Raw genomic sequence first — 135,000 nt, 5'->3', positions numbered from 1 at the left:
ACATGTTGCCTGGCAACCAGCTCAGAAACAGGCACCAGCCTAGCAACCACAGATTTCACACGTGCACGTGCGCACACACACACACACACACACACACACACACACACACACACACACACACACACACACACACACACACACACACACACACACACACACACACACACACACACAATTTTCAATTCAATTCAAAGGGCTTTATTGGCATGAGAAAACATACGTTTACATTGCCAAAGCAGAAAGAACAATACAACGATAGAGCAATACAATCAGAACACACACAGTCAAGTTAGTTGCTGAATTTCATGCTAAATTTCAGTCAATAAATTGTTGTCATTGTTGTCAACTAACCTTCCTTAGTTCCTAATTAGTTTTGAAATGTAATTTACCACGGTTCATTATTTGCATTATTGAGTAGAGTAATAAGACCTGACGTCCTGACATCCTCTGGGTCACGGACGTATATTTTATATTGAAAATACCATAGAGTAGGGTCGTCTTAGCATCATGCCATATAAGAGCTGTTGTGAAATGTCTGTGTTTGAACAAAATAAAATGTAATTCATTAATAATTAATACCGGGATGTAGCGTTGGAATTACTTGGAAACTACAGTAGGAAATCACAGGAGTCACCGTCCCCACTGAAAAACATCATGCTCAGTCAAAACCATTTACGAGATTCTTTAGATTTGGTGACATTTAGTTATCAGTGTGTTATTTTGTTTATTTCATTAATCAAACTGAGAACTGACAAGTGTCCACTCACCTACAGAAAGAATAAATCCAGTGCAACACAACGTGATATTTTGTAAGCCTGAGAATTGTGGTCATTTTGTAGGCAGTGACTTATCTTCTTGACTTCTTGACTACTCTTTGGATAAATTAGATTTAGTACCGTCAGATTTCACTGTCAGTTTTCAATTGTTTACTTTTGGAACACAGTTCTTATATGACGTGATGCTGGGCAGACCCTCGTATTTCAAAGGAAAAAAGTTAGATTATTGATTTTCTTTTTTTTTTTTTAGGTAGGAGACAGGAAACAGAGACCTACCTGTAGCTGAGAGGTTGTGCTTGTGTGTGTGTGCTGCCACCTACCTGTAGCTGAGAGGTAGTGTGTGCGCGTAAGCTCCAATGGTCTCCTGTATCCTGGTCACCAAGCACACACAGGCGTCACTCACTCGCTCTACTGCACAGAGCTGCTGGCCAGACACACACTCAAACAGCTCCTTTAGCCAATCACGCTCCTGGAGAGGAGAGACACCAGCTGTTATTTTAACACACCGCTTCTCAAATAGAGGATCGGACCCAGTTTTGGGCCGCGGACCCATTGTTATCAGCCATGAGTTACTATAGCTTCATTTTTGTATACTGATTCCTGACCTACATTTTGTTTTAAAATTATTATTATTATTATTTAAAAAACAATTCAAAATTGTTCATGTCCCCCCAAAAAGTCACTATAATTTTGTTTTAAATGTTTCTATACCAGTGGTGCTCAAACTTTTTCATGTCAAGGAGCCCAAAAATGGTACATGTTTGGCCACCAACCCCCATGTCCAAACTCAAAACATTTTGTTCCAGGGACCACATAGAAGCAAAGAGTTGAGTTAAAAACGTTTGCTGTGAAATAATAATATATTCAAAGAACACACATTTTCACAATTTTTCAAAAATAGCAGATCTACACTATGGTAACGCGGCACTCTGCAGTCAGCGCAACACGACACATCCCATGATGCAGAAAGTGGTTAAAAGCTAAAGCGACACAGATGCGTTCGAGGTCTCAATGGGTTAACCCACTGGTTCTCAAAGTGAGTATGATATGAATCTGCAAATCGTGACCAGCAACTCACATAGTATCCAAAAAGGAAAGGTCGGGCCCCCTGCTCTCAGATGTTTTATTTTTTAGCGGGCAAGAGAATATAACTGACGGGTTGAAAGAAGCGTTTAAATCACAAAAGCAAAGAAAGCTAAACAATACAAAACATAAGACATATCAATGTTGAGCACAAAAAACACAAACCACTTTACACTAGACGGTAGACACAGGCACTCAAACCATTGACAGTTCGTAATACAGGCACACACACATCGTGCAGTATGGCCATTTCCTTTTGTCCATCAATACCCCGTCCCCAACTCCTGTGTTGCATATTTTTGTCCGTTTTGTTTGGAACATCATTTACACTTACCTGGCAATCATACAATCATACAAAAGCAGTGGTTTCTCTTCCAGACAGTATTGTAATATAATACATCAATACCATACAATCAGCTGTTCTCAATGTGGGGTGCTGGAGCCTGGGACCCCCTGGGTCTTTGAGGCAAAATTAGACACAGCAAACCTATTTTATATTTAGACTATTTTTTTTAAACAAAACTTGTCTTATGGGACAAAAAATCATTTCAGACGGGGGCCCGCGGCCAAATAGTCTACATCAATTTGGAGGTCCGTGCTGTCCTTGAGAACCACTGCTAAAGACCGAAATAAATTACTACTACTACTGGTGTGTATGACATTATAGTAAGCAATGTAAAATGTCACAGATTAATTGTGACCTGAGGTAAAAAAAAAGAAAAAAAGAAGCATGTCAGTTCAACTGTTGATATTGTGTGACATTTTAATGTGAACATAAGTTACATTCAGTAGTCTAAATAAAGTAGAAATACTATAGTGCAGTGGTTCTCAAAGTGGGGTCCAAGGGGGTCCTTGATGGAGTTCCAGGGGGTTCCCAGCTAAATGATAGTTTGGAACCAAATGGAATGGACCCTTATGAGTCTGTGGGCTGTATTTTGCGTGTCTTAAGTACCAGGTCTTATATTATTCCCTAACTTGAGTAAACTAAAGACCTGGAGGCGTGATCAATGCTCTTTGGCCACTCAGAATAGCCAAATGGCATTGATCACGCCTCCAGGTCTTTAGTTTACTCAAGTTAGGTAATAAGACCTGGTTCTTAAGACACGCAAAATACAGCCCTGTATCTCTGAGAGACAGTGTACAAATGGAACCATTTGGTTCCATCTGTACACTCTCAAGAGTTAAATTAATATTGATTTCACAATACACACAATATAAATTGGGGTCTCCGAGATAGAAATGCCATTAAATGGGGGTCCGTAGCCTAATGCATGTCAAACTGGGGATCGTTGAAATTAAAATGGTTGAAAATCAGTGCTAGTAGTAGAAGAGCAAACACAAAATCTTCTCTTAGGGGTCCCTGGCATATCTCTTCAAATGGGGGTCCGCGGGCTATAGTGTCAATTTGGGGGTCCTTGATATGAAAGTGTTTGGTAATTGTACTGTAATTCTGAAAACTGTTAATAAATATATAAATCAATCAATCATTGGGAACCTGTACAGGTACTCACGGCTTCACTCTTGTCTTTAAAGTGCGTCATAAAGTCCTCCATTGTCTCTCACGTGACGCGTCACTCGCGTTACATTAGATATTGCATTATGTTATTAATTTATTACACACGTTACAATCAGTATTCCGTTATTTTATGTATTCATTTTGATGTTGTAAATGTAAACAAACATCACTGCGGATCGGTGCGGATCCCGCAATCTGCCTTCAAAAGTCAAAACAAACATCCCAATTCCGGTTCCGTCCTACAACAAGTTTAAACAACGGTGGCCGAAGAGGTTCTAAAATGCCCATTTTCCACCCAAGGACCATAGATAGCAGATATACAAGCCAAAAGCACGTCACATCCGCGAGGTGTTGAGGGCTTATATATCTGCTGTGTTCCGGCGCGCCACACCATCGTACGATGAAGAACAAATGAGATACGCCAGCAGTGGTCACGTGTACACATCCCATGATGCACTGCGGCGTGCTGCGTAGAGAAAATAGACCACAATAACTCACAAATAAAAAGGTGTTAGGGGTTATGAAACACATAGAAATTACATCATAGAAAGATTTCGTATCATAATCCATAACCACACGGTATATGTGTATAAACGTTTTGTTTTTTTTAGGGTTTCTTTGCACCGTTAATGATTTGTCATTGCTCTGCAGTCAGGTAGGCCGGCCGGGGCGCTCATCGCGCCAGCTTTGCGCAGTGGCAGTATCGTAGCCTATGAGGTCTATCCGAGGCGCGATTATTGCTAGTTGAAAACTTTACCCAATACCCCGCCCGGGACGACTTGAAATATAGTCGGCCTTGGCAATTTTTGACGGTCTCTACGGAGACTGATTTACTTGTTAAAAAAATATATACAATGAATAGATCATGCCACCCAACATTTTCATGCAAGGACCCCAAAAAAATGACACTAATTAGCCCCATTAGAAAAGATATGCCAGGGACCGGCTGATTGTTTGACATGCATTAGATGATTAGAGTGATTAGAGTGGTTCCCAAAGTGGGGTCCGGGGAACCCCAGGGGTACCTGAGGGAGTTCCAGGGGGGACCCATCTATTTTGTTCATGTTCATAAAGTGCTAAAGTGTTTAAAGCAGTGGTTCCCAAACTTTTTCATGTCAAGGACCCCCAAATTGACACTACTTAGCCCGTGGACCCCCATTTGAAAAGATATGCCAGGGACCCCCATAAGAGAAGACGTACACATTTAGCGTCTACATTTAGACGTACACATTTAGACGTCTACATTTAGACGCCTACATTTAGACGTCTGTATACATTTAGACGTCTACATTTAGACGTCTACATTTAAATGTCTACATTTAGACGTATACATTTATTTGTTATCCGTGTTGCGAGGATGAGGGGGTACCTGGAAAAATATCTACCCCAAAAGGGGTACCTGGTCCAAAAAAGTTTGGGAACCCCTGGATTAGACTATGGACCCCCGCCCCATTTAATGGCATTTCTATCTCTGCGACCCCCAAATTATATTGTAAAAATCAATATTAATTTAACTCTGTGAATGTACAAATGGACCCGTCACCGTTAGCGTCCATTTGGTTTTCATTTGTACCCCGGACCCCACTTTGGGAACCACTGGGTTACCTGATACACTCAGGAGATTTCAATGCCCCAACAAAAACTTTGTACTTTGTCATCAACCATCAAAGCCACATCATATTATTTTCAACATTTTTGAATATTTAAAGCAAATTAAAATTATAAAGGCATAAAAGTGAGGTTTAAAAGTGATTATTTAAATGTTTCAACTTAAGTAACCCATTGATTTGGGACGGTAGCTCGGGACTATATAAAGGCTCGGTCAGCTAGTTTTTAGGCTATTATATATATAGAGTGTGAGTGTGAGTGTGTGTTGCAGTCAAGATTATCTGTACCTGAAGGTTTGTCATCCGATAGATGTAACAGCATTTTTTCAATATTTCCCTCCACAACCTGGTGAAATCCAAACATACATTCCTTTCCTCTCATTATACAATTTGTGATGTTGTTATTTGACCCATTGTTGCTTATTGTATTTGTACACATGTCATTCCTCAGTTTATCCACCTTGTTTATAAAGTAATTATTAAAATAATTGGCTATTTCATATGGCTTTGTGATAAATGACCTGTCTGTTTCTATAAAAGAGTTATACAAGTTTGGATTCCTCCCCATTATATTATTCAGCGTTTTCCACAGCATCTTTTTATAATTTTTAGCATCATTCATTTTAAGCACAAAGTATTCCTTCTTTTTATTATTATTCAATTTTGTCACTGCATTTCTAAGTTTGCAGTAATGTTGCCTATCCAATAGTAAGGTATGGGGAGGGGGGGGGGATTTTGTCATTTCAATCTATTGAAACATGCAATGTCTTTGGACTTGTATACTGGATGGTCATACTCATTGGTAAGCAGCCTAAAAGTACATCCCAATAAATGTACCCTGCACAGGTACAGGTTTCTTGAATAATGTTGACGTTTACTACCGTACCAAGCATCCATACTTGAATATATGGCAGTTGGCACCATCTTGTGGTTATTAGATGCTATCACAAGACCACATAAAATGGGAAGTCCTGTTTTTGACGAATGGACTATTTTATTGAATACTTTTCCATTTTAATCATAGCAGCTTTGCTTTGCTAACCATTCAAGTGGCCTGCTGTCTAGTTCAGGTTAGTAGCCTACTTAGCCTACATCATGTAAATCAGTGTGCCCCCCCCCCAAAAAAACCAAAGAATGTATTTGGCCATGGTCCCGGATCTAGAAATATATAGGTATAATATATATATATATATTATATACTATTATATATATTATGTATTATATAATAATATAATAGTATTAAAATGTTTAATTTTTTTTCCAAAATGTGCACAAAAAAGGTACAACACAAAATACAACACGTTTTGAGCTTTTAGATAATTTCTCCATCCAAATCAACAAATAATTCTTTATAACTCTTGTTTTGTATTGGTGTTGATTTAAAATGTCAGGCCTGGATTTTGTCACCACACCTGTGCCTTATTTTTAGCATCACAAACATTAATTTTCATTAAAAACAAAAATCTATAATTCAAGTTGCACAAGACATCTTTTATCTCTCTGCCTCACTGAGCATATAACCAACGGGACGTCCATACGACGTCCATACGACGTCCCACAGACCTCTCTGTAAACACCACCCCCAAAACGTACATATACGACGTCCTGAGCACATAACCAACAGGACGTCCATACGACGTCAAAAAGACCTCTCTGTAACCACCAACCCAGGTCGCCGTCCCAGCCAGACGTCCATACGACGTCCGTACAACGTCGTCGATACGACCTGACAGTCAAACTCAGGATACGACCCCGAGACTCACAGTCCGTTGCAAAAAGACGTCCATACGACGTCCATACGACGTTGATAGGACCTGCACTCTAAACGGACGCTTTCCCATGCATTCTCTATGGTAGGATAAGGTAGTGTTGAACCACTGGCCACAACGTGCCGGGTCACATGCGTTGTGGCACAGTACAGTACAGTACAGTACAGTACAGTACAGTACAGTACAGTACAGTACAGTACAGTACAGTACAGTACAGTACAGTACAGTACAGTACAGCACTTTGGTTGACCTTTTGTTCTTTGTAAGTGTGCTCTAGAAATGAAGTTTGATTTGATTTGATCTCCCCAACCGGCTGCCATGCCCTCCCCTCCCACACCACCCCATCCAAGATGCTGAGCAGAGAGCTAGAGCGACGCTCTTCGGAAACGCCCCATAAAAATAAACGTTTTGCGCAGCTACACCGATCATTACGGGACACGGACACCGTCACGTACACGTAGTACAGCGGCTGCCTGGCTTGTGGTTTTCTTTCTTCCTGCTGCATTTATTCTTTCGATATAGAAAGTAAAGAATGTAATGCACGCATTAAACCTCCGGACAATGTTGCATGGATAGATCCGTTTATAGGTTGTTATTAGTAGTAGTATACCGGTAGTCATTTATAGTTAACCAGCCTGCTCTGGTAACTATCTGTTTATAACGGTGTTGTGAGGTTGGTAACAGCAGCGAACAGGCAGTATGGCTGCTAGGAAACGCACCCATCCGTGCATGGAGGGAGTCCCGGAGAAGGACGGGGTGCTCTCCCCCTCCCAGTCCCAGAAGAAACACGCTAAAGACGGACACAACGGTAAGAAGCACATCGCTGCCCTGGTGCTGGCCAGGGGGGGAAGCAAGGGCATTCCCCTGAAGAACATCAAGATGCTGGCTGGTGTCCCCCTCATAGGATGGGTGCTGAGGGCTGCTGTAGACTCCAACATGTTCGACAGGTTAGTAACAACTTACTGAATTGCCTACATTAATATTACATTATTGATTGCATTGTAAGTTTGTGACATGATGTGCGGGGGTTACTTTTAAGCCACAACAATGTTTCATTCATGAGCCCACACCCTATTTTGGATTCCAGGAAGTGATCCATTAAATATTTTATATATATATATATATATATATATATATATATATATATATAATATATATAATAATATATTAATTTTGGATGAAGTCCCACAGAGAAGTGGTTCTCAGAGGTCTGTAACTTGTGAGAGTGTCTAATAAATGTAACTATTAAATTGGTCCATTTTGTATACTCTCACAGTTAAATTAACACTGAGGATTTTACTGTGAAGATGAGACAGAGATGAGAAAATGGTATCAATTTTGGGGGCCTGTGGCTTAAATAATGTTCCTTAAAATCGAAGAGGTTAGGGTCACTCAGCCAGCCACGCTGTAAAAACTTCCATTATTGGCTGTTCCATGATTATACTGTATGTAAATGTATGTTATGTGGGGATAATTTGAACATACTCAGAGCACCAATTAGGTCCAGCCTTTGGGGAGGTTTTCCAGGTTGTAAAATGTAGATAATGCATACTGTCAATATGTTGTGAAAGCAAAATATAAACATATAGTCACCCCCACAAAACAATGTTATTAATTAGTGTTTGGGAGCTTTAAACCTGTGTTTTAACCTTCTCTCATAATCACTGCATCGTTACGGGACCCAATGTACTCTGTGCTTAACTTTTAACTGTAATGTTGTCATATACTTAATAGCATTGCTAGATATGAATTAATTAAAAATAATGTCTTGTCCTAGTGTGTGGGTGTCAACGGACCACGATGAGATAGAGAAGGTAGCCAAAGCCTGGGGGGCCAAGGTTCACCGCAGGAGCCCTGGAGTATCCAGAGATTCATCCACTTCACTGGAGACCATTCAGGAGTTTGTCAGGCTCAATCCAGGTATGTGCACACGCTCATGCATGCACACATGCACGCTATCATGTGGTTCCCATGTATTTGGCCGCAGAGTCCCCTATTTGAAAATAATGTGTGCCAGTAACCCTCTCTTAAATTGGCATCCTTTCTGAGCAAACATGAGCAAGTTATTGAGCAGTTATTTTGAGCAACATAAGACGAGTGCCACACTGACTGTGGTCATGTCAAGTTATGCCTTATTGAAATCTAATTACAGATGTAATAGCAGTTGAACTATACCTTTACCCATTTATGACGGGAACCCCCTTTGGGGTTTTTTACCCCTCAAGAGGGGAACCCATTTTGGGGTTCTGGTTGTTATGTACAGTATATATAGCAACATAACAAGTTTTTCAGGTCAGGAGGCGTTTAGAAAGTACTATATGTCAGTTAAATTAAGAGAAAAAAAAGTGTTTCTATACAAATTATTACACAGTATTATATGAACACATGTAGAAGAATAAATGTTGACAAAATCTGTGCATAAATATACAATACAATAAATATGAGAGAACAAAGTAACAATGTACGGACAATGTCAATATTATTGACATTGACACATGTGTAAAGGTTAGCCCTGGCTGAGAAGTAACAGGCATTATGATGAATAAAAGACAGTCCAACAGAATATGTATATATGTAGGAGCACTGTCTACTCTGTACTGTATGTGCCAAGGTGAATAATGTATGCTTGTATATGATGTGAGCATTTGGTAGGCCTACCATTTGTACACTGGTTGATTGGGTGAATGCACAATCTATAAAACACTTTGGATGAAAGCGCTATATAAAAGTACCATTTATGGGGAGCCATTTGTTTGGGATGATTTTTTTGGTCAATGGCGGAACAATTTTGAAATCCCAGGCAAAAACAACCATTCATATTGGCCATGATCCAATTCCACGCAGGCTTGCTGGTTTGAATTTGAATGCCACCTGGGGAGCAGCACAGTGCAAATTAGCATAGGAATGACCCTGGGAAGCATGTTAATGGTCTGGGTGTTACCTGCTGCTATACCATCACAGCTAAAACAAGAGCATAATGAGACAACAGCATTGCGGCGCCAAGAGGGGGACAAAAGACCAAACCATTTCCACGCAGAATATGTTACTTACTTAATCCTCTTCGTGCTAGGTAGCACATAAGGTCTTCACCAACGAACGCCAATGCAGTCTGTCTTCTGCCCAATGTTGCAGTTGGCCACAGGTCCACCCCAACTCCTTCATTTCTCTCTCCACTGATCTTCTCCAGGTCTCTTTGGGCCTGCAGAATATGTAAGGAATAAGAAAAGAATTCTGAGAAAAAGGAAGTTGAAGGAACTGAACAGGACAGCTTCTTTTCACAGCATTCAGCAAGCAAGCACCGTGCAGAAAATACTGAACACGCCATGTTACCGTGAAGGTTGTGTGTTCCCTTTCACACACATGAGTTTGTGTTTTCTCAAAGTTCTGATCAACAGTGCTATAGAAGATGACCACCTTGTGGTAAATAAAACGCCTGGTTTTCCGAGGCTAACCTTGTGGCAACCAGTTGTTGACAGATGTTATCAGGGGTTCCCAAACTGCGTGCACAATCTGGTAAAACACTGTTGTAAGGAGATGTATAGAGCAGCTGCGGGAGTATACACAGCAGCTGCATGTCTCTCAGTGCAGTGACATTCTGTGATTATTTGCCATAATCACATAAAAATGTATCATTTTCGGCCAAATGCAAGGAGACTGGGGGGTGCGTCAGCTAGGTCAGGATGTAACAGGGGGTGCACGAAATTTGTTTTTGTGCATAGTTCTGTCATTAGTTAACAAACTAGGTTTCATGTCGCTTACTCTGATCTTGTACTTTGTAAGTTGTTCAACTTGTTATAGATAAGAGTGTCTGCTGAATTCCTGAATTGTATAGATGTTCCCTCCAAATATCTGAAAGATCATCGCAGCTAAAATATTTTCCTGATAGCAGTATAATTTTAGTATTGCCCTCTTACACATAAATAGCACTGGGACGTTTAAGAAAAAACATCATAAAACCTGCTATCTTCTATCAGTCCTATCTTTATTTCCTAAACTCTCACCAGGATATAAACGCTCCGTCTGTGACGTGGAGAGTTTGTTTGCTGTAGTGACATCATGTGTTGACTTGTAGGTTGGTGGCCAGGCTGGTTCATTGTGCCCCAGTCTGCTGTGCATACAAGCAGTGACTCACTTATTCAACCCTGTATTCCATGACCTGTTACTGACCAAGCTTCCCATCATGTACCATGCCCGATTTAGATTTAGCTCTGTGACGTGTTGTTAGATATGTTATTTTTTCCCCAGCAAGTGACAGCATTGTGCAATGGAGTATAAATTGAGCTTAAGTTATCATTTCATCCATATACTTTGTTGACCGAGGGGGTCCACTAGTTCCCCTTTTTTCCCCTCTACATCAGATGTCTTTGGCGAAAATAGCAGATGTACAAGTTCACAGCTTGTTAGATCGGCAATTTTCGCCAAATGTTCTCATCGGAATAGAGACACTATGGGTTCATATGGCAAGGTAGTTGACTATCACACCATGTTGGAATACGTATGATTAAATGGCTAAGAGTGATGAAGCTGCACGTCTTGAGAAGCAGCTACAGTGATTTCCGACCAACGACCTTGATCAACTTATTAGCTTTTTCCCCATGTACTTCAATTCAATGATGATGCATCATGCATCATTCTTTATCTCAAACTTATGAGGAGAATGATTTCTTACCATTTTGTCTCTCCAGAGGTGGATGTGATCTGTAACATCCAGGCGACGGCTCCGTGCCTCCATCCGTTCCATGTGAAGGAGGCTGTGGAGATGATCACCATGCAGGGATGTGACTCCGTGTTCGCTGTGGTCCGGCGACACCAGTTCCGCTGGCAGGAGGTCAAGAAAGGATGTACGTACACACTTCATTCTTGATTGACGTTTTAATTGACAAGAACACAGTCAAGTATATATTTGTACGTATCTGTTAAAAGGATGAAGCACAAAAGGAGATAAGTGAGCCTATTTCCAGTGTGTGTGTGCGTGTGTGTGTGTGTGTGTGTGTGTGTGTGTGTAAACTGAGTGCCCCGTGTTTTGGGGTGAGTGTATGTTAGCAGTCATCAGCCAGTTTAGTGTAAAGTGATTTAACAATGTGTTTGGGGAGAGAGACCCTCAAAAGATAATTAGTCACATAAGGGTGTGTGTCCACACTCGCAGAACTAAATAAAAGGAATCAAATTGTCGTTCGTGGACTGATCCATATCAAACTGGGGGTCCTGGAAATGAATTTATTTTTGGACGAGGCCAGAGTCAGTAAGGCCAAAGCAGAACTTGGGCATTCCCCAGGGAAACCTCCGTCGACAGAATTAACCCGGTTCCATTTAATTAGCATAAATCTTGATATTTGTTTGAATAGTAGTTCCCAGTATGTATGTCACAGTTTATATAGACATAAGACTTCTATTCAACCTGGGTGTAAGTTAGGGTTGCAAAAATCCATGGCTTTGGGCTGTGTGTGTGTGTGTGTGTGTGTATGTGTGTGTGTGTGTGTGTATGTGTGTGTGTGTGTATGTGTGTATGCACGTGCATGCAGTGTTGTTCTTCAAAGTGTATAAACCTGTTCCCCCTGGGCATGACAGTAATTAGAGGGCCGGAACAGCTGCAACACGAAGGAAAGCTGTCATCATTATAGTGCTTTTCGCTTAAGTGTTTGCTGATAATAAAATTTCCCCTATTTAATTCTGAAATAGACCTATTTAAAGCAGTTATTTGTGTTATGTGTAACCTTACGATGTATCCTCGCTGTTGTCCCTATAGCTGGAGAGACGACCAAGCCACTGAATATAAACCCTGCCAAAAGACCCCGGCGCCAAGACTGGGATGGGGAACTGTGTGAGAATGGATCCTTCTACTTCGCCACCAAAGACCTCGTACTGAACCAAGGAGCACTGCAGGTGACTGACTTGAATTGTCATTGAATCGCCCCATCTCTATTTGGAACAACAGTGGTATTATACCTGCGGTGTAGATGGTTTTCACGCTTGTTTGTCTGCTATTAGAAGTGTTGAATATAGCACATAGATGTTGGTGTGTTTATTCAACAGTCTGTTGTCTTCCGCTCTCCCCCGTTCATTACCGTGTCTGCAGGGCGGTAAGGTCTCCTACTATGAGATGCTGCCAGAGTACAGTGTGGACATCGACGTGGACATCGACTGGCCTGTAGCCGAACAGAGGGTCCTCAGGTGGGGAAGACTAACCGCACATACACATTAATGGGAGACAACCTAAACGTAACTTATGCGAGTGGTTCTCATACATTTGTATGTCAATTTATATGTAGGCTAATTTGGTTCTCATACATGTTCATGTCAAGGCCGCCCTAATTTATATGTAGGCTATTTAGCAGTGGACTCCTATTTTAAGTTTTGTGTTTAGAGATGATTACAAAGCTCAGAACATGTCATGTTACGTCACGTGTCACATCTCTCTCTCTCTCCCTCTCCAGGTACGGTTACTTTGGGCGAGACAAGCCCGAGGTGGTGCGTCTGTTGTTGTGTAAGGTGTCTGGCTGTCTGACAGACGGCCAGATGATTTTGTCTGCGTCCGGAGAGGAAATGATCTCCATCAACACCAGAGACACCATGGGCTTACGCATGCTCAACAGAGAAGGAGTGGAGGTATAATAATTAAACAATAATTAAAAAAGAAAGGATTATTTTGTTACCATTTTGACTTTAGCCCTCGTTAGGATGACCGTCTTGCGACTGGAAACAGTACAGATAGTTAGGGAATATTATCAGAATAAATCTGTGAACAAATTTCTTACCAAGAAAGGTGTCTACTAACATATCCCACATTGGTTTCTATTCAACCACCCTAGGGGAATTTTTAACAGCTGCTGAAAGTTTGGGTACCATCAACAACCAATAAGGCAAAATGTTCTAAATTTCATTATGCTTTAATTAGCATGTGACATGTCTCACTAGTCACTAGGGGGTTCTAAATCCATTCCAAGCATTAGTTTTGCACAAAAAAACACTCCTTGGACTAAAAACGACCATAGCCGTCATCACAAATGTGATGTGAGGTCAGGTCGAATTTAGCCCAAGGAGTGTTCTTTGTGCAAATCTAATGCTTGGAATGGATTCAGAATCATAAAGCATAATGAAATTTAGAACATTTTGCCATATGGCGCCCTATATTACTTTCAGCAGCTGTAAAAATTCCCCTAGGGTGGTGGGATATGTTAGTAGAGACGCCCTTACGAACACATTGGTGAAGAAAAGTCTCAGTAAGAAATGTATTCCCAGATTGTATTAATATCCCCTGACTAAGAGCCAAATCATAGGTTGCAACCAAAAGGTGTATACTTCACCATTGAACATACAAAACAGGACAAGCACATCATGTAGGTCTTCCCCTCCACACACACCTCTGTCAACTGGCAAGTTGTCAGCCTTTTATGCTCAGCTGAGTTAATGAGCCAGCCTGGACTATACCATTAGAAGGGTGCATTCTAAATCTAGCATTCAATAAATAGCACAATAAGGAGCACATTAAATACATCAATATCCACAAGTAATTAAAAGTATATTAAAAGTCTCCATGAATTACTACACAATATAATAACTGCAATAACTTTACCATACAACATAAATTAGCAACTGCACATCACTCCCCCCCCCCCCCCCCTGCTATCCTTGGCCCAGGCCAATCTTACTGAAACGCAACAGGCCATTGTTAAAGGACCACTTCACCACTTTTTGGCACAATTTTCTCTCTCTCTGTTACAGCCCTAAAGCTAGGGAGACCATATATTCAGCCCCATCAAATTTCAAATCGGGACCCTTAAATCAAAGAGCATGTTTGTCGTGCATTCGGCACACGTGCGCCCATTCGGCATAGGGGTTGCATACAGGCAATGACTGATTGACATCAGCCTCAGGGTTGGATTTAGACATGCAATGCATTAGTTCATGTTTTCTGATTGGTTAGGTGAGCATGTTTACATGACAAGAACACGATAAATATCTATGCAACCACTGAAAACTACTTTTATTATTGTAATTCTGGCGATATAACCGAGACAATTTTGTAGTAAATGTTGAAAACAGGCATATTATTATTTTAGAGGGATTTGTAGGGACACGCAGCTTGAAATCAGGGAAATCCCGGTCTGGTCACCCTACCTAAAAAAAAGCTCTGTAACGCGTTGCAGTGTGACACGTTTGTGACATTTTGACTTTGACGCAAACCATGTAAAATAGAGAGAAAGCGTTGATTATAATTCCTTTAAATTTTCTTACGGTTGTTACTCTTTACCCCCCACCAGGTGGTGCTGTTGAACTCCAGCGAAGACCCCATGAGCAAGGCATTGTGTGACACAGTGGCCAAGAGAACGGGCTGCCAGGTCAGGCAGACTGGGGTGGAGCTGCTGGGGGACATGAAAGGCATGCTGGAGGAGAGAGGCCTGGACTGGAAGGAGGTGGCTTATATGGGTAAAACAGTTATTAAATGTTTATGTGAATTATTTAAGCAATAAGCCACGAGAGGTCTCAGGTTACCGGGTATTTTACAATGGCTGGGGGCGTAGGCTTATACCCCCCAGCCAGTGTAAAATACCCGGTAAGCTGGGGCCTCAAGTGGCTTATTGCTTTTCTAAAATGGTTACAAACATATAGCAATATTAACCTAATAAAACGATTAAAAGTAGCTACGCTTTGCTCCACTAGAGTGAGCCACATCACTTCCTTGTTTTGCTCGGCAAGTAGCCTATGTGACGGGAGAATAGCGCTTGATGTCTTTATGGGGCTGCTTGGAGACACACATTCAGTCGTATGAGCCGGGTGCTTACACGCCCGCACTGCATGTGTTTGTAAAGCAATCAAGCGCTCCCCTTCCCCAGTACAGCTACAGAGATGTGGAATCACCTGCGAATGATATAAAGTGATTGAAGGGGTGGTATTGGGACTACCCGTTTTAGAAGTATTATTTTATTATTATATTATATTAGGGCTCGACTTGAAGAAGGTGGCTTGTGTGGGTAAAGCAAGTTGTTAAATATAGATGTTTATATGAGTAAGAGCTGTTTATCAGCTCATCCAGCAGGCTGCTACCTCAATACATTAGAGCTAGGACGATTTTAGAACATTTAACTTCTAACCTTAAAAAAATAACAAACTGGACTGTATCTTTTTAACTTACGTAAGCTTACGTAAGCTCTATTAAAAACATTGTAGTTCTACTATTTTAGAAAACCTTAGGAATTCTCACATTTGACGGCATTCCCACAATAGGGATGCCAGCTTGAGTGGTTAAAATCGGGACACACAATTATTCACTGAAAAAGTGAAATATTGGCAGACATATTGGTGTGGCTCTTCTTCTAACCTGTGCCGTCTCCCTCCTCTTCTTCTTCACAGGCAACGATGAGCCGGACGTAGAGTGTCTGATCCTGGCAGGTTTGAGCGCGGTGCCGCGGGACGCACCGGTGCTAGCGGTCAACGCCGCAAAGTACAGCTGCCACGGCGCCGGGGGCGTGGGGGCCGTCCGGGAGTTCGCCGAACACATCCTACTTCTCAAGAAGAAGGCCAAGTCTCAGATGGAACAGGACCGCATCAACCGATTTTAAATACCGGACGGTAAAAAACAATCCTGACCGGTCTGAACACCACAATGCAGTATAGTATACCTTATCTTCACGGTATCGGTCCTCACATTGCTTCTAAAACATTTTCATGTCAAGGATCCCAAAAGGTATATGTTTCTACATGAAATGAAACCCCATATACCAGTTGACATACAAGTATCAGTTCATAGGAATAGGCAGCATTTTGATTACCACAGAGATGGTAAGGCGTATCAGAGCTATGATAATCTTGTTAATGTGAAAACCACAGCTTTTGGAAGTCTATTCACATCCTGGTCTGCAGTGCATTGAATTTGTCTGTGTTGAGGAACTCCAAAAATACAGAGAGTAGACCTTGTATTTTAGTTCAGCCTACACTAAATGATACATTTTAATAATACATTTTTTACATTATTAAACCATTAGACTGCTGGTATAATATACTGACACTTTAATGGTACAGGTTTTCTTTTCAATGGCTGTGAACATGCACATTTGATTCAATTATCTTGAATGTAGTTTCTGAATTGTTATTCAGTGTTGGTAGAGATTTGTTTTAGTTTTTTAATTTATGTACGTAGTTCTTTACTCTTCTCTTTTCATTAAGTTAAATCTGTGGTTTTAATTGTTAAGCCCCATGTGAGATTCATGATGGACTGTGATGGACATTGAGTGCAATATTGTAATGTTTCAAGCCAAAATCCATGGAATACAAAATGGTGATTGACTGTTTTCAAGGAAATTGTTTAAAATTAGTCCACAGATTCAACTAAGGCTCCGAATGGTTCTTTTGTGAGCATTCAGATACAGTTTGAAGACATCCACAGTCACACAAACCTTCATTCAGGTCACATTCACATGGCCTGAACATAACACATCTGATTACATTTTAATTCTAGTGGAGGGCAGTATTGCCATTGTAGGAGTTCAGAGAATTAAGACATGTATTGTCAACAATTTAAGTAATACGCTGACATTTATCATATTCAGCTGGAAGAAGTGAACAAACCTAACATTCAGGGCTGACCTTGCATAATATGAAAGGAAAGACAGAACTATAAATCTACAGTATGTACTGTATACTGTAGATCAGGGGTTCCCTTGTGGTGCGCGAATGCCCTTTAGGAGGGGGTGAAAAGGCTAATGGCGTTAATCCTGTAAAACACTGTTGTAAGAAGATGTATGTATAGAGCAGCTGCAGGTCTCTCAGTGCAGTGACATTCTGTGATTATTTGCCATAGTCATATTAAAATATGTATAATTTTCAGCCAAATACAACGAGACGGTGTGCACGGCCAAAATGGGTTGGGGACCGCTGCTTAGATGTACAGATTCAGAATACAACATTCAGAGACCAAAATGAAAGTTTAGTACATACATCACGCTAAAGGTACTTATGCCATCAGCTCAATACACACAAAAAAGCTTACTTTGAAGATGTTCTAGCTTACTTTGGTAGTAACTAGTGTTTTGATCTGACATCATGACATGTCCTCCACAGCGCGTCATCAGCACCCGTACCCTCTAGGATGGGTTGACGAAAGGGCCTTTCTGTGTGGAGTTTGCATGTTCTCCCTGTGTCTCCTAGGCCTAGGGTAGGTAGGTACCTCACAAAAACATGCAGTAATCCTGGTCTCTATGCTGCCTCAGCCGGGGCACCTGAGTGATGGTTGAAGGTCATGCATTGAAGGAAGCATGAGCTCAGTTCAGGGCTCTCCCCATGTTGGCAGAGGGAGAGTAGGGCCCAGGATTACAGTTTAGGCAATTGGCACTGCGTGAAAAATGGGATAAAAATAAATAAATACATTTTATTTTGACAAATGATAAAATTACAGCATTTGCGCATGAAACTGGGTTCAAATTCAGGGTAGAAGAGTAACGTTACATAGTGCTGTATGCTTTAAAAAGTATTTACCAATTTATACTGTAACATTATATATAATGATATATATAATTGCCGGATGGAAAGGTATATGGCCTACCTTGGCTGGCCTTGCGTTGGGGCGGTGGGGGTTGTCAGACCTTTTTGTCAGTGGGTATCATCCCGGGGAAAACGTTGCATTCGTAAATTAAATGCATCACTCTGGTACACTTTGAATATAATGAAGAAGATAGACCTACGTATACAGACTAGAGATTATAATCCTGTCAAAAGTTAATGAATAGCTCATATATCAAGGATGACCGCATAAACACCACAATACCAGTTGTCTACTTCAGAGAGTGCATTTTATTCATTGTATACAAAAACAAAACTATAATCCATGAGGTGTAAAATGCATCGTGCACAGCAGTGTTTCCTCTATAGTCGTTCATTCTGGAGTGCTGTGCTTCTGAAGCCGTGGTTCTCAATCCTTTTAGCTCAAGAACCAATTGAGTTGATTAAAATTTTCTTCTACTTTTGGTTTTTTTAAATTTTTATCCCACAAGTTTTGTAACCCAGATTTGTTTTCAAATGGGGGGGGGGGGGGGGGGGGGGGGGGGGGGCGTTTCCCCGGCTGGACATGGAACTAAAACATTATTCCAACCAGTTCCTTTCCCCTCCATCAGGCACACCGGCTGGCCAGGGGGAGGCAGTATAGAGACCAGGATTATTGCATGTTTTGCACAGAATGAAGGGATTTTTACTCACAACCCATACACTTTCATAAGAAGATTTTTGACGGTTAAATGTCGGATTAATGGTAGCATGTAGCCCCCTAACACCTAGCACTAGCATGTCTGAGAGGTCATTTTGACATTTTTGTTTTTGATTTTGAAGTTGATTATCTTTGCCTATGAAGCTTTCAGTATGTTGACCATCATCATCCAGCACCATTCCATCATCTCAGACATTTTTGACATCTGAAACATTTTCTAAATATGAATTTAAGCACATGCTACTTCTGTCTGATTTTACTTCAGACATGCTAGTGCTAGCTAAGGGTAGCTAAAAAGTCAGGGCGTTGTGATGGTGTAGACTAGAGGATGAAAAATGAAAAGTGGTTGACATTTGTATTATTATCATAGCGTCCAAATGCCAAGAGATTCAAAGTCACACTGAAAATCTGGACTCAAACGGGCAACAAAACAAGACTCTCCTAAACAAAACTATAACAACAGCAGTCCCAGACTCCCAGGTACAAAGAAACAAGAGAAACACACTGATTAAAGTAACTAACATTAGGTAGAAAAGTGAAGGGCAATATGTTGAGATAAGGCGGGGAACAGAAGGAGTGTAATTTCCAACTCAACCAGCAGGGGGATGCCTAACATCCAGAACCTCCTGCTTACCAGGAAGACCAGTGCAGCCAATGGGATCCAGGCCTCGTGTCAGGTGACCGCGTTGGGGTTCTGTCCTCCCTCGGCAGGCGTCAGGAACTGGACTTTAGGAATGGCGAGCGCGGAGTTGTTGCGGCGCATGCCCGCGCTCCCTCCCGCCCCTCCTTTGCGCATGGAGTTGTTGCGTCTCATGGAGTTGCGTTTGCGCAGCGAGTTCTGGTGCGACAGCTCGCTCTTCTGCAGAGTCTGGATCAGGATGGACGGCTTCTCGTCCAGCTCTCTGGCGCTGCAGGCAGGCGTGGCCACCTTCAAAGAGCACAACACAGGCCGTTAAACCTGCACTCTTTAGCTTTTTCCCTTTTTTTGCTATGACAATTATTTCCTCCTTAGAAATAGGATCCAGCAGGAAAGCATGCACATCTCAAAAGATTATACGCCTGCTGAACAAAAATACGTACAGATGAAAGAAGTTGTTCGCACACCGGGTCTGGAGCTCCAAATGTTATTTCATGGAGTTGGATACAACGTTTCGACCCCTTTGGGTCTTCGAAGACCTCAAGACCGGTGTGTGAACGACATTTTCTTTCAATTATTTCCTCCTTCCCACAAACATAATTTTTGTGTGTTGTCACTGTCCTGCTGACAGGTGCTACCATGCAGTGACAAATATCACCCTCCCTGCCCGGCTTCCCTCCGTCGAACACAGGACAATGTAGACAGTGCCAGACCCCCTGACTGGTCTGGGGGTGCACTCCGTAACTTCCAGGTCCTACCCCGGATTTGAACCAGAGTCCCCTGCCAAAGTACAGCACTTTTGGAAATCAGGCTGAGGGGAGAAATATGATTTTGACCTTCAGGCAGTACCATTGTTCAACCAGTAGAGGTCCTGCCAGACCACAAGATCTAAAATGTCTCAAAAAGAGCAGCGAGACCAAATACAACCACCGCAGCTGTGTTTGGTTATGTTGAAAAACATTTGGCAATAACCAGTGACCATATAGCAGCCCTAAGCTCACAACGCACAATGTTTTGAGCTTATAGAGCAGCTACTTTTGGTATTTGATGAACAGCAATGTACTGTGGCGTTTAGAAAGTAAAGACAGCCACAGACAACAAATACACAAACAACACAGTTCAGCTCTCACCTTGACTGTGTTGCCAAACTTGGAATAATCTACAGAGTACACGCCGTCTTCCTCTGATACTATGGGAGCAAAGCGATGACCCCATTGGATCTCCTCTGAGACGTAGGAGGTTCTGGCCTGTGTGGGTGATACCGGTGGTCGTTAATAATATTATAATAACAACAACAACAACAACAACACAAATTATTATTATTATTATATCACCTGTGTGGTGATGCCGGTGGTCTCCACCACCCCTTCCAGGATCACTATCACCTCCAGATCACTGCACTGCAGCTCCATGGCTGAGAGGTCATACAGCGGGCTGTGGAGGCCAACATACACTGGGCTAGTTTAGTCAAAAATGTATACTCTGTACACACTAGCACTACACACTGTGTGTGTGTGTGTGTGTGTGTGTGTGTGTGTGTGTGTGTGTGTGTGTGTGTGTGTGTGTGTGTGTGTGCGCAAAATGTGGTATATCAGCTGGATAATTTTGTGTCAAGAGAGAGAGCTGAAAATAAGTGGCCACTCTAGGAACCGGTCAACCTGATCCCCAGCTTCTCCTTATCGGCAGTTGTTTGAAGTAAAAGAACATAAAATTCATGTGAGTTTTGTGAGCACGTTTGCACATGTGTGCCTGCATGTGCGCCGCGTGGACGTGCAATCGTGCATGCAATGCACGCATGCATGGTTGCATATATCCGCATGCCACCACTCCACACCTGTTTTTGTCGATGATGTGGCAGATGATGAGCGGTGCCAGGAGGAAAAGGTTGTTGCTGGCCACCACCGTCTCTGTCTGGACGTCTATCTGATGGATGGGGATGACTTCTCCTTCTGGGGTGGTCATCTTCCTGACCACCTGCAAGGAACACACCATTGATTGATTGATTTATTGATTGATTCAGTGGTTTTCAACTGGTGGTCCGGGGACCAGTGGCCCTTGAGGGGGTTCCACGTGGTCCCCAGCTAAATGATGGAGAGTTGGTAACCAAAAGGACCCTTATTAGAGCGTAAAATGAAACCAAATGGACAAAGTTCAAGTATTGTTAAACATTTGCATTATTTAATTTACAAGAAGTCTACACAATTAGAGAATGTAGAAGAATTGTTTGCCTGGCTAAATCTCATCAAATGGTGGTCCGTGGCTCAAATGCCAAAAAAATAAAAGGTTGAAAACCACTGGATAGATTGATTGAATGTATTTGGTAATAAAAGAAGAGAGCACTGACAATAAAAACACAATAAAGCAATAAGGCTTAATCCCATTGTGGTGCTCTAAATATTTCCTCTAGATATTTGATATTACTTGGATCAAACTGTTGACTGTTGGAGAGGAGAGGGGAGGAGGGGGGAGAGAAGAGAAGAGATGAGAGGAGAGATGATAGTACCTGCAGCCTAACAGTGGCTCCTATAATCATGCTCTTGCGGAGGTCTCCGATGCGGATCATGAAACAGAGCCGGTTGTTCCTGACGGCGATCACGGCGTGTCGGCTAAAGATCAGCGTCTCTGCGCGGCGGTTGGACTGCGCTGTCTTCATGAAGATGCAACCTGGAAAGATGGAACCGTACAGCAGACTGTATGAACTGACTGCTCCATCTAGTCCAGTGGTTCCCAAACTTTGTCATGTCAAGGACGCCCAAATTGACACTAATTATCCCACGGACCCCCATCTGAAAAGATAATGCCAGGGACCCCCCATAAGGGAAGATTTGTATGGCTCTTGCAGTGATTCTCAACCTGTTTAATTGGAACTCCCTCAAGGACCCCTGGGGGAAACACTGTTCTTATATGACGCAATCTAAGATTTCCCTCTGGTATTTTCAAGTAGAAAATAAATAATAAAAAAACACTTCCATGACCCCAGGGGTATAGTGGCTCCCACTATACTATAGTGGGAGCGACGTCAGTTTGTGGGTTCCTTTATTTTTGGTTTCCTACATTTGGTTTTTAAATATCATTTCAATATATTTTCAAAAGACATTCCAAAAAGAGCCAATCTGCTATTCTCACTAGTTTGAAACAAAATGAAAATTGTGTCAGGCTAATCCCACACCTGAAAACATATTTTCTCTCCATTAAAGAGCTGGAAAGTCGTGGAGACCCCTGTTACTGAACACGGATGTTTTTTAAGTAAAAAGCACATGACATGACATGCGTGATGGCACCCTAGGCTGCAATGTCAGGCTGACAGCATGTTGCAGATTCGAATCCCAAAACCGGTGACCTTTGCTGTGTGCCACTCCCCATCTGCCTCCCCTCCCCATTTCCTGTCAGTCATGAAAAGCCCCAAAATACATTAAAAGAGTCTTTGTCTCAGTGTATTTGTCCTGGTTAACATGTTAAAAAACGGGTGGAAACCTCATATATCAAAAACTGTTACTTTTCCGAATTCAAATTCAAGAGCAGTCCAGAATTCTCCTTTAGTGGGTTAAGTAAAGCTGTTCTAGATCTATTCTGTACCCAACATGATGGCGTTGATGATGAGTCCAACCAGGTTCTGCAGGATGAGCACAGTGATGGCGGTGGGACACTGCTCTGTGATGACACGCACCCCGAAGCCGATGGTCACCTGAACCTCGATGGAGAACAGGAACGCCGAGGTGAAAGACCTGCACAGAGGGAGGCAGGACCAGGGGGCTGTGACAAGTTGACAATTTTATGTTGAACATTTTTCAGTCGATTGAAATAGGGCTGCAACTATTCAACGATTACTTTCTACGCGGTTATTCTATCGAGCTTGTGGGGGGTAGGAGAAAGGAGAAAGAGTGCGAGGGGAGTGAAGATGAAGAGATTGAGAGAGGAAGAGGGGGGGTGAAGATAGTGGACTCGAGGGGGCAGGATTGATAAAGTGGGCACTATATATGGGAAGAGGAGGGGTTAAAAAAAGGAGTTGAGACCAATCTGGGAACCCATTCTGTAAAAAGAAAAAAGGGAAAAACTAGTTTTGAAGGGGAGAGAGAGAGGAAGGAAGGGAGAGAGGGAAGGAAACAAGGAATTAAGAAAAGGAAGGATGGAAAGTTAGGAAAATCTGGAAGAAGTCATAAGTGGGCGGGGCGGAGCACACAGAGAAGTGGCAGGTTGGAAAGGCTGGTTCCATGATCTCCAGATGGCTAGGCTGGTTTCCTCATCCCATCTGTGTGAATGGGTGAATGTAATGCACGTTGACATTGTAAAGTGCAGAAATGTCCCATTTACAATTAAATTCAGAATTCAGACCATTTAAAGGGAAAAAGACAGAGAGGGAGGTGAGGTTTAACGGAATTAAAGTTAAAAGGAGAAAGTTAAGATGGGGGCTATAGGGCTACGAGGAGGAGGAGGAGGAGGAGGGGGATCATGGAGGCTTCAGAGAGGACTGGATGGAGTGAGGAGAAGTTAATAATTCCTAATCTTCTCTCCCATGCAGTGATGCAGACTCCCTGTTGCCGGGTAGCTACCAAAATAACTTAACTGGCCATGCACGCGTGCAAAACTAAAACACATAAACTTGGAACAGACAGTAACTATAAAATGACATGACCAATGCAGGTATTATTTGAATAATAAAACGATTTAACCGACGACGCGTAAAAACAAAAACTCACTTGACAGCAGTGACGCACTGCTGGACCCCGCCGGTGTCTCGGTGCGGGCCCAGGTCTCCGTGGGCGAAGGCCACCAGCCACCAGCACATGGCGAACAGCAGCCAGCTGCTGACAAACGTGGTGGTGAAGATGACCAGCGTGAAGCGCCACTTCAGGTCCACCAGCGTGGTGAACACGTCCTGCAGGAAGCGGCCCTGCTCGCGGATGTTCTTGTGCGCCAGGTTGCAGGCGCCGTTCTTGGCGATGAAGCGCGCCTTGTTGACGCGGTCCCTGAACACCGGCTTGCGGGGCAACCTGGACGCGAGCCCCGGCAGGCCGAACTCCTCCGGGATGATGCTCTTTCTCGCCAACATCCTTCGTTGTTTTTTTCTTCTTCTCCCAGTACCAATCTCCTCAATTTAATCAAGAAATCTACCTTTCAGTTTACTTTAAGCACTATCGATGCATGTCACCACCTGTAGCAACACCGCATGTTTCAAATAGTTGTGTCTCTGTGAAGTTTCAACGCAAATTACATTTTTTACCGTATTGTAAAGTTAGTGTGGTTGTTGCTTGTGTGGGAACGAAAGCGCAGTAGCCTCTCAGTGGGATATGGGATGGTTTCCAGACAGCTCATCCTCCCCCCGAATCCCATTGACGTAGTCTGACTTCCTCAAACACTGCATGGGCTATGGGCGGCTTGACGGCTTTGGTTTGAACTTTTAATGTTCTAATAGCCAGTCAAAAGTCGTCAAACATCTTTGTGGGACATGATTTTTTTTTCTTTTGTATATTTGCATATTTGTATCTGTAGTTTAGCAGGAAAAAAACAATACATCTAAAAGAAGTTGTAATAATAATATGTTAATTCGTATTCATGAATTCATATTCATTACATGTTTGTTTGTATAAAGTAGCCTACCGCGGTACTTCCATGGGCCCAGGGGTATGCTGCTGCAATGCAATATAATACTACTCAATTTTAGGGCATGGTCAGCAGATGGCGCCATTTAGCAATATATAGTATTTCGATAGACCAACTCCAGAGATAAATTCTGAATGCACTGTATCAGAATAGAATAGTGCATTCAGAATTTCAGAGTAAATTAATGTACATCTGTATTATTTATATTTTGCTCCATGAATGAATACCAAAAACAAATCTTTACTCTAAACCATTTTATTATCATTTCAAGTGTAAAAAAAGAAAACAAATAGGCACACTTGTTTTGGTGTAATGGCCTAATGCTTTTAGAAATGATGGGCTCCACAGCCTACTATATTATGTACACTTAAGACAAACACAAACTTATAATAAAACAGTTGCAGAAAAAAACAAGCATGTGCTTGTGGAGATTATTAGGCTATTCAATTCAACTGCATTCTCAGAAGCAAAAAGCGCCTTCTTGATAGGAAAAATAAACTTAAATTGAATATAATAATGTTATTTGGCACAATGCATATAGCTTTAACATGTAGATGGGCAAGACAAAATAATGTTTTGTAAACTTGTGGCAGTATTGATAGAATTGACCATACATACATGTCCAGCTCTAATGATCCGATTATCTAAAGCTATACCATAAACGATGCTGAAATTGTAAAAGTTCCAGCACCTTTCTTTGCATTGAAGTGATCAAACCCATTCTTTCGATTAATCATAAAGGACATTGCATTTCAGTTGTTAAAGGTTTTGTCCACCACCATCACCCAAAACAGTTAACAATTCGTATTAAGTAACCACTCGAGTCTAAAACAGAATCTCATATACAAACAAGACAGAAGAATGTGTCCAGACACATTGTTACATATTGTTGCATATTTATTTTATGCTTATATATGAAAGAGTTGCATTAGGTGGAAAAGGCAATACTGCCCAGTTTGTGGAGGATATACCAGCAGTGGTTTTCAACCCTTTTCATGTCAAGGCCCACTATGTATTCACCGTCTGAGCCACGGACCACCATTTGACGAGATTTAGCCTCTCAGACCCAAGAATATGTTGTTGTCGTTGGCTAAGATTTTGTCCAAAATGCCATGCTGTATTGATGTGGTATATCATTAGGAGAGATAACAGGCAAACGTTGATCAAACTAACAATTCTTCCATATTCCCTAGCCTAATGATGTAGATTTCTTGTAAATTAAGTAATGGAGATGTTTAACAATAATTTAACTGTTGAGAGCATAAAATGAAACCAACCACACACACACACACACACACACACACACACACCACACACACACACACACACACACACACACACACACACACACACACAGGTGCAATGCAATGGTAAACTTAAATGGTAAACTTTTGTATGTATGTATTGTACCATGGCCAGGGAACAGGAAGCTGAATGAAGATGGAAGAGCACGATGGCAGCCACCTCATTCATAAACAATTTAGAACAGAAGTTACAGCTATAGCAGGCGGACGACAGAGAAGAGAATTAAGATAATTGTCAAAGGAAATGATACAGGTACTGGTGCTATAGCTTGCAGTGTGTGTATGTGTACAGCAAAATTGATATGTAAATTAAAATAATGAAAATATTTTGTGCCAGGGAGGAGGGACCCCTATACGAGATTTATCCCCAAAAAAACGTTGAATATTGCGATGCATTGTGAGGATTGTAGATCGGGCTATTTTTGAATAGCCAAAGAAATATGTATTTTAAACTGCTCCTGGTTTTGCTGCAGGGGACCCCCTGGAACCCCCTGACGGCACCTGGGAGCCCTGGACCCCACTTGGAGAACCAGTGGTGCACAGTATGTATGACCACTAGTGTATGAGTACACTACGACATTATGTACAGTATATGAACATTATATAGTGTGCATTCTCCAGGATCTGAGAGTAAAAAATAAACCATAACGTAACGCTGAAGATGCCACTGTTTCTTGAGACGAGACAAACATTTCAAACAGATATGACACTAGCACGGCTCTGGAGAACACAATAAAGCATTCATTTAAAAAATCCATTTGGCATATAGGCTATAGAGCTAAAGAGTACAAAGTCATTGTTTAAAAAATGTCACTGATATGCAAAATAACTATATCCTATATAAGGTACCTACACTTGGGACAGTGACACCACTCCCTCGAAGAGATACAGTAGGTTCTCTGGAGGTTGCATCTTTTCAGAGAAATGCCTCAGAAGGCCCAGAGAGCAGGATGAAATCATGCACATTGTCTGAACTTTGAGCCCTTAATTGAGCAGCACTATTTTGGAAAAGCTATTATTTAATACATTATGTTCATGATCACTTAAATGGATTAGTTCGATTAACCACTTAACTTAAACCCCAGAGTCGATCGGCTATTTTCAGCGAAAGCTTTCCCTACAATATCACAGAACAGAAACGATAGTAGTATCGAGCCCTGAGGGACTCCCGTCAACCCTATAGGGTTTAAGTTAACTGCTGCACCCCTAAGCCACTGCACCTCTCCTGACGGGAGCAAAGTTCTGGTGTCCAACTGTCCCCAAGTATGAATTCAGCAACGCATGACCACAGACAGACAGAGGGCTCGCTGCATGGCGTTTTATCACGCCTGCGACGTCCTACAGTGTTTGCACTAAATGTAACCGCCATAGAAACACAATTGACAGAACAGGGTGCACCAAAGAGGCAAAGACTGGTCCCAGTCATGTCTGAGCAGGGCACTTTGCATGGTACGTCAAACATGGCCGCCAGTCAGGCCAGACCCATTCAAGTCCTAGTGTGACCATAGACATATCGCCATGGAAGTCTACACAGCCGGATACTGTAGTATTACCAACATGTAGTAGTCCCTTGTTTGTGGTTGACTTCAATTAAAAGGTCAGTTCTATCCATTTGTATTCTATGGCATGGCATTCATATAAACTTATAAGCATTCAGACCAGGGCCTAAAGTAATAGCATTTAAGTATTCACTGTGTTTTCCGTGAGAGAAACAGTTATGCAATTCTACACCCTGGTCTGCAGCAAAAAGGTTGTTATTGCTTAGATACAAGTGATGAGGAATAATACAATGGATTCATATAGTATATTAACTGAAACATACTGTCAAACAACAAAATTAAATGCTTTATGAAATTCTACTCTACTAAAAAGATCCTTACAGGACCCAGTTTTTACACCAATTAAACAATCAGTCAGCCAACCAACTCACCAATCAATCAATTTTGCATACATGATGGCAGTTTAGTAAAATATTAAAACCCTGGTCAAGTAATCTATCTGTTGATTAACATATTGATTGAAACGCTGCCATAACGATTGATCAGTTTATGAACTGAATTGATTGATTCATTGGCAGACTGACTGATGCTTAACAGTTCATCAATACCGGTATGTGAGCTCTAAGAAGCAGTCGATTAACTGATTGAATGAATGAATGAACGAACGAACGAATGAATGATTGAATGAATGAATTAATGTGACTGATCTATGTGTAAACTGATTGACACCTTGATAAATAAGTGATAATCTGTGTACACCCATTTTCAACCTATCTTCATGTAAGTGGTCCTCACTAATGCATTATAAGATGGTGCTACCATTTCTATCTATCTGAGGACATCATCTGTGGTAATAACTCTTATCTCATTATTACATATTAATGCAAGAAAAATTACTTATATTTCACCATGCTGAACTTCCCAGATAGAGAAAGGCTGTAGTTTCCAATACGCTAGCTTGGAAGTTGGAACCCACATCGAGAATGTTAATGGTAGGCAGATTTCTGAACTGTCCACAGCTCGCGGCCAATGAGACGCAGAGTGAGTAACTGGTTCCATCGTATAACATAGCCTTTCGCGAGGACCAATTGTATGAAGACATTCTTGAAAAGGGGTGAAGTGCTCCCTCAACTTTTAGCTTACAGGACTACCCTGCTCTAATCCGGAGACACACGAGTCGACCTAAAATTACTCAACCTCTCCACCGAGCAACCGCCAAGTTGCGAGGGACTGGACACACTGGTTAAGACACTGTGTGCTGGCGGGCTGACGGTGCATACAGTGGTTGGCACCACGTTGTGAGCTTGTAGATCGGCAATTTTTTACTACTACTTAAACATTTGTTTTCTAATTTATGGAATTTCTTTGAATTGTCTTTTATATGTTTGTGAAATTACTGAAAAATATCATTGAATGTGCTCTTAATTCATGAGATAAAAAAAATTGAGAATGTGTTTTTGAAAACATTTTGAAATAATAATAATTCAACCTTTCCCGGCCCAGTGTTTTGGGGAACCAGCGGTGCATGAAGCACTACTACATGTCGGCTCTGACGAAGGAGGCGAACAGGCCGTCCTCCTGGCTCAGCAGAGTCTCAGGCTTGTCGTATTCCAGGATGTTGCCGCGCTTCATGACGATGACCAGGTCGGCGGTCAGGATGGTGTGGACGCGGTGCTGAGGACACAACGAACGGACACAACACAAGTTACACGCAGGTCGTCAAGGCCACGGACAACACGAGCATATCCACAGTCATGCATTTTATTTAGCATGTTGTTCCGATTTATTTTAACCACTTGAAGCCTATAGAGCGACGACGACAGGCCCAGGAAATAATTCCCCATGCGTTTTTCGCATAGACATTTCAAAAAGTATTTATTTTAAGATCTGTAAGTCTCGAACAAAGCCAACTCGGATCGTGACAAATCATGACAACAAACACTATTTTGGGCCGAACAAATAATTACATAATTACAATCATGATTTGTCACGCTCAGAGTTTGCTTTGTTCGAGGCTTACAGATCTTTAAATAGTGTCCTTATTCTGTAGCAAACATTTGATTAAAATTCACGATTGGTCGGCTATTTTCAGCAAAGACTCAGGTTTAGACTTTAGAGGGAAACACTAGTTGGCCTAGTATAGAGCCCTGGTGATGCCAGTCAACTAAGCATACAGTAGGGTTGAAGTGGTTACAGTATGTCCAAGAAGAAGACCAACACATCGACGGAGTCATGCACAAAAACACAGGGCAGTTATTTCAAGACGGGAAAAAACAAAGAAATTATATTTTAGATTATGTTACTATGAACACTAGTATGAGCAATGTGGTCCAGTTACACACACTTTAATGTAGGTTAAACAACATTAATTTTAGATTACACTATGTGTTTATACCGTAATGTCCGGACTATAAAGCGTACCTGAATATAAGCCACACCAGCTAAATTTAGGGAAAAAAACAAATGTGTACACATACAGTACAAGCTGCACTGGACTATACAGTAAGCCACAGGTGGACGTGGACCGGTCATAGAGATTAGTTAGCTGTACAAATCCATAGATTAGCTGCACCGTTGAATAGGCCACAGGGTTCAAAGCATGGGGAAAAAGTAGCGGCTTATAGCCCGGAAATTACAGTACTTAAAATGTTAAACTATTTCAGGTTAAACTAAAGTAACATTGTAGACTACTAGAGCGGAGCCCAACCCATACTGGATTTTCGGGACGGATGCCGACATGCGTGTGCATGTGTGTGTGTGTGTGTGTGTGTGTGTTGCAATGTTCCCTAAAATGTGGTAGATCAGCTGGATAATTTACATTTTTACAATCAAATGTATCGTCCAAAATTACACCAATGACACGAAACAAATAATAATGCATAACTATAGGAAAATAAATCCCAAATAGAACAATTTGAAAACACAGTGGATGATGCTGTATAGGCAATTAGGCATCATACATATCGCCGCTGTCGGGTGGAAACCTTATATGTCCAAAAACGTTACTTTTCAGGAAATGTCAAAAAAAGAATAACCTGGATTCCAATGGATCCATTGTAGTTATCATTTAGTCACAGCTCTTGTTAATACCTTTCGATGCTTAGAAAACCCACACAGAGATGTGACACATTGAGAGCTTGTAGATTGGCCATTTTGTGCTTCTTTTCCATGACACCCATGAAAGTAACATGATACAGAAGGTTTTCGCCCGCCAGTGTCGATATGCTTGCACGGGCAGCATGCAGTATAGATGGATGTTTCTGCAGTACCAGCTGGGCTGTCAGTGGCAGTGAGGCCTCCGCAGACCCGGACCCAAACTCACACCCTGACCCACACCTCCAGAACCAAGCAAGAGAGAGGGAAAGAGAGGGGGGGGGTGCGATAGAGAGAGAGAGAGAGAGAGAGAGAGAGAGAGAGAGAGGGAAAGAGACTAGGTGAGTGGGGGAGACAGAGAAAGAGGGAGAGGGGGGAGAGAAATACAGAAAAAGACAGAGAGAGGAAAAGTAGGACCAAAGTACAAAAGACCAAAGCTGGATTGGAGCCGATGTGAACCAGAATGGGCCTGTCAGTCCAGTCCGGGTCTACTTGTGAGTCCTCACTAGCACACTAAAGAGACTGTCCTCCTGGGCCAGCAGGTTGGAACCGGAGTCACACTCCACCAAGATCCCAGAGGAGAACACCAGCACCTGCTCTGCCTCCAGGATGGAGGACACCAGGTGCTGCATGGACGCAGCACGCACACACGCACGCAGACAGACAGACAGACAGACAGATGGACAGACACACAGACGGAGAGGAAAAGGAGAAAGATGGAGGGAGCAAAGAGGAGAAAGAGAGACCAAGGAATGAGGGAGAGAGAACCCCAGAACCACAGAGAGAAAGAGAGATAGAAAGGAGAAAGGGAGGGAAAGGAGGGCAGATAAGTGATGGAAGCGAGCAGGAAGATCAAGTCTGCATTCAGATAACAAATGCATCTGGAAAGTTCAGCTAGGAAAACACACATCACTGTAAACACCCGAGTGCCCAATTTAACCTGCAAGGAATGGTCAATTTCTCTTTTAACACTCTCAGAGTTTAATTCACACTCGGGGCTTTATAGTGTAGCAATGGAAAATAATGTTGCAATAATGTTTGCAGGAGAATACAAGGGGAGGGCGCTTTTAAGGCATGGAGGTGTGAGAAAGAGAGATGCAGAGAACCAGTCCTCTTGGCTAGAGGAGTGCATCTACCTAAAGACACCATTATTATTTTATATAGACTGTTTCAATGATTTTCAAATTGAAACACTGACTACAATGCAGGGGTCCAGTTGTTTTCAAATATCTCAAGTTTCACGATTACACAGGAAATACATTTTTGACAATCTTTGTTTTATCCTTTTTATGCCAATTCCCAATTCTGCCCCGCACACACACACACTGTGTATTCCCTGTCACTGCTAACCACTACAGTTGATCGTGTGGGAGGGTGTACTGTAGAGACAAGCACATGTCTCCTCCGACAGATATGCAGCTGTTTCTTCCCAGAGGAGTTTATCTGGGAGGGTGTAATTACTGTATGCATGTGGATGAACATGCCACACTTCCCAGTTACACTCTCAGGCGCCCCCGGCCAACGTGTAGGACAGGGGTTGGTCTCGGGCCAAACTCTTTCAAAGACAAAGATGGTGGGGCAGAACACACAGGCTGAGAGACGTTTTCTCAAGAGGAAAGTTGACAGTGAAATTATTTACAAAATATGGCGGACCACGGGCCGTGTTGCCTACCACTGGCGTAGGAGTCACTAGTGTAGCGACAGAGATCTCTCTCACCGCCCGGCATCCGATACCCGTATGGACAATAAGCTCTGTGCATAACTGTAGCCCCAAGTTCTCAGAAGGCGGCATACCCAAACTGGTTAGTTCCCCATATAGCGATTGGCTCAGCAACAGATTTGAACTGGAAACATACACATTGAAGCTGTCGTATGTGTTTCCGGTTCAAACCGGCTACTAAAACAAATGTGAAAGTGAACTGGAACAGGAAATGGGTATGCCACCTTCTGAAAATCTGGGACAGGGCCACCTTTATAGGAGACTGGAAGCAGGATTTCCAATGGTAGAGTTAACGTGAACACAGCTTCTGAACCATTCATTAGCCCCATGGTCACTGAACCAAATATTGGACCCGATCGTCACAAGCCACACAATCTTCCAGAAATGTACTGGCCTACACATGCCCATCTAAGCCGGAGGCAACTGGAACCCAGTCTTGGTAGTCGTGGGGAGGAACTTTAAACCTGTGACACCCGAGTGCCTGACAGGAAATATTATTAACACAGGGTAGATTTGACCTGCCGAAAGCTTGTAACCGCTGAGAAGGTTAATATGAATATTACTTCTCTGATCTCCCAAGTATTTAATTCACTAAAACTGCACAGAAGAGAATTAGAAAAGGCTGTTACGCTGTCACAGTTACTGAGAAATTCACCCCAACTATGTCCCCCATCAGAACCTTTGGGGCTTGAGAATCCACCATTCCTGAATAAAGTGCCTGGTGCTGGGAGTCTGGTGCAACGCACAGGGCCTGACCTGGTGAGAGCAGGAGTGGACCTGGTGAGACGTAGGAGGGGCCCAGACAGGTGTCAACCCACAGAGCCTAGTCCTTCCATGTGCCAGAATGGTACCTCCCAGTCCCGGCAGAGTAGTTCAGGAGGAATGGATTGTGTGGCCCTTGTTTTTCCCTAATGGGACTTATCGAGGGTAGCTACTGGGACGTAAGTCGGGACTTGATCACTCCCGGCTGGGTCACCTGAGTGAGGGGTATGATGTTGCGAAACCCGAAACCCCGATGACCTTGGGATACATCACTGAGGATACGTCCCAGGTGCATCCATTTATGTATGTATTTTGTTATAAGGGGACATGTGTCACAATGACAAACAGAGAACGTTCTGGACCAAATAGGCAAATACGAAGGAGGACTTACTGCAATAGTAACAACTGTTCTGTCAGCGAACGCTGTCATCACCACCTTCTGTAGGATGTTCTCCTGTAAGGAAACAAAGGCCAAACACTATGAACAGAAGGGAACAGAACACTATGAACAGAAGGGAACAGAACATTATGAACACTATGAACAGAACGGAACAGAACAATATGAACAGAACAGAACAGACCACAGCATGCTAGTGAAAAGTGGTCCAAGTACAGTTTGTTATATGGACACCTGACACAAAGGCACACCAAATAATGTCAATGTTATATTAAGGCTCATTTGGACTAGGAAGGTTAAAACCAGAACCTTCCAGAACACAAACCTTTACAGCACCTGAAACTTTACAGAAACTGTGAAGTTCTGTGATGTTTTTTCTGCATATGTGTTCATATTATTGTCGGGTCGGGTAGGAAATCGCATATGTCCAAAACAGTGACTGTTGAGCATTCAAATTCAAAAGTAGCAGATCTACACACACACACTCACCGTAGCCATGTCTATAGAAGCAGTGGCCTCGTCCATGATGAGGATGCTGCTCTTCCTGCAGAAGGCTCTGGCCAGACAGAACAGCTGCCTCTGACCCACACTGAAGTTCTCCCCGCCCTCTGTCACCACCGCGTCTGAACACACACACACACCACACACACACACACACACACACACACACGTTTGCAAGTTTGTTCAGAATTAACCATCAAGGCCTGCCAAAATATAGTTTTGTCGGCGCAAAATCAAGTGTACAGTACATTTAGTCGACAAGAATCTTATTGGTCCCACTAAGGCTACCCAAAGTTGGACAATGCGACCTATTGGTTTGTGTGAAGTGTGTGCGGGTGACATACCCAGACCCCCAGGCAGAGCCTTCACCATGTTCTTCAGCTGAGCGATCTCTAGCGCCTCCCACAGTCTGTCGTCTGTACATGTCCTCTCTGGGTCCAGGTTAAACCTGGAACGCAGTCAGCGGGAGGGAGTTAGTGCATAAGCGTGTGTGTGTGTCACTTTGCATTCTCACTACATGAATGCACTCCTACTGTAAACATTCTCACTACACGAATGCACTCCTACTGTAAACATTTACATGTCAAGGACCCCCATTTGGCTATATATATAAATATAATATTTATAAAAATATTTTGTACCAGGCAACATTTTTGTTTTATTTCACTGTAGTTTGTGTTTTATTGTTTGTATTTGGCGACAGAGATATGTGCAATTGTCCATGTTAAATGCATACAGGGCAGCAGGTTCCCAGTTCGATCCCGGGCTCACCCAGAGTTAGTGTCGAAGTGACCTTGAGCAAGACTCTGAACCCCTAATTTCAATATAAATGCAACATTGATTGCATTCGACAGTACTCCATGTCTCCCTTCTGCTCTACTGTAACTGTCTTGTTTATATGTTGAGTGAGTCTGAAACTGGTTCTCTCTCTCTCTCCCTCTCTCCCTCTCTCTCTCTCTCTCTCTCTCTCCATCGTCTTGAGAAGTGTATTTGTTTAAACAAACTGCACATGCTCTTTGTCTTTCATAATAAACACACTTTATCGTTCGTTCCGAACTTCAAACAGACTCTGGGGCTGTGTGTGTGTGTGTTGTACTGTGCATGTGTGAGAATGAGAGAGAGAGAGAGAGAGAGAGAGAGAGAGAGAGAGAGAGAGAGAGTCAGAGACAGGAGAGAGATGAAGGGAGGGGGAAAGAGAGAAAGAGAGAGAGAGAGTCAGAGACAGGAGAGAGATGAAGGGAGGGGGAAAGAGAGAAAGAGAGGGCGAGAGAGAGAGAGCGAGAGAGAGAGTCAGAGACAGGAGAGAGATGAAGGGAGGGGGAAAGAGACAAAGAGAGAGAGAGGTGATGTCCTAGTAGTGACCTCCAGTGTCCTGCTGGGTTATAAACCTCCCAGCTGGGAGCTGGTCGGGTGTCTTCCAGTGACAAGTCATTTGAGTCCAAAGCCCTTTTTAAAGTTTAAAGTTTTACAGTGAATTAACTCAGCGGTTCCAAACATCCCGCGGGCCCCGTGGGATTCCCGCAGGATGGGATTAAAACATTTATTAATCCCGGGATTTGTCACGGGACGGCAATGAAAAGTCAATGGGAGTGGGCAGGAGCAGGAATGACATCAATTAGCCTGATTATATTACCACAGGTTAACTGTTCCTGGTGCCATATCTTTTGAATTAAAACAGCATGAAACACAGTAATCTAAAAAGAACACAAAATCCATTGCCTTTCCTAATGACTTATTATGTAGGTCGTTCCACGACCAGGGACCAAATAAAGAGAGATTGATTTTACCCACCTCAGATGAAAATAAGGATACAACACAGCGTGCCATCAATGTTTATAATGTTCTTATACTATCATTAAAATCTTGTGATTACCAAATATTTATAATATTGCAAGAGGTTGGTGGACAGATGGTTCACAGGGATTACTTGTGAACCATCGGAAATCATTGATTTAACAGATATGACGCTGTCTGTCTGCATGTGTGCATGCTTGTGGGTACCGTATGGTTCCACTGAACAGCACAGGGTCTTGCAGGATGATGGAGAGTCGAGACCGGAGGGTCTGCAGAGGCATCTTACAGATGTCTATCCCATCTATGATGATCTTCCCTGCGCACACGCACACACACACGCACACACACACACACACACACACACACACACACAGGTTGGCGACGTGGGGGGGGGGGGCATCACTGTTATAGCATCACAATTATCTTAACCACTTCATCCATTTATATGTTGTCTATTCAAAAATAGCAGATCTACAAGCTCACAGCGTGTCACTTTGTGCCGTGCTGCGAGCTTGTACATCTTCTTTTGGGATCATTTAGATTTTTGGGGACACAAATATATATATATATATATATATATAATATTCTCTTCTGGGGTTCTCTGGCCCAAAGCATTTCAGATGAGGACCCTTACGGGTCCATTTGGTTCCATTTGTACACTCTCAGAATTATGAGGGTCCTTGAAATTAAACAGTTTGAGAACCACTGCACACTAAATGGAACAGAGCCTTAATTAGTATCCTCGGTAACACCTGTGAATGAAGTAGGGAAGGGGCCAGGAAGTAGGAAGAGTTATTCTGTGTGCATAGAGGTCATTGCGCAGAATGTTAGTGCATTATGACATGCCTAGAATAGGGACGGTCGGTTAATGTGGTTTACAGTTTATTTAGACTGTGTTAAAGTGTTATTTCCAAACTGAACATGACATCATCTTATCACATCTTGTGTGTGAACGTCCAGAGTCGTGCTCCATAGCTGGATAATGTATCATAAAGTCATTCTGTTACAGAGTGTTATCTTAACACAGAATTCTGTTCCTTTTTCTCTTTCTTGACTTTATAAGGTCAGCCTTGTCAAAACAAATGTACTGATAGTAGAACGCCCCCACAGCTGTACTGTGAGCCTGCGTGCATGCACAAGTGCGTGTGTGGTGTGTGTGTGTGTGTGTGTGTGTGTGTGTGTGTGTGTGTGTGTGTGTGTGTCTGTGCGTGCGTGCATGCGTGTGTGTGTTCGGAAAGAATTTGTAATCTTGGCTGAATATTCTAGCACGTAAACAATGATATAACAATTACGAACTGGGCTATCAGTGTTCAGACACACTGTTGATTCCAAGTAAAGAAATACATTCACCAGTTGTTTTTTTTTCTTCAAGTTCGACCATGTCTGAATATGTTTGTGAGGATAGCGAGATCAAAATGCCGCCGACCATGTCGGTCAGTCTCGCACGGGATGTCGGTCGGTCGGACAGACAAGAGAGATACATTAGGCGCAAGAATGACATAATTTTTTGTTATGCCCCACAATACACAATCTAAAAAATCTAAAAGCTGACTCCTACTGTAAATGTACCAATTGTAGACACTTAATTATTTCTCTGCTGCTAGCTGTTAGTATAAATTAAGTTAGCCTATGCACCATCCTCATTCACTTTAAGAGAAGAAGTTTATACACACAACAATCCAAAAACTGACTCCTACTGTACATGTACCAATTGTAGACACTTAATTATTTCTCTGCTGCTAGCTGTTAGTATAAAATAAGTTAGCCTAAGCACCATCCTCATTCACTTTAAGAGAAGAAGTTTATACACACAATACACACACTCAATACACGCACTTTAGTATTATTAGCAGAAGCACACACTGTTTACATGACTGGTACATGACATACAGACATGACAGAAAAATAATTAAGAATGGAGTCTTGTCTAACGAGGTAGATAGTTCACCTCCAAAATGACTTTTGTCCTATAGATTACTCACCCCATGCAGACTTGAATTAATGTTCAAACATCCATGAATTTAAGTCTCCATGCATGGGGTGAGTAATTAATATTTGCGTGAACTATGGTTCTCAACCTTTCTGGATCAGGTGCCCCACTTCAAAATGTCAAAAGTGTGCTCGTTTGACCACTTAACATGACAGCCAATCAGAGCATGTTTATTTAAACGAACATTCCACTCCAGGCAAATCAGATTGTGTTAAACACACAGGTGCAGGTTTGACGTTTCTCAAAGTGGGTGCTGTAAAATACTTTGACAATATTTGGAATTGAGAGCGTGTAACCACTTATACCTATAATGTTTCCGTATCATAAGAGTTATTTACTGGGTCCGTCAGCCAAATTCAGCTGATTGGAATATCCCAGGGATCTATTAAGCCTCCTACATCCCCCCCCCCCCCCCCCCCCCCCCATCTACAAATACCGGTATCTTTGCAAAAAAACTGATGATCTATTAGAGCTGCAATTTCTCATTGAATGTCCACTCCCAGGATAGGAGTGCTAAGGTTCAAGTGTTTATAGAAGTCTGGGTGAGCTCTTGAACTTCAGCTGACAGCCAGGGAGAGAGAAAAAAGGAAAGAAAAACATAAACGTGGACAGAAAAAAAGGTCTCTTCTACCAAATGGTGGATGACAGAGGGTTATGAGAGGCAAACAATGTTTTGAGCTTCGCTTCTGTTCCTTAACCGCTCACTTTGGCGTTGCACGGCCGATCTTCAAGCTCACGATCATGCATTGTGAGCTTCTGGATCGGCTAGATTTACATTATTAAGTTAGATTAAAAGTTTCGCGTACAATGGCATGCCCAAAACGGACGTGTCATGTTGGAAGTGGTCAAAGACCATTAGATGGTCTTTGACCCTGATCTCCAGCCCTGCCAAAGAGGGCAACAATGTCCATATGTCTACGGCTGATTTAAAAAGTGGGTTGTGTGAAACAGAAACAGTGGTACAGTAGGCAGACCTCATATGTGGAGTAAATCATTGGAGTTTTGGGTGATTAAACCGTTGATGTTGACCCCTCAAGATAAGCAAGGTAGTGGAGCAACTCACAAGAGTAATTATTAGACATAAACACTTCAGAGACAGAGAGAGAGAGAGAGAGAGAAAGAGAGAGAGAAAACTGCGATCCTGTTTTTTTATATTACTAGAGGTATATTACTTGCGCCGATCCGACTGAAATGCCCATATATGGACATCTCTGTATCTGCTAGGCTCTTCCCATAAAATAATATTAATATAGGATATAATTGGGAATAAGTTGTAAAGCTGATACTGAACAGAAGGCTGGTTGGATGTGTAAGGTAGCATGAAACTAACAGTGGCTGGGTCTTGCACACGCACACGCACACGCACACACGCACACACACACACACACACACACACACACACACACACACACACACACACACACACACACACACACACACACACCAAAATACATTGGTATAAAGTATGCACTATTAAGACCGCAGAGAGCGTTTCTGTTTAATCAAACCTAAACATGCCAGAAGAACAGAGTGGCTGTCGAGAGTGCGTCTGCTCTCAATATGACATCATCAGAGTGAGCCAAGGCCCAAGGTGCCTGTGCTATGTAAACACAGGAAGTATTGGCTGAGGATACATTTAGACACACAGGCGTTTTTAGACAACGCTGCAGCTAATCCTGGTCAACACTCGGCTGAGAGAGTGTTTATGCTTCTTATACGCCTTCAACGAGCAGTCTCTGCCCTCTCTCTTGTTGATATTAAGCCCTTAATGTCCAGGTTAAAGGCTCAGTCCTCCATTCATTCCTAAACAAAGTCATGGCCTTGTATCAAACTATTGGATGGAGAGTGGTTGAGTCGCATACGTCGCTGCCAAATTGAAAGCTGGATATAATTGTGGGCTTTTATGAATTCCTGATGAAAAACTAAGAAATCGTAACCTAAAATCCTTACCTAAAAAAATATTATTATATTAAATGTATCTTGGAATACCAAGATATACTGTACCAGGACATTTTGTCGCTGTTGGGCAGAACATATTTTATGTGTACAGTGTGTAGAAGCCATCCTCACTGTTTATGTATGTCTACTTATTATTATTATTATTAATCACAATTGTTGTAGCTATTTGGCATTATTGGGCTTTAGTTTGATGGGTTATAATTTAATTATTGTTTGGACAACAGGGGCACGCCTCCCCAGGCCTAATTGCTTGACAGAGGGTATAAGTAGGCCTGGGTGATTGGGGAGCGGCATGCACCTGGTGGACAAATGGTTTTTACCTGACAGACAGAACAGAGATCATGCCATAACAAGGAAGAGAAGATGTGCCTGTTTGTAATGTATCATTCACTGCACTTTGGAAAGTAAATGCAAACCAAAAAGACATTGAACCTGTGGACAATCTGTTTCTTATGTCTGCGTACATCCTTAATCCCTGAGTGCATCAGTGGGTTTGTTGACTATGGTAGAAATGTTTGGAACCAACAAAATGGCCACAACATAGTAAAAACCTGGTCCTATTGGATTTCGATGTTGGAATATTGGGTTTCAAAGTAACTTAAGAGGACTCGAACCAGGATTTGGACATTCTGGGACTGAAATAACAAACTCAATGGAAGTGGACGCAACAGCAACAAAGACTAATCAATTTTAGTAGCCTGGTATGTAGTGGACACCGAATTTAAAAGCTGTATAGGAAAACAGCAATAACTATTGGAGTTATTTTATTTTCGTGTTTTTCCACTGCTTAACTTTTATTGGTGACTTGTTTGCTGGCCATTGCTGCACTGACGTCCATTATGATTTTTGTTTTCGTCACTGCTGGACTTTTATTAGTGACACGCCTGTTTTGCACTGCCTTATTTAATTGATCTTTCGCTATATTGCTCTGCACTTTATGTGTGGTAAAAAGGGAATTGCAATGTCAGACTCGGATGTCACAAGAGCAGGAAGCGATGCTGCGCTACAACCTCTATGGCTACAACCCGTAGAAGACTGGTGGGGGGAAGACCCTCCAGAGCTCAGTCGAAAGGAAATAGAAAATATCGCGCAAAAGTGGGTGGCACGAGAGATGGAGAGGGAGCACAGAGACAGCAGTTTGGCCACATATGTTGTGGTGGTAGAAGAGACACCCCTAGGAGAGGATGGCAGAGAGACATGGCAGGGAGGAGAGGAGACGAGGTTCTCCAAGCCGACGACCCCTCAGGCTCTGGAGAACACTCTGCAGCTGAAAGAAACCCGACAGGAAAAGCTGACCGACCCTGCAGAAGAGGACGGGGAGGACGGTGAGAATGAGATGGCTGTGGAGACGGGCGGCTCCTCATCTTTCAGCGTCATATCTGAAGCGGAAGAATATGGACAGATATCTGAGGGAGAAGAAAACTGCAAGCAGGGTGCCATGATCAGCAGTTTGGCTGAATCAGCTGCTGTGAGGAGGCTGAGAAGAAAGGTGATAAAGCCACTCTGTGGAGAAAGGCGTCCCACCCCATTACAGAAAGCCAGTGGTGGAAAGACAAATGGCACCATGAAGGAAACTACAATTACATCTGACCATGACCAACAAGGTGGCAAGAAAGAGAAGAAGAAACAGATGAAGAAAGGAAGATGGCATAGGAACCGAAAGAAAAGGAACAAAAGGCCTGCCCAGGAGAAGCGAGAGCAGAAAGAGGAGGATGATGTGCCAAAGGAAAGGGACAACGACCTGCTTTGCTTCCTGTGGTGGCTTGAGGGCTACATCAAGACTTCTCCAGACCATTGAGAGCTTTGACCTTTCTTTTCTCCATCTTTCCCTTTCTTTTTTTTTTGCAGTTTCAACAAAGAAGATTCAGTCAAGCTTAAATACAACACACATACCACATACCTTGAATAATGTATTTTGTGTTTGGCTTCTTTGAAATGTATTTAGTAATTGTGTCCATACTGTGCACAATTAGGGGGGAGTGTAGAAGCCATCCTCACTGTTTATGTATGTCTACTTATTATTATTATTATTAATCACAATTGTTGTAGCTATTTGGCATTATTGGGCTTTAGTTTGATGGGTTATAATTTAATTATTGTTTGGACAACAGGGGCACGCCTCCCCAGGCCTAATTGCTTGACAGAGGGTATAAGTAGGCCTGGGTGATTGGGGAGCGGCATGCACCTGGTGGACAAATGGTTTTTACCTGACCGACAGAACAGAGATCATGCCATAACAAGGAAGAGAAGATGTGCCTGTTTGTAATGTATCATTCACTGCACTTTGGAAAGTAAATGCAAACCAAAAAGACATTGAACCTGTGGACAATCTGTTTCTTATGTCTGCGTACATCCTTAATCCCTGAGTGCATCAGTGGGTTTGTTGACTATGGTAGAAATGTTTGGAACCAACAAAATGGCCACAACACAGTGTAACACAAAAGCAAAACTGTGTCTCAATGGGACGCTGTTATTTCAACGGTTTTCAGCTGGTAGATCTGCTATTTTTTCATTTGAATCCTGAAAAGTAACAGTTTTGGACGTATGAGGTTTCCACCCGACAGCAATGATCCGTATCCATTCAAACAATGTGAAGTGAGGTCTGTCGGGAAATGGACTTCATTATAAATAGTTGAAGGCGGCAGTGCCTCAGATGTCAGATGATCTATGTGAATGTTTTTGACGTCCTCCACACTGCGATGGATTCCATTAGTCTGAACGTTTGAAGGACCCCTCTTTGAAAGATGGCAGCCATCTCTACCTGTGCGGTGTCCCCTATGAGAGAGTGTAGGATAGCATTTCTATTTCCATCTTTTAGGAATAAGGGAAAGACCTCTGGCGAACGCGCGAGGGAACGGGAAGGAGTTGGAAATTGAGACAAACCAAAATTGAGACAAACCAGACAGACAGACAAACAGACTAAAGCAAACCAAGATCTTGTGTGTGTGTGATTGCGTGCGTGCGTGCGTGCGCGTGCAAGTGACAAAACCAACCTTCAAACATGTCCACCATGTTGAAAAAGGCCAGGGACAGCGAGGACTTCCCACTGCCGGTCCGACCGCAGATGCCCACCTAGAGGAACGAGGGAACGTTGGAGGTAGAGAGAGAGAGAGAGAGAGAGTACACAAGGTTACTAGGGCGTCTGGCGGTCACGCCGCCCTGACGAATGGAACACTGGCGTGACAACGATCAGGTGGCACAGTCATGTTACGCGTGTGTCAGGTGACGTTGGCTCGCTATGTGTCAATCCGTTTCACCTTGCCTTGACGCGACGCGTGCGTCACACACGTTGTGGTAGCGTTTTAACACGTTTGAATCACATACACAGCATCAGCATGTCGTAACTGTCGGCCAGAAACTCCGCAACTCAATACTTTTTCCTTTTAATGAACGACGTGCTTTGCCACACTACAGTGTCTCACAAAGGTTGTAAAAATGAAAATAAATATTTTTGTGAAGTTTGCTCTCACACGTGGAATGACACCGGTGGATTAGCGCTGGCTTCGTTCTTACGTACAGTATACACCAGTGGTTCCCAAAGTGGGGTCCGGGGACCCCCAGGGGTCCTTGAGGGGGTCCCCAGATAAATGATAGTTTGTAACCAAATGGACCCTTATGGTTCTGTAACTCTGAGAGTGTACAAATGGAACCATTTGGTTCCATTTGTACACTCTCAGGCTAATGAGTATCATTTTGGGGGTCCTTGACATGAACATGTTTGGGAACCACTGGTATACACAGAAAATGTGTCTGCTCAGGTTATTGCTCACACATGGACATGAAATAAATAGAAGTCCCTAGGCTGAACTCTGAGTGTTGGATGGCAGAATAGTGTGAGGTACTGCACACTCTGAGACTAAAGGACCAAGCTATTCAGCAACAAGGTGACAGTGTGATGTGAGACCTCTCTCTCTCTCTCTCTCTCTCTCTCTCTCTCTCTCTCTCCTTTCATTGATGTGACCATGCAGTTAGTATACTGTACAATTCTTAGTGTTCATCTAAGTCAGAGTGTACAAAGGTAAACGTTGTACAAATATGGGAGACTTGGATGTAGTATAGGACTATGAAAGTGTACTCTGAATCAATTTTGTGAGTATAATTTTGTAGTATGGGTTTCTTTCTTGAGTAAAGTATAATGTATAGTGCCTGGGCCGTGGCCCAGCGGTCCAGGCACCTTGGCCCGGTAGTCCAAGTCTGGCAGTTCGACTCCCGATCCCGACCGCCTTTAATGCATGTCACCCCCCCCATCTCTCTCCCCCATTCCCTGTCAGCCTACTGTCTGTGGTAACAAGAACACTCGGCGGATTTACCCTTTTTGCCGACTTCTCAAGACAAGTCGGCAAACCGTGGAGAATATTCGGCAGAATCTGAAGAAGAGTCGTCGCGCGGCGAATCTTCTTAAGATTCTGCCGAATATTCTCCACGTTTCGGGGCACTTTCAGCAGCTGCAGCTGCAAGTTTCTGAATGTTAGCTACTGTGCTAACGACGATAACCAAAACAAACCCAAACCAGAAAAATAGCTGTCTACTTCCTGACTGAATTACATCTGAATAGCAACGCTTATTCTCCACGTTTCGGGGCACTTTCAGCAGCTGCAGCTGCAAGTTTTTGAATGTTATCTACTGTGCTAACGACGATAACCAAAACAAACCCAAACCAGAAAAATAGCTGTCTACTTCCTGACTGAATTACATCTGAATAGCAACGCTAACAATGCAGAAGACGCTAACACTGAGGAGCTAAGCTAAAGTAAACGTGACGTTGTTGTGATTAAACATAATACTGCTAATGAAGTGTAGAAGTGTTGACAGTTTAGCGTGCCTCTCACACGCGCGCGCACATTTAGTACATAAATCGTCTGGAAACGTCATAAGGATTGGAACCGAGAGGTGCGTTCGTCTGTGGACGTCCTAGCGACGTCCAAACGACACGGGGCGAGATAAGAATATTCAGAATGATTCCTATTTGTTTTTTTGGCATTTCGCTTTTCGCTTGCCGTATGCTAATGCTCTGTGCAACTATTAGCTTGTCATTGACTCCCATGAATGACTCGTATCTCCTCATCCAGGGCGCTCTCCGTGGTGATAAATGGATCGATATGCTGGCGCTTCATTTCTGCTCCTCATCCGTCTGTCCCGCAAAATATGAACGCTTTTTGGAGCGTATATAAATATATTAAGATGATCGGAGATTGTGAGGTCACTTTGTGCGCGCGCGCGCACACCCACACACACCGCCTCCTGGCACACACACACACACACACACACACACACACACACACACACACACTGTGAAGGCCGTAGTACTGTAAATATGACATGAATATGAATGCAAAGTAGCGGTCCATGCTTTTGCATGCTTTTATTGATCTGCTGTCTGATCAGCGTGCATGATCATCATGCAGTAGCTAGATGCGCGCTCCAGCGCCGAGATTTCTTCCCGTTTCGGCGACTCTTCGTCACTTTCCGTCCGAGTTCTCAGACAGAACTCGGACCGGAAAGTGATGAAGAGTCGGCGAAAGGGGAAGAAATCTCGGCAAAGATGAAGAACAGTCGGCGACCCGAGTTCTCCAGTATTCCTGTCTGTCCCTCTATAAAAAAATAAAAATTAAACAAAACATAAAAAAGACCTAATATAGCAAGTTAAACATCTCTCTCTCTCTCTCTAGCGGTCTCTCCTAGTAAGTACCTTCTGTCCAGGCTTGATGTACGCGTTGACGTGCTTCAGGACAGGTTTGAGTGAGGGGTCGTATCGAACACACAGGTCCTGGATCTTAATCTCCCCATGCTGGGGCCAATCCTCAGGAATCACGGATGTATCTGGAAGGAGGTGGAAGATGACTGAATGTTCTACAGTGTAAATACAGTATTAACCCATTCAGGACAGGAAACCCCTTTTAGTGTTTTAAGCATTGTGTTATACTTTAGCTATTGAAAAATAGCATTTTTTATAATCAATGGGAAAGTTTATGCATGCACTATGTGTACTATGTAAACTCTCAATTTCCATTTTCCAGCCATTCAGCCAAGGGTTCTTTCTCAACCCACAGGTTGAGAACCCCTGCTCTATGAGGTCATGCACTCTCGCTCTAAGTATAAATAAAATAGGACTTACGGTTACCGGTAAGTGGTTAATCACTAATAATAATCAATCAAAATGTTTTCATGTTTTATTATATTTCTGAAGAGGGAATCTTGAACAAACAAGAAAGTGGCCGCACACGCTAATAGCCCTACTTCCCTACTCCCTTCTGACTGGGCTTAATTAACCGCCGAAACGTTGGATTCATGATGTCTTAATCTGCTGCGTACTGAATAAAATATTGGCACTTTGTCTATTAGCGTGTGCGGACACAAGATTCCCTCTTCAGTTCTGTCCCGTGGGCCTGCACTGCTACAAGGACTTTGGTGTGCGTTAGCATCTTTGTGCATGATATCATATATTTTTAACACATTTGAATAATCGCTAAGAAAATAATCCATCCTCTACGTTCACAGAGTCATGGATTCCTTGGAATCGAAAAAGGTTATGGAAAAATACCGGTAAGGGGAGAAAGACAATTAAGGAAGCAGAAAACAATGGCATCACCCACGTGTGCAGTGTATATCTTATAGTCTGGGCTTGTATAAACACCAGCATGTCGTTGCTGCTGTCGGGAACAAACATTGTATCTCCATTTTTCCACTTATGTTCTGGGTTTTTTCCTCCTTAGTACAAGCTTACTTATAACACGTTTCCACTGTCTTAGAAACATTTTGAAAGGGAATGTGTTTAAAGGACCACTTCACCACTTTTCAACCTATCTTCATATATAATAGGTCCTCACTAATAATCATGAAAAAATGGCGCAATTCTTTTCTACTCGGTCTGTGTCTCATAGGAGGGCTGTGGGCAGTTCAGAAACCGTCTTCATCATCGATGGGGAATACAAGCTAATAGAAACCGCAGGCTTTCTAGTCCTGAAAAGTTGCAATGCTCACGATAATGAAAATCTAAACATTTTTGTAAAAAAATCTTGTTTAAAAATAAATCTGCCTAATGATGATGTCACTGGAAGACGGTTTCTTTTCTTTTTTAATATATTTTTTATCCCACGATTTTGTAACCCATTTTTCACCCCTGTTTCAATCATCTACTGTGATCCTGGGCTCTACACACCCTCCGCCAACCTGGGGAGAGCAACGGACTTAACTCATGCTCCCTTCATGCCTGAGTGTCCAAGTTGCTCCTTTACACCTGACAGGGGGGAGTTTCCCTGGTTGGACGTAGCGCGTGGAAGGAACACGTTATTCCAACCAGTTCCTTTCCCCTCCATCAGGCGCCCCGGCTGGCCAGGGGGAGGACGGTTTCTAAACTGCCCACAGCCCTCCTATATGAGACACAGACTGAGTATGCCATTTTATCATGATTATTAGTGAGGACCTATTATATGAAGATAGGTTGAAAAGTGGTGAAGTGGTCCTTTAAGTGTGTCTGTGAGATTTATAAATATTGAACCTATAAGTATTATAGACGATATCGACAGACGATATGGAACCATATGGTCCCCATCATAACAGTTCCAGATATAGCTGCTGTGTTTCCCTGCTAGCGTCCTTACAGATATTACAGTGAAGAGTAAGACATTACAAGCTCACATAATGGGTCTTAAATCAGTGCTCGTTGAACCTTGTTAAAGTCTCACATGCTTATGCAGCAAACACTGCTGCAAACACTTGATTTAATGACATGTCGTGCCTACTGCCTAGTATGGCCATGCGTCGGACGCATACTGGAAATGTCGCACAGGAGCAGAGCTGGGACGCCGTTTTGCATGAAGTAAGTCTAAAGTTTTGGCGCTCAAGCCCCGAATCAAGTCCCAAGTCAAGACAGGCATGTCCCAAGTAACGTCCAAGTCCTAAACTTTTTGTTTCAAGATCACAAACAAATCCTAAGCTTGTTGGAAGGTATCAAGTGATCGGTTGGTATAGCCAATGGACAGAGAGAGCATCAATTATTTGATGTTTTCTTTTGAATGATAGATAGGAGCAGGTATAAATAAGATTTATTTTTTATTTTTTATTATTAGTTAAAAAAGTACATTGTTACATTATGCAGCGGTTCAGTGTTTTATTCCTATTTATTCACAGTGTGAAAATGTAGTGCACAAGCAGTCGTCTACTCTAAGTCTAAATGACTTAATAATATAAATGCGTGTAAACGTAAATAACTCAATTACCCATGGATCCCTCGTAGTTCTCCGACTCTGTACCGAGGAAGCTGTTGACCTTCTTCACTGCAGCCATCTGGACCTCCAGGTCTGCCAGGTTCCTCACCACCCAGTTCAAATAGTTAGTCACCTAGCAGGTAACAGTTCAAATAGTTAGTCACCTAGCAGAAAACCAGTTAAAATAGTGTCTGTCTGTCTGACTGACTAAAATAGCCAGTTCAAATAGTTAGTGTCTTACTAAAGAGAACAACGGAGGAAATCATTTTCAAAAGACAGGGAAATAGCCAGACATACTTTGATAGATAGACACACACAACGACAGACTCACAGTGAGGGCATAGGTGAGCCCTAAGCCCACCAGGCCAGGACAGCACGCCGCATATGGAGAGCTATGAATCGAAGCTACCGCTGCTGTTAGCACTATTAATGCACCAAGGTAGTCCTGCAGAGGGAGGGAGAGAGAGAGAGAGAGAGAGAGAGAGAGAGAAACAGAGAGAAACAGAGAGACAGCTGTTAAAAAGTTATTTCTATGTCAAACATGGGCTCTCAGTCTCAACATGCAACACGGATCTCTGTATAGGAAACATGTGTTCAAATGTTCCCTACCGTTCTGACCTCCAACCAGCGGTTGGCAGTAGAGAGGAACAGGTAGGCTGTGTTGTTGGTGTCTGTAAGCTCCAACATGCGCTGCTTGAAACGAGCCTCGTGTCTGAAAGCCACAAGTTCACAACACACACATACACAGTTCACCATAGACATTAAGTTCACAACACACACATACACAGTTCACCATAGATATTAAGTTCACACACATACACAGTTCACCATAGATATTAAGTTCACAATACACACAGTTCACCATCGATATTAAGTTCACAACACACACATACACAGTTCACCATAGACATTAAGTTCACAACACACACATGCAAGATTCTGCTTTGATTCCGCTATGCTTCGCAAGGAATCTAGGGAAAATGTTGCCTTCAGCGGAGACACACGCCCCAGAGCCTTTTTTATGTCTATGCAGTTCACCTGCTGTTCCACACAGGAAACCACAAACACTATTCTAAGCAGTGTGAAGCGTCACTGTCCAGCAGAAACCCTAGTAGCCTACCTCCATATGTGTGTGTGTGTGTGTGTGTGTGTGTGTGTGTGTGCGAGTGGTACCTGAATGCTCTGATGGTGGTCAGACCTTCAGCTGTTTCAGAGAAGTGGCAGAGCAGAGGAAGCTGAGTAGAATCATCAAGATCCTGGAGGTCCCTGAGAGAGAGAGAGAGAGAGAGAGAGAGAGAGAGAGAGAGAGAGAGACGCACACACACACACACACACACACACACACACACACACACACACACACACAGCACTTTATAACTCATGTATGTTCCTCTTTCTTAGTGTTTTCTTTCCGAATAAAGTTTTGCTCTGACTTTGTACAGGGGGCCAGTTCCGAATCGCAGCCACCTGTAAGTGCTTATTTCGAGCGGTTTTGTTAGAGGGTAGGGACTCACACTTCTCTATGACTGTAGGTAGGGCATTCCACATTTTTGCGGTATAGCAGGAGAACGTATTTAAAGCCTTGTTCGTGCCAAATCTGGGTTGAACGTGATTTGTGGAGCTCCCTCTGGTGTTGTGAGGGTGGACTTTTGTTGGTTTTCCCCTCCCCACCCTTTCCATAAACTGATTCTCACTGTGATTGTGACCATACAACAACAGGTGTTACTGCCACCAGAGGAGAAGAGCGGAGGGCACAGTGGGCGGGACTCACTTGGAGGCGACCCGGAAGTACTTCTGTATGAAGTAGAAGGCCACGCCCAGTGGCAGCAGGGCGACCAGGAAGACGGGGGTGATGGAGGCGATGACCCCGATGGCCGACACACACAACAGAGTGGACCGGGTCAACGACTCTAATGTAGGAGGGATGTGCTGATGGGGAGATGAGGGGGAGAGAGAGAGAGAGATAGAGAGAGAGAGAGAGAGAGAGAGGGATGGAGAATGAGAAAGAAGATGGCATGAGAAGAAGAAACAAAGAAACAAATTATGGTGTCAGTGAGTGAAGGGGGGTTGATAAAGAAAGTGAGCCACATACAATTATTTAATTAATAAATAACAAAAGAAACGATGAATAAAGACAGAAAAAATACAACTACTTGGCTCTGTATTTTGCAAGACAAATATAACACACAAAGCAATTCATATCATCACGTTAATAGCCTAGGGCTGAGACACAGTGACGCACGCACGCACGCACGCAGGCACGCACGCACGCACGCAGTCGCACACATTTCCCAGTACCTGGTCTATGATGTTAGTGTCAGCTGAAAACCTGTTGAGAATCTGCCCCAGGGGAGTGACATCAAAAAACCTGAGGAGAGACACCATGATGATGATGATGATGATGATGGGTAGAGATCAGCCGTGTCTGTGTGTTTGATGTGTCCGTGAGAATATAAATGTGTGTGTGTGTGTGTGTGTGTGTGTGTGTGTGTGTGTGTCCATGTATATATCTCATCATCTGGTGGCTGGTGTGGATGATCTTGTGGAGCATACGTGCGCGCGTGAGTGTACCTGATGGGAGCGTGTATAATCTTGTTGAGCAGGTTGTGGTGCAGGTTGGTGGCCGCAGTCAGACCCAGGAACTCCACGGTCAGAGAGGTGATGAGACACAGGGTGATGCCCGCTCCACACAGGATGGTGAACGCACGCAAGTAGTACGCCGCTTCACTCTGTGTGGACAGGCGGCTCGTGTTTATCTCTGAGAGGGTGCATGGGTACGAATGGAACCCAATGGACCCATTTGGTTACATTTGTATACCCTCTCAGAGTCTCCCCTTTATTTGTATTACATTTAAAAAGAACAGAAGTTGACCCAAAGTGCTTTCTATCCAAAAATATAACCACAGAAAACCACATTTTAAATGAATATTTAATTTTAATAATTCTAAATTTAAGAGAAGGGGAAAGTCTGCACACCGTTTTGAATGCTCCCTAAATAATTTATTGCCAAAAAATGTTTCGGCCTATGCGGCCTTCATCGAAGGCCACATATGCTGAAACCTTGTGTCATATACATATCCTAGAATAGATGGTTCCACTCAAAACAGGTGGACACTCTCTAAACGCTCTCAAGTTATTTTGGCAGAAAAAGGGCCTCAGCGTTATAGGGGTGGGGTTTAACTGTGAGAGGTTACAAGAGACGCAACTCTGGTGGCTAGGAACCAATCACAAAGTGGAATGTTAAGCGGTAATTGTGGTTCTATATTCTATAAATAAATTTAATTTCACTTTTTGTTTTACTTAATATAAACAAAAGGCTTTGCTCTGAAACTGTAGCTGACACTGAGACAACTAGGAAACCAAACCACGGCAGTGGAAAAATATTTCCAGAAAGACAGATGACTGTTTAACTTTACTGAATGCTGTTGGCCGTGTAGGCTCCACAGTGTGTCTGCAGTCTGCACACCGACGGTTTGCTTGTCAAATAGTTCAACTGACAATGTAGTCTGAAAGAACACTCCCTTTACCAGGCATAGAGGCGCGGATTCAAACAAACTAGCACTGGAAACCGACGTCGGCTCCCTATTGGTTCACAAGCCTAAGTGCCCCCCCCCCCCCCAGTTGGAACAGAGCCAAGCCCCCAGAAGGGCTGGCCAACGTTGAAGCACTCGGCCCTACTGGTCAGAGCTGGGACTGCAGACGGGCCCCTGCATTTAGCACAAGGAAACCCCGTGCAGCTGGGGTGTAACATTGAGAAGCTGCACTTCCGCATTTTGGGCACCAAATGTTGGTGTCAAAATCGAAAAGAAAAAAAATGCGGAAGTAGACCGTCCTCCCGGGTGCTTCAAAATGCCACTGAGCAACTTCCATCGAAATTCATAGCAGGGGGCGGGGCAGTCTGAAGTGTCAGCCCCATCTGCACTCGGATTGGTTAGGAAAATACAAGGTTCACTCCCACTCCTCCTGTGCCATATTTCCTGGATCGTTCGCCCAGGCTTTTTTTTTTCCTTATTTTGAAACCAAAACAATGTCATTTTAACGTGACAGTAAAAGGCCATTCAGACTAATAAGAACGACAGTCGTGGGCTCACTCCAGCGAGCACACATGCACAAGTTCTCTACAGCCACACAATTGAATAAACTACTACGTACATCAGGATCGCTGATGGCAGACGCTGTGACGTTGACGGCGTCGAGCGAGCCGGCGGCGTCGGCGGCCCCCGTCCTGGTGTTGGTCCAGAAGGCCAGGCAGTAGTCGATGGCCACCATGACGGAGTGTTTGAGCAGCTTGGAGAAGACCATGAGGAAGATCATGAAGAACCCGCCTGACGACAGGTAACGCCAACACACCTGGAAACATAACGGCAACGCAGAGATGGATGGATGGATGCTGTTGACCTGGTTATTTAGACCCTATACCTGCCAACCTCAGACCGTCAGAAAGGAGATATTTTGAATGAAATCTGTAACAAAGTAGACTTAATTTCCAGTATTCTTTTATACTTTTATCAGGCTTTAGGATCCATTTTAAAGGGCGTTTTGATTGAAATGGTCAAATAAAAGGAGCGCCCCGCGGATTGGCAGGTACAGAATGATTTAGACAGGTTGTTCAGACCAGTGGTTCCCAAATGTTTTAGCCCGTGACCCAAAAGAGAGATGTTTGCCCATGACCCAAAGTAGTGAAAATAGCCAATCTATAAGCTCATGGGTGGGTGGATGGGTGGATTACCTTCCAGGGGACCGTAGATCGTCTATTGGTGGTGGTGGACATGTTGTCATCTTCCTCCTCTTCTTCCTCTTCCTCTGAGAAGAGTGGAACCAGTTTCAACATTTTCATACTTCATTCTTTATTGTAAGATTATATCGTTTTTATTTTCCCATTTGCTGTCAAGAGAGAAATCGGATTCTATGTGCCTTTGTATTTTACCAAACAATATTTATAGATATTGCAGAAGTTAAAGGGGGTGGGTTTGACTTTAAGGGCCATTCATACCAAGCATGATAACTACAACTATAATGATAATTATGTGAGTATTCACACCAATGTTGTCATCCCAGCTGTAAGCTTGTAGTAGATCTGCTATTTCTGAGAACCACTGTTCTAAACCACTGTTCTAAATCCCAAGTTTTCTGAAAAACGTATGTTGCTATATAGCTTTCCCGGTTTTAATGGTTTTAATGACGTGCAATTTTTTTTTGCGACTAGGCTATTATCATGAGTGTTTGTGACTTTGTGACTTTGTGCCAGCCATGTTTGGTGTAGATCGGAGCAAGGCTGCACCTCGCATCTCTGGATGTTATGTTTGTGCCGTCCACTGTCATTCTCTACCTCTATTGTAGTGTGGGTTATTCTCCTCTATTGTAGTGTGGGTTATTCTCTACCTCTATTGTAGTGTGGGTTATTCTCTACCTCTATTGTAGTGTGGGTTATTCTCCTCTATTGTAGTGTGGGTTATTCTCTACCTCTATTGTAGTGTGGGTTATTCTCTACCTCTATTGTAGTGTGGGTTATTCTCTACCTCTATTGTAGTGTGGGTTATTCTCTACCTCTATTGTAGTGTGGGTTATTCTCTGGCGTTGGGGTGTGAATGCAATGCACATTGTAAAGTGCTACATAAATGCATCATTTAAACAGCACCAAATGTTGGGAAATCTGACCGTTGACTCCATTAACTGTTTCGAGATAAATGGGTAAATGCACTTATAGAAATGAATGCACCATTTACCAAATGCACCATTTAAACTGGGCAATTTGGACATTTTACTATAATTGTTGAGGTCATTCGTACTCCCACCTTTATTATGCAATTCTCTCTGGAAAAATTAAAAACCTCCATACATTGCTCAAAGAAAACAAGATGAAGCTGCTTTCTATGCAATATAGATATTTATTTTACCATTCAGCCTTGACCTGCTGGTTTGTAAATTGCATACCCCTGTTCCAAGAGCACCAATTTGCCTGTTTCAATAACTTGGAAGCTTAGATAAAATGGAACAACCCACACACAGTCTTCACTTGCTCAATAGAGAAAACTACGACACCCAACTACAGACCCTTGTTGCACAGGCAGACTCTTCACATGCTACTAGACTCAGAGCATGAAATAAATGTCCATGTGTGGTCTATCTGGTTCAATATCAATACCTTCATCTTCATCGTCTATCTGGTTCTTGGTTTCTCTGGAGTAGAAGGCTCTCCTCAGTGTTTTCCTCTCCATGTTGGTCCGACTGTCCACCTCGATGTCCTACGCACGCACAGTGTACACACACAAACGATAGAATTTCTTGTTAAATGTAAACACACACAAAGATGTGTGTGTGTGTGTGTGTGTGTGTGTGTGTGTGTGTGTGTGTGTGTGTACCTTCTCCAGTTCCTGGTCCTGTCTGTTCATCAGTGTTTTCCAGTGTTCATACAGCTCCACATCATGTGTCTGGATGTCCTTCAGAGTTCCCTCTCGGAGCACTGAGCCGTCCTTCATGGCTAGAATCTACAACACACGCACACGCACAGACACGCACACACACAGGCATATAAAGGTAGACGCCTCTTCCGGCTCTGTGTCGTATGTTCTCGAGAGGGGGCAAAATGCTCCCGAGATTCCTTGCAAAGCACGGAGGAAGCATGAGCGTGCGTCACAGTGTGCGTGTCCGGGTCTGATAAGTCTTGTAAAAGATGCGCTGTGATTGGCCAGTATAGTCATTTGAGTGGCAGCGTGACGTAACGTGCCTTCCACACTTCCGACGCACTTCCGCCTCCAGTATAAATTGTTCCACCCCTCCTTCAACACACATGGCTCCAACGAACTGCAGTTACCCATAATAGGCATAATTTTTTATATATATATATATCTATGCACACACGTCTTGTGTGCTTTCAGAGGTAGGCTACTACTCCTGAAAGGTTATTTGTATGGGTCATATTAAGTCAGTGTCTCAGGAGGTAGAGGGGCTGTGTTGGAATCAGAAGGTTCCCGGTTTGATCCCTGGGTCCCTCTGGGTTAGTGTTACAGTGTCCTTGAGCAAGACACCAAAAAACACTCCCATTATGAAAGTTGGGGCCTTATATTAATTCCTTATTAAGGTCCTCCTAACCCTAGGACTGATCCAGCTGATGGAAAGCTACAGGGCCACCACTGAAACGTCACAGGGAATGACCTGGTCGTTGAACATGGACTAAACACGGTTGTCAAAAGTATTTACCCTGCAGGGCAAGTAGGGGAAAAAGAACGCAACCGGACCCTGAACACATCAGCACCCAGGTCTGTGGCTGGAACTGAACCAAGGCTGTTGGGGACATAATGCCGTTCTTACCCAGTCACCACCCAGGTCTGTGGCTGGAACTGAACCAAGGCTGTTGGGGACATAATGCCGTTCTTACCCAGTCACCACCCAGGTCTGTGGCTGGAACTGAACCAAGGCTGTTGGGGACATAATGCCGTTCTTACCCAGTCACCACCCAGGTCTGTGGCTGGAACTGAACCAAGGCTGTTGGGGACATAATGCCGTTCTTACCCAGTCAGCATGGATGAGGTACTGCAGTTTATGGGTGACCAGCACCACGGTGCGTTTGTCGTCCTGCAGGAACTTGAGGATTCCTTCCTGCATCAGGTGATCACTGAGGTGGATGTCCAACGCTGAGAACGGATCGTCCTGATCAGGGAGAGAGGGAGAGAGAATGAGTGTGAGAGAGAGAGACAGACAGACAGACAGTGCCTGCTTTTGCTGTTGCTGAAGCAACTCTTTCTGGGTAAGTGTTTATAGTGTTGCATCTGTAATAATATGCTTTAATTCGTGAGCTGATATCACGTTTGCTTATATACACTGGACTGGAACACAACTACAGCTTCATGTCTGAACTGTGGATCATACAAAGCAGATACGTCATACTGTTTGTGTCCTCCCTGAGGCTCAAAGAGAACTGTGAGAATGGTACCCTGGTTGGCACTCAGCAAGGGTTGGATTTGGGTCAGGTACTAAGCGTCACGGCTGGAGGATGTACTTAAGCCACCTCACGCAAAGGCTCAACTTATGTAACATAGATAGCATTTCATGTAGACTTAGATAGCTCTTTATGTAGACTTATGTAGACATAGCACTATATAGTATATGCATAGTTTCATTATATAGATATTCCACTGTTACGTTCTTAGCTTACATATGATTCATGAACTACTTTTTATGTATATAATGTATTGCCATGCTTTTTGTTCTTGCTTAATGTAAATCACTCTGGATTAAGAGCGTCTGCTAAATGCCTAAATTGCAAATTGTAAATAGCAATGGACCTTAATTTTCCCTCATGGCTCTGGAACCATTGGGTCCCATGAAGTCTACTTACAGTAATAACTTACTTTACTGTAGTACAGCCACTGCTGCCTGGGGCACTTCCGTCCACATGCAAAACTATTCATTTTTTTAAATATAAAAGCATTTCTGCCTTTTTAGAAGATGACATAAGGTCAGCCCAAGCCACAATGGTATTATTACTCTTTGTCGATCCACAAGCTCTTTATTCTCCAGTCCTTCACATACTTATAGTACAGTTGCACTGCTTGCCATGCCGTGGTTCATAAAGTAGCTTCATTACACTGAAATAAGGAGGTAAAGACAGGCAATCATGCTGGCATGATTAGCGAGGCTAGGCATGACCAGCATTGAGCTTGTTATTAAAAACAAACAAACAAATAAAATAATAATAATAATTTAGCCCGCACTCCTTTGCGGTATTAGTCACTGTATATTTTTAAAACGAACCCATTTTTGCTCGTTCAGCATGTGTCTGGTCCCACTCCCCAGCCATAATACGCTGCAGTACCTATGATCGGCCAGCAGTTCTCCCTCTGGGTTCTGGGGGCTTGCTCTCTACCCAACCAGCTATGGCTATTTATACTCATTACTCATTTCAAAATTGAGTGATACAGTATTATTACTTTAACTATTACTCCCTGCCAACAGCAACTAGTTACACTATTTGTTGTATTGCTTTTCCGTTACACCCCACAAAATCTGTAATTGCATCGTCAAATTACATCCTCAAAATATGCATTTGTATTTACTTTTTTCTTCTGCCGACTATTACCGTGAGTAAGTGAAATCCTCAGTGCTGATTTAACTCAGAATGGTGTTCGAATACAATTGGTTCATTAGGTTCCATTTCCATTTGTAAGGAAATATTTTTCCTTGTGTGTGTATTCAACAAAAAATGCATGTGCAATCTATGGAATGGAATGTCTCTCCAACTGCTGAAATCTGGACTAACCATCATGGCATTCTCGGGATCGGGTCGGGGCTCGCAGCGTGAGAAAAATGCCATGCCATCCGAATGGATCCAAGGGAGACAGTCGGCACAAAGATAATATAAACCGATCTTTTCATTTCATGGACTTCAAAACAACGTGAGGGACACTGTAACTGCTTCTTCACTGGGGGGAAAGGTAGACTATAGACCTGAACTCAGTGCACTGTGACGTTGGCTGTCTCCCCAATTCAATTAAAAACACTTATATAACGTTACACGCAATACTGTAGACCTCAACCACGGGCGTACAATTTGACACTGGTCATGAGTTTGTGTGTGCGTGTGCGTGTGTGCGCCTGCGAATATTGTATATACTGTACTGTATGCATGCTCATCATGAGAGCATATTTGTGCATCTGGTATTATATATACTGTATGTGTTTTGTAAGAGTACCAAGAATGTGTGTGCGTGTGTTTGTGTGTGTGTGTGTGTGTGGGTGGGGACTGGCCCATTTATCCCGTGCACATCGATTAGCTCAATGCCAACAAGTATGCAGGCACATCTAAATCTGAGTCCAATTATTTGGACTCGGGTCAGCTGTGACCGCTTAAAAAAGCCATCCAGCGTACAGAAATAATACACACAGGCATGACAATTATACAACAGGCTTTGTGCATACAGAAACTGTAGTCCCAGGTATCTAGAAGGTATCATAAACGTTTACTTTTCAGGAAATGGTAATTTTTTTTATGTAAATGTAGTTCTAATTTAGTCACCAGCTCTTGTTAATAATGTTCAATATTTAGATCAGCCACACTTAACCATGTTTCTAAAATAGTGAAAATTGCTACGAGCTCAAAATGTGTCGCGATATGCAACACATTATGAGCTTGTAGATTGGCTATTTCAGCTATTTTTGCGTGATACTCTTTTACTCTTTGCCAAGTACGGCATTAATCTGTGGAAAAGAAAGAAAAGTTGAAGCCCGACAGTGACGTATTATAGTGAGCTGTGGTGACACAGTTGTTATATTAGGTGTCTGCCTTTTTTCCATAGATGTTTAAAAAAGTATTGATTTAAAGATCTGTAAGCCTCGGACAAAGCCAACTCGGATCGGGACAAATCATGACAATAAACACAATATTTTGGACAGAACAAAAAATTACAATGAAGAAAAACAACCAATAAAGTGTTGTACCGTGCTCTTTTGTTCTTCTTTCTAATTATTTGTTCGGCCCAAAGAATTGTGTTGGTTGTCATGATTTGTCACGATCAGAGTTGGCTTCGTCTGAGGTCTTTAAATAAATACGTTTTGAAACGTCTATGGGAAAAATGCATGGGAAATTCTCTTCTGGGTCCCTCGTTGTTCTGAAAGGGGGCGGGACTGCGACGCCCTATAGCACTGTACAGTAGGTGTGTCCGGTACTCCAGTAGTGTGTTAATGGAGTTACAGTCGTGTCATGACCTGATATAATTCATGCTGTGTCTGTATGACGTGCTGGACAATCTCTCCATCAGATATGGGAGCTTTCACAGTCTCATTGTCTGTCTTTCAGTCACGCCCCAAATGAGTGTTTAAGGAAGCGTCTCCTGTACACTCCTCTGATTGCATTAGTAGTTTAATCACATGAATAAATTGAATTCTATTACTGTTATTCAACACATCGGTACGTGTGATAAGGCGTATGAGAGAATGTCTGAGATGGTATCTGGGGTGTGACCGTGTGTTCCTGACACAACATTAAAGCCTGTGGTGGCAACGGGGAACATTTCAGAGCATCACGAGAAAATAAATATTTCATAAATAATAATGTTTTGAACCGTTCACACTGTGAAAACTGCATTCCACATGAATGTTTCAAAACAAACACAATATTTCTACACTGTATATTTGAATACCAGCCTTTGGGCGGCGGTGGCTCAGGGGTAGAGTGGCCGGATGGTAACTGCAAGGTTGCCCAGAGTTACGTGTCGAAGTGTGCTTGAGCTGAACCCCTAATTGCTCTAGTCCTGATGTGCTGGTTGGTGCCTTGCATGGTTTTTGTCGCCATCGGTGTATGAATGTGTGTGTGAATGGGTGAATGTAATGCACAATCTATGTAAAGCGCCTTGGATAAAGGCGCTATAGAAATGCACCATTTACCAAGGTTCCCGGTTCGATCCCAGCCCACCTTGGTTAGTGTCAAAATGTCCACTGAACCACTAACTCCCGTTCCCAATGAGCAGGTTGGTATATTTGGACTTGCATGATTTCCTCTGCTAGTTTTTGCCTCTACCAGTGGTAAATGGATATTATTATCATCAGATTAAGGTAACAAAACAGCTACTCTCCTTTAAAAGTTGCTCCCAAACGGTGATTAAACTCACCAAGAAGACGATGTTGGTGTTCTGATACAGCGCTCTGGCCACGCAGATCCTCTGTCTCTGGCCCCCACTTAGGTTGATGCCCTAAAACACATGATGCTGATCATTATAATGTTAACTGTACACAGTCAAACACATGATGCTGATCATTATAATGTTAACTGTACACAGTCAAACACATGATGCTGATCATTATAATGTTAACTGTACACAGTCAAACACATGATGCTGATCATTATAATGTTAACTGTACACAGTCAAACATATGATCCTTCTCATTATAATGATAACCGTACACAGTCAAACATATCATTCTGATCATTATAATGATAATTGTACACAGCCGTATTCTTACCGTAATTGACGGATTGGTAAGAATAAGGAGTGGTACACGTGACATATTACATAACAACAATCATCAAAATCTTTCATAATGACCAAAGACGTACAGACGTGCTTTGTCCCAACCGGGCTTCCGTAACAAGGCGAAGAGAGCCTAAGACCCAGCACGCCCAATCAGAGCTGCGCTGCGCTCTGGAAGTTAGTTACCGTATGTAATATTTCACGCGTACCACTCGTTATTGGATTAATATTAACGTAAGATTGCGGTAAGAAAATGGCTACTCCTTAATAAATCCGTAATAAATGCTACAGTAGAATGTTTTTCTAGCCCCCATATCTCAAGCTCTTAAAAGATAAACGTAAGGATAGAGAACGGCATAAAGATAATTTATTTCATCACTTCCAACTTCACTTGTGCATCCTGTACGAGTTCTCGCTCCTGCTTGGATGAAATTTGTATCCCAGCATGAAAACTGTATTTTCTGTTTACTAAAGAGCAGGAGAGACGGGGGTGTTAACTGCACAAAGACCTACCGTGTACACAATGATTGCTATGAGAATACAGAGCTCTTTCACACTTATTTTAACAAAATTAGATGGAGATTTTATTGTAGCCTCTGTCATATTATGTAAAATGCGCATCAACGTTCCTTATTAATACTGAGTATAATAGAAACGTAATATCAAGAAAACATTGTTATTGTGTGCTATATAACAATATAATAATCATTATCCTGCTAGAATATAACAGGTGTGTTATACCCTCTCTCCAATCTCCGTCTGGTCTCCAAAGGGCAGCAGGTCAATGTCTGGCTGGAGAGAGCAGGCATCGATCACTGCCTTGTACCTGAAACACAGCAAGCACTGTAAAAACCACACCTGAAGCAGTGGCTCTGAACCTTTTTACTCTCAACGTTTCAACATTCAAAGTTTGACATGCCTCAGGCCACAGACTGCCTTACATCTTTCCGCCTTAACAGTACTGCTGTATAACCCGCTTTCCACGCGATTTAATCCATGTTTCTGCCCTGCGTAATACGCTAAACCCGCTATTTGTTTTAATGTTTAAAATTAAATTAAAATGTTTAATTCGCCGTTTTTTTATAATTAAAAAGAAATAGCGGATTTGTCGCAGACCTGGTGACGAGGCGTTATGACGAAACCGGAAATCGACCCGTGCTCTGGGCTGCAAGGGCTTCTGGGAAAATTAGTTCAAGACTCCAGTTGTAGTAGTTTCAACAGCCAGCTCTCACTGCCTGTTGTTGTTCCGGATCGCGACTGTGGCATATCTTTCGGTTCGACAACAAGCCATGGAACTATTTTCAGGGGGATTTTCATGGATCAAAGGGGCAAATACTTCGGTGTATGCTCTAACGGTTGCATACTCTGATTCGTTGTGAAGGCGAAGTTAGCTCTGTTACAGCAAGTTGTTGAGACACGTAGTGCGGCGTGATGCTCAAAGCAGCTTTACTCTACCTCTGCTTGCTGAAGTGTCCACCAAAGGTGATGTTCTCCTCCACTGTAGCGTTGAGCAGCCAGGACTTCTGGGCAGCGTAGGCCACGGAGTACCTGTTCTTACTGAGGCATCATGGGAAATGGAGGCAAATACACAGAGAGAGAGAGAGACAGACAGAAAGAGAGGGTGAGAACTACAGGTCCTGTATTCATAAAGTACCATAAGAACAAGAGTGCTTATAAATTACAATTTAAACTCAGTTTTTTTAAATATAATATTTCTCTCTTTTGAGCTAAACTTTAAAGGTTCACTCATTAATGCTCTGTATAAGATGGCCCCATTTATGTCTGCTCACTCTGTCTTAGAGGAAGGCTGTTCAGAAACCTACCTACCAGTGACCATCATCAGTTATCATAAGCAGGCAAGATTTATTTTAAATGAATGTACCTTAAGCTTCTATTTCAGCATGCAAAATTTCCAGGAAGAGATAAAGGCTGAAGATTCTATTGGCTTGGTATTCCCATTGAGGACGTCACTGGTAGACGGGTTTCTGAACAGTCCACAGCCCTCTTCTGAGACACAGAATGAGTAGACAGATAGGCGAGTTCCGTAGGCAGTGCAGAAGTGCCATTAATTAATGACAGTAACGCACAACCTTGAGTGTAATATTGCAACTATACAACAGATACCCTATACTCAATTTCATTATAACTAAGATATTCGATAAAAAAACATATTTTTTTAATGACTACTACCGAAAATGTCCCTTGAAAACGGCTAGCCTAGCCACCCAACTGACGCTGCTCTGGCGGAGCAGCGAGACTCAGCACAGCTGATTTGTATGTCTTTATTAGGTGTTCCATCATGCTTGCTATAAGCACAGCTAGATGGCAATTTCAACCAACCAGATTGCTTCCTCGAAAAATGGGTATATTTGTCATATAAGTGGTAAAACTAGTGTGAGCACTCTTGTTTTAAGACACTTTATGAAGAACTGCAGACGGGAGAGGCATATACATATCTTCAGATGATATCAAAGTCAACTGCAAAATAAAGAGAGCATTGTGAGGAAAACATGGATTATGGATTGGGTTAATGATAAACTGCACATCAAATAACAATAACAACAACAACAGCAGCAGCAGCAACAACAGCAACAACAACAACCAAAAGAACGACGGCTGAAGCATCACCAACATCCAGTGGTGGAAGTACTGTACTTGAGTACAACCTGGAGGTACTTTTACTTTATTTCAGTAGTTCCATTTTGTCAATATTTCATATTACTAAACTATCTCTGAGGCAAATATTGTTCTTTTGACTCCAAAAAAAAGAGAAAGAAATGTAGTTACCAATTACTTTGCCGGTTTTCATTACTATTACAAAACATACAAACATTAACCTCTTTTGCTATTTAATTATACATTTTGGAGATTTGCCTGCATAACGAGTACTTTTACGTAAAGTATACTTTGATGCCAGTACTTATTTTCTTTAACTCAAGTAAAATGTTGAATACACGTCTTTTACTGCTAATAGTATTTCTACATTGTGGCATTAATACTTATACTTAAGTAATAAGTCAGAGTAGTTCTTACACCACTGCCAACATCTATAAAAACAGCTTTGCTGGGAGTCCATATCTGTGCTGCTTCTAAATACATTACACTGAGTTCAGTTTATGTTATGGTGTTTTTGCATATAGAAAAGAAAAGAAAAGAAAAGAAGAGAAAAGAAAAGAAAAGAAAAGAAAAGATTAGAAATCACACGTCTTTTCTTGCTCAATGTCACACTGAACATAAAGAGTCCATTATGATTATGAATCACAGTTTAACTTTAACAGGAAATATCAATGATAAATTGTCCTCAAGTGAGGAGCATACAGTATACAGTATACCGTACAGAACAGTATGTCTTCTTTGTATTATCTACAAAATTGGATCAATTGTACATGTCTTCTGTGTTTTCTACTAAATAATGTTTATTATTTCCGTGTTAAGACAGACTCCCAGCATTACAATGCACACAGACACACAGACACACACACACACACACACACACACACACACACACACACACACACACCAACCAGTACCACTGCTGCAAACTCAATGAACTCAATGAATAGAGAGGATATGAGGGTCAGAGACAATTTACTCCAACCAGTCACGCTGGTTGGGTTGTTCCTGAACACACACATACAAGCCTTCTGAATACAGTACAAGATATTACAATATGCCTACAGTAAGAGAGGCTGGCTCAAACACTTGACGTACTGTGAGCTCGTAAAGCAGCTATTCCCGCGAGTTGTAAACATTTTTGAAAGTGAAAAAAAGTGTTTAAGTGTGTCTGTGGGTTTTATAAAGATTGGTCCGATGAAAAGTATTGAAAAGAGCTTGTGACTAATAACTACATTGGACCCATTGGATTTTCTGAAAAGTAACCGTTTTGGACATACAAGGTTTCCACCCGAAAGTTTTAAGCGGTCAACTGAAAGTCTACCCAATTCAAGTTTCTCGAACTGCAATTTGAGCAAATCCAAATTGGCAATTCTGGCGAGTGTTGCTAAAATGTTCTGCCCACAACCCTCGGTATCCTGCAGTGACATTGACTAAGGCACTGTAGAAGACTGGGGTTGTGCTTAGACATCTCTTTTGAATGTGTAAATGTAACGCGAAGCAGAACGACCCTTCCATGGAACAGTCGAGGCTGTGAGCCAACGCCATATCTTCTGGTATACACACAATAGCCAATCTACAAGCTACGCTCGCCACGTTTTGAGCTTTAGATTGGCTATTATTACTATTTTTTTTAAATTTGATAAAAAGTCCAAAACTGTTCAGTAATAGTTTGACATACGTTTCCACCCGGCAGCAACAATGTACAAAAGATATTTCAAGATTTAACTGATGTTGTTCATCATGCACGTACACGTGTGTTCGGGAACAGCATAACATGCGTTCCCTCAACATATCCTTTCAAGAGAGACGACACTGTATGAGGTTGTACTCGTGTCAGATAATGAGAAGAGAGAACACTATGGATTGATAATAGACAGAGGAGACAGAGGACGGGAAACAGGGAGGGACACAGGAAGCACGGAAAAGGAACCTATACCTCCTGATGTCTTCATGAGACTCCTCTGTCCCTGACCAGCTGTCAAAGCCACGTTATCATGGGTTAGAACAAACTCACAGTTTGTGTAGGAGAGACAGAGTCAGCAAGAAAGAAAGAAAGAAAGAAACCATGGAAGCGACGTGTGTGTGTGTGTGTGTGTGTGTGACTGTGTGTACGTGTGTCAGCAGCTATAACTGGCCAACTACTGTACATAAAGTCACCATAGTATGTCGTCTTCACACACCCAGCGAGGATGAGCAGCAGACGTCCTGTCTGGTTTCTCATTAATATCTTCTGTCATCATGTTTTGTGGTTTCCCGTATAAGTATACCGTCATGTTGCACATGGTGCGAAAGCGTATCCATTTAAGCTGCATTTAAAGTCTTGAGCAGTATTTCAGAACTGTATACAATTTATCAGTGTAATGCTGCTCATTAAAGGCATAGTATGCAGTGTAATGTAGCCCTGTGTTTACATGACAAAAAAAAAGGTATTTGGGTGTTTTCGCAGTTTGTTTTGATACGCGTGTGTCTGTGTCAAAGTCAAAGTCATACGATTTGTCACACACGTTACCACAGTGAAATGTGTTCTCCGCATTTGACCCATCTCTTGGAGCGGTGAGCTGCAGCCGTGCCGCGCTCGGGAATCATTTGATTAGTTGATTTGACCCCCAATCCAACACTTTGATGCTGAGTGCCAAGCAGGGAGGTGTGTGTAGGTGTGTGTGTGTGTGTGTGTGTGTGTGTGTGTGTGTGTGTGTGCATGTGTTTCAAAGGGATCAAATACCTTATGCTCCATTCATGGGCCATCTCACAATCTGGAGGCCTGATATAGCAGAGGCACAGGATGCAAAGAGACACAACACATTGCACGCACGCGCACACGCACGCACACACACACACACACACACACACACACACACACACACAACATGTACCAGACACACAAACATGCTCTCATGAGCATGCATGTATACAATATACACACGCGTGCATGCACACACGCAAACACACACACACACACACACACACACACACACACACACACACACACACACACACGCACGCACACAAAGCAGAGGTTAGTATACAGACGTATGATACCGATGTGCACCTCCAATTATGTATTTTAGAATTGATCATTCTTAACAATAGCGCCTCCAGCTAACGTCCTAATATTTTCTCATCTGTGTCACATAGACGGGAGTAAAATAATGATCTGAAGATGCTCCATCGTTATCATAAGAGAAACAACAGGGAGAGCTTACGGCATATTCCATGTGACCATGAAACCTCGCTACCCTGCGTCTAACTGTAATATAACACAGCAGCGCAGGATAGGGCAGCGCTGCTGTGTTATATTACAGTAATATAACAGTGTTATATTACAGTAATATAACAGTGTTATATTACAATATGGATGCTTTTCACAAGCTATGGATCATATCATTTGTATTCAGCCTATCTATTGTCCCCCAATGCTAATCATAGATCCATCCCCAGCGATCTACTGAGAGATGGTCAGAATGGATGATGATGAGAAAGCAGGGCGGAGGTGGGGTGGTGTTAAATGACGAGACTGAATGAATGACAGTGGAGGTTAAGCTCAGTTTGTGAGTGTTAATCATAACAAAACAGCGCGGAAGATGAGATTTGGATTAGCACCGTGGTTAATCATATTCAAACAAAAGCGCGCAAGCGCAAGCGCACAAGCACGCGCACAAACACGCACACACACACACAGAGCTGTATACAACATGAAGATGACAACACCGACGTGGACGATACACAAGATTGATGGAACACTGAACAGGGACCATGGAGAAAGAACAGCGACCACAACATGCCATGTTCGTGGTTGGGAAACTACTGACTACTACAGTATGGTCAGCGTGCCTGTTCAGCAGGGAGAGAAACTGGGAGGGTTAGCATGTTCCTCCAAACGCGCTACGTCCTCCCAGTGAAACTCCTCGCTGTCAGGTAAGTGGCTGGCGATGTCACGTGTCATCTGTCACACCACTGACTGGTTCACAACACCTTTTAGCTCAAGACGTCGCAGTGGGAGCCAAAGAACAAACTAGTGAAAAGATCTGATCTACAAGCATGTGTGTGCTTATAGATCTGATATATTCACTAGCTACTTCTTACATTTGTTTTCAAATGTATTAGATTTTCTTAGATTTTTCTTTGATTTCTTCATGAAATGACTTATAATATAATTAATTTGTTTTTAATTCATGATTCTTTTTTGCTTTTTGGGGAATATATTTTGATAACAAATATTTTTATATAATATTAATTAAAAACTAAATGTAGGAAACTCCCGAGCCAGTGTTTGGGATTGGGAACCAGTGGTCTAAACCCTCCCCACACAGGAACTATAATACACATAGGGGAATTGGCAACAACTACATTGGGAGGGAAAACAAAAACAAAACATGGATGGAATGGTTCCAGTGGTTCCTCCTACTGGTCCTCAGACTTGGAGATGAATGGAAGCGACGCTGGAGGGCATACCCGAGGAGGACCTATAGAGAAAGCCCGCAGGACCAGGGGCCCCTCGAGGACCAGGGTTGGGGAACCACTAGCTTAGACGTATGTATGTATTGATGATGAAAGAATGGAATGAATTGATCTAAACTACGGTGAATGATTAGCATTGGAAGGGAGTACACAGTGGTCACAGCGCTATAAAACATTTAAACCTCCAACCACTCTTGAAACCTATGCAACTAATATATGCCAAAGAACATTGGAAGCATGCCAATGATGCCATTGTATACACAGACACTGTGCGACTGTCCAATTAGACACCGTAGAGAAACATTGCAGTGGTCTGAATTAACCTATAAAGGGACTTCTCACAATGTATTTAGCGTTTAAGTACAGTAGACGGTAAAAAAAGAAAAACATACAAGAATTAGCACAACTATTCCTAAAAATAGAAACCATATCTTTACATTTGGTCAGAGACATTCTTAAATTTGACCATGAAAACTTAAAACATAAAAAAATACATAAAAATAGCCAGACTCATGGGGAAATATTAGCCTACAAGAACTCGCTGTCATAACACATTATGGTATATAGAGGGCCATAATGTACACACACAAATGTATATATTGTGTACATATTTGAAATTCAACCTATTGCAATTGCGGATTGCACAAATTGTGGTCGTATTGTGTTATAGTGATCAGAAGTATGTCGTGCGGGCTCACTTGCTCCAGTGGACTTTTCCGCTGAGGGCCTGCATCTCTCCCAACATGGCCAGAAGAAGAGAAGACTTCCCACAACCCACCTGGCCCACGATCATGGTCAGCTGACCTGGATGGAGATGGCAGGTCAGAAGAACTGCTGTTAAATCAGGCTTTCTAATACAGCACTGCTTCTCAAACCGTTTTCATGTGAAGTCAAGCCATTTTATTTATAGAGCACATTTAAAAACAACCAGGTTTGACCAAAGTGCTGCAGAGCATAACAAAACAAAGATACACATAGATAAGACATACAAAGAGGAGTTCAGAATTTTTTTTTTTGGAGGCAGTGGGGCATGTGCTTTTCCAAAAGGGCCAGGGAGAACATTATTCTTTTATCTAGATTAAAAAATATTTGGCTGCTATTTGAAGGATGGTGGACGCACAAATTCATATATCCACTGATATAGGGTTAAAACCACCATAGGGCTACACAGAGTGCGGTATTCATTTCATTACCATATCTGCTTTAGGAATGTGAACAATCTATGTGTCGTGCCGAAGATGCATTTGCAGCATTGAGCTGAAATTGACCAAGCTGATTGTATTGAGAAGAGAACAAAGATTATAACATATCCTGTATCACCCACACACACAAACTGTATAACTGCACACAACAAGATCACAACCTATTCTGGATGAGGGACCACTTGAAAATCTTCAAAGCATTGGCTGCCCTCCCATCTGATCACTCAACGTGAAGTGGATCTCAGCACTAGCCCCCCCCCCCTCACTCCCCAGGGTCTTCTCAGATCCACTTACTTATAACACATACAGTAATGATGAACAGACCCGGGACCCCAACCCAGACCCAACTGACCATAATAACCCACGGACACCGAGCGTGTACAGATCTCAGGCGTTGTATTGCGGGTATTTCCGGTTTTGGGTAGACCCGTGAAGACGTCTACCCCGCGATTACAGCGACTGTCGTGAAGCCTGAATTGCATTATAATGCATTTATAGACCCGACCTTAATATACAGACCAACTCGTGACAAAAGTAAATAGAATGCAGAGTTGTTCTGTGAGTGTGTGACTCTCTTTAAAGTCACAAACCAAATCCACCTAATTGCCCCCCTGTTAAAAATACTACTAGAAGCATGTCAAAGCTTCAGGGTACTTACTATAAACTTGCACATGCACGCACGCACACAGCCACACATGCACACACACACACACACACACACACACACGCTCAGCTGAAACTGAGCAGCCACATTCACTCATAGGCACGTCATACATGCGCGTGCACACACACACACACACACACACACACACACACACACACACACACACACACACACTGTCGTGGAAATTAAGATATAAACATTTAATAATACTCCGTTATAAAGAGTATCTCCTCTAAAGTTACAGTCTGATATTATATCTATCTGTCACACTCTGTGGTGCTGGTTGGTTTACAATGTCACATCACATACATGGAATATGATTATTAGAGTAATAGCAGCCACACACACACACACACACACACACACACACACACACACACACACACACACACACGAAGTTGCCCCAGATAGCGTTACACACTTGGCTGACCAATCCAGTTTGTCTAAGTAAGATAGCTAGGACGGCTACCCTGGTACTGATCCAGGGCGAGGTGGTGTGTGTGTGTGTGTGTGTGTGTGTGCGTACGTGCGTACGTGCGTGCGGCAGAAAAAGTGAGAGAGAATGAGAGCGCAAGAGAGAGCTTTTTAATCTGTCAAAATATATATTTAATTGTGTGTGAGCGTGTGAGTGTGTCTGTGTCCAATGCGCTTGAGTGTGCGCGTGTGTACGACTGTACGTATGTGTGTACACGTGCGGGAGTTGATGATACACGACACTGTTGGACTGTCAGCGTGTCTGCAGTGTGGTCTGTTCTCGTTACACCCTGCATTCCAGTGACGTCACTCAAACATTCCTTCATGCTTCCAACACAGCAACAGCTACAACCATCCATCCATCTGTCTGTCTGTCTGTCTGGCCGCCTGTCCGTCCGTCCAAAACTTTGGACCAGTGTTGATTTCGTCGACTAAATCTATGACGAAAAATGTTCGTCGACGACCTTTTTTCACAGACGAAAGCTAAATAAAAACGAAATGAGAAATTTGCCACGATGACTAAAACTAAGACTAAATATAGGCTACTGACAATTTCGTCAACAAATAGGACGTTAGGACGTTGGAAGCATGCATGTACTGGATCTTTTCCTATCCAATCTGCCCAGTTTCTATACAGCTATAGCACGCATTCATCTATCTAGTTCAGCGGTGTCCAATTTTCTTTTCAAATGGGTCCATGTTAGAAAATATTAAAACACCCAAGGGCCAATTACATTACCAAATATAACCAGACGTGCAAGGTAAAAAATGAAATAATTTCTTTGACCCCTTCAGAATGAGACAACAAGGAACAAGGAATCCTGACAAATTATACTCTGGGAAATGCCCAGGTGATTAAAATGTCCCATACTGTTGGGCGAACCATTCATAATACAATTCAGGTATGAAGACACGGGCCGCATAAAACTCTGAATAAACTCAACTGTCACAACAGCATTGAAAGTGAACATGCTGCATAACGGCACATTGTGAGCTTGCTGTGTGCTTTTCAGCACACGGAACCGATGTGCCAAATTGTGCAAAATCAGCCGTGCACAACGTTTACTGCATATTTATGTCAGAAGGCTAGTATTAGAAATAAAAATCATTATTACTGAGATTATTACCTGTAGGGATTCTGACGTTAATGTCCGACAGTGTGGACAGGTTGCTTCCCCAGGTGAAGAATCCATTGCTCACCTGGATGAACAGAAAAGCAAGACAATTCAACACAAACTGATGCATGACCTTGCATCACACATGCACAGAGAATTTTAGTGGGAATACACAGTGATCGTACAGTATCCAACAGGGGAAACCAATGGGCCACAAAACTGAAGGTTCAATACCTCAAGGTGAGGTTGAAGGTTCAATACCTCAAGGTGAGGTTGAAGGTTCAATACCTCAAGGTGAGGTTGAAGGTTCAATACCTCAAGGTGAGGTTGAAGGTTCAATACCTCAAGGTGAGGTTGAAGGTTCAATACCTCAAGGTGAGGTTGAAGGTTCAATACCTCAAGGTGAGGCTGAAGGTTCAATACCTCAAGGTGAGGTTGAAGGTTCAATACCTCAAGGTGAGGTTGAAGGTTCAATACCTCAAGGTGAGGTTGAAGGTTCAATACCTCAAGGTGAGGTTGAAGGTTCAATACCTCAAGGTGAGGCTGAAGGTATTCATTCAAACACACATTGGGCGTCCACCGACCAGCACAGATAAAGATGGCTTCAGCAGACAGGACAGGCAACCAAAACCATTATTATTCATTCGTTTTTTTAAACTGGGTTTTCCACAGAAGCATCCATTATCAAATGGGTACTATATGCAGATGCATGCAATACAAACATTACAATAAACGGATTGAATCACACCCAGAACACCACTACAAGAAATAAAAAATACAAAAACCAGATAAAGAACACACTGTGTTCTTCTTGTATTGTCTTGTGTTCAACACAGACAATAAAAACTAAAACAAAAGCGACATCAGCCAGACAATGGCATATCCGTGACACCTCCATGAAAGAGCAGAACCACCCCCGTCAAAGCAAACCCCTCGCATCAACATTCCACCAGACCTCACGCATATCCTCAATCAGGGAAGGAGGATTTAAATGGCAGAGAGAATGGACCCCAGTGAAAACCATTATGCAACCGATGAGCACGTGCTGCGAGGCCTGGTCCACTCTAATCCCCGTTTGGTGATCTATCGCCCCGCTTCCTGCTGAGACCGACCCTATCGCTGTTTACATTCCTCCCATCTGCTGTTTTCTATTATTTATTTCATGTTTATTTTATCTGACAATGCTCTGGCCTTCTACCCTCAAACCCCCTCCCCCCGACCAAATACCCCCACTCCCTGGCTCCGATTCCTTTCTCACAAACACAGCCGAGTTCTCCCCCAAAAGGGCAGCATCCCGACCACATATACAGTCAACATGTGTTTCTTACTTTGTAAGGGAATGGTGGGTCGGGGTGGGTCAGGGGGGGGGGGGGGGGGGGATTTGTGCAAATTAGGTTTATCTCATGACAGTGATGTCTTCATGGATAGAAGAGGGGAGGGAGAGGGAGACAGAGACAGACAGACAGACATCCCACTCTCAGTGAATGTACAGACTCATACTGTACATTAATTCACTAATTCGTGTTGTGCTTTGTGAGGTCACAGCTAGTGACCTTGACCAGTGATCTTTGACACCCTACTTCTCAGTTCGTCCAGTTAGCGGATAAACTGGTTCTTGGCACCATTTCAGTTCTAGTGGGATCTAGTCTCGGTCCCAGTTTATGTACTCATCTGCGAACAGAAAAGCCTGGTCACAACCTAAGGCAGAGACGCTATCGGCGGAAGTGTCGGGCCAGAACATCCATCAGATGTATTTTCCCCAAATACGATATACCAATCACAACACTTGTTTCATTCACGGAGATGTAAAACAGATTTGTAAAGTGTCAACGTCATTTCCTGGAGCGGTACGTCCGCTCAAATCACGCAACTTTATCACGTCTTATCTGGTGTCTGAATTCCCCAGAATGCACTCCGGCCCAGCGCTATACCACTCTCCTACGAACACAGAGAGTAGGAGGCAGAGCGGAGCACAGATTAGCCGAACCCAGACCAAAACAAACGGAAATCAAAGACAGATGCTTCTGTTGAGAAAGCACAACATTAAGTTTGTACACAGAGCACCCAGGACAGTGGCACGGGCGTGCGGGGGTGGGGGGGCATCGGGGTACAAGGTGACACGGGGGCAAGGGAACGGATGTGGAGAGGATTTAACCACGTCGGCTCACACATGTCCCTTCGTGACCATTATGAGCTTGTAGATCGGCTATTTATGCGACATATGGGAAATGTCTTTGGTGAAAAGTCGTCGTTGGTTTCACGAAACTGTTGTTTTATCGACTTTTCAGCTTTTAAATGTAAGCTGACTATTTTGAAGAGCTCGCGCCAAGCACGTTAGCTCAGTAAAAGCGAAAGTTGGCGAGCTGAAATACACGTATGTGAGTGTCTCTCCGGTTCCTTTTCGTGGCTGGGCAACAAGGAAAAAGTCCTGGTTTTATCTCTTATGTTGCTGCTGTTTTTACAGTTCCCGACACTACAATACTTGACCATAGTGTTGCTGTAGGATGAAGAAAAAACATAAACATTTATGGTTTTTTTGTAATGCAATTCCAATGGTATTTAGCCCTAAACAATAATGGCGGATTTGGATTTGGCCACGCCGGAAATTACTTAAAAAAAAAAACATTGAATTTTGTTTGCTTTTTGGAGAAAAAAATAATATATATATGTAGGAACCAAAAAGTATAGGGGCACCCCAAAAAATTGTCCACTGCCCACAAATTGGTCCCGACCCCGTGTTTGGGAACCAGTGCTGTAGTAAATTGTGAGCAGGCCCTCGACACAGGGATTTTACTGCGTAAGAGTTGCACTGAGGCAGCGTCTCTAGACATGGGACCGTCCGGGAGGACACGGTGCCTCAGTCCTCCAACCACCCTGAGGGCCAATTAGCAGCTAGCAGCGTCTGGTAGCTGCGAGCGCGTGTCCATGGGGAGGACACAGGATGCGGCGAGGTGCTGAGAAAATGTCAGCCACGCTCACTGGGCTTCTTCACAGGGTCTAAACAGGGCCGACAAGTTCTCGTGAGAATCATGCACTTCCTGAGAGGGGGCGTGTGAGAGAGAGGACGAGAGGTACAGAGACACAGAGAGAGAGAGAGAGAGAGAGAGGGGGGGGGGGGGGGGATTCATGGTTTCGCATGCTAATTTATCTGAGTTGCAATGTGACACGTCTTCGTCCACACTTTAATTTATTCCTTTATTATTTTAATTCATTTTAATCGTACATACCTTTTGTAGTTTTGATTACACTATTTCTCACTTGTTTTCCCATGCCAGTAAAGCACATTTGAATTGAACTGAAATTAAATTGTGGGACGGAGAGAGAGAGAGAGGAAAGAAAAATAAGTAATGAGAGAGTATAATTAAAAAAGAAAGAGAGAGACAACGTTATCTCCAGAGTGTGGCGCTAGTGCCAGAGCTTACAAGATGGGTCACTTCCGCCCGCCCCGGAAGTGATAGCTTACAAGATGGGTCACTTCCGCCCGCCCCGGAAGCGATAGCCGTCCATATTTGAGCGGTCCTCATTCTAGGCTATGCATCGACTCGCGATGGATTGGTTTGTCTCATTTTGAGGAGAAACAGGACTATTACGTTTCTCAAAGTGTGTGCCGTGGCAAACTAGGGTACCGTGTGACACAACCTCTATACTTTGTGAAAAACAGACTTTAGTTTGTACTGTACTTTTCTTTTACCGATATCTTTCAGCCTACACCAAGTCTCTTCACCAAAAATAGCTCACAACGTGTCATGTTCCAGAATAGGGATGCCGTAGGGATGCCGGGGTTTAAGTGGTTAAACGGCAAGTATAAAAGTGTCCAAATGGAAACAGATATTCTCTGAGGTTGTCCTCGTGACATACTAACTGTACTTTAGGGGAAAAGATTGACATATTTGACATAAATGTAAGCTGCTGTAAGGTAACAAGGTAATCAGGGGTGCCGTGCATCAAAATGTTATTTACAGCAGTGGTTCTCAAACATTTTCATGTCAAGGCCCCGCAAATTGACACTTATTACTAGCACACGGATACCAGCTCAGTGGCCTTGTGGTTAGAGTGTCTGCCCTGAGACTGGGAAGTCGGGGTTCAATCCCCGGCCGGGTCATACCAAAGACTCTAAAAATGGGACCCAGTGCCTCCCTGCTTGACACTCATTAAGGGTCAAGGGTTAGATTGGGGGTAAGTCCCTGCGACATACTAGCGTCATGTCCAGGGGGTGTACTTGTACATCAAGCTGCCTCACGCTACAGAAACAGGAGATAGGCTCCTGCCCTGTGGGCCTTATGGCTCGGCAAGGCTACTTACTTACTAGCACACGGACCCCCATTTGAAAAAGATATGCCAGAGACCCGCACAAGAGAAGATTTGCAGTGATTTTCAACCATTTAAATTTCAAGGACCCCCAAGTTTGGCATGCATTAAGCTACGGACCTCCATTGTAATGGCATAGCTATCTCTGGGACCCCAATTTATATTGTAAAATCAATGTTTATTTAACTATGAGTGTACAAATGTACACTCTCAGAGTTACAGATCCATGGGTCCATTTAGTTTTCAATTCAATTCAATTCAATTTTATTATAGTGTCAAATCACAACAAGTTGTCTCAAGACACTTTACAACCAACAAAGTTTGCTAACTATCCATCATAGCTGGGAGTGGAGACCCCCTGGAACTCCCTCAAGGACCCCTGGAGGTCCCCGGACCCCACTTTGAGAACCACTGATTCACAGGGGTGGCCTGAGACAAACATGTTTGAGAAGCACTGAACTAGAGAGGGAGCTTAGGGTGAGAAATGAAGAGCTATCTCTACGAGCCAACTAGGTCACCTGCAGGGTGACTCACAGACATACAGTATGAATGTACGTACAGTTACAGTCCCTGAGAATGTTATGAATGAGGAGACGTCCGGTCTGTATCAGGTATACAGTAAGGGGATTCACAGCGTTCTGACCGTGGGTGACTGGCAGTGACATTTTGACTGACCGTTTCTTTTATTTGCGGAGGTGAACATTAATTGCCTTGTTATTGTGTTGCGTGCCTGAACATTCGTGGCGTGCGTCATATTGATTGAACATTGTTTGACATCTCTGAGTGACGTTCTGGATCTGTACATTGACTGTGGGTAAACGTATGAACATTTATTGTATTTTGGGGTTTTCGGGTTCACCATTTGAATTTCATACACTGCTGGTAAGTTACCAAAGTACTGTGTATGTGTGCGTGCGTGCGTGTGCGTGCGTTCATATTTACTTCATGGTTTTCTATGGTCTAGTGTGCTTATCGTTTGTTGCAGGGGTCGATATAATTACTAGTCAATCCAGTCCACGGTTGTTGGTATTATTGTTAGCCCTATTTAACCCTTTACTGTACGTCAGACTGGGACTCTGAGTGGCATTTGAGCCAACAAACCGCTTCAACATTCAACTGTAACTGTACAAACACTCAATAATGTACACACACACAATCCCATGTGTACTACTGTATACAGACACATTAATGTACACCCACACACACAATCCCATGTGTACTACTGTATACAGACACATTAATGTACTGTACACCCTCACACACAACCCCATGTGCACTACTGTATACAGACACACATTATGTACACCCACACACACAATCCCATACGTACTGTACTGTATATACAAACAGTGGTGTGGACATGAAACATCTGGAGTTACAGTTCAACAAATAAAGAGTGGCAGAGTATAAATGGACCTCGTCTCCTACGTGTTGGAGAGGGAGTCTGTGTGCGCACGCATGCTTGCGTGTGTGTTGTGTGTGTCGTATTAATGAACCTCTGAAGATTACAAAGGTTAAGTACAGTTCGCTCACAATGTGAGAAGATTACAGTGTAATGAACCCATGGATGGGGGTTTGTGTGTGTGTGTGTGTGTGTGTGTGTGTGTGTGTGTGTGTGTGTGTGTTCATGCATGTGTGCGTGCATACGTGTGTTTACAGCAGAGGACAGTGGTACGTGCCCCATTTGTATCCCCATACATCTCTCTCTCCATCCGCTGACTGACTGACTCTCTCTCCCTCCCTCCCCCCCCTCTCTCTCTCCCCCCCGTATGACCCAGTGAACTTTGACCCTGACCTTCACAGCCACGTCTTCCAGCTCGGTGGGTCTGATCTGTCGCCTGGTTGGCTGCTCGTAGCTGTCCATCTGATACCGCATAGGCTGCTTCCTGTTGATGGCCTTGGTCTGAGAGAGAGAGACAGGGAGAGAGAGAGACAGGGAGAGAGAGAGAGAGAGAGAGAGAGAGAGAGGGGGGGGGGTGGAGTGATGGAGAAATAGAGAGATTTCAATGAGTGATGAACTTGATGCTCAACCATCAGCCTCAGTCCCTTTGGTGTGTGTGTGTGTGTGTGTGCGTGCGTGTGTGTGTGTGTGTGTGTGTGTGCGTGTGTGTGTGTGTGTGTGTGTGTGTGCGTGCGTGCCTTCAAAGCCCTGGGGAAGTGACCCACAAGACGGGTTTCAACTCCTATAAACCCCCCCACGTCTTCCTGTTCCCTGCATCCATCGAGATCTCCCTTTGTCGCTGCATGGACCATGACTAGTACCAGGCTCTGTATAGTAGTCATGACTAGTACCAGGCTCTGTATAGTAGTCCATGACTAGTACCAGGCTCTGTATAGTAGTCATGACTAGTACCAGGCTCTGTATAGTAGTCATGACTAGTACCAGGCTCTGTATAGTAGTCATGACTAGTACCAGGCTCTGTATAGTAGTCATGACTAGTACCAGGCTCTGTATAGTAGTCATGACTAGTACCAGGCTCTGTATAGTAGTCATGACTAGTACCAGGCTCTGTATAGTAGTCATGACTAGTACCAGGCTCTGTATAGTAGTCATGACTAGTACCAGGCTCTGTATAGTAGTCATGACTAGTACCAGGCTCTGTATAGTAGTCATGACTAGTACCAGGCTCTGTATAGTAGTCCCGTGGGTTTGATGATTCCACAGGGGAAATTCAGTTTCAGCTTTGCCCAAGCTGATGGCTGCTCATCAGGTGGTCATGTTGAGTACTCGGCTGTAAGTAAGTATAGCCTTGCCGAGCCATGAGGCCCATAGGGCAGGAGCCTATCTCCTGTTTCTGTAGCGTGAGGCAGCTTGATGTACAAGTACACCCCCTGGACATGACGCTAGTATGTCGCAGGGACTTACCCCCAATCCAACCCTTGATGCTGAGTGTCAAGCAGGGGGGCACTGGGTCCCATTTTTAGAGTCTTTGGTATGACCCGGCCGGGGATTGAACCCCAACCTCCCAGTCTCAGGGCGGACACTCTACCCACAAGGCCACTGAGCTGGTCTTTACTCGGCTGTAATAGCCTCTAAAAATCTAACCTGGGGCCTTCTTTGCCCTATAGGCGGCTTCCGTCGCAATGCCCTCCCCCCCCCCCCCCTCCCCCTCCCAGGGGGAGAATATGACACAAATATTTTCTAATGGGGATCGCTTGCACATAATCTGTGTGGGTCCTTCACATGGAACCATTGCTGCACTGTACAATGGTGAAAAGAAATATGGACTAAATCTGTCCAAAATGTCACACGTAAGCCTATCTACTTCCCTGTATGCTGGCCAATGTATGGGCCATTCTACGATTGATTGACTCTAATTATAATGTGTCTCTGCTCCTTGAGTTATCCAACAGAAATAAACACCAGCGAGAACAGCTGAAAAAGTTGGCTGACACAACCATCTCTCTCTCTTTCTCTCTAACTTCATACAGTTGTGTGTGTGTGTGTGTGTGTGTGTGTGTGTGTGTGTGTGCGCGTGCGTGTGTGTGTGTCTCAGGGGACAGAGGGTCAGCAGTGCTCAGTGGAACATGAACCCTAATTCACAGTCACACTAATTAGAAACAGCCACTATTCTAATAATAATCAGCATAATAACTAATGGTTATAAAAACTAAGCCTGTTTACACGTTGTCGTATGACACCGTCACGCAAAAGTAGCAAATATAGATGATCTACAGTACAAGCTCATACATTTGCTATTTTAGGCTACGGTTAGAGTTCGAGCGGACTGATATGCCCATATATGGAGATAACTACACTGGACCAAGGTTCTTTCTTTCCCCATTTCCTGAAAAGCAAAGGTTTCCACCTGACGGTGACAAATCCCTCTGCTGTCAGTGTCCTCTGGAATAATAAATTAGATAGAGAGATTAGTTTGCTCTCCTTTATTATTCTGCACGGAAAACAGCCGATCTACAAGTTCACAACGTGTCGCAGCTGCGACGCGTTTTGTGATATTGTTAGATTGACTGTTTAATGCCGGTGGCTACCCGGTGCTAATCCAGCTGGGACACATGACCTGATTGGCTGTAATCTCAGACAGGCCATGGGATTGGACGGAATGTGCTGCTCTGTGATATATGTTACTGTATGTCACTCTCTGAGTTCACACAGCGAGGTGCAACGCACACCCTTCCTTTCTTTATATGTATGTTATATATACTGTATATGTTACTGTATGTCACCCTCTAAATTCACACAGCGAGGTGCAACGCACACCCTACCTTTCTTTCACATCCTTTTGAGTCCCTGGCAGACTAGTGGTGACACTGGTGAAGGCAATGCGTCCGTCCGTCTGTTACCAGCTAATCTCCGGCACCGTTAACCCGGTCGATGCCAACATTGGCTTTCAAAGTTTGCAGGATTAGCCCGTTTTGAACAAAAAGCCTCGAATCATGAACGCAGCGTGCAATTCACATGAAATCTTTCACAGACTTTCCTACTAGGCTGAGGAATATATCCCACCATTTTAACATTGGCCTGTGTTCGCGCCACCAACAGGTGGACTTTTGCAAAACACATTTTTGGAACAAAATGCCTCAAATCATGAACGCAGTGTGCAATTTACGTGCAATCTTTCAAAGACTTTCCTACTAGGCTGAGGAATATATCCCACCCTTTTCACATTGGCCTGTTATAGCGCCACCAACAGGTGGATCTTTGCAAAACACATTTTTGGAACAAAATGCCATCATCCAATTGCCATCCAAGACGTAGGAAGAAATGGGCCTATTCTATCACATTGGCCTATTATAGCACCACCAGGAGGCCACAACCTGACCTGCCCTGGTGGAGACCTGTGCCCCGAGGGGCACTTTATCTAGTTGGTGATGTAACGGTCCATAAATCCCACCCCCTCTCCTCCCTGCCCCTCCCCTCCGCTATGCTTCAGCAGAGGCGATGATTGACGGGCAAAGTGTTTTCCATTGCATCTGAAGAAGCTTTAGAACCAGAGAGAAAAACACCTGGCATGGCATACTGGAGCGGACTTTTTTGTGAAAACCTTCAAAGACTTCAAATGTTGTTAAAAAATAATGACATACCTTTAAAAAGATTGTATTACTAATTTCTCATTAGTCTTTTCAAAAGTAATACCTGGCAGGCCGGCCCGTCTAATTAGCATGGATTTATGAGGTCTGGTGTGGTTGATAATCAATGGATTTGTGAGTCATTGAGGAGCTGGTGTGATTGAGACTCACTGTTCCAGGAAGTTTCTTGTACGTATCCAGTGAGCTGCACATGTCTCCATTTCTCCTGCTGTCATCTCCGATCTCATCACTCTGAAGAAACTCACCCAGCTTCTGAACACTGTAGACACGCACGCATGCACGCACGCACGCACGCACACACACACACACACACACACACACACACACACACACAGGCGCACAAATCAAATGCACACAGATACAAACAGATTAGTTATTGAGCACTGTGTTAACTGCGTGACTGTGTTAACTGCAAAACCAATACGTCATTATCATTAATAGTTCACAATGCGTCTCACGGTCTATCTGTTTGGTTCCGGGGAGACACCAAATGTTTGGGGTCTTGAGCTCAGATTATGTCCTGCCTTATTTTATTTTATTGCCTGCTCATTTTTATGACTTGTCCCTCTTGTACACGACTAAGCTTTATTGTCACATGTAATTTACAGGTGTAAAACAGTGTTTGAAAGATACACTGCATGCATCCATTATTCAGGCCAAGTGATAAAAGGCGAATATTCTGCCAAAATAGGTGAACACTGCTCCACAAGCGTGACATCATCACAACGATGGCAACGAGATGTATGTGTCGAGGGGGAAAAGGAGAGGACCGAGAACATAACTTCTCCCTGAACAGCGGCCGCTCCATTATTCTATCTATTATTCATAGTATTATACCCCTTCTTCCACCTCCGCAACGTTGCCCGCCTTCGTCCCACACTGTCTCACACCTCTTCTGAGACTTACAGACACTCATTCATGCCTTCTTCACATCCAGACTCCATCACTGCAATAGCCGGCTGCCCAAATACCTTATGACGCACACGCACACACACATGCACACACGCGCGCACAGACCTGATGAGGGCCTTGACAGCGAAGCGGACCACGGTGGACAGCAGGAACAGCGGGGTGACCAGGATGTGGAACAGCGCCAGAGCAGCGAAGGCCTCGGACGGACTGGGAACTTTTCCATTGATGAAGTTATGGATCACAAACGTCTGCATATAACAAATACAAAATGCATGTTGTCGTCTCGACACTTTCACGAAATGATGGCGTTTTGCAGTAAATTCAAGTCGGCCACAGCCTCTTGGAAGGCCGGTTAACTCAATGAGTGCGTTTAAAATGGCGTACCGCGAGCACAGCAGCGATGGGGATGGCAGCGTTCATGAAAACTGCAGGGACACAAGACAGAGAGAGGTTAAACACCTAGGAATACAGAGAGAGAGAGAGAGAGAGAGAGAGAGAGAGAGAGAGAGAAGAAAGAAAGTACAATAACCACAGACAGACAGACAGACAGACAGACAGACAGACAGACAGACAGACAGACAGACAGACAGACAGGTCAGTAACTGGACATGGAGGTGTAGAGGGCGAAGGTCTTCAGACAGGTGAGCTCCTTCTCGCGGGTGTCCTCCACGCTGTCACAGAAGATGTTCTCCCAGGCGTACAGCTTCAGCAGCTTGATGCCCTTCAGGATCTCCGTGGTCTTCTTCAGGCGCTCCGTGGAGTGGTCCTTTTAAACGTACACAAGACCCACAAGATGGGTGACATTCGGTCCACGTGTTCATCGGCCTCACACATAATTGTCCTGCAGTGGCCATTTTGCCCTCACGTTACAATCAGGATTGTGTTCCACGCATATTGTGTTCCACGCATATGTTCCACGCATATGTAGCATATCATATGGTGGCTGCCATTTCTGTTTCCAATATAATAATAATAATAATAATAAGGATAATAATAATAATACCCGCCCCTGGTAGAGGGGCGGGTGCCACCGGGTTCACAGCGTTGGATCATAGTGGTTCGCCGATCTGCTTATCTACAGTATGCACATGGTTGGAGGAAGAATTGCTGACTCAAAATGTGTTGCCTAATAGACACAGCATGTTTTTAAGGCCTTTTTTCATGTCCATGTGCCTAGGTAAGCGCTGTAAGGGAAGCGTACCTGAAGGCATTAACATTCCTTTCTGCATTCTTCAGTGGTCTTCCTCCTCGTCTAAACCTACTTAGAGTGCATTTTACAACATTGTATATCTTCCGCAGGGTTTCGTGTAGCTTAGCCATTAGCCTAAAGACACTTTCCAGCAGTATTGGTTCGTTTGATCTACTTTCAAAATGTAGTAGCAAGTAGTTTTCCCTCCCGTTTAATATCTGGTTAGCTTGGCCCAAATATACTCATTACATTTACCCAGACCCGGCAGCAGAAAGAGGGTATTATTATTTGTGTATTTGCGTTATCGGACGGACTTGAGAGACGACAGCTAAACAGCAAATGCATAACATGTACATTATCATTCTACTGACCAGTGAGCTCTTCTGTGTGTTTGCCAGCTTGGTGGCGATGAGGTATTGGACCGGTGCCAACAGAACTATGACAGACGCTCCGATTAACGCGCTCCATCCCAGTTTATTGTACAGTAAGATCACTCCCATCACGATCTGGACGACAGGAAGAGGAAGCAGTTCATTCACACTAAACATGAAGAGGAGAACGCTTATCATATATACAGTAAGATCACTTAAAATCTTTAACACCCCGGGCAGTTTTTTTAAAGGTGATTGGTTAAATATTTACATAATTTGCAGTGGCGGTCCGTACTGAAATGAACTGGGCCTTCAACAATCTAGAGACCGTCTGGGACGGTCGCGGAACGGCCGCACGCGTGCACAAACCGACCCCCCCCTCCCACACACACACACACACACACACTACGGCGTATCGCACATCAACGTTATTATCCTGGAAGTCTGGAACAACGAAAGCACACAAACAATAAAAATAGGCTGCAGCCTGTCAAGTGTCAACCTGTCACCGGGGGACTAAACACACACACACACACACACACGCACACGAGAGAGAGAGAGAGAGAGAGAGAGAGAGAGCGCACACATTACACCCAAGTAGGCACTGAGTTTGAGAGAGACTCGGCCACACAGGCACACACTGTCAGCAGTGAGCACCAGCCACTAGTTCACAACAACCACAGCACATAGCCAGCGCCCAGCCGGCCCGGGTACTAACGTATCATTCGTTTTTCTCTTCAACACGGACCCGGCCATAAAACGCTCAATAAGCTGCATCGTATCGCATCACATGTAATATCTTATTCCTTACCATGGCTGAAAAGGGCTTTGACTGTAAATACACCACCACAGTTTGTTCTCCTAGTCCAGCCCTTTTCCGTCTTTGTTTGTGAGTTAAATCTGTTAATTTAGTGAGCTCAATCAACCCCATAGTTGGGAACTCGTGCAGAAAGTTTCAAACACCCAGTTCTCTTTTCTCATTGGACAATATTTTCCCCCAGCGATTGGGATCCAAGCAAGACGTTAACGTCACCAAAGCCCAGCTAGCTGGCCCTGGCACTTGAAAGTAAACGCCCAGCAGAGCAAACTCGAAATTTGATTGGCTAAGGAACCTGTCAATCTCTATATTGCTCCCATTCATTTCAACAGCAAGGGGATTCAGTGGCGTTTCTGAAGGCCTGACGGTAGAGATTTTTATCCGGAGACAACAAAAGGAAATAATCTCATTGGTTTAAAAAAAAAAAACTGTTGTACCTGCACAGAATGGAAGCACACATGCACGCACACACACACTCACCTGCACTGGCATGGCCCAGAGGTTGGGACACAGGAAGAGGAACCACATGAGCTGGTTGGTTTCTATGGCGACCAGGTTGTTGATCTGACCCAAGGTCATTTCCCCCATGGACATGTTGGAGGTGGACAGACGCAGGATCTTGTTGTAAATCATCGCCTGGTTCACGCACACACACGCGCACACACACACACACACACACACACACACACACACACACACACACACACACACACACACACACACACACACACACACACACACACACACACACACACACACACACACACACACACACACACACACACACACACACACACACACACACACACACAAATATTAATACAGCTAATAATAAACTAGGGGTGCAAAAGTTAATTGAACAAATCGATTTTATGATAATAATAATAATACCTTTTCACAATAATGTATTTTAATAAAATCTAAATCTACAAGCTATATATTTATGATGTGACATATTGTGAGCGGGTAGATCACCTACTTATACCCAAGTATAAAATAGGGCTTAAGTGGTTAATCAGACTAATTCATTGAATGTGAAAAATTAAAAATCATTCAAATAATTGTGCTTCATCATTTGTCAATTAATCCAAAAAGTAGGCTAAGGCTAAGTTTACACACATTGGATGGAGTGATCCACAGTGTTGTTGTGTTCTAAACCAGTGGTCCGGGGACCACCAGTGGTCCTTGAGGGGGCTCCAGGTCGTCCCCAGCGAAATTATGGAGAGTTGGTAACCAAATGGACCCATCTCTCAAGAGTTACATTATTGTTAAACAATCTGCATTACTTCATTTACAAGAAGTCTACAACAATTAGAGAATGTAGAAGAATGGTTATTTTGATCAACATTTGCCTAGTTATCTCCTAATGCTACCAACAGCAATACAACATTGTGGACAAAATCTTATCCAACGACAACAAAATATTCTTTTGTGAGGCTAAACGTCATCAAACGGTGGTCCGTGGATCCAATTTCGAAAAAATAATGGGCCTTAATATGATTGAAAATGGTTGAAAACCACTGGTCTAAACCCATCAACCAGATTCATCCTCAGAGTGAAACTATTGCACATACACTGCATATAACGTTCATCATTGGCGTATGCCTTAGGGCTAAAAGAGTGAACTTTGACGTCTCTATAATTAGACATCCCATTGGTACCCTGAGGACAATGCTACACATCTTGATTGTCATAAAAAGGTTGATTTGACACATTACAGCCTCAAGAAAGATCTGTCCAGAGCAGCGTGTCATCATAGATCAACGCCTCGCAGTCCTTTCGTCAATTACACGAAGCCTTGAATATATTTCACATCCCCGAAACAATAATCCAACATTCCAACCCTACATACATGGTAAAACGGAGTCCCGCAGGTATATATACTCGGATCCGTCCTATCCGTTGTTCTACACTAAATATCTTCGGCGAAAATAGCAGATCTGCTATTTTGGCCGAATGTTTTGCCCCGGAATAGGGACGCTCGGGTCAATTAAAAACTACATTTCCCATGTAGCCCCTTCTCTCACCAGCAGGGCTCCCCGCAGGTTGATGCCGGTCTCTATGGTGACGTAGTAGGACGCCTGTAGGAAGGTCCTCTGTAGGACCAGAGCCAGGAAGAGAAGGACGGCCAACACCGACGAATTCTCCAACAGCTCCGAGGACGACATGAAGTACACACCAAAAAAGGACGTCGTCTGTGAAAGCCACACGCACACGCACGCACGCACACACACACACACACACACACACACACACACACACACACACACACACACACACACACACACACACACACACACACACACACACACACACACACACACACACACACACACACACACACACACACACACACACACACACACACACACACACACACACACACACACACACACACACACACACACACACACACACCAATTTCTATGGGTCACAACTCGAGTAATAATTGCACTTTCTTTTCCTCCAACAAAACAAAAAGTATTTCAAAAGATTTTCCCCTCACAATTAAATGCACCACAAAGGGGAGCATTTTGAGCTTGTAGATCTGCTCTTTTCACTAGTTTTTGGGGTCCCGGGCAAACAAGTAATATCACTTTTGGACAAAAGCATTTGGGAACCACTGCTTTAGATGCAACAAAATGCTCTTTACCTGCGATAGTGCAAGAAGTGACATATGGTGAAATAACGTGACACGGAGAGTGGACGTTTCCGTCCTCAGACCATCATCAACACAGAGCCTCAGTTTTCATCTTTCAGTGTGCGAGCCTTTTTGTTGTTTATGGTAAATAAGTGGGTGGATTCTTTTTTTTTTAAATGTTTTGTAGTATACTGTGAGAAGAGATAGAGGGGATAGAGGTAGAGTGAGAGCAAAGGGAAAGAGACAATCACTTTGCTACAGTCTGTCGTGAATGGGATCGAGTGAATGACGTTTTAAAATGTTGGCTCAGAGGTATGCACTACACACACACTTACTGGTATGTACACACAATCCTTTTAAGAGAAGGTAAATCTCTGCTAATGGCTAGTGTAAATGAGAGGGGGGGGGGGTCGAATGGGAGACACACATTAGCCGATTTGTCTGCATCAATGCAGGCATTTAGAGCGTCCAGGAAATTATTATCCGTTCATTTTCCTCATAGACATTTTTTTTTTAATTTAAAGACCTTTTAAGCCCCGAACAAAGCCAACTCTTGTCGTGACAAATCATGACAACAAACACAATTTTTCGGGCCGAACAAATAATTAGAAAAAAGAAGAAAATGGCAGGTTACAACACTTTTTTTTTTTTGTAATTATTTGTTTGGTCCAAAATATTGTGTTTGTTGTCATGATTTGTCATGACTCGAGTTGGCTTTGTACGACGCTTGTAAGGTCTTTAAATAAATACGTTTTGTAATGTCTATGGGAAAAATGCATTGTGAATTATTTCCTGGGCCTGGCGTCGTCATGAAAGAGGGCAGGACTGCGACGCTCTATACAGACATCACCAATTGTCATTGTACATTGTACCCAGTACACATTGCAGCCAGTACAAACACACACACATTGCATTCAAAGTACAGTACAAAAAAGACCGGTCTGATGTTTTGCAGACATGACCTGTGTTAACCTAGTGCGTGTGTGCGTGCGTGCGTGCCTGCATGTGTAAGAGAGAGAGAAGGTGTGAGGTGAGTGGTGAATTTTCCACGTCAGTGAGAAATGCACATGCTGCTTTGCCTCTGCTTTCTCTCTCATTACCCAGCAGACCTGTAGACATGCTGCCATGGAAGACACAACAACAGCATAGCTTCATAGGAAAAACCAAACCACTGTCAACGACACAGCCTAATAAACTGAATGAAGACACAACAGCGTAGCTTCACACTAGGAGAAGCCACATCATTGTCAACCACACAACCTAACAGACTGAATGAAGGGTTGCTGTTGTCATTCTGCAGGCATCTCTTTCTGAGCTAGCACTGTGGAAAGGACAACTCTATCATACCAACTCTTAACAGTGTCGTTCCCCCAAATAGACTGCATTAATGGCTTCTGTTAGTCACACCCCCCCCCCCCCCCCTCTCGCTCTCTCTCTCTCTCATACATCATGTTTTTTTACAGACCCAGCATGGCCTTATAAGAACAGATAATCTCTGGGATAATCTGAGTTGTTTCCTCTGCTAAATGGACTACCATAGTCTTTCTGTTCCCTGTCTGTGTGTGTACAGTATACACACTGTCATGGACTATTTCTGGCTAATGTTCCCCTCAGAATATGGAGGATGCTGGGGTTCAAGTGGTTGATAGCAGCTGGACTGAATTATAACCATCAATTAGTCGGAACGAGTTGGTTCCATTTACAGTACACCCTGTCTCTGGTCTGGAGTTGAGAGGTGCGGGAGGACGTGTGAAGACCTCTAGTCTGAAGTGATCTCGTCTCAGGGATTTAATGCCGGCGATATGGGTCACACGCACGCACACACGTTACTTACATCATGAGTGGGGATCAACCCTCATTGCCTTGATAATGATGGAAGTGAGTCATCCATTGGCGAGCTGAGCCACGTACCTAGCTACAATCTAATTGGTCAGACACCGCCTGTGTGCACGTACGGTTGTGTGCAGCGTGCGTGCGTGTGCTAGTGTGTGACTCATGGAGTCAGGTCACACTTTCTGTCACTGATGCAATGAAACGTACTTTGCATGTGCTCGCTTTTGCGTGCACACGCACACACAGTCATGCTAGTGTATGAGCGATTATGAGATTATATTTCCACCTGAAAGCCTAAAAGTGATTCGAACACAACAACACACAACCACAGTACAGTACCTCTTGTGGTTTGACGGTGGTGTTGTTGCTGCCCAGGTGTTCCACGATGCTGGAGATGCAGAGCGGCCCGGCGAAGCCCAGCAGGTCGGCCAGGTATCGGAACGTGCTGCTGAGGAGGATGGGCCGTCCGAACGCCCGGTACATGGAGCGCCAGATGGACGGAGACGCGTCCGGATCCTCCGGTGTCTATGCACGGGTCAAAGGGGACCATGTGGGAATTGCATGTCACGGTTAGTGTGGCAGAAAAATAATTGCGTTTAACAATATTATCGCGATATACATAAAACGTTGTTTTTTTTTATACTGAGGAGAACGTTGGCCAAAAATAGCCGATCAACTCGATCTGCTATTTGTGGCGAAGCGATTTGTGTAGAGTGAGATGAGAGTGTAGCAAATGCATTCTTTACCAAGTTTAGAGGGTTTAAGGGGTACTGAATTTGCAGCTGCAGTAATATAATGAGTATTGTCCCTTCCCTAGTCGAAGGTTGATTTGAACCAATCTGTATGGTAGAGCACTAGTGGGTCGGGAGTCGGGACTCATTTGTGGGTCGCGGACCAATTTTTAGGGGTCACGAGTAAATATCCACCTTTTTGTCGTTTCCTACTTTTAAAAATATATACTGTGTAGGCCAATATATATTATTTTGAACGATTATAAAAAGTTTAAACAATACCATGAAATTGTTTCTACGGTACATTTCTAATAAAAATCTTTGTGTTTTGTCAATTGTTTCATGGCCCACAGGTTGAGAACTGGAGTAGGACGCCTGCCGAGGTCATGAGGTGAGATCCGTCCATCCATCCATCAACCGCTTATCCGTAGTCGGGTCGCGGGGGCAACAGCTCCACCAGAGAGCTCCAGACTTCCCTCTACAGAGCAACATTAGTGACTTCCTCCTGGGGGATCCCAAGACGTTCCAAGGCCAGTTGGTCAATGTATTTCCTCCAACTGCACCTTGGTCTGCCCCGGGGTCTCCTCCCAGTGGGACGTGCGATGGTAAAGTAAAACGTCATGGCGGTGAGTGACGGCCGGGCGTACCCTCTGGTCTTCGTAGGCGTCTTTCAGCCGCAGGTAGTTGGTCAGGGCTCTCATGGCGATGGGCAGCTTGCCGATCTTCTTCAACTCGATGGGTCTCTTATGAGCTCCGATGATCAGGGGGTTCATCCACCAATACGTGGCCTGGTGATGAAGAGGAGAGAGAGAGAGATCAGAGGCCAGTGGTTCCCAAACTATTTCATGTCAAGAAATTGACACTAATTAGCCCACGGACCCCCAATTGATAAGATATGCCAGGGATCCGCATATAAGAGAAGATCTTTACGGCTCTAGCAGTGATTCCCAACCCGTTTGACATGCATATTAGTTACAGACCACCATTTAATGGCATTTCTATCTCTGGGACCCCAATTTATATGGTAAAATCTATGTTAATTTAACTCTGAGAGTGTTAATGTAACTCTGAGAGTGTACACTGTCCATTTGTACACTCTCAGAGTTCCATTTGTACACTCTCAGAGTTACAGACCCATAACGGTCCATTTGGTTCCAAACTATCATTTAGCTGGGGACCCCCTGGAACTCCCTCAAGGACCGGACCATATGGGCACGATCAAATACCTCCACATCAATTTTATGACAATATTTTATTTGGTCAATCGACGAGTTTTTGTACAGTACGTGTCGTTGTGAGCCTGTAGAAGTTTAGACTGTTGTCTATTTACATATTTCATTACATGTTGAGATAGTATAAATTATGGCTTAAGTGATTAAAACCAGATCAAGACAATATCAACCATTACCATTTCCAAAATTCCAGATGATATCTAGTCTCATTCATATCACAAAATTGTTATATTGCGGGAGGTACTGGGAGCTGATGGTGTGGCGCTCCACCTCAGCAACCCATCTCCCAGGGGTCTAACGCATTCTAGTGAGGATAGACTCCCATGTTATCGGCTGATACTGACAATAAGCCTCTTCAACCTACTTACTTACTTATTGCAATAGTAGAACATTGACCCAATACTGAACTGTAAATATATGAAAAGTCCACTATAGGGTCCATTGGAGAGATATGGACATTTTCTGCGAGAAATATACCATAGACACCAGCTTTTCGCAGTAGGAAAGCCTGTTTTAGCCTGTATTCACTACTTAGTGCTCTGATCCGGTCTAGAGCTCACCTACTGAACCCGATAATGTTCACACACACATACATACATGGACAACCGGACCTGGTGCGGGAGGTTGAGTGCTACAGGTTAAACCTGGTGGGGCTAACCTCCACACACTCTTTTCTGGAGTGAACAACGTTAACTGACCACACGTACTGTACATGTACTGTACCTTGGATAGCAGGTTGACAAATGGCTGTAGGAAGCGAACACCCAGATCTTGCAGATCCTCGGGTGGTTTCACCTTCTGAGGGTTGGCGAAGAACACGTATTTCTACACCGAGACAAAAAGGGAAAAGAGAAAAATGGGAGTCAAACATAGATTGGTATCGTCTCAATTCTGGGTACAATCGGAAAACACTTTGCGAAAATAAGATTCTGTTAAAATCTAAAATCTAAAAGCTCACAACAACACGTTGAGACTGTGAGATTTCAGATTTAAATAGGCTACAGTACATGGGGTTTAAGTGGTTAAAATAAGATATACAAGTAAATACAAAAACTTGTATTAAACAGCACCATAGTGTGCTTTGCCACAACCAGTAGATAGAAGCTAATTGAGGTGTATTTCCACTTAATTTATGCATCTGCTACCACACTTGAATGATGGGAAATATAGTAATTCAGTTTCCGGAGTTCGGACAAAGATATTTTGGTTACGTAACAACGGAAATGTTCGCTCTAATCCCCGGAACAAATGCTAACTGTGATGGCATGGTGGTCTAGCCATTCTCCAATTAAGTTTACAAACATGGAATTCAAAAGTATAGTGAAAAGTATAGTGAGTCAATCAAAATGACATTAACAAACAGAGATGTATCCAGTATTACTTTCTAGACTCTAAATCAAATGCTGCTTTAGGTCAGTAGTTCCCAAACGTTTTAGCTCAAGACCCCAAAAAAAGTATTACGTTTGCCCCGGGAGCCAAACTAGTGAAAATAGCAGATCTACAAGCACTGCGTTGTGAGCTTGTATTTCGGCTATTTTCACTACTTCTTCAACATTTGTTTTCTAATTTATGGGATTTATTTGATTTGTCTTTGATTTCTTCATGAAATCACTGAAAAGATCCTTGTATTTTATTTTTAATTCATGGACATTTTTACTTTTTTGGAAAATAATAAAAAAACTAAATCTAGGAAACCAAAAACAATGGCTCCCGACCCACTGCTTGGGAACCAGCTGCTTTAGGTGCAACTGGCCTGACCTTTGATCCAGGAAGTGAAAGCATGTATAAAGCCGTGAGTGTCTCACCCTGACGCGGATGACGTTGAGCTCCACGGCCATCAGCAGTCCGTACAGGAGCACCAGCAGGGAGGTGATGCAGAAGCGCAGGTGTTTGGGCCTCACTCCCGTCTCCGCAAACTTCCACAGTTTGATGGACTTCGTGATGAAGGCCAACACCCAGTAGATGAACAAGGCTGGAAGGGTATACATTTTTGCGACACGTTTTCATTTGTCAATCTATAAATCGGCTGGCGTAGACGTTCCGGGCACTTACGCTGCCAATCCAGCCTGACGGCGTGTCGCGGGTTCGATCCCTTCCATACGACCTCTCTCCCCGTTTCCTGTCAGACTACTGTACACCATCAAATAAAAAGGCAGAAAAAGGCCCTAAAAATATCTTGGAAAAAAATATATAATAATAGCAGATCTGCAATCTAGAGCTAGTAGATCGGGTATTTGTTGTACAAAGAAGTACAGAAGGGGTCAAGTATGTTATGTTTTTCTTTTCTTTTTTTTTGTTTAAAAATCAAACCTTGAAAACAATATCCTATTAATATCAAGTGTCTTTTCTTCGCCTTGGCGAAATGCAGTGAAATGCATGCACAGGCATTTAGGATTCATGCACTTGGGTGCTTTTTACTACTGGAGGTTCCGGTTGTGTGACAAATCAAATCAGTTCAGCTGGACAGAACATCTGCTTCCATATTTTGGCAAATCCGACTCTGTATCCAGGAAAGATCATGGTTAATGTGACACTGCCTCTGGTAAAGAAGGCACTGCAACAGTATGTCGCCTTAATGTCTGGCTGTTCATGTCAACAGCCAAATGACACAGCCTTCCCATAAAACGGATGAACAGTCCTGCACTTAAACCCTGTAGAACTTAGTCAAACGGACCTGAACTGAAATTGAACTTGCAGTCGTCTTTTCTTTTTATATACACCAAATCTCTCCACCAAAAATAGCCGATCTACAAGCTTACAGTTCATTGCAGTATGAAATGGCTGAAAATCCAATTTCTAAGCAGTTTCTACGTAGCTACAACCAGACTGTTGAACAAGGCAGCCGCATAAACAATGTGTTTATAACCATGTGAAATATCCTACAGTAATGTTTTTTCATGCCACACAAACTGGTCTTTGAAACAGGACTTTAAGGAACACTACCTGCTGCTACTTTTTTTACCTGCACATTTTCAAAATAACATGTACACACCCACACCTTCATGTGATGCGATTGATTGATTGATTGATTGATTGAATACTGAATACTTAGTATTTGTCAAACATTTTAAAGAGCATGGGGGAACAGTAAAACACAAAGGATAACAAAACAAGTCCTGGGGACTTGTTTCCACAATATATCACATTCACATGCGATGTGCACACCCTATCTGTAGCTGTGTTGTATATCTGTATTTGTTCTATTCAACCCGTTTTCTATCCCTTTCCCTTTGCTCTCACTCTGATGATGGAGCGTGCACGAAAACAATTACGTCACCCACTGCCCTGCATCTTTAAACCCGTGATGTGATAAATATACAACTGATTGTGCAAACGTGGCCTTCCTGCAGAGACACTGAGTAACAACCTACGCAGCACTAATGGTGGTATACCACTGACGTGATGATTAAACACCGGGGGGGACTGCCCATAGATCCGCTAAGGTTGTCGAACATGCATAATGACATGGCACGGGGTCCCGTTTGTTCGTCCTGTGAGGTGTGCCGTTTTGTATTCCGTTTTAAGTTTAAGTAAAGTCAAGTAAGTAAATTAAGCTGTCCTCCTGAGTTTCCTACGTGTACTTTGAGAAGAGTTCTGCATATGGGTCCAACGCACGCACCCGGCGTCCTGACACAGCGGTAATGGTGGTACACCGCTGATGTGACGATTAAACACCTACCCAGCAGTAGTTTGGGGAAGTTGGAGGTCTCTATGTTGTGGTAGTACACCACTGACGTGATGGCTGCTATGAAGCCCATAAACGCTGGCATGAAGAGGTGCAGGTGGTCCGTCAACATCATTCTGGTAAGAGAGAGTGAGACGGTGAGAGAGACATATTAACTTGGATAAATCATATTCCATCTAGAAAGACTTCCATACAATGATAATTGTATTGGGCTTTTTGTACAATGCGGTTCTCCTTGCTTCTTGTTGCCACTGACACAGCGTAAGAACAAAGCACAAACAAGAAGCTGGTAAAAATATTATCAGGTTTGCGGCACCATCATTTATATATATATGCTCGCGCAGATGTGACCGCCTTAAAGCTCCCACGGTGTCAACCCGTTAACGTTGTGTTATTTTGCATTTTGCAAGTCTCGTCGCCTACTTGTTGGAGACGATGCCCTCGGCGATCTCGCAGACGTGGACGAACAGCAGCGAGAAGGTGAGGATCCACCGCAGGTTGTGGCCGGGGAAATGGAGCCATGTGTTATGATGGATCTGTACCTTAGAGCTCTGACTGCCCCAACCTGAGAGAGAGAGAGAGAGAGAGAGAGAGAGAGAGAGAGAGAGAGAGAGAGAGAGAGAGAGAGAGAGAATGAGATCATTTTGTTTCGTTTTTGTCGCATTCCTGAGCCACTAATTTGATGAGTCTCCTGTAAGGGTTGAGAATGTTCCGTGGTCACAAGAGCGGAAGTGCTGACCAGATGTAACTCCTAGCAGAGTTGTCTTGACTAAAGATTTGCAGAGTAGATTAGGTCTCGGATTTAAAGATGGACAAGTTAAAGATAAACTTAGTTTTAAGGCTTAGGTTTATATTCTTATACGGACTTGACTGAAGTTTATAATGCGACAGAATGGTTCTGGCAAGATGTCTTATAAAAGGGAGGGGATGACGTAACAACTAGGGAGGGGATGACGTAACAACTAGGTAGTCGTGACGTCAACCCTGACACTTGCGGAGTCTCGAGACATTAGCATCTTTCTGCCACAGAAATGTGACGAAAACTAAAAGCGGAAAAAACAAACCTGGGCAAACGAGCCAGAAAATCTGGTCTAGGAGTAGGAGTGAGCCTTGTATTTTGCTAACCAATAACAGTGCAGAGGAGTGTGGCTCCAAATCCTCAAGATAGGAGAGGTGTGTAATTATTTTGGATGAACTACTCCTTTAAGCCATATATACTTTGTTGACCAGAGACGTCCAGGGGTCTATACTTTTTTCGATTCAGATCATTTTTTCCCTAGACATCACAAATTTGATCATTTTCGGCGAAGGGATTTAATCTCCTCCTCCTGAAAAATAGCCCCACTATAAGACACCAGGCAAGCAGATGTCCTCCCGCCTGGTCAGTGCCTTAAGCCCTGTTTGATACACACAAAAAAGCTAATATACAAGATTGTTGGTAAAGCTGGCCTCAGATACTGTGTAGATGAACAGTGTGTGTGTACTGTGCGTGCATGCGTGCGTGTGCGCGCAGGGTGGGGATCAAATCAGTTCACATGGTGTGGTGGTGGGAACATGGCTTCCCTTGGCTGCAGATAGAAAAATGGTTGGCACACGCTTTGTACTGTCTGCATTGGTATCAGTGTTCATGTGTGTGTGTGTGTGTGTGTGTGTGTGTGCCCGAGTAGACGATAAGATGACTTCCTGCCAGGGACCCCCATACAAGATTTGTGTTGCTACTATATTTCCGAAATGTCATCAGATCTGCAAGCTGTGAGCTTGTAGATCTGCTATCATCGATGGAAAGGGTCAGCGAGTTCAGTTTCCTACACATCGAGTGGGATACACCTATTACGACAGTAGGTCGCAGATTACTATGAAAATATATGGCCGTCTCCATTCCATAGATCACGACACTGACCTCATAAAACCCTGGACAGCCATACATGGAGAAGACTGGATAATCACCTATAGATCTGCATATATGGAGCCGGCCAGCAACTCTACATCTGACCTCAGACCTCAAACCCTTAGATCTCCATATATGGAGCTGACCTGTTCTGACATGTTGATCCTTTCTCACCCGTCCTTCCTCTTCGATGTTTCCCTTTTGACTGATACTGTACCTGTCCATTCAAACTCTACACTGGCCCCAATTTCCCCAAAGTAATTTGGGGAAGTTCAGCCGCACCCGGCAGCCGGCGAAAATGTGAGTTCTCAACAGGCCCGGCCCTACCTGGGACCTCATCAAACCCTGTACACTCCAGACACTGCCCCCACTGCCACCCTTAGATCTCCATATATATGGGGCGGCAGTGGCTCAGGGGTGACCGGATGGGAACCGCAAGGTTCCCAGCAAGGTTACCAGTTTGAACCCGGGCGTGCTCCCCCAGAGTTAGTGTCAAAGTGTCCTTGAGAAAGACTCTAAACCCCTAATTGCTCCCGATGTGCATGTTGTCCTCTGGGATCGGTGTGTGAATGTGTGTGTGAATCTCTGTAAAGTGCCGTGGATAAAAGCGATATATGAATGAACCATTTACCATAATATGGAGCTGACCTGTTCTGACAATCCATATGTTGATCTGACCTCATCAAACCCTGTACCCTCAACACACGCTCCATATATGGCCAGTACAGAATTTCTTTTCCCTTTCTAAAAATGTAGTGGAGTCAGAAATACAATTTGTCTTTGAAATGTAGTGGAGTGAAAGTATCTACAAATACAAATAGGTTTACTCAAGTAAAGTACAGATACTCAAAGAATGTACGCTACTCAAGTAAATGTACTTTGTTACTGTCCACCACTGAGGGCATATTACTTTAACGTTAATTTGGTTTCTGTCGTTAAACCAAATGGAGGACACTCTGGGGACACCGTCTATCTATAATAAACAATCCAAACCAGGAAGCCTTAATTAGTGAGTCCTCAGGGAAACAGCTGAGTCAGAGTTCAGAGTCTGAACTTCCCAGAAACCATGCACGGACGCACGCACACACGCACAGTAATATAACATTTGTAAGTAGTGTGCACACAAACATACACACAGACAAATACTCCTACGCACACGCACACACACACGCACACACACACACACACACACACACACACTATATAAACCACACATTAACAGTAAATCTTAGTCATAAAACCCCAGAGACTGAGTAAGGGACACCACAGTCACACAGTCACATTCAACCAACCAACTGTTCTTCTTGCCAACCGTCCCTTGAAATATGGACTCGTACCTTATTTGGAAACGAATAGATGTGTCCCTTATTTAACTGATGCTGTAGGTAAAGATACTTAGGGCTGTCAGCCTGTCACGACTCACGATTACTCATTTAAAGATGCTATAAGCAATAATTTGGCAAATCGACCAATGACAAACCTTCTAGGAACATCTTTTAATGCAGATTGCGGCCCCTAGATTTTTTGGGGAGCGTTCTACCCATTGCTGGCTGTCTGAATACCAAAATAAATTAAAATAATAAGGTCATTAAAAAGTTGACATATTATTGCTTATAGCAGCTTTAAGTTGACGGTTAATTGTCACACAAATAATTGCGATTAACGATTTAATTGTGCGTTTTTGCATTGCACATTGGAACGTTACAATTTGTATCCGTTTGACTTTTAGGCTTCGTAATGACAAATTGCATAGGGCAGATAGATATGACAAATATATTCAAAGAAATCAATGGCACATTTAATCATTTTAAATATAAGTTTTCTTTAACAAAAATGTACAAAATAGTTGAAGTTGGAAGTGATGAGTTGTAACTATAGTTGTAGATGCTATTTCTGCTAATATTTTTTGAAAATGTATGGACATTTTTCAACATGGAAACGATTGACGATTATGCAAAAATGATTGGTATTATCTCAAATAATTGATCATTGGTATTATCTCAGGTGATTATGCAATAATTGTGACAGGCCTATACACTTTGTTCCTTATTTTAGGGAATCAATTAATGACATAGTTCAGACACTATAATAGAGGTTATTAAAACAAAAACTGTACATATATACAGTGAGATTTTATATTTTTTTCTGAGCATCCCTTATATTATTTTGCTCAACATTCACCAGAAGGGGATCAGCTAGCTTCATGCCTACCTCCATCATACTGCTGAACGCCTATATCTGGTGGAGCCTGCACGCTCCTTTTTGGCCCCGGAAGTTTCTACAGTATGCCACAATGCACGCAGACACACACACACACACACACACACACACACACACCACTGGGCTTGTATATATGCAAGAGAAAGTGCATGTGTGAGGACGCGGAGATTATTGGCTAGATAAACTATAGCCAGAGTGACATGTTGACTCCATAGCATATAGGTCTACACTTGCAAAGTACCGGTATGTTCTTTTTATCATCGAATGAATAAACAAAATCACTTAGGTCTCTAACTGTGACCATATCCATCGCGTCATTTATGACCATGTCAATGGAAGGTGCTCCACTTGTACGCTCCTCAGCTTCGCTCCAGTAGATTTCATACACAGGCCGTTTCTATTGCTTTTATGATCATCTTTTAACCCAGCACCCCAGCAGCTGATGTCAGCTTTAATTTATTGTCACCTTGCAGGTTTATAAGGTAAAAAAGTGGGTGAAATTCGTTTTTGTGCATAGTTCCCATCATGTCATCATGGGGTGGGGGGTGGAGCGGGGTTACTTTTATCTCACACTTTTTTATATAGAGTTCCATAAAAACATACTTTTGTAGCCTAATAAATAATAGGCTATATAGGCTATGCTATGGGATGCTGGCCTCCGATATCTGCCTTTCAGAAATCATGTTGTGACGTCCATGAAAGAAAAAAAAACAGCACCACTTACTTGTGACGTCATGTGGCGCGTGGCAGCCAAGTCTATCGACTTTTAATGTTTGCTTTAAGCAGTGACGTCATGTTGCAGCCACAGTGCCTCAAGTGTGATTTTTTTGCAAAGAGCCGCAGCGTGATTTTGTCAGTGTGCGAGCCTCTTGTTATTGTTTGTATAAATTCAATAATCAGGAGTTGCAGGACAGTGTGCACTCTTGGTGGAGCTCTGCATTGGTCAGCAGCCAGCTGCTACGTCTCTGGTGGTTCTGAAGCAGAGTAGCCTATGATGGTAGTTTGTCTGTAAACAATCTATCAAGTAGGCTATTTAACCGAAACAGAAATAGCATCTATGAAGAAAAAAATCTGCGTCTTGAGGCCAAAATATCTCTGTCCACATGAAAACGTATTACGTAAAAAAAACGTATAAAACATTTTCTGCATTTGGGTGCTGACCACATCAATACGTGACAGGGAGCACTTGACACATCAGGCTGGATTACCAGCCTATGTGCCTCGACCGCTCAGTCGCAGCCCAGGCCTCGATTGGAGGTTTCCCACACTAACGACATACAGTATACTGTATACTGTATACTGTATACACGTATAGGCTTTCCCAGTCTAAATGAACAAGTTTTGGATTGGTTCTCTTCCAATGAACCAATGAAACCATACTTAGTTGACCGATGTCCCCCAGGGTTAGTTGACCGATGTCCCCCAGGGTTAGTTGACCGATGTCCCCCAGGGTTAGTTGCCCGATGTCCCCCAGGGTTAGTTGACCGATGTCCCCCAGGGTTAGTTGCCCGATGTCCCCCAGGGTTAGTTGACCGATGTCCCCCAGGGTTAGTTGCCCGATGTCCCCCAGGGTTAGTTGACCGATGTCCCCCAGGGTTAGTTGCCCGATGTCCCCCAGGGTTAGTTGACCGATGTCCCCCAGGGTTAGTTGACCGATGTCCCCCAGGGTTAGAATTTCCCTCTACACCAAATCTTGCTCGCTGTGAGCGTGCAGATCTGCTGTTCTCGCCAAACGTCCGAGGGCGTCATGTGGATAATCCTCAGAGATTACCGTTTCACACATCTGATGCAGTCATGTCTGATGTATTAATGACCCAGTGAGAAGCTTATGTACACAGACACCAGTAACATATGTGGACAGAGGCACACACACACACACACACACACACACACACACACTCTTTTCAGAGGCTGCAAACCATAATGTCCTACCCAGCGACATGAACTCTGCCTACTTGGCCAGGGGAGATATTGCGCTGATCGTCAGCCAGTACTACTGTACTTGTCAACCAGTGGGTATCCTACCAGACACACCGGGGTCCCGTGGTGGAATAAGGTATTCAAATTGTTTACTTAAGTAAAAGTATCAATACTGCGATGCAGAAATTGTCTGTTATTGTGACCGTAGGTCGCATTTACTATGAAAACCTGCATTTCCGTGTGTCGCGTCACGCCTCCATATATGGTCACACATCCTGACATCACACCTCCATATATGGTAATGCCTCGTGACATCACACCTCCATATATGGTCACGCCTCGTGACATCACGCCTCATGACACGTCACGCCACTATAAATGGCTCCATATATCTCCATACAGTATATAAGGACCAAGGATCAAGACACTGACCTCATCTAACCCTCGATAACTATATACACAGAGAAGACTGGTTCATCACCTAGATCTGCATATGGAGCCGGCCAGCAACTCTACATTTGACCTCAAACCCTTAGATCTCCATTATGGATCTGACCTGTATTCCATATGTTGATCCCACCCTACCTGTCCTTCCTTCCTGTTCTGTTCCTGTTCTGTTATGTTATGTTGATCTGACCTCATCAAACCCTGTACACTCAAGACACGCTCCATATATGGCCAGTACAGAATTAATTCCATATGTTGATCTGACCCCCCATGCCAAAGCGCCAGTGCTCGCCCAGCAGACTGCTGTTACCCAGGCGGATGCGTGCACGCTTCTCGCCCTCAGGGTGTCTTACAGGTAAGTAAAAAGTCTGTTAGAAAGTATAAAAGTATTGGCATCAAAATATACTTAAAGTACCACAAGTAAAAGTACTAGCCAAAGTTTAAATAGGACTGAAGTGGTAAATGTTGGTTTGGTAATAATAATCAAAATCTACAAAGTAACTAGTAATTAAAGTTTTCAAGTAATTGTAGTGGAGTAAAAGTTTGACTCCACTACATCTCTGAGATGTAGTGGAGTAAAAGTAGGCCTACAGCACTACACGGAGGACATCTGTATTTCTTTCCCGAATCGACCATGTCTGTAATTTGGTCTGTAATAATACAGGCTAAATTACCTACCATTATTTCAGCAAACACCGGGGTCAAATGATAATAGGAATCCCGTGCGAATCGACATCTCGTCTACGCAGGGTCTAAGCATCTCAATGGCGGTGCAGGCGATAGCCAAGTGGTTATGGCACGTACCACGTAGGCTCTGTTGACACCTGACAGCGCGTCACGGGTTTGATTCCCATTCCCCGTTTCCTGTCACTCTACACTATATCAATTTAAGGCCCCCAAGGTATATTTAAAAAATCACACCTGCCCCCACCTCTCTCTCTCTCTCTCTCTCATTAGCAGGCAACAGTGCAGCACTATCCCTCTCTCTGTTTCTGGCACAACAGCGCCCCTACTGGTACTCAGTCATATACTGGTGCTCATTAACGTCACATAGGTGAACAACACATAGTCACATAGGTGAATAACACATAGGTGAACAGAACACGGACATTGCTGTTCCTTGGAGTGGTTGCACCACTCAAAGATATTATCCAATGTCTCAAGGGGAGAGTAGGGAGACCAAATGGTCCCTAATTGCAGGTCCATTGTGTTCCATTTGTGTGTGTGTGTGTGTGTGTGTGTGTGTGTGTGTGTGTGTGTCCTACCGATGAAGAGGATGGGGAAGGTGATGAAGAGCAGGAAGACATGGGGGACCAGGTTGAGAGCATCCACGAAGCAGCCGTTATTCAACACGCCCAGGTCCACGCTGTACGAATCGTTCCTGTCGTTGCCACAGAATGACAAGCCCATGCCTCCACCCGATTGGTCCACATAAGCCTGGGTATAACATGAACAGAGGTCATCATTGGTTGCCAGCCACATGTCCACTGTGAACAGTGTTGCCAGATGTACGATAATGATCGAATTTGTATGAAAATGTTTTACCCCTGAATTAATACAAATAAACGTTAAGCACTGGCAATGTTTCAAAGTGAACAGATGTTTAATTCTTTGGCTTCCACCGTGTGACCAGTCTGGCCACCAGCGATATCGCTTGGCTGCCAGAGAGATGTAGTGAGCTTTTATTCTGAAGCACATAAGTTTTCTCCCCGTCTAGAAATCATGATGCAAAATTTCAAACACTAGCGTTAGCTCATGATAGCCATCATGAAAAAAAGAAAAGCCAAATTTAGCCAGTACGCACGCAAATCTGCCATCCAAATGACTAGCCTTACCTGCTAGCCTACTAAGCCTAGTAGCTAGTGCTCAGTGCGCCCCGGCCGTCGTGTGAGTTTTCAGACTGTTTTGACAGAGACCGACCACGTGATGTACAGTATCATACTGATATTTTCGGGGCGTGTCATTGGACCTTTAACATTTGTTAACCCTTTTAGACCCGAGGCCAGTGCCATTATAAGTTTTATGCATATTTTGATTATCACAATTATCGTGTACTATCGTTAATCACAATTATTATTATCGTGACATGACATTTTCATATCGACCCATCCCTACAGTTGACCAGTCAGGCTAAAGTGCCAAACAATAAAACAAAGCATTAGAGGTACTGTATTTATTTTACGAGCATTTGTTGGCATGTGTGAACTTCAAAAGGTATAAACAAATATACAATATTTTGTCTGTTTATTGCCTTGGAACTATTTAGACAAGACACCTACATGCTTGCACTTTAATGGCCGTGTGTGTGTGTGTGTGTGTGTGTGTGTGTGTGTGTGTGTGTGTGTGTGTGCGTCGGTGCCTGCGTGCGTGCGAGCGAGCGTGCGTGGCCTACGCACATGCCTGACCTTGACTCCAAAGCCCTCCTGTTGTTAACCTCTCCAAGGCATTGTTGACAACCCAGGAAGCTTAGCTAGCTAAAGCACTTGCACATAAAGAACACATGGCATTTTCACACTGACGTGACCTAACATCCCTTTAAAACATGGTTAGTCAACACTGAATAAACCAGCTGAATCGTTAGGTTTGCGTTTAGCCTAGTCGTTTACCTGAACAGTTTTCACCAGCATTCATTTTTTGTTGTTGATTTGAATGAGACAGTAATATATTACTGAACATTACTGAATACAGTACAGTATTGTGTACAGTACCGTTAAGAATGCTGTGTAAATATAAAGGAGTTAGCAATCAATGCTTATAATCCCTGAGGCACAACAAGACAAGACACAACCACCAGAACTTTCACCATGGTCTAATAAGCATAATATTATTCTATACTCTTGCCGTGAGATCCAGGCTTATTATTAAGATGCTAAGAGCATGCAAACACAAACCATAGTTTAAAACATACTCCGCTACATGACGGCACATAGAATAATCCTCAGTACTATAAATGCAACTGATTTTACAGTGTCCAGTTCATTTACCGTGATTTTCATTCAAGTGTCTTGCAAATCGCTTGCAAATAACCCCAGTAAGCTGAGCTAGCTCAGCTCTGCTTTTTGATCACATAACCCATTTTGACCCGAGATCAGATTCTAAAAATGTCTTCTACATCCTGACAGTTTTCTGGAAAAAAATTCTACGTCAGTGGTTCTTTGATTTTTCAAAAATAGCAGACCTACAAGCTCGCCACTCGGTGGCGAGCTATGAGTTTGTAGATCTGCTATTTTTCAATAGCTAATGCATAACATAATGCTAACACCAAAAGGGGTTCCCGCCCAAAATGGGTTTTAAGCATAATGCACTCAGATACAGTAGCATAACCATACTCCTTAAGCCCACACTGTAAATACACAATAATAGCATCCTCTGTGTTCATTTAACTTGTTCATTTAACAATTAGGGGCCACTTTAATGGCCCCTAATTGTCCATTTGGTTCCATTTGTACACTTTGAGTGTGCAACATGTTACATACACAACATTGTCACATAGGCATTGTTAGTAATTTGTTACACTAGTACTATTCGTGTTAAAAATAAATACAATGTATTGTGAATGAAATCCTTTGCCGACTGGGACTGTGTGATGTATGGCACTTATTTAATCAATCAATCAATCAATCAACCAATTAATCTATCAATCAAATGATTATTCTCATATAGTGATACCACATTTACATATTTTTTGTAAGGTCATATCTTTCCGGTGGAGTGGAGGGCTAATTGTCATACAGTGTTTAATTTATAAATCAAAGCACAATTGACTGGACAACTAATTTGATTCAAACACAAATAATATGTTTGAATAGTTAATGGTCCGACAAGGGTTACAGTAACGTAGTAAAGCAGTGTAAGCAACACACAGCCAAGCGACACTCAACTTATAGCAGCACTCTCCAACTGTCCACTTACTACTCGTACACACAGCCCTGTTCCTCAAACCAAGTCCTTACTACCGTCTGTCAATGTTCATTATAGGAACACAACCTAGGCTAATTATAGTGACACAAAAAAACAGCTTACCTCTGACACAAACAGCAGTCCTTATTGACCTATAGGTTCATTCCGGGTGCCTGGGTTTTGAGGAAAGGGTAAATTAGAGAGAGAAAGCGAGAGAGAAAGAAAGAGAGAGAGAATATTGGAGAGAGGAAAAAAAACAGATTATTTTTAGCCCTAACAGTGCATCAGCCACATACTAGCCTCTCTCTCTCTCTCTCTCTCTCTCTCTCTCTCCCCTCATATCGGATTTCCAAAACATGAACGAGTCTAGCAGTGTGAGAGTGACAGAGTAACAGTTTCACACAGACACCCTGTCCAGCCATGTGGTCTGTCAGTCTTATGTAGAATTGTGTGTGGGGGATACAGGTATACATATAGTCTGAATGAGATTAGGCTACACTGGAAGTGGAACATCCAGCAGTGTCATTTTCAACTGTGTACACAATGTAACCAAATGGACCCATTTGTACACATTTACACAGTAATCTATTTATTATGGAGATCAACATTTTGAAAACCAAAACTATTAAGCTATGCCTATATGTTTTGCAGACAGTGATAGAATAGGTTGACAAACACTGCAGAAACTTGTGAATAAAATATCAGTTGTAGATGCTTTTGATACTGTCAGAACAGGACTCTGCCGGACTCAAAACAACATTCACATTATGTCTGTCTAATAAAATAGGCATATATGGAAATTTGTGCTAGGCTACTAGAGAATTTTAAATAAACCATTGTAGCAGGAGGCAAGTGGAATAGGTTTAGGTTATATCAGTGAAGGTTGGCTTTAGGAACTAGATTGGCATAGCCTATAGGCTATACTGTACAATCAGGCCAATTATAAAATATCATGGAGGCAGAGCCTAGGAGGCTATAGAGGCCACATGCCATCATCATATAGGGAGAAATCGGAGAATATAAAAGTCCATGGATATGTATGGGACCGTGCGACGGGCCGTGATTTTGATTCATTCATATGTGGGCGCAGTGAACCGATACAATGCCATGCCACCGGGTATAATGTCAACCAATCCAGCCAAGCAGCAGGGGTTTATTGAAATGCAACTGTATGAGATATGCAAGGTCAATATTATTGTCAAAGATCTAGCCTATTATGGGCGTTCAGTAAACAATGGGGGGAAAGAAAGAAATTAAGGGACAGGGGTAAACATTGAAGCTGCGGAACAAATGTGACAGCGTCTTCAGTCAGTGACTCAGTGGACGCTGTGGCTCTTCGGACTGTGAATGTGATGGAATGAGGAGTATCATATTCCTATCCTAATATAGGCTATATGAAACCTTTCTTCCGCTCAGCACTTACCCGCTTTTTGACGGACGTTTGCGAGCCGTTCCTTTTGGTCAAGGCGTCCAATTGAAGGCTATATATTCCCTCATCCATCCGCTGCCCCGCGTGTCCTCCTCCCGACCGTCATCGACCTGTTTCTCTTTGTAGTAGGCTAGATCCACATCCATCCATTCATTCAGACCCCGAGGAGCGAGCACGCACTTGCACACACGCACACACATCATGCAGTCAAGCATCGCGGCCAGCCATGCTCGTCTCGATCGAGTCGCGCATCGTTCTGGCGTCCCTGCACGAAAAATAAATCAGAATGAAATGAATGCTTTGAGTTGTAATTATTTTTGAACGGTAACTAGGTAGAATGAACTGACTCGTCCGTCCGACCTACATCTTTGAATAAGTTGGCCATGCTATCAATGGATGGTTGACAACTTGACAATCAACATAAAAAACAATACTGGGCATCATTGTTTTTTGCACTCTAGGCCAGGGTTAATTGAGGTCTAGCCATGGTTCACGACACGTGATATGATGCTCACTTCATGACAGTAATTGAGGTCTAGGTCTTTTGGTTCGTGAGTGTCGGATAGCGTTACCGCAATTAATAGCCTATACAACCCATTATATTACAATTTAGGCTTTTAGGGAAAGAGGGCCTAATTCAACATGCCCCCTTGCCCCTTTTAGGCGGTTTAAAAATGTGAATAGTGTGGCCTGGCTAGGCCTACACATTATCCCCAAGTTCAAATTGTGTGAGAGAACTTGGCTGTATTAATCATGAAACATTGCAATGTCAACAGCAATGAACTCTATTTCTCTAAGTTTTAAGTGCTCTAGCTAGCCTACACGGCTACACTGCAGATCGAGACACCATTACAGAATTAGCAACTCCTTAATGCAAAATATAAGGTGCTTACCCTCTTGCCCCAAATGTTAGAGAGTTGGCAGGAATTCTTGTTTAATGAATTAGTCCGTAGTTTTGAATAAATAAATAGTTTAGTCCCGTAAGTGGCCGAACGCCATTTACCTCTTCTCGTTTACTTCCTGTTTACGTTGAGCGTGATTCCGAACGCGCCTGCTCAGTGCTCACTGCCACAGAAACGTCCACTGACGGGACTAAAATACTTCTCAATTGAAAATTACGGACTACATTAACCAATAATTCATGCCAGGCTGCCAGCTCTCTAACAGTTGGGGCAAGAGGGTTACTTATATACTTACTTACTTATGCGGCATGCCTGACACCCTTTCCAGGGTATAGAACGTCGACAAGGGACCTCCAGAGTTCTCGACTCGGTCACTGGCATTCTTTTCTATCTGCGACCAGGTGATTGAAAATAGCTACAGTAGGAGGAAACACTTTTGGAGAATAATTAGGCCTATATTCAAAGAAATAGTGCACAGGAATGAAATAAATGTAGGCTATGCAAATAAAAACGAAAACCAACCATTTACAGGCTACTTCAAATCATCTCTCATCTCATTTCAGTCACACCATGTAATGTAATGGCATTGGCATTGCAGGACCAAAGGAAGTCAGAAGGTGGACAGAATTGCCATGGCGTGGCTTAATTGGAGGATTATGCTTTGACCGCTGGACAAACTGGACACAGGTAAACAAAGCAACCATAGTTGCAAAGTTAAACCACAGCGCCATCCTGTGGACACAGACAAGTTGATGCATAAAGTGTTTGTGTTTATCTCATTATAAAACCAATTCAATACTGTTCCATTGTAGGCTATACAACATTTTTGATCCAGGAGCATGGTTAAAATCTCAACACCCAAAATAGCTGATCAACAAGCTGGGAGCAGAGTAGGGAAGCGTGTAGATCTGCTATGAATGTTCACCCCAGAGTAGGGAAGCTTGTAGATCTGCTATGAATGTTCACCCCAGACTAGGGAAGTGAGGAATAATTGTTGTAGAATGTTGTTTACATCTAACCTTTATAATTTGTTGCTGTCTGGAGGAAACCACCTAACTCCATTTTTTACTGTTTTGATGATACCTTATGATATGACATGACATTTTGTAGCTTGTAGGAGCCAAGATGACTTAGAGTTAGAGCACTGTTTCTCAAACAGTGGGTCGGGACCCGTCTTTGGGTGAGTCGCGAGTAAATATAGTTTTTTTCTGTTTCCTACAGAAGTGCATGTATTGCAGTATGAATAATAATCACATGGGTTGGCTTTCACATACACAAACGCATTATACGGTATAGGGTAGACCGTGACAGAGAGCAGATTCTCATCCTCCAGTGTTTCCCAGAAAACAGTAGAGGAGACTCTGACCTCTCACGACCGCACACGCCCGCACACACACACACACACACGCAAAATGTGTGCATGATTGCGTGCGTCTTTCGGGGGAGAGGACAACAGAGGGGTCTTCACTTCCTGTCATGTGGAGCATGTCGGTCAAGCAGTTTCCCCGGAACACAGCTTTCTCACGGTGTGAGAACTGAGCGAACGACACGCACACGCAAGACACACATGAGATTAATGTGTACACCCCAATGACACCAACGGTGACGTGCTCACTCACACACATGCAGGCGTCACAAACGTGCACGTTCTCATAGTCACTCACTGGTATACACACTAATCCACTCCACACTCCCACTGCTCCCTGAGTCCCCAGTCAAAAACAAGTTCACTTGAAATCACAAATGCTTTTTCCCCCCACTCTCTGCAGTCAACAGTTAATAAGTCATGATGGACAACAAGGACAAAAACATTTATGGTTCTATCCACTCCTTTGCCCTTTTTTGTACAGCCATAAACAACCTGTGGAAGATGTTTTACGACAGTTTGAAGATGTATCGTCTCTACTCGCATCCATCCTAGTCAGAGCGAAGTAGGACGCAGGAGGTGCTACGGCCTCCCGGTGGGGGCTCCTCACTGGCAGGTCAGCCAGTAGTAGCCTAGTGTACAACAGCAGCGGCAACACATCAGAAATGTGTGGGGAGGAATAAATGGGCACAATTGGGAGCCAATTGGCTACGCTAAATTAGGAAGAAACGAAGAAGGGAAGGGACAAAGAACTTCAGCTGACTTCAGCTTGCCAATAGTTGAGTGGAAAACAGACTGTTTTCATACAGTGAGACTTAATTTCCGATCAAATTCGAACAGTAAATAGTGTTCCGTTCTGGCTGAAATACGTCATTCACATTCACAACACACAAATAGAAATAATAACATAATGTTTTTATTTATTCATGGAATGAGTGACGTGTTTGGACAAAATGATAGACTACACAGTAAAATGCCAGCTCAGTAGCCTTGTGGTTAGAGTGTTCACTGTTCACCCTTACGCTGGGGGGGGGGGGTAAATTCCCAGTCGAGGGGGGGGTCAGGGTTCAATTCCCCGAGTTATGCCAAAGACTATAAGAATGCCTCCCTGCTTGGCACTCAGCATCAAGGCTTGGATTGGGGTTAAGTACTAGAGTCATGTCCATACTGTACATCAAGCTACCTAATATGTTTGTCAAGCACACAGCCTGGCTGGATTAATGATTGAGTAAACAAGGTAGTGGCTCTCTCTGGTGGGCACAAAGTGCAACTACTTTTGTGAATTAGGCAGTTTTATGACGTTAATAATATTGCTATATTTGTAACCTTTTTCGAAAAGCAATAAGCCACACGAGGTCCCAGTCTACCTGTATTTTTCTATTCTGAGAGGGTTGGAGACACTCCGCTGTGTGTTGTGTCTCACCACGCCTCTCAGCCGTTATAAAATACAAGGTAACCTGAGACCTTGTGGCATATTGCTTTATCATTGCATGTAACAGCACTGCAGTGACCACACAGAAATGTGCGTGGGGAGGAATTTGGCAGACTAATTTGGGAAGAAAAAGGGGGTAAAAAGAATTATTACTAGTTACTAGTAATAATTATTAATTAGTAGTAATTATTATTAGTATTCAAGAGTAATCTTATTTTATTACAGAACAGTTGACAGATGATGATGATGATAATATCATCATCATCATCTGTCAACTGTTCTGTAATAAAATGTTTGACTTTGAATATTATTCACAGACAGTGCCGTAGGATGTATGCACAAGCGAACACCCTCGCACGCAAGTTCAGTATGTGTTCAGACAGTGCCGTAGGATGTATGCACAAGCAAACACCCAAAAAAAAAAAACACAATACAAGGAGAGGAGATCATTTTACACTGGAATATTTAAGATGCACGGCAGCAATGCCATCTAGGCCACTAGCCTTATTATTAGAGAGATTATAGACCTGGGATCCACTACAATCTCCTCAGTTTTCCTTACATTAACTTGTAAGTGATGTTCATCACACCAGGTTACAAACCTGTCCACTTGTCCAGTTGTATGGCTACTGGTGTTACCTTCACTTGCAAGTAGACTAAGGATAACAGTGTCGTCAGAGAACTTGACTACACACTTCTCAGATAACTTGCGAAGAAGAATGTCTGGATGGATTGTATTAAAAGCTGAGCTAAAATCAACAAAGAGAAGTCTTGCATATGTTTTAGGTGGTGGTAAACATTCTGCTTTGTGTATTTTTAGTTACCCTCAGGAAGATCCAACATGTTATGTGAGTACAGTAGCCTTGGGACCCAACCGCTCCCGAGCCATGTGGCCCATAGATAAACACATGAACATGAGCTGTACATTCAAATCCCACAGACCCTGAAAACAGTAGTAATCAAGCCACTCTTCTTTGGTGTATCATGGTCAGATGTCCGGCTCAATGTCATGCAGCCACGCTCTCGTCTCAGGTCCCACATCAAAGAGGCCGGCCTCTGATGGCGGTCTATATAGTATCTAATACAACAAGGCACAGGTGGTGATTATGTGATCGTCAGATCAGTTAGAGGCCAATATCAAGAATCCTGTTTTTAAGAAAGATTATTAATTGAAAGGGCTGTATTTCAAAAAACTGAAGAACTTCTTGCACTAAACAATGGCCTTGATTTTCCAGTTAGGATTTTGACCACACCAATTACGATTTTGCTCTGAAACATTGACAGAAAGTGGTGAGTTATTTATGAGTAAACTATTTGTTTTACTAGCTGCTTCTTCTAGCAGATTTGCAACACATTTGCCATAATCTTCTTTGTTCACATTCATTCAGTGGTAAAAGTAATAATTTCACCATCCCATGACAATGAATGTAGAGAGGAAAAATACACAACGTCTCCATCTTCGCTCAACAGAACACAGCAGCAGCTGATGCTACTGTAGCTCAATATTCTTCCAAAGTTCAACATGACTTTTCTTTTAAATGTGCCATGTGAGTAAATCACAATAAATGGTACAGTGTGGTATCGTTACTTATCTACTTTAAGTAACTATCTACTCTAAGTCACATCCCCGTATGTTTTGGTATCTTACATTTTAGTTTTTAATGATTGTTATTTTAAAACATATTGCCTTATTGCACATTTTATGAATGATTACCTCATGATGCAATATTTGCAATCTGTGGAAGAGACGCATTATACTAGAATTGCATGGTTATAATTTAACTACTCAGATATTGGGTGTGGATATTGGGTGTGGGGCTGTTTGATCTCAAACAGTGTTATATAAGTGCTGGCTGCAGGGTCATCAGCCGGGAGCCACCCATCTGTGAAGGGTGGCTCCCGGCTGATGGTCATAAGCAGGACTATATAAGAGCGTGGTTTGAAGCAGGAACGTACATCAGTTCAGCTGTCTTCTGACAACATGGCCAACCTCCGACTCCTGTGTGTCCTCATTGGTGCGTGGACTCTTCAAAGCTTATTTACAATGATAATATGACGGGACCATGTTTGATCCGTATTCACTTGATGATTGATGATTGACGTAAAACTAAGGGTTTGTGACTTATTTGTATTTATTTGGATCATATAATGTTAATATTTGACACATCACTGTGTTGTGTATGTTTCAGTGTTGGCTGCTGTTTGCTGGGAGGCTAACTGCTCATTTTGGGGGGAATCTAGTAAGTACTGTCAACCTTAATGATGTGTTATTGTGTTGTAGTTATTACATACAATATTACATCATTTGAATATAGATTTAGGAAAAGTGTAGTAAGTAAAGGAAGACATGCATTATAATTAGGAATTCAGATTAACGTGCGTGTGTGTGTGTGTGTGTGTGTGTGTGTGTGTGTGTGTGTGTGTGTGTGTGCGTGTGTGTGCGTGCACGTTGGTGAACTTGGATTTGCCAGCTGTTATGGGGTGTGGTAAATTCAATTTACAACTCAATTGTGGTAAGATATTGTTTTTTTCTATTTTTCTTAACAGATATTTTACGAACGATATATATTTATATATTTTTTTTCATTTAAAATCATACAAATATTAATTGCGACCGTATGTGCCTTGTGACACCTCACGCCTCGTGACATCACGCCTCATGACATCATGCCTCATGACACGTCACACACCACTGACAGCCATATATTATATGGCTGCCTGTCAGTCGTGACACTCTCCATATGGCTGTCTCCATATATGAAGATCATGACACTGCCCTCCTCAAACCCTGGATAGCCATACATGGAGAAGACTGATCTGCATATATGGAGCCGGCCAGCAACCCTACATCTGACCTCAAACCCTTAGATCTCAGTATATGGAGCTGACCTGTTCTGACATCCCATATGTTGATCCTCCCCACCCGTCCTTCCTCTTCGATGTCTCCCTTTTGACTGATGGTTTGAAGAGGTCAGATCAACATGGATTGTCAGAACAGGTTCTGACATATATCCATATACTAATATTGATGACATCAGGGATCTCCATACTCCATATACCGTATGAGCTTATGACAGCAGGTCGCATTTACTATGATATGATCCCTGATTTACTATCATCCCTGATGATTTCATAGTGATGTCACAAGACCTACAGTATGTCATAATGATATCATGAGACCTGGGAACAATATATTGGGGCTTTTCCCATGTATGGGGATTTCGAGTGACAAAAAACGCAAGGTTTCATAGTTAACTGCAACCATCGGTCGCAATAATTCTGTCCACATGACATTAAGAAAATCACACCCGTGTGAAGTGAGGGGCGCTCTTATCATCTTACAACATCAATTAAAACATGATTGTTTAAGCAACGGGTGCTAATGTTTGTTTTAGTCCTCAAAACAAACATTACATTTCTCTTTATTGTCTATGGCGTTTTCTTAAACAAGCATTGTTGAAAAACAAACATTAAAGCTGTATATAGGAGGGGCTAGCGCCGTATGAAGTGAGGGGCACTAATATATTGAAGTCTAACTCATGTTGATTAGGTGATGTAATGGTTATGTGGAATAATATAATTTACTATAAGGAATATTTAACGTGAAATGTTTGATTTATAAAATAATTTACTATACTGTAAGATGTTTGATGGAGTAAAATAACTATGAAGCATATTTAATGTGATATTTAATGTAATATTAGCATTTGGACATCGCATCGAGTACGGACCACGGGTTACATACGCAAAGAGGTTCTGGCTTTTTGGGTGGCGGAAACCCAGTTTCTATCATAAACATAAGTGTGCAAGACTTGCATATGCTTCTGCAAACGAAAAGTAAGAATACACTCACTCACTCACTCACACACATTTCGTGAGAAGAACAGCTATTTTCAGTGTACACCTATACAGTATGTATAAATAAGACGCTTCTCTTCTTCCTCCTCTCAGGTGTGCTGGGAAACGTAAATGTGTGCTCAATGCGCAAGATATGAAACATTACGGCAGCTGTGTTTCTACACATAAATGCCTTAAGGTCCAGTACAGCTGTGCTATGTTTAGGAGACCTAAACACCACAGGTCCTGGTACGTGCAAGTACACCCACTCACACATCATTCAACTGTGTGTTTCCATGAGAGAGAGAGAGAGAGAGAGAGAGAGAGAGAGAGAGAGAGAATGTTATGGCTTTGAATTAATCATTATTTGTTTTTGCTTTGTTTTTTATGTTGGTTTTAGTTTAGTTTGCATTAGATTTAGTGTTACTTTTAGTTGTAATAATTATAATATCGTTTAGGCCTATTGTATGGGATAGTTAGGAAAATATTTTACTAGCTGAAAAACAGTAGCACAAATAGGAGATCTATATAAGGTCGCAACATGCTGCATAATGCACCATAATATGTTGAATGTGATTTTTAAAGGCTTTTGATCATTTTAGACAAAAGTGCTTAATTACTGTATATTGTATGTGTTACATTTTAGGGACATTTAACTGTCGAGGGAACAGGCTAGTGGTAAGTGAACATTTACTTTACACAATATTGTAACATTTATGATTACATTTCTAAAGCTTTTGATGCTTTATTTAGACAGTCCTGCATAGAGAGATCTTTGAAACCCTAGAAACTAAACATAAGCAACGATAAACCATTTCTGATCACATGAGCAATGACAAAACATATTCCAGTAGAGTCACTCTATACTATGCTTTATATCAACTGTTGAATCATTGACATAAAGTGGGTGAGTGTGTTGTGTATGAATGTGTTCATGTGTTTCTTCTATACAGCTCCTTGACGAAGACACTGGGAGGATCGGCCTCCCATCCACATTCAGAAACATAATACAAGACAATATTGTCTGTAACATTAATCTGTGAGCTTCAAATTAAAGTCATTTCCCTGAAGAAGGCCGAAAGGCCGAAACGTTGGTTACTAATAAAAAATACAGCATCGTGGCTACGAGTGTGCGGCCTTTTTCTCTTTTTTACTCAAATTAAAGTCATGTCATGCAACCTGCTTGCTTTTCATGGTGAACATGCTGGGAGCAATATACACATTATACTGGCACGTGCAATCGTGCATTTACATTTATTTTGAACTCTCTTATTTGTTATTTCCATCAATACACAGTGACAGGCAATTTACATAACATTGAAAGGAATGTTATACATTATTATACAATAGGTGGTTTTGAGGAAGCAATCTCATTGGTTGAAACAGAGGCTTCAAACGAGCATAATGGAACACCTAATCAATCATAAAGAAGAAGAAATCAGCTGCTCTCTTAGCGCAGCAGACTGGGTTGCTAGGCTAGCGAGTTTCTTGGGACCTTTGTGGTCATAGTGGCTACATCTGTCAATTAAAAAAATATAGATTTTTAGCAAATATCTTAGTTTTAAGGGTAACTGTTGTATAATTGCAATATTACAATCTTGCTTTAATACCATGGTCAGTAGTAGTACACCAGTTACTAGTAGTTTTGGCTCCGTGGGCAGGTGCCAAGTCCTACTGGAAAAGGAAGATCAGCATCAACATTAAGCTTGTCAACATACGGAAGCATACATAAAATATCATAATAGACAGTTGTGTTGAGACTCTGGACTTGATAAAAACACAGTGGTGATTTAGGCCATGTTATGTGCATGGTGTTGGTCCACTGACAGTGAAAACATGCTGCTTTTAACACAGCCATCAGGAGATTCTAGAGTACTTTGTGCTTCAGTATGTTGACAAGCTTTATGGAGATACTCAAAGGCATTGGACCTTATGATTGGTTCAAAAACATGCAGGCTAAAACCTTAACATACCTTAACATAACGTAACATTTCTTAAGAGACTTTGTGTCAGAATTTCAGAAAGAGCCTTTCTGTCAGAAAGTGTAAAAAATAGCATAACCTTAGTGAAATTCAAACCCATGACTTTGGTGTTGTTTGGGGCCTATTTGATTTGAACCTTCTTTTCTGACTGAACGGGTTTTCTAAGGAAAAGGGGCAGCCCTACGAAAAGTCGCCCCTCTTTCTGTCAGAAAGACTTGACTGGAGATTTCTCCCAATACCAACATGGCAGCAAAGATAATCAATGCGTTGCTTGCCGTATAAGAGACAATTGCAGTTTTCAGTCCTGTGATGTTGTGAATGCTCATATACAAACATTTGTGTTTTCTATAGGTGAACCTACAAACCTACAAAGTACATAATTATGTTCAACAATGTTGAAGTCTTTACCTACAACTACCGCTTCTTTGAACTTGATCTCATCGACAAGGTGGAGGTGAAAGGAAACGTGAACCTCACCTATGTGAAGTTCTGAGTACAGACAAGACCAACCATCACATCCAAAGGAATATTAGCCTACTATCAGAGGCTTTATTCTACATCTTTCTATGATACTTCATTTGTATATAAAATGATTTGTGTAATTGTTTTGCATTGGTGAACACTATGCATAGCACAATCATCAGAAATCACCATTTTTGGAATTGACAGGATTTGTTACTTTCTCAATTTAGTAATTTACTGTGTTATGTACAGTATGACCACAGAATCATTTACTAAGATACATGATTGTCTTAATTATACTGTAGGAGCCATTAGAAGAGAGGCATTATTTGTATTATTATTACCAGTATTATTTTTGACCACCTGGTGGCGGGCTTGAGAAACACAGCACATAGAAGGTGACCACTTATAAAGGTGACACACAGGGGCACTAGGGAGGAACTAGACACAGGAGGGTATGGTGGTAGCACACCGTTCTTACCAGCTTACCATGCAGCCAGGAACAGACAAAATAACCGGATAATCACTATATATTGGTATGTTCATCCAGAGCCGAAGAGTTCTGATGATCCTCATGGGGGCTCCCCGCAGCCCCTTCTTGTTTTGTTTGCCCCGTTTATTTTGAAACCATACACTCACACAACACAAACTCCTACCATAATATCAACCTTGTAACTGCACTGGGATAGTGGGATTTGCTATTTCTATTTTTATATTTCTATTTTATTGCTAACGTGAACATTAGAGGTATGTTCATCTGGGTACATTCTTTATATTGCATGCCGTGTGTGTGTGGTGCCTGTGAATGCTGTTCATATTATGACCGGATGAGGGCATGCAGGAGGAGCCCTGTGAGTAGCATTTATGGCACCGGTGAGAGCTGGCTCAGGCAGAACAACCTGAGTTGCACTGTACGACTCGAGGAGCTCTGCTCAAGTTAAAACAGAGTGTCCTCTAATAAGTAATAGAAGAGAATTTATAGTAGCTCCTAAGGAATAGCAGAAGGCGCACACGGTACGTTACATGTTGTTTGTTTCTTTGTTTGTAAATACTGTCGTAGTTCCTTTGATTGTTTGTGTAGGCTACGTTTCATCATGTTTGTTTACCAATAACCCGGAAGTCATGATTGACCAACAAACGAGGACATTCACATTACAATTTCACGGTGTTTAAGAGAATATATGTATGTTTTTGTTACAGTTTTCACGGTGTTCAAAACGGGAAAATAAAAACCCTTAAAGACATCAGTTTGGAGCGTTGTCACATTTCTGCTGGATGGAGCCGCTAAAAACCTGTTGCAGTCAATCACCATCGACAAACAACTACAAGTGAGTAAATAACAAGACGCCCAAGTCCCAAAGTGTGAGCACGTTGTTAAACCGTATATCTCTGGTGATAAAAGAAAGATAGGCATATTGGCCCTACATGATGGCCCTATTATGAGTAACTAACTATCAGCACTATTTAGTATTCATCACCGGTGTCATTTCTCACTTCACTTGCCGTTGTTCTGTACCATGTCGATCTGGGGCCTATTTCACGAATCTTGGATTAACTAATCCAGGATATAGGCCAAAGCGAGGCTTTTTAAATCCTGATCTTTACAGCCTGGTTTATTCCGTTCCACTAAAGCCAAGCGAGGCTCAGAATTGGCGGATTTGGTGAGCCGGGCTCAGCAAGCCTCGCTTACAAGCGCGTGCACGCATTCCTTGAAAAGCCATGATGCCGATCATAGATTTCTTGAGCGAGACCAATCATGAGCGAGGCGAGCAAATCTGCAGGGAGAGCTGCGGCTTTCACCGTTGAGGAGCAAGAAAATCTTATGATAATGATATACTACGAGGAAGCCAAGGAAATAATAAAAAATAAGGGAAATACAAGCGCCATTAACAAGGCGAGGGAGAGAGCGTGGCAAAATATTGCCGACAGATTGAACGCGTAAATTGTAAAGCATATTATATATATAGGCCTATAGTCGAAGTCCATAAATATATAATTCAGTGAACCTATAGCCCCGAGTTGTGGAGGGTGAGCTATAGTTCCAAACGAGCTTAAACTTTAAGGGCACTTTCTCGAAATAGTGCACTGAGCTCATTTGTGCAATGCAAACGCCAAACTAATAGGCGAGTGCGCTCCGGATTCGGTACGGTATGGAATTATATCCTACTTATCTACATGTAGGCCTATTGTGCGCCATGAAATGTTACATTACATTAAGTCTGTCTGTCTAACTGTCTGCATGCACTGTAGTGTCACGATTGCATGGCATGGCAATACCGATTTTTCAGAATGTATTATTCCATCATAATTTGAGCCTATAAATGTCTCAAATTTGAAAGCACTATATTTCTAAAACTATGAAACATTTCAAAGATTCCTTTTACACATGTCCACCGTAGGATGAACCTAAATAGGTTTGAATGGGGTGTCGTAAGTATGTAGGACTATGGGTGAAACGTTATAATGGTAATATGTTGTAAAACAATGATCAGGCCTAATGGTAATATTTAGTGGTTTTCACTTTTACAAAAAAAAAAAAAAATAATAATTCTTCTTAACCGTGCACTTGCACGACAGCAAACCTATTCATGGGAACATTCACCAAAAGCAGCTGATCTACAAGCTGTCATGATGTTGTGCAGCCTATATATTTTGGTTATTTGATTTTATATAGTGCTTAAATTAGTCCTTTAATGCAGACCGATACAAATAAGGCAACATAAACCCATAATAATTGAATAAATCTGGAAAACATCATTGGTTTGTGATCAGTTTGACTGCTTAATGAACAGTAAAGACATCAGGATTAGGTTAAACCTGGCTGTTAGCCTGGTCCGGAGCAGGCTAAATCCAAAGCATAAGTTCCCATGGTAACTTATGTAGCATCCCTTTCATGAAACCGAATCAAGCCTCAACATATCCAGGTTAACTGGTTAAGTTAATCTGGCAAGATCAACCAGCTTTCATGAAACCGGTTAAGCACTGATCCAGGATATATTAAGCCAGGATATGTGTTAAAGCCCGGCTTAATCTCTAATCCAAGTTTCGTGAAATAGGCCCCTGTTCCTGTAGGCTACTGTATTGTGTTTTTGTATGGACGTAGTGTTGGGTGCTTGCACATATGCACACATGGCATCAACGCATGGTGTTGTGTGCGGGCACACTACACTTTGTCTTTCTTTTATCTGTATTGTATTGTGTTTTTGTATGGACGTAGTGTTGGATGCTTGCACATATGCACACATGGCATCAATGCATGGTGTTGTGTGCAGGCACACTACACTTTGTCCTTTTATCTGTATTGTATTGTGTTTTGTATGGACGTAGTGTTGGGTGCTTGCACATATGCACACATGGCATCAACGCATGGTGTTGTGTGCAGGCGCCCTACACTTTGTTCTTCTTTTTTATCATTCATTCATTTTTTAAGAGCCTGCCCAGGGACTACAGATGAAATTTAGCTTCGGCTAACTCTGGCCCATTTACATTGATGTGAAAACTGACATGTTGATTAATGAGCTTTGTCCCTGTCAAATAAATAAAAATAAATAAACATTCAAGTTGAAATCTTTACTCTGATACGGACACAAGTATTGAAATTGGATCGATTGGAAGGATCTAACCATAATGGATGTGTCACGCTATTGAAGCTAATGAAATGAGCGATACCATACGGATGAATGAACGCGCAGAGCGCGACATTTAATGTGGATTGGAATGAATTGATGTCGCTATTAAGCAAGCTTTGTGCAACGCTAAGTTTGGATCTGGAAAATAAGCGCTGCTGTTGTATTCTAAATACGGACGTCACGTCACGTTTTACTGATGTCTGTAAATGAAGCGGATTAATTACCTGTGTAGTAAAAGATTATATGAAAGAAATAAAATATTTAACTGGTTTATATTTTACAATTTTAGTTATAGATGGCAAGTATAATGTTAAGGAATATTTGTCTTATTAGCCAGAGATCCTTTTAAAATGTTTCTATTACTGTGAGTGATATGGTCAGCTTCTGATGTCTTTCTTTCTTTCTAGATGTAGATGGAGATGACCGTAGATGCTGCTAGAACACTGAACCTGGTCTCCTGTGTGAACCACCCCATCCTGACAGCTAAGATGTCCATGTGGACATTATGAGTGTTTGTATAGAGAGAAGCATGGCTGAAGAGCTTTGCATATCAGTCGTTTCTTGCTGCTGCCAAAGTCAAATTGTGATATCTGTGGTGTTTAGTTCATGGCCGCTTATGAGATGTAGATCACCTACACCTAGTACACCTGACTGGTGGAATAGCCTTGTGATACATACTGGGTGTGCTCTTTGGTCGTTCACAAAACAAACAAACAAACGCTGCACAAAATGCCACAAACTCACTTAAAGCTGCACAAAAATCACACAAATCAAGGGATGTCCGACAGTCAGTGTTGGATATTGTCCAACTCCTAATTGCCGATATCAACAGATACCGATATGCAGGCTTTTTCCAGTGGTGGAAACATAACTCAAACTTTTTACTTAAATAAAAGTAGGCAATACTGCAATATAGAAATACTCTGTTACAATTCAACATGTACTCGAGTAAAGGTACAAAGGTTTTGGTATAAAATGTACTTAAAATACCAAAAGTAATTATTAATAATTACTCATTATGCAAAATGTCTCATCTAAAATGATCTAATCTCTCACAAGCTCACATGTGTCTTATTGTATTGTGAGCTTGTATAGATGTTTTTAATGTAAAAGAATAAATAAAGTAAAATTAAGGGTTAGGGTTATTCATTTTTAATGCCTTTATCGGCCGATAATATCGGACATCCCTAACAAAAACATATATCAAACGTGTCAATACATTTCAAAGAATGCCACAAGTGGCACTAAAACTTCACCAATAAATAAAGAAACATCCACATGTTCCATAAATTAAATGCCACAAAGGTTTGCCGAAAAAATGAAGAAATTACAAAAAATAAGTTTCTTAAACATCTTCTGCCGTATGTCCATAGAACTTCAGCTCTGTTGCAGCAAGCCAGTACAATGTGTCATTGTCTAGGTCACTTAAGCCACGATCACCATTTGGTGGCCGGTATTTGGGGCAAATGGTCATTACGTGTTCCACAGTCTGTAGTGGATCCTCGCATTCACAGTGGGCACTGTCCGAGATGTCCCACTTCTGCTTTGAGGGTTGTCCACTCCTTGCAGGGGAGGTGCTGGCAAAGAACATATTTGGGGTCCTCAATGTATTCCACTGGTCCCTCTGTCTTGCCTTCACCCAGGATGCCTTGGAGGTGTCAGCTGGTGTTGTGTGGAGCATTTCCTGGGCCTGTGTGGCAAAGGGGCACCGTGACTTTATGCGTGTGTGTGTGTGTGTGTGTGTGTGTGTGTGTTGTGGCAAAGGGCACCGTGACTTGATGCACGTGTGCTGTGGTGTCTCTGACGACCTTGTGGAGGAGGTGGCTGGGATTCACTCGGCTGTGCCTTCCCGGTGAGGGCCAGCGTGGCTGCTTCTCATCTGATCTCTGTTGGAGTGATCCCAGCGAGGGCGGGCAGGCAGTTGTTTGTTTTGGGGTGGCCCATCCGGTGTTGAGGGCAGCATCCAGCTTCTTGACAGGGCTACGGCTCCAGACTGGGGCACAGTACTCGGGTCATCTGCATTGCCATACTTGATGTTGTTGAAGGGAGGTCGTGGATTCGTAGATGCTGAACAGCATCATTCAGTGCCAGCACTGACCCCTATTGGACGCCATTCTTGAGCTTTCTCACCCTGCTGCCTCGGTCGTTACTGGTGTGGAACCGAAAAGCTTCACAAACATGCCAAAAAATGATTTCTAGTTTTTAAACCTTAACTAGTTTATTTTCTAATTTGTTTTTACTTCTGTTTTGTGAAGCAACCTTGGGTACCTTGAAAAGTGCTATATAAATTGTATGTATTATTAAAAATAAATAGAAATGGACAGACACAGAAATTGTCGCCACACAGACATCACAAATTCCTATTGGCAGCCGCAAGTGAGTGATGTGCAAAGCTCTTCAGCCATTCATAGACTATACTTTTATAACCACCATGTCTTCCTTCCAGATGCTGCAAGGCTCAACCGGAGCCCCTACAGGTGGACATCTGCAGTTCTCGCTGTCCATGGAATGGTATGGTCAGCTTCTGTTTTAAATGTTCTCTATACATTTTGTGTATGATGTGAAAGTACACAATGTCTCTTGGTCACTTTAATTAATCTTTTGTTCTTTCTTTGTTAGGGTGGATGGGTCGTGGTAGACGTCGTGGAAGGACAGAGATCCGTTCCAAAGCTTCCCTCCCGGGGGTTTCCTCTGCGAACTTCTGATGAGCTGTGAGTAGGAATATTTCTTGTTTTTATTTTCTCTAAAAATAAAAGTTTGATGTAGGACTAGGCTATATATATATATATATATATGTTGTGACGGGATATAATATATATCTGGCTCTTGGTCACTCTAATCAATCTTTATTTCTTTGTTAGGATGGAGATCGTGGTAGACGTCGCTGGAACGCCACTGCTGGACAGGGTACACGCACACACACACACACACATGCACACACAGAGCAAAGCTAATTTGGTGTGTTTTTTTTATTTTCTTTCTTTGTTAGAATGGAGATATCGATAGACGAGCTGATGTTCCCTGGACAGAGATCCGTTCCAAAGCTCCCCCCCCCCCCCCCCTCCCCCCCGGGGGGCTTCCTCAGAGGACTCTGATGAGCTGTGAGTAGGAATAGTTCTTGCTTGTTTCTGAGGATGGATAACTGCTTTTGTACTGTTATGGCACGAAGAATGGCATAATTTACTACAGTAATCCAAATGTTTTAAATATTTTATGATAAATCTAAATGACTCTGCACAATAGTTTGAGAGTCAATATCTCATCTGCTTTTAGAAGCACTTGAATAAAAAATTACAAAAGATGTTGAGTACTGTACATGTGTTCAACCACATTTGCCTCCTAGTGGCACTGTGGTTGAATGTCTTGTCAGCTTTCCAAGCTAATCAAAGTCTTAACCACTTCAACCCCAGCATCCCTATTCTGAGGGAGCGTTCAGCAAAAAATAGCAGATCTACAAGCTCACACCGCGTTGCAACGTGTTGTGAGCTTGTAGAGCTAATGCTTTCTTCTTTCTCTCTCAGGATGAAGATGGCAGTAGACACAGCTGGAGCCTCTGGAGATGGAGATCTGCAGGTCTGTCCATGGATGGATGGGAGGACGGAGATCTGGGTAGACGCTGGAGGACTTCGGACCTGGGCCTGGATGGATGGGAGGACGGAGGACGGAGATCTGGGTAGACGCTGGAGGACTTCGGACCTGGGCCTGGATGGATGGGAGGACGGAGGACGGAGATCTGGGTAATAATAATAATAATAATTATTATTATTATATATTATTGTTTTTATTTTCTCTATAAATAAAAGTTTGATGTAGGACTAGGCTATATATATATATATATATATATATATATGTTGTGACGGGATATAATATATATCTGGCTCTTGGTCACTCTAATCAATCTTTATTTCTTTGTTAGGATGGAGATCGTGGTAGACGTCGCTGGAACGCCACTGCTGGACAGGGTACACGCACACACACACACACACATGCACACACAGAGCAAAGCTAATTTGGTGTGTTTTTTTTCTTTTCTTTCTTTGTTAGAATGGAGATATCGATAGACGAGCTGATGTTCCCTGGACAGAGATCCGTTCCAAAGCTCCCCCCCCCCCCCCCCCCCCGGGGGCTTCCTCAGAGGACTCTGATGAGCTGTGAGTAGGAATAGTTCTTGCTTGTTTCTGAGGATGGATAACTGCTTTTGTACTGTTATGGCACGAAGAATGGCATAATTTACTACAGTAATCCAAATGTTTTAAATATTTTATGATAAATCTAAATGACTGCACAATAGTTTGAGAGTCAATATCTCATCTGCTTTTAGAAGCACTTGAATAAAAAATTACAAAAGATGTTGAGTACTGTACATGTGTTCAACCACATGTGCCTCCTAGTGGCACTGTGGTTGAATGTCTTGTCAGCTTTCCAAGCTAATCAAAGTCTTAATGGCACTTTTGTTAACCACTTCAACCCCAGCATCCCTATTCTGAGGGAGCGTTCAGCAAAAAATAGCAGATCTACAAGCTCACACCGCGTTGCAACGTGTTGTGAGCTTGTAGAGCTAATGCTTTCTTCTTTCTCTCTCAGGATGGAGATGGCAGTAGACACAGCTGGAGCCTCTGGAGATGGAGATCTGCAGGTCTGTCCATGGATGGATGGGAGGACGGAGATCTGGGTAGACGCTGGAGGACTTCGGACCTGGGCCTGGATGGATGGGAGGACGGAGGACGGAGATCTGGGTAGACGCTGGAGGACTTCGGACCTGGGCCTGGATGGATGGGAGGACGGAGGACGGACATCTGGGTAGACGCTGGAGGACTTCGGAGAGGAAGTCAACAGTACGAACCGCTTCGGTGAGGAACTCGACAGTACGAACCGCTTTAGGGTTAGGGCTTTTTTAGTCTTTATAGTAAAAAGCCAATAATCGTCCGTTGCCGATAATTGGTCGATCCCTATTCTTAAACATTACTGTAAGTGCATGTGTATGTTGTGACGACACACACACACACACACACACAGCAAAGCTAATTTGGGGTGTGTCTGTCTGTCTTTCGTTCTTTGTTAGAATGGAGATCTCAGCCGATGCCCGGGATCCGAAGCTTTCCTCAGGTGTTTCCGATGAGGACTTCTGGGAGGCTCGGACGGAGCTGGAAGGTTGCTGGAAGGTTCGGTAGACGTCACTGGAACCTGTTTAGGCCTGTCAGAATTTGAGGTTTTATAATGGCCGAATAATTGTCGCTCAAATAAATTACAAGTAACAATTTAATTGCGTCATACTAACATTCTAAATAAAACTTTGGCTTTTGTAGGCTTTGTAAACAAAAAGCTGCACATGGTATAATTCAACAACTTTATACACTAAAAGAGAAGAAAATTACAAAGTGACACATTTAGAGCTTGTAGATCGGTTGCTTCCATTATTTCTTTAAAATGTTTGAAAATATATGAAGATTTTCAACATGGAGACGATTATGACTTATCCCTCAAAAAAGTATCTCAAATACTTGCCGATTAGGTAATTGTGACAGGCCTAAATCCATCTGGTTGTGTTATTTTTATATCATGTTCTGTAATCAGTTGGGGTTGACTATAGACTTTTTTTTTTAGGAACAAGATCATCATGCCGGTGAAGAGCACGTTGGAGCCGATGGAGCAACTATTTCTGATCACCTTTGGAGTTACATCACAGCAAGGTAACTATACAACACACGCACACACACTATGATCATGACATGACATCAGCTTGTGACTGCAACTTGTTCCTGTTCGCAGATGACTCGGCACTGCTAGTCTCGGACAGGAACAAACTGCAGGTTGAAAAGGCCCTCGGCTCTGAACTCGGTAGAATCTGCACCTGGCTCGCTGATAACAAACTATCTTTACACCTGGGAAAAACTGAATCCATTCTCTTTGGATCTAATAGTAATCTCAGCAAGGCAAATGGCTTCTTGGTTAGAGTTGGTGACAATGTTATCACACGTAAAGATGAAATTACCTACCTAGGTTCCATCCTGGAGGCTAATCTTTCCGGTGATAAAATGGCCACCAACGTAATCAAAAAAGTCAACCAAAGAACAAGATTCCTTTACAGGATCTCCTCACTGGTCAACAAAAACACCTTGAAGACCTTAACAGGAGCCCTCGTACAAGGTTTCTTTGACTATGCATGCACCTCCTGGTACCACAGCACCTCAAAGGCCCTTAAAACTAGGCTCCAGACCTCCCAAAACAAACTGGTCAGGCTCCTACTTGGCCTCACCCCCCGAACCTACCTCACTCCTGCCCACTTTGACAGGCTGGAATGGCTTAGGGTCGACGACAGAGTACAGCATCTTGCAATGGGTCTGGTCCACAAGATTCGATACACCACCAAGATACCCATGTACCTGTCTAGATACTTCCTTTATGTTAACGAAGTCCACACCCACAACACCAGAGGGAGTGCAACGAACCATGTACAACCCAGATTTGGCACAAACAAGGGACTAAATTATTTTCACTCCTATGCCACCAAAATGTGGAACACCCTACCAACAGTCATTAAGACATGTGAATCCCTTGACTCCCTTTTTCCCCTCACTGTATAAGTTTATTTTCCCTTTTTACCTCCTTTATGATGAATTCCTGTTCTGTTCTTTGACTATATAGAAGTGTCTTATTTGTACGTCTCTAAATGTTTTGATGAATTGAACATGGTGGACCCTCTTGTAAACAAGTGTAATGCTTAATTGGGTCGTCCACTTACAGTTAACAGTCTTTGTATTGAGTTTGTGCTTGACATGTACTGTAATTCTGCAAACTGTTAATAAATATTTCAATCAATATTGTTTTATGAACAAAGTAGTAATGAGCATTTCTTTCTTTTCTTTAGGACGTTGCTGGTCTCCTGTGTGGCTCCATCTGGAGGTCACCAGGGTTCTGAGTCACTCAGATCCTGACTGGTAGTGGTGATATGTAGATGTGATCAATCAGGGCTCTAAACAATAAAATAATAAACCAATATAAATAACTAGATAATAATATAAATAAATTGATTAAACGAACGATAAAAAAATAGATTATATAGTAAAATAAAAGTAAATTAAAATAGTAAAATAAAAGTAAATTAAAATTAGTAATACATAAAATAAAATGAGTAATAGCATAGTAATGGATAAAATAAATATAATTAGTAATATAGACAATAATACATAAAATAAATTAAATTATCAATATAGTAATGCATAAAATTAGTAATAACAGTAATACATAAAATAAATAAATGCATAAAAAATAAAATTAGTAATAACAGTAATACATAAAACAAATACAATTTGTAATGCATGAAGTAAAATTAGTAATAACATAGTAATACATCAAATAAATACAATTAGTAATATAGTTATACATAAAATTAGTAATAACATAGTAATATATAAAATACAATTAATACATCAAATAAATTAAATTACTTTGTGTTGTTATAGAATGAAAAAAACAAACACAAAATATCAATCACATCTACATATCACAACCAGGCTATATTGCCAGCAGGCAGGTGGACTGTAGACTCACTACAGCTGTTGCGTGGCTAGTCTGCTATCCGCGAACGTCTCCACGCTGGTTTCCTAAATGAGGGATATAAGTGCTGTTGGCACTCTGGACTCTGAATTCTGCGATCATGTGCTTCAGAAGAATGATGCTGCGTCACCTGTGCGGTGACAATTTCCGGTCTTTGGAAAGCTGTGACGTTTGCAGCTGTTCTGTCAAGATGGCCAATCTGCAAGCTGAGCTTGTGGATGAGATGTGCAATAGCCTAGTGCTCTGTGTTTGAGCCCTGTGCAGGAGCTACAAGACTGCCGGTTTGGATTGCTCTGTGCAGTTTTAACCACGTGACGCCTGCAGCACACTGTCAAGTGTGCAGGTGGACAGTTCTGAGAGGACGGCTTCGCCTTGTTTGTTGTTATAAAACTGTGGTGACGCTGTGTAACGTAGGCCTGAGGGCGGTTGCTCTGATAGACTTAAAGAGAGCCTTGTAGGAATTTTTTTACCTGATATGTGATTTCAGGGTCGTTTCGCCTACTTCTACGTCCGGAGAGTTGTGATATTGGTTTTGAGTTCTTAAATGAATAAATGGGGGAAATGTCAAGGAAATGTGGAATGCTTGTACATTTAAGGACGTCATAAACCAAGCCATGAGAAGCTGTTTTCTGTGACATGTGTGGTCTGGAGGTCTCTGATGTCATGTGTACAAGACCCACCCACCCCTGGGGGGGGTAATAATGTATTTAAGCTGAAGCCTGACTGAGATGTGTGGAATCAGTACGGTGTTCCATTGTAACGCTTCACTGCTGTCTCCGTATTCGAATACATTCTATTCCAATACTCTGAAACTCTGAATTGTGTCTGTCTCATTATTGATGTTTCAACTATGTTATAAGTGCTCACCGACAGATTTCAACAGTCACAATGTGGTGTACTTTGTTTTGACCCAACTGGCCTCCAAGGAGAGGCGAGCATGGAGCCGGACATCTGATGATACACGAGAGAAGACTCCATAGTAAAAAAAAAAAATGTAATATAAGTAATATGTTTCATGTTGATTGTATTTATGCATGATGCCATATATCTGTAAATATTCATTATTTTCTTGTTAATAAATTATTGCATTTATACCCGGGTGTCCGTTATGTGTCCATTACCCTTAGATCGCGCCGCCGCGGATTTATTTATTTCCCAAATGGTCTAAAAATGAGTTATTTAGCATACTTTTACCAATGAATTAGCCTATACACAGACAGCAACTGATTAGCCTATTTTGGACGATATGGGTCTTTTCTCGAGTCGTTGTGTAGTCTCACTATAGTCTGTGTAGATTACCCGGCGGTGTTGCTGCCCCTCCCGGGAGTCGCGGCTCATGGCTCTTCACAGACGGCACAGAGACAGCAGTCACTCCGCTGAACGTGTCAGTGTTGCTGCAGTGGTGTGTGAACTGTGAACCGTGCGGGCACTGGTGGTGGTGCTGAGTTCTGACAGCCGAGTCACAGCTTCTTCTTCTGAATTACTTTATCTTTGCCTTGGAAAATACATTTTGCGTTTTGCTGTTTCCCAAAACAAACCAGCGTGCGCTACTGTTTGCTACAAAGCGACTGGAAGCGGACGAGGTTTACAGACATACCAATAGTAGCCAATCATATGCTGATTAGGCCAGTTGCTGTATAGCCTACCTACCCGATCACCAGGGAGCAGCAACAACACACACACACTACACACACAATAGCCTTCTATATAATACTGCGCACATATATTATATATATTTAAAAAAATACCCAGCATAATTTTTGGGAAGGCTAAGCCTTCCCTAGCCTTACACACCCGCCGCCTATGGGCACTGTACTGTAGGCATATAATACCTGGCTAGGTGAAAACAAAAGAAACCTGATTAGCATTTGAGTACTTTTAACACCTCTGAACAGCCGGCGGAGAGGTTCACATTTTCGGAATTTTGCGACAGAGTCACAGAGGGTCAATAATTCCCAGAAAACCTGTAATGTTAATATAAAATGTCCACGAAAATCTTCATGGGGGCTAAAAGGGGCTATTTAATTCTTCATGGGGGCTACAGCCCCATAGCCCCCACAGACTCGACGTCGTTGTGTTCATCTCAACTGCACAACTCTTCAATAAATACAGCAAAACTGAGCTCTACGACTGGACATACATCATTCATGTTTCTGTGTGCACTGCTGCGTACGATCACTTCCACCACCTGTGAAGTAATGGGCAACAAAATTTGAAGTGAAGGATTGCCATTACATATACATTTTAACCATTTATACCACCAAATGTAGGCCTATAGGTGTAGGTGCTCATTTTAGCTTTAAAAATTATGCTTCACTCTTCTCACACTCTTTGATACATATGAGGGCCATCATCACCATCATCAGGCCATCATCACCACTATCTCGCTGAGCATAAAAAGGACTCAAAGATATACAAAACATTCTTCTATCTGCAAATCTTGACCAATTCAGGCCCAATTTTCATCAGGATTAACCATTTATTGGATTCAGTTTGGTGGTGTGGCTCGATCTTCTCCTGTGATAGACTAATACATTTGACACAAGGAGGCTGGGGAGGACGGAGGTGGGAGTTTGTGTGTCCTGGTTTTTAGAATGTATGGATAATTTGTATTGTCATAATGGTCCCTGCCAGTGTGTGTCCACATGCCTCACACCTCAAATACTCAAATCCCAATATAGGCTGGTTTAAGAAACATGAACGTGAACTTAAGACCATACAAATATGTACATTGGATGAATACAGGCAGAGTGGGACACCTTATGACCATTTATATTTGTCATTTTTGTCCTCTGACATCAGCTTAGTGTATGATTCAAAGCTACGGAAACTTAGAATAGATTTTTAGACATCTAAGTGTCTTATCTTCATGTCTTTCATGAAGATAAGTGTCACACTTGATCTGCATTCACCATACTGTTGATAACATGTGTAAGAAACTAAGGATAGCTCACTTTAAAACACTCCAGATATCTGATATTCATTTGATATTCAAATTCAGTTGAACCACTGAATCCTATCCTAAAAAAATACCAGATCTATAATCTCACATCATGTTGCAGTGTTGTGGGCTTATTCTTACTCTGATCTGCTATTAAAATATATACCTTCTCTTATCTAAATCCCATTTCCTGTGTCCCCGTCACAAAATCTTTGCCGCTGCTCTAACATATTCTTTTTCATGTACACATCATTTTTTATGTATACATCATTTTACACACGCACGCACAAACACACCCCTCTGAAAGTAATCGGAGTGCAGTTGTTTTTTCTCAACAATGTAATCTATCAAGGTGACAGCTGCCAATGAGTGTGTCAGCCACACACACACACACACACACACACACACACACACACACACACACACACATGGGGAACAATTATTTTATCACTATGCACTATATCTATGTAAAGCGCCTTGGATAAAAAACACTATATAAAGGCATCATTTATGAATCAAAGTGCATGTAATTTGGTGCACCGCCATTTCTCAACAGTAGGGGGCCCTCTAAGAATGCCACATACTGTACTTGTGTGATGGAATCTTAGGTTTAACAGTGGGTGGTCTATCTTTCATAGCACCTTTTAACAAGGCCCTGCATTGACGTGAGAGAGATATTCTATTTGTTCCCATCCATTCAATTTGTATCTCACATAATTGCAAGGAGGATGACCCAATCCACTATGATTTACACAATCAATACGCACTTGTTAATTCAATCTGCTCTCCTGGTGTCTGAGAGGAAAATAGATTGGCTATTGTAGAAAATTAATGTTGTTCAGGCTTATGGATTATTCATGCTTTGTTGTACGACACAGCGTTGCTTGCCAACAATCTGTTATTTACATGGCTCTGCAACAAGGTATAAATAAATACATATATTTTTAAATTTAATTTAATTTTCCTTTCTGTATATGTCTTTGTAGCTTTCTCTCGATCTCCTCACTGTCATCATCTCCATATACCTTTTACCTCGGCCCCTCAAAGTGGGGCTCCTCAATGAGGAGCAGTTTAAAAGTTTTTATAGGTTATTTTGAAAAATATTGAAGAATGCTAACAAATCGTATAGGCTATAGGGTCTGGCACAACATATTTTCAAATGGGAGTCAAATACATCCATTTGGGGCTATTTTCTGCTTTAAGGTTATGGTTAAAAGTTGCATGAAAAGAATGGCATTCATAAAATGGGTGTGCTAAAATGTTTAATGTCCTCACTCAAGTATACAAGTGTGTGTGCGTGTGTGCATGGCTGTGCCTGCTAATACAGTGGTTCCCAAACTTTTCAGGTCGAGACCCATAAGAGAGTGTAACAGAGTAGTCCTCTGTTACTTATTTTGCACAGCATATTGGCATATTTATTGTATGCTTATGTATGTAGTATGTTCTCATTTGAAGACAATAAATGGTATAGTCCATTCTCATTATCTCCAGCTGGGTATAAAAGGCTGCCATTTTGCCTGTGAACTGATCAAGTCTGTGCTTGGAGTAGAGAGCTCCCTGTATTCATGCCAGTTGATAGTGCGCTTTGGTGAATGAACATACCATTGGTTAACCTTTACCAATGCCTCTGTACTGTTTCTCCAGCCACTAACACGGTCATTCCTACAGAGAGATTAGATGTTTGTCCCGGACCCAAACTGAAACTACAGTAAAAAATAGCAGATCTACAAGCACACAACGCATCACTTTGCGTATTTGTATATCATTTTTTCTTCCTGAAATGTTTGCTTTTTTGGGAATGTTTTTTGAGAATGTTTTGAAATTATTAAAAACTAAATAGGAGACAAGAAAAATAAAGCAACTCATGAAAAGTTATCGGAGACCCACAAATGGGTCCAGTGTTTGGGAAACAGTGTGCTAGTATATATGAATGACGGGAATGCATTAGTGTGACTGGGAGTGAATGTGTTTTGAGAGGGAGATAGAGATGGGGGTGAGTTAATGTGTGTACAAGCGCAGAGGGAGAAACAGAGAAAATAGCTTCATTGCAGAAGTGAAAAAGTGTGTGTGTGTGTGTGTGTGTGTGTGTGTGTGTGTGTGTGTGTGTGTGTGTGTGTGTGTGTGTGTGTGTGTGTGTGCGTGTGCGTGCACTCTACAGCATCCTGGGTGCTGTGTGGGCCATTGCGTTCTCCCACTCACTCACACACTTTTTCAATTTGCATCCAAACCACCCACCATCATTAACAGCACCAGTCCCCCCCCCCCCTCCCCTCTCTCTTCTCTTTGACTCCACCACCAGCCCGAAGGTATGGTTGCACTGTCACGGTCACAGACTTTGCCCATCTAGATGTTCTACTTGTTTTGATTCTGTTCTTCTTATCTAGATGTTATATTTCTATGTTCTTGTTCTAGTTGTTTTGGTTCTATGTTGTCTTCCCCAGGTGTTTCTCATGTGTAAACAGCCCTCATTGTGAATGTGAATGCTTTCTAGAGTCTACTTCATTATAACATGCCCAAGTTATGTAAAAGAAAAGGAAAACCCCTAACCTGACTCTGCCAGATGGGGGCGGTATTGGGTAACCATGTTCCCCAACACAGCAACCATCTGGGATCTCTCAGGGAGTTGGGCTAACACCGAACCGCTCCGTGGTTCGAACCAATCAGCGGGATATGTGCGAAACCGGATGTGAAGCTATATAGACACCTCAATATGATTGGTTGTGTTTGCACGCCCACACGGTGATAGACAGACGGTCCCATCCAATCATCTACCAAGTATCTTGAAAAAGAGGAACAGCCCCGTCATCGAATTTGCTTCCGAGATCCCAGATCCCAATAAGCTGTGAAACAAATTTGTGTAGCAAGCTTCTTGGATCTGGCAGCGTCAGGTTAGAAAACCCCCGCCCAGTAAGTAAGGAAAAAGTGAAACCCCACCCAGTAGGGGAGGGGTTGGGGGAGGGGAAGCCTCGCCCCTGAGGCTTTCCTCCCCCATCCCCTCCCATATGTCTGTCAGAAAGCCTTGAGGGTTGATTTCACCCAACACCATATTGCACTTGTTCCCTATAGTCTAGCTCTGGTCCATAGCCTTCTATGATTCTGCCCTGCAGTATAAGACTATGGGACTTTCGGTTTTAAATCTCAAATCGAAATCAGACCAGCCTCTCCTCTTTAGCATAAATAAAATGTTAATAAAATGTTTTCCCGGTGGAAACAAAATCCCCTTTTGCCCAAAAAGTACCGTTTATATGTAACGTCTGATGGGGGGCTCAGAGTGTGTCCACTAAGGAAAGTATAGGCTTTCTAATGACACAACCCGCCTTTGTTTTGGTGAGTAGCAAAAACGTTCTTTTTATTTACGCTAAAGAGGAGAGGCTGGCTAGTTTGAGTTTGTGTTATCTGTCTCTTTTCACCTTTATTTAAACACCCAACCATGGGTTTTATCACCACCTGCCTAGCTGTCCTGCTTTTGGGTCCTCACCTCACCAGAACGTGACATGCACTCCGTCTGTCTGTGTGTGTCTGTACAGCTAATCTCCGGCACCGTTGGCCCGGCCGATGCCAAACTCTGCACAGTGAACACACACACTCCCTGGATGTCGAACTACCCCAAATTCTTCACAACGGCCTCTTATAGTGCCACCATGAGATTACATTACTCGTACACATTTTATCCATACATCACGCAAATCGGTATACACTATCTCTATAGTCATGTGATCAACACAGATCTGTCCAATTTCCCATATTCCATCCTCATTGGCTAAGGTGTAGAGATAAAGAAATAGTACTCTCTTTCACTGGTCATCTCTATGGCCACTGAATACTATAGAAGGTACACAGCAAAACGTTAGTCCAATTCTGATTGTGTACACATATAGGTTAGGTATGTTTCCTAGGTGTCATGAATTATTTATAACATTTGGACTTTATATTTGGGGTTATGGCAGTCATTTCATATAATGTTTGAAAGTTTGAAAAAATAATTGCGTGTATTTTTATTTGCTGGACAATAAAGTCCAATTACATTAAATTAAAAAACAAATAATCACATAACAAGTAGGCCTACATTTATTTTAAATAAGTGGCGAGATGGAGAGAGAGCGTGTGTGTGTGTGTGTGTGTGCGTGTGTGCGACTGTGCGTGCGTGCGTGCGTGCATGCTTGTGTGTGTGTGTGTGTGTGCATGTGCGTGCGTGCGCTATTCTTCACTGCCCTTGGACGGTCTCATTTGCATACCAATGAATATTTCACGTTTGATACATGGCTCTGACTTTCCCACTTACTCACCGGTTCACACACCTGTAGGCATACATTAATGAGTTGCCCAACTAGAGATTATTTAATTCTGTCTGTCTGTCTGTCTGTCTGTCTGTCTGTCTGTCTGTCTGTCTGTCTGTCTGTCTGTCTGTCTGTCTGTCTGTCTGTCCGTCCGTCCGTCCGTCCGTCCGTCCGTCCGTCCGTCCGTCCGTCCGTCCGTCCGTCCGTCCGTCCGTCCGTCCGTCCGCCTGTCTGAGTCAGTCAGTCAGTCAGTCATATACCTCCCTCCCTCCCTCACACACACACACACAGGCCAGGGAGGAGGCCTATAGTACGTATAGTTGCAGTGTTTGAGGGGTTGGGGTGCAGCACAAGTGAGACTTCAAGGCAGCAACGCAACACTCATGCACTCATGGGCTATAGTAAGACTAAGAAGCAATATAGCACTAACGGGCAACGGATAAGGGATCTCTCAAAGGCAATGGCACGTGAACTGCTGATTGGTTTAATTATTGTAACGCCCAAACCACACCTATGCATGATATAACGGGTAATGGAGGTGTTTTAGGGATTTAGACAGGTAACCAAAATGCCAACTTTAGTGGGGGAACACCCCTTCCCCACTGCTAAATTAAATCCCAAAACAGTGTATTTAGAAAGATCAAATGAAAATGGAGCCCCAAGGTGCCTTATCAACTGATGCAGCAGCTGTAACTTGGGTTAACAGTACACAGGGACATTTAAATAATGTGAAATATTACACATACACACTTCTGTCAATAATGCTAAATGTTTCAAGTCACCATCTCAGCAAAATTTCTGAGTGTATACAAACCCTTTGAGGTCCATTTATGTTCTGTCTTTTTAAATGCTGACAGACAGACAGACAGACAGACAGACAGACAGACAGACAGACAGACAGACAGACAGACAGACAGACAGACAGACAGACAGACAGACAGACAGACAGACAGACAGACAGACAGGTCTTCATTAGTCATGGCTGGCTGATCTAATAGGTTGGTATGTGGAAAGTTCACCAGACCTAAAGGGTTAAAGGTCAATCTAAGACTTTGAGCAAGGCCAGATGAGCTCAGTGTCCTGCGTGTGTGCTCTGTGTGTGTGCGTGCGTGCGTGCTCCACGTGTGAGCGTGCGTC

The 135,000-nt window shown here is 42.7% G+C and overlaps 4 protein-coding genes across 7 annotated transcripts in view; 1 reads left to right on the top strand and 3 right to left on the bottom strand.

The window, feature by feature from the left end:
* Window positions 1-3,561, bottom strand: part of ctc1 (CTS telomere maintenance complex component 1) — a 19,233-nt gene extending 15,672 nt beyond the window's left edge. The window contains exons 1-3 of the mRNA XM_080757415.1: window positions 3,371-3,561; window positions 1,097-1,245; window positions 1-39 (exon numbers count right to left, since the gene is read on the bottom strand). The exon at window positions 1-39 is cut by the window's left edge and continues 187 nt beyond it. Of these exons, the coding sequence (XP_080613541.1) occupies window positions 1-39; window positions 1,097-1,245; window positions 3,371-3,412 (230 nt within the window). The 5' untranslated portion in view covers window positions 3,413-3,561. The remainder of the gene's footprint in view (window positions 40-1,096; window positions 1,246-3,370) is intronic.
* A 3,664-nt stretch (window positions 3,562-7,225) lies between these two features.
* On the top strand, window positions 7,226-17,094 carry cmasa (cytidine monophosphate N-acetylneuraminic acid synthetase a). The gene is made up of 8 exons (XM_080757246.1): window positions 7,226-7,698; window positions 8,529-8,671; window positions 11,437-11,592; window positions 12,498-12,634; window positions 12,828-12,922; window positions 13,186-13,357; window positions 15,013-15,178; window positions 16,103-17,094. The coding sequence occupies exons 1-8, from the start codon at window positions 7,451-7,453 to the stop codon at window positions 16,309-16,311; spliced, it is 1,326 nt and encodes a 441-aa protein (XP_080613372.1). The 5' UTR covers window positions 7,226-7,450; the 3' UTR covers window positions 16,312-17,094.
* A 1,745-nt stretch (window positions 17,095-18,839) lies between these two features.
* On the bottom strand, window positions 18,840-24,900 carry kcnj8 (potassium inwardly rectifying channel subfamily J member 8). The gene is made up of 7 exons (XM_080757298.1): window positions 24,282-24,900; window positions 23,161-23,309; window positions 22,088-22,248; window positions 21,419-21,558; window positions 20,919-21,018; window positions 20,715-20,831; window positions 18,840-19,875 (listed from the first exon to the last, which is right to left on the bottom strand). Exons 1-7 carry the CDS (start codon window positions 24,632-24,634, stop codon window positions 19,621-19,623), a joined length of 1,275 nt encoding a protein of 424 aa, XP_080613424.1. The 5' UTR covers window positions 24,635-24,900; the 3' UTR covers window positions 18,840-19,620.
* Window positions 24,901-25,424: 524 nt separating this feature from the next.
* On the bottom strand, window positions 25,425-104,306 carry abcc9 (ATP-binding cassette, sub-family C (CFTR/MRP), member 9). Of its 4 annotated transcripts, XR_013963624.1 has the most exons (42): window positions 104,173-104,306; window positions 101,415-101,586; window positions 94,098-94,239; window positions 93,669-93,790; window positions 91,795-91,961; window positions 90,713-90,814; window positions 89,405-89,545; window positions 88,366-88,551; window positions 85,580-85,747; window positions 84,033-84,188; window positions 82,736-82,870; window positions 81,779-81,941; window positions 81,560-81,600; window positions 81,281-81,423; window positions 80,414-80,522; window positions 77,010-77,117; window positions 70,919-70,991; window positions 68,150-68,255; window positions 65,716-65,754; window positions 61,833-61,934; window positions 61,119-61,203; window positions 60,018-60,098; window positions 55,924-56,061; window positions 54,774-54,899; window positions 54,557-54,656; window positions 53,141-53,214; window positions 52,564-52,761; window positions 50,983-51,140; window positions 50,710-50,779; window positions 50,183-50,340; window positions 49,585-49,677; window positions 49,021-49,123; window positions 48,743-48,856; window positions 48,424-48,544; window positions 45,894-46,024; window positions 43,198-43,276; window positions 36,463-36,571; window positions 34,806-34,909; window positions 34,450-34,583; window positions 33,955-34,017; window positions 31,258-31,707; window positions 29,526-29,662 (listed from the first exon to the last, which is right to left on the bottom strand). XR_013963624.1 is itself a non-coding variant. In XM_080757948.1 (41 exons), exons 2-41 carry the CDS (start codon window positions 101,557-101,559, stop codon window positions 29,525-29,527), a joined length of 4,725 nt encoding a protein of 1,574 aa, XP_080614074.1. In that variant the 5' UTR covers window positions 101,560-101,586; window positions 104,173-104,306; the 3' UTR covers window positions 25,425-29,524. The 4 variants fall into 4 exon arrangements, 2 of the variants coding, with proteins under 2 accessions (XP_080614074.1, XP_080614075.1); XM_080757948.1 differs by lacking the exon at window positions 31,258-31,707 and having other exon boundaries at window positions 25,425-29,662; XR_013963625.1 differs by lacking the exon at window positions 65,716-65,754.
* Window positions 104,307-135,000: the final 30,694 nt, after the last annotated feature.

Source organism: Protomyctophum bolini, assembly GCF_963924005.1.
Source record: "Protomyctophum bolini genome assembly, chromosome: 23".
In the NCBI taxonomy this organism is placed as follows: domain Eukaryota; kingdom Metazoa; phylum Chordata; class Actinopteri; order Myctophiformes; family Myctophidae; genus Protomyctophum; species Protomyctophum bolini.
This window is presented reverse-complemented; position numbering and strand designations above follow the sequence as displayed.

Excerpts from the sequence above, each read along its gene's own strand:
- cmasa (XM_080757246.1), top strand. The coding sequence starts at position 7,451 with ATGGCTGCTAGGAAACGCACCCATCCGTGCATGGAGGGAGTCCCGGAG. Across the intron at positions 8,672-11,436 it reads GTTTGTCAGGCTCAATCCAG|AGGTGGATGTGATCTGTAAC; the intron begins GTATGTGCACAC and ends TTGTCTCTCCAG. Across the intron at positions 12,635-12,827 it reads TGAACCAAGGAGCACTGCAG|GGCGGTAAGGTCTCCTACTA; the intron begins GTGACTGACTTG and ends CCGTGTCTGCAG.
- kcnj8 (XM_080757298.1), bottom strand. The coding sequence starts at position 24,634 with ATGTTGGCGAGAAAGAGCATCATCCCGGAGGAGTTCGGCCTGCCGGGG. Across the intron at positions 22,249-23,160 it reads CATCAACGCCATCATGTTGG|GTTGCATCTTCATGAAGACA; the intron begins GTACAGAATAGA and ends CCATCTTTCCAG. Across the intron at positions 21,559-22,087 it reads GAGCCACTGTTAGGCTGCAG|GTGGTCAGGAAGATGACCAC; the intron begins GTACTATCATCT and ends TGTTCCTTGCAG.
- abcc9 (XM_080757948.1), bottom strand. The coding sequence starts at position 101,559 with ATGGGCTTGTCATTCTGTGGCAACGACAGGAACGATTCGTACAGCGTG. Across the intron at positions 93,791-94,097 it reads GAGGGCATCGTCTCCAACAA|AATGATGTTGACGGACCACC; the intron begins GTAGGCGACGAG and ends CTCTCTTACCAG. Across the intron at positions 29,663-33,954 it reads GAACAGTTGTTACTATTGCA|CACCGCGTCCACACCATCCT; the intron begins GTAAGTCCTCCT and ends TTGTGTCCTCAG.